A 126,090-nucleotide genomic window follows, 5' to 3' on the forward strand; every position below is an offset into this window, starting at 1 on the left:
CTAGGCCATGTTTATGATACATGAAGTACCCTGGAGTGTCCCTAGGAGGAATGGGAACAGCTTCTTCGAGTACCCCTTTTCTAGTTGTGATCTGTCTTAATTTCGAAAAGAGCGGCATATTTGAGAACTGATCTGATACCTAAGTTTGAACACGTTTAATACCATAAAACACAATAATGAACAGTCATTCACACCACAATATACAGAACGTATTTAGAACATTTTAACATTTAACATTTAAACAAAATAGACAATGATGGCCAATTAGGGAACTAGTCCCTAAGCATAATACTCGATACTAACTAGGTAATTCTGAATTATATACTAGACATACTTGATATACTGCTAAACAGTACAGATACACTGCTGAAACAGTGCAGACCGGATTTGTGTACCCAAACCCGTCTTGACCGGCACAACCTATGTGCACGTCAGAACGCCTCCCCGATAATGGTACTCACCGGGTAGCTCGGAACGGAAGGCCTCGGAACGGAACTGAACTTGAACCGGACTGGACTCGACTCGAAACTTCGGAAACTTCGGAAACTGGTGGGCCTCTGTATACCTCGGATCTTGCTCTCTCAGCTAGGCTCTGGTCGGGATACTTCGCACTTCTCACCGCCTCGTCTGGGTGTTGATCGCAGCCTCAGTTACCCCCGCTCGGCAGGAGGGAGATACAGGAAATCCTGTGGGTACGCGTTGTTGTCCGTCCAGCTGTGACAGGAGACCGGGCCTGCAACGCACCGCCGGCGCGTGAGATGAGAAAGTGTCCCTGTTCGGGCGCCATTCATGTGGTAAATAATTTAATTACCGGGACTTAATTTGATGCGGAAAATCTATAACAATAGCTCAGTAAAATAAGAGGCAGAATCCGTGGTATTAGAGGTTCGGAACGGGCTTTATTCCATAATCAATTTAAATCGATGAGCTCCAGATTCCATCACCACGAAGGTTCAGGAAGTGAAGACCGTACTTTATTGATAGGTAATCATTTTTATACAATAGGCATTACAGTGAAACAAATGGAGGAGGCGTAACAATTGATAGTAAAGATAAAACATACATGCGTAGCAAAAGTGGGTGTAACTGGGCGTAACTAAAGAACGTCATCAGGTATGATGTCATAATAGGGTGGTTCCATGAAAGAATTTCGCAATGTCAGCAGAAATACTTGGCAGAAATGCGCGCGCAGCAGCATGACGTGTGATTGACGTGCAACTAGGGGGTGAAGGGGACTTGACATTTAGCTCTACATGTGGCGACAGAAGTCTGGAGAGTCAAGTCAACCTAATCCCAAATCATATCTAACATCCTATGTTTAAAGAACTGTGTTATCCAAAAGAGAGGTCTCTTAGAGTAGAATCTTATTCTATACTGACTATACTGACTGTTAGTGCGTGTACAAGCGTCTAAGTGTCTACACTAGATGCGAGGGCAGGAATCTTCCATAGTAACAGGGCTATGAATTACTTGCATGAAGACAGAGAAACCGGGCCTTTGCTCGGTAGCTGGAAGAATGTTTACTTAAACTACTAGACAGGAATGCATCGGGCAGGGAACGGAGCAGATAATTTCGAAGGTAAAATACAGTTTCTTGGCAGGCAACAGGCTGATGTCAGGCTTCGTGAGCCGCGCAGGGAATGAGACAAAGTTCATGGTCACAGATGCAGGCTCAGACTGGAGCTTCAGAGGCAGAAAGCAAGAAAAGCTTGATGACAGAATCCGGGCCTACTTGCCTGGACTGTAAAATGGCATAAGTGAACCATATAAAGCCGGTGGCCTTTCATACTTAGGAATGGAATATCCGGCCTATTCATGGCAGATCTGAAAGAGGACATGTTGACGGTGGACGCACATGGGTTTGCGTCTTCATAACTGGAACTGGAGGGAGCATACATGTACTTGTGATTCATACATGAAACCGTTGGGGTCCAAGATAGGGGACATAACTGATCAGAAAAATCCATATTTCCACATTCCCTCCTTGTCCCCTACTTGCCCGTCAAGAGATATCAATCTTCATCAATCCATTGATCTGTTCATATAGCATCATTTGTTCTTCTTTTTTCTTCTGGGACGAATGAAATCTTGGTGATGGGACACACGATGTGGCACACAGACCACAAATCGCTGGTCCACATTGTAGGCATAGACAGCAACTGAATAGTATGAGAAAGCCAATACCTAGGAAGGATAGGACCTTCCATCCAAAGGTAGATAATACATTCCAAAACCAACCGGACCAAGTCCAGGTGCCTGGATTCTGGTGTATCTGGCTTACAATCTTATGAAGGCGAGTTATGGCTTTATATACAGATGGCGAATTTTCTGGTATGAAAATGCAACAACTTGATCCGATGACCCTACAAGCTCCGCCCCTATCGGCCAGGATGACGTCAAGGACAAGACGATTTTGAAGCACAACAATCCGCATAGCAGACTGCTCTTCTGTTAAATTGCCTAAGGCGGAAATAGTTTCGTTCACTACTGCTTCAAGGGTTCTGGTTAATCTACGTATCAGCTTACTATTAGTAACTGTACCTATATAGGGAAAGAGACCTTTATTGAAATCTGTGTATTTTTCCCATGCTGTTTCAGTGTAATCGACTATCGGGAGATCTCTCCTTACTCTAGTATATACTAAATGAGTATTTCTGTGATAATCAGGAGGAGCTGGAAAAACAGGCGGCAAAAGAAATCCAATGTAGCAGGTACCATCCCAATCTAGAGGCAAACGTACATATGCCGTCTGACCACATATGAAATAGGAATGGCGGGAAGCTCTAAATGTAGACTTGCCTTGATCACTAAATTCTACTACAGTGGTGCATCTACTATGGCCCATATGTATGGAACCATTCTTTCTTACACATAATTCACCTTTTACTGGAAATATTGACATAGCGGGCAAAATTGGAGTAGCTTCGGATTCGACATTTAGGATCATAAGATTAAGCGTAAAATTACCTAATCCATACACTTCATTTTCTAGATCAGTTCCTGTTCTCTGGGGAAATCCCTCCTTGTTAGGATAGCAGACCTTAAGTAAAACTAAATTCAAATTTCCCCATACCCAGTTATCTTGATAAACTGCAGAATTCGAATCTAGGGAATTGATTAAGCTAAACCATGCTCCACAGGAGCCGTTGTGTGTGAACGGGTATGGAAAGAGAGGTAGAATTCCTTTATAATTCTGATAGGGAGGGAGTCGGCCACATATCCAACAATTTGTAGCATTGCTAACCTGATGGGAATGATGTAACATATTAATAAACGTGTTATTGCGCAGCGCAAATCTATAAGACAACTCAAGCGGAGGTAATTCACTAAAAGAATGTTCAGCAGTAACATTATAAACGTGTCTAAAAATAGGATAATATATATGCAACAATATACTTGCAGTAATTATTAAAAGACTTAAGGAAAACAAAATTAATAACGTCACTGTACAATGACTACGCAGTGATTTACAGTACGCCTGTCGTTTCAACATTTTTCGGGTGCATTCTCTATTCAGGTCCAAGGGATACATGTCAGAGACAATTCAACCGCTTCACCTCGGAGAGGACTTAAACAATCAAATTGCTTGACTGATTGGACCTGAGTTTTAGTTTATAAAGTTCGGAATTACTCTTTTCAACAAAAGGAAGTTTTGAGTCAATGGGTGAAGACACACAAGGTGTGGTGTTTACGTCCGATGGTAGTCCATGAAATTTCTTGATATGACTTGAATGTATCCAGCCTTTTCTGCCCTCGATCTTCACGGCTGTCCTTGTGGTGAGCAAGACCAATTTCGGTGACTTCCACCTAGGATCCAGCTGAGTCTTTCGATCAAAGTTCCTCACTAAAACGAGATCCCCCGGAATTATGTCATGGGGTTTCACCTCAGTGTTGTCAGGAAAAGCTGCAGCTACCTGTGAACGACAAGATTGTAGTGCAGACATCAAGGAAGCCAAATAATCTGTCAGCATATTACAGTCAATATCAGTTATTTTGCGTGGTATAGGTGTCCCCCACATATTTGGTGGTCTGCCGAAGATCACTTCATACGGGGATAGCCCTGTTCGAGAGTGTGCTACCATTCTTGTGTAAAAGAGTGCAACTGGTAACGCTACTACCCAGTCGACACCTTTCTCTCTGCATATTTTGGACAATCTAATTTTCAGGGTCTGATTATGTCTTTCTACGAGACCTGCTGCTTCGGGGTGTCGGACACAGTGGAATTTCCACTGATAGCCTAACAAAAGTGAAACGTGTTTCATTAATTCGGATGAGAACGGCTGGCCGTTATCTGAGTGAACAACACGTGGTAAACCGTATCGTGGGAAGAATTCTCGAACTAACTGTTTGGCAGTAGTCGGGGCCGTGTAATCTGAAACCGGGTATGCCTCCGTCCAACGGGAAAGAGCACAAACAACTACGAGAACATATTTGAATCCTCGACATCGTTCCATCTGGATATAATCCATCTGGAGGACTTCAAAAGGGTGATCAGGAGGCTGAAATCCACCCTGTTCTACGGGAACGCTTTTTCCTGGGTTGAACTGACAACAGATCATACAGGTACGAACTTTTTGTTTGGCTGCAGCTCGTAAATGTTTATTGAACCAAATGTGTTGAATGCTGTCTAGCATAGCTTTTTCTCCTAGATGTGCTGGACTATGTACAGTGTTAATTATAACCTGGACCATTGAATCAGGAAGGAACCACACAGACTTTTCCTTCATCAACCATCCTTGATCCGTTTGGATCCCTCCTAATTCAGTCCATTTCTTTATTTCGTCTGGTGTAGCATGTGTCTGTATATCAATTACGTCAAGAGTAGGATCTTTAACCGTCATACAATGTGTTGGCGTCGGGACTATTGTCTTTGTCATGTCGGATGTTTGAGTTTGAGCAGTCTGTTTAGCTGTTCTGTCAGCTAAATCATTGCCTTGAGAAATGATATCAGTAACTTTCGTATGAGCTTTACATTTCATAATTGATATTGCAGTGGGTAGATGTATTGCATCTAATAAAGCATGAATGAGGGGTCCGTGCTGAATGTGGGCACCGTGAGAAGTTAAATAACCTCTCTCTCGCCACAGCACGCCGAAGTCATGTACAACTCCGAATGCATAACGTGAATCAGTGTATATGTTGACTTTTTTTATTTGTGGCTTGAATACAGGCTTGTGTCAGAGCGACAAGCTCTGCTGCTTGAGCGGACAAGGTATTTATGCAATTTGTTTCAATGATTTCAGTGTCTGTTGTGACTGCGTAAGCGGCCACTAGTTCTCCTGTACCTTTTCTCATACATGAACCATCTACATACAACGTCAGGTCTGGGTCTGACAATGGGACATCTGTCAAGTCTTGTCTGGGTTTCGTCGTGATTGTAATAACATCAATACAGTCATGAGCTAGTGGGTCTGTTCCATTTACAGGTAAAAGTGTGGCAGGATTCAATGTGTTACAACGTCTGATTTCTATATGTGGCTGAAACAGTGTTAGTTCGTACCCTGTAAGTCTTGCTATAGTCAAATGTTGTGTTTGCGTTCGGTTCACAAGAACCTCCACTGCATGTGGTACTTGTACTGTCAATGGATGTCCTAACACTATGGCATCGCTTTGTCTGATTGCTAAAGCTGTCGCTGCCACTGATTTCAGGCACGCAGGCAGAGCCTGAGCTACGGGATCTAATGTACTAGAAAAATAAGCACACGGTTTGTGTGATCCTGCTTGTTCCTGTGTGAGTACTAACAAAGCAGTACCTTCTCGTTCTGTAACAAAGAGTGTAAAATGTTTTCTGTAACATGGTGTTGCTAAAACAGGTGCTTGGCATAGAGCTTTCTTTAAGCTTTCAAAAGCTTGTGTATGTTCCTGAGTCCAAGGGAGAACAGTCGATGTGGCTGCCTCCTGTGTTGTCAACTGAATGAGTGGTTTTGCTAGAAATGCATACTGAGGGATCCACTGCCTACAATATGAAGTGAGGCCTATAAAAGCCCGCACCTCCTTTTGTGTCTTGGGTATTGGCATGTTAGCTATTAACTGAATGCGGTCGGGTGTAAGCTGCCTTCCCTCCTTGGACAGCGAGTGTCCAAGATAAACAACTCGCTGGACACAGAATTGCAGCTTAGAAGGGGACACCTTGTGCCCCTTTTCGGCTAGAAATCGTAAAACTGTCAGTGATGCTTTCTCACATTCGGGTTCGCTTCTAGCGGTGATCAGCAGATCATCGACATATTGAAGCAAGGCAGTGTTAACTGGCATGTGGATACTGTCGAGTTCTCGTTTCAGTGCTTGGCTATAGATGCTGGGGCTTTCTGTAAATCCTTGAGGTGCGCGTGAGAATTTCAAGCTACGTCCATTTAAACTAAATCCGAACAAATATTGGCTTTCCGGATCTATTGGGACGCTGAAAAAGGCATTTTTGAGATCAATTACAGTAAAGAATGTTGCTTCGGAATCAATAGCTGTCAGTAATGACGAGATATCTGGGACCACAGGGAATTGTGGCACAATGCATTTGTTCAATTCGCGCAAATCAATAACCAATCGATATACTGACGGGGCCTTCGGATCTGTTCGTTTAAGAATCGGAATTATCGGTGAATTACATACATTGGAGTCTGTTTCTACAACCACTCCTTGGGCAATGAGCTCGTCAATGATTTGTAGTAAAGCCACTACAGCATCTGGTGGTAACTTGTATTGTCGTATTCGTGGTAGTACCACTCCTGCCTTTAGTGTAACTCGATATGGTGTAATATTCATGCAACCAACATCAGTAGGGCCTTGTGCCCATAGATGTGTAGGTAAAGTCTGTAGTCGGGGATCCATGTCTCTAGAAACATAGTGACCTTTAAAATCACGTAAAAACAATCTTACTCCTTCCGGAGAACAACATATTATAGCTCCTAGAGCTTTCAGTGTTTTTATACCTAACAAGTTTTCTGGACAGGATTTAGTGAGCAGTAAATCTGTAGTTCGGGTCAAAGGTCCTATCGTAAGTGGAAGAGGCTGTGATACTTCATTAACAATAGGTTTTCCTGAAAAACCAAGGGAAATATTCTGTGAGCCTGAGATGGGTGCCCCTGGAACTTCACTACGTTTTATGGTTGTTCGACTTGCCCCTGTATCAAGTAAAAATTTTCTATCTTGACCTAATAATTCACTATGTACATAAGGTCCTTCTTGGTCTACAGGGACCTCGATAAGGGGTAAGTCAACTTCCCTCTCTAGGCTGTTTCATGCATATCGTTGGTAATCAGGATAGTCATACTGTGCGGTCTGGTACAGCTGTCGTGTCGTGGTTTGCGTGGCAGCAACAGGCAGCGCAGGTGCAGCTGGCACAAACTGTATAGACTGTTGTGGAGCTGGCATGGACTGTGCATGCTGCAAGGCTCCTTGTTCATTCTGATCCTGTCTAAGTGGCCGTGGTCTTTCTTTTGTAATACCTGTGGCGATATTACGCTTCAGGACTGGACAATCGTGTACATAATGACCTGGTTGTTTACAATAGTTGCATGTCCCTTTTACAGGTCCTGCTGAATCACCGGAATGTGTCGTACCCTTTTTATGTCCTTCAGCTGGAACTGTCTGGGAGACTAGCATTTTCATTTTCGTGTCTTTCATGCGTCTTTGTTCATGATCTTGTTCCTCTCTAATTCTATTGTGATGATACTGTAACATTTGGAACATTTGTGATGGGGTGTTACCTTGCCAGGTACTCTCGAATTTTAATACCCTATTCTTCACTTGGGGCAAGGAATTTTCAACTAATTTTGTCACAAACAGATGTGGGTATGATTCGCTACTTGCTTTTATGCCACTATTTATACCAAAACATTTTTCAAATCGTGCATAGAAATCACTAGTGTCTTCATCTTGCTTTTGTTTACAGGCTGAAATTGCACCCCAGTCTTCCTTTTTCGTGGTTAATAAACGTGGCAGTACCTGTACTAGTAAACCTGGTAGTGCTTTAGTTTTGTCCCCAAGCCCCGAACCTGGACCTCGGGCCTTTTCTTCATTTTCTGATGCTGTCCAGTCTATCTTTTGGTCTCCCACCTCCCACTCTTTTTCCTTGAGTTTTTCATAAATGCCAGCAGGCATCAATACCTTTAATATGGTCATAATGTCGGGATAGGTATACTCTCCCATGAGTAACATGTCTTTAATTTCTCGGTGGAAACCCGCTGGGTCTTTGTCATGACTGGGTACCACTTTCTTCATTTCTAACAATTCTATTTTCGATATGGGCGTATATACAAATACACGTTTAAACTCATTGTCCTCGCCTTTTATTGGGTGTACTTCTCGTAAGGGATTCTGTCTGTCCATGTAATACGTGGTTCTTTCCTTAATGGGCAGTGAGACATGTTCTGGGCATATAAAAAGAATGTACTGCTTTCTTGATTCTAGTATTTCTTTAATTAGCTTAGTACCTGAACCTCTCCATCTATTCGTGAGTAATTCAGTCAATATATCAGGTAAGGGACCAGGATCTGAATGTTGGCTTTTATATAGTATAAGAAGTTGTTGAATCATATAAATCCCAGCTAAACGCTGTTCATCTGGGGTGAGATTCAAAAATGTGTGTGCTACTGTATCATCATCATACTTTCCGGGACTGTCAACCCAACGAACGGCTGACCTGGCTAATTCTTGTTCATCCATAGAATCGAGAAAATGATAACCCCTTCGTTCTCGCAGTAATTTGTCAGCGGCTTGGAACGAATGCTCGGGGGACCTTATATTTATTATAGGTGTTTGAAAATTCCTGTTATTTTCTAGACATATCGGACGTATCGGGTCAGTAAGACATCTAGTACTATTACAAGATCTTCCTCTACCTACATAGGCTATAGTTTCTGACTGTCCTGTGGGCAGTCCTGATCCTTCCTCCTCCTCATTTTGTTCAAACTGGTCTACCGCTAATCTCTCTTCGTGTAGGCGTTCTATTTCTTTACGGATCTTTCGGCACATGGCTATTATACAGTTTTGCTTATCATGTCTCCCTTCTGATATATTCTGGCTCCATCTGGTAAGAATTTGCATTGCTTCCGGGTCTACCCCCGGTCGGTCTTGATTTCTGATCACACAATTTATGAGGAAACGTAACAGTTCCCCCTGTATTTCCACTTTCTGGTATTCCATAGCTCTGTTAATACATTCAGAATCTCGCCCTGTTTGGACAAAATGGTATATATTATCTAGATGGATAGTCATTCCTGGTAACTTCCCTAAATACACCGCGGCTCGTCTGATACGTAATGATGCCAGGGTCATTTCGTCCTCTTTTCCGGGCACAGGGTCATATCTACAATCTATAAGAAGTTCCTTAAGCGTACGGGCATTTATGAGTTTGGGGGTACGTGAATGTGCAGATTCTTGAAAAGTAAGTTTATTTATTCTGGGTGGCGTAGAAAAAATGTTGGTAGCACCTCCCGTAGCCCCATCTGGGGTATCGGGCGTGAAAGGATTCGTTGAACGCGATACAGCAACTATAGGTGTGGACACAGCTATAGAAGTAGCTGTAGGAACAGATGTGGAAACAGATGTGCTTGCCGGGACTTGTGTCAGGATTTGGTGCTGTAGAGATACAGATACAGGATCTTGGCGTTGAACCTCCCCGGCCAACGGTCTATGTGGGGCGGGGTTAGCATACTCGGGAGCTGCGTCATCTAAATATGAGGAAAGAAAAACATCTTCTGCGGTTCTAGGATGCCCCTTGGGATGTACCTTTATTGGAAATAATGGGGGTGGCAAGTCTTTTGGTATCCCCGGAGTAGCCTTAGGTAATCCTTCGGCCAGAAGGGGATACATACCCTTCATAAGGGCATGTCTTTGTCTGTCTACTTGTTCTGATTTCACTCGTGCACCTTCTTCAATTAATAGATTTTCTCGGACTTCATTTGAATTCTCTTTACTCTTCTCTTCCTGTCTACGTGCTTTTTCTGTACGTCTATATGATTCTTTACGCCATAATTCAATGGCGTCTTTCTGTGATTGTCTAGCTTTCTTTTTCCATAATTCTTCCTCTACTTTCACGATGCACTCTGCATCCCAGGTCCCAGCCGCGGGCCACCTCTGACTTTCTGGTAATTCCTTAGTGTAGTCTACCCATAAATCAAGAAATAATATAGCGTCTAAGCCGTGTTTATGATACATGAAGTACCCTGGAGTGTCCCTAGGAGGAATAGGAACAGCTTCTTCGAGTACCCCTTTTCTAGTTGTGATCTGTCTTAATTTCGAAAAGAGCGGCATATTGAGAACTGATCTGATACTTGATCTTGAACAAACTTAATACAGTAATCACAATAATGAACAGTCATTCATACCACAATATGCAGAACGTACTAAAAACATTTAACATTTAACATTTAACTGAGCAACAATGATGATGACGATCTAAGGAAAACTTAATCACTAAACATAATACTCGACTTGAACTGAATTATTCTGAATTTATATACTTGATATACTAGATATACTGCTAAACAGTACAGATACACTGCTGAAACAGTGCAGACCGGATTTGTGTACCCAAACCCGTCTGGACCGGCACAACTTATGTGCACGCCAGAACGCCTCCCCAGTAATGGTACTCACCGGGTAGCTCGGAACGGAAGGCCTCGGAACGGAACTGAACTGAACTTGAACCGGACTGGACTCGACTCGAACACTTCGGAAACTGGACTCGACTCGGGACTTCGGAAACTGGTGGGCCTCTGTATACCTCGGATCTTGCTCTCTCAGCTAGGCTCTGGTCGGGATACTTCGCACTTCTCACCGCCTCGTCTGGGTGTTGATCGCAGCCTCAGTTGCCCCCGCTTGACCGGAGGGAGATACAGGAAATCCTGCTGGTACGCGTTGTTGTCCGTCCAGCTGTGGCAGGAGACCGGGCCTGCAACGCACCACCGGCGCGTGAGATGAGAAAGTGTCCCTGTTCGGGCGCCATTCATGTGGTAAATAATTTAATTACCGGGACTTAATTTGATACAGAAACATAATAAAATAGCTCAGTAAATAAGAGGCAGAATCCGTGGTATTAGAGGTTCGGAATGGGCTTTATTCCAATGGTCGATTATAATCGGTTGCTCCAAGTTCCATCACCACGAAGGTTCAGGAAGTGAAGTACATACATTATTGATAATTATTCACTTTTATACAATAGGCATTACAGTGAGGCCAATGCAAGAGGCGTAACAATTGATAGCAAAGATAACATTTCACATGCGTAGCTGAAGGAGGCGTAATTGGGTGTAACAAGGAAAACGTCATTGGTTATGATGTCACATATGGGTGGACCTATGAAATAATTTCGCAATGTCAGCAGAAATACTTGGCAGAGATGCGCGCGCAGCAGTATGACGTGTGATTGACGTGCGACTAGGGGGTGAAGGGGACTTGACATTTAGCTCTACATGTGGCGACAGAAGTCTGGAGGGTCAAGTCAACCTAATCCACAAATCATATCTAACATCCTATGTTTAAAGAACCATGTTATCCAAAAGAGAGGTCTCTTAGAGTAGAATCTTATTCTATACTGACTATACTGACTGTTAGTGCGTGTACAAGCGTCTAAGTGTCTACACTAGATGCGAGGGCAGGAATCTTCCATAGTAACAGGGCTATGAATTACTTGCATGAAGACAGAGAAACCGGGCCTTTGCTCGGTAGCTGGAAGAATGTTTACTTAAACTACTAGACAGGAATGCATCGGGCAGGGAACGGAGCAGATAATTTCGAAGGTAAAATACAGTTTCTTGGCAGGCAACAGGCTGATGTCAGGCTTCGTGAGCCGCGCAGGGAATGAGACAAAGTTCATGGTCACAGATGCAGGCTCAGACTGGAGCTTCAGAGGCAGAAAGCAAGAAAAGCTTGATGACAGAATCCGGGCCTACTTGCCTGGACTGTAAAATGGCATAAGTGAACCATATAAAGCCGGTGGCCTTTCATACTTAGGAATGGAATATCCGGCCTATTCATGGCGGATCTGAAAGAGGACATGTTGACGGTGGACGCACATGGGTTTGCGTCTTCATAACTGGAACTGGAGGGAGCATACATGTACTTGTGATTCATACATGAAACCGTTGGGGTCCAAGATAGGGGACATAACTGATCAGAAAAATCCATATTTCCACACATCAGACCAATTTAGCTGCTGAATAATATTGGACAATTTAACACATAACTGCACATGCAGATAGAATGACCAGGGTCTGCATTTATCTTTAACAATTATCAAAAATACAACAGAAAGCCAAATTGGCCAGCTGGATGAAATAGCTCAGTTGGGAGAGTGTTAGATTGAAAATCTGAAAGTCCCTTGTTCAATGCTGGGTTTCGGAAAAGTCTGAGAGGTTTCTTGCTTCTCACAAAATATTTCTTGGTATCAGCTCAAGTTTTTCTTTCTTTATTTATCAAAATATTTGATCAACTGATCGACAACATGATCAATTCAACATAGAATTGTCTTTCTGTCCTCCTTCTAAATTTGCTTCCACCTCTCTTGCATTCAGCTTCGACTACAAATGTTTCCTATTTCATGCTTTTTTGTAAAGTAAACTCTTGTCTGCATCAGCTTCCACTTCTCCTTGAACACAGATTTCAGTATTCAGATGACATAGCTTACCTACTCAGGCCAAATACCTCTGTGTAATATGGTGCTAGTCCATTCAGAGTAAAAAAAAAAGCTACCTAACCTGGATCCGAAAAATGCTATTTACCTATTGCACCCGTTAACTGATGAATGATACAGGACATCTTAAAACATAGCTCTAGCATGAGGTTGAGCATCTATTTTCTTGGGAAGTTTAAAAGAAAGGATGAAGACCCAAACTACCAGCAGGCCGAAATAGCTCAGTTGGGAGAGCGTTAGACTGAAGATCTAAAGGTCCCTGGTTCAATCCCGGGTTTCGGCACTATTTCAACTTCTGCTTTTCATGTCACAAAAGCTGTTTGGAGTTAAATCAACGCTCTTCTTTATCAAAACCTTTCATCAATCTGATCAACAACACAATCAATTCAACATATTATTTACTTTCTGTCTTCCTTTCAAACTTGCTTCCACCTCTCTTGTATTCAACTATGCCTCATTTATTTGCAACTTCTTGCTTTATTTTAAAGTAAAGCTTTGCCTGCATCAGCCTCCAATTCCCCTTATACAAAACTGTCAGTAGTCAGATGACATAGCTTGTACACCCTGGCCATATAGGTCTGTGTTTCAGAGTATAAGTCAATTCAGAGTTTAGAAAAAAAATTCTACCTACCTTGTCCCCTAAAAAGGATATTCACTCATCAGACCAAGTTACCTGCTGAATGATACTGGACACTTTAACACATAACTATAAACGAAAATAGAATGACCAGGTTCTGTATGTATCGTCTACAATTATTAATAATACATCAGGAGGCCACAGGGACTTGTTGTCTGAAATATCTCAGTTGGGAGATCGTTAGACTGAAGAGATTAAGGTCCCTGGTTCAATCCCGGGTTTCGGCACAGTGCGAGGGGATCCTACATTCTTGCAAAATATTTCTTGAAATCAGCTCTAGTTTTTTTTCTTTATTTGTAAAAATATTTTATCAACTGATCAACAACATGATAACTTCAACAAAAAGTTGTCTTTCTGTCCTCCTTCTAAACTTGCTTCCACCTCTCTTGCCATCAGCTTTGATGATGAATTTATCCTTTTTTATACTTTTTTCAAAGTAAACTCTTGTCTGCATCAGCTTTCACTTCTCCTTAAACAAAGTTGTCAGTATTGAGATGACATAGCTTACCTACTCAGGCGACATACGTCTGTGTAATACAGTGCTGGTCCACTCAGAGTTTTAAAAGAAAAACGACCTAACATTTATCCCAAAAACGCTACTCACCCATTTCACCAGTTAGCTGCTGAACAATGCAGGACACATTAAAACACAGCTCTAACCTCAGATTGAAAATCCAGGTTCTGCATCTCTGTTCTGGGATTGTTCAAAAAAAGAGGCTGAATACTATAGCTGCTGGCAGGCCGAAATAGCTCAGTTGGGAGAGTGTTAGACTGAAGATCTAAAAGTCCCTGGTTCGATCCCGGGTTTCGGCACATTTTGAACTTCTGCTTTGCATGCCACAAAGACTATTTTGAGTCAACTCATATTGACTTTGTTTATAATGATCAAAACCTTTTATCAAGATAATCGACAATAAAATTAATTCAACATATTATTTACTTTCTGTCTTTCTTTCAAACTTGCTTCCACCTCTCTTGTATTCACCTTTGCCTCCTTTATTTCCCAATTCTTCCTTTAATTGAAAGTAAAGCTTTGCCTGCATCAGCCTCCAGTTCCCCTTCTACAAAACTGTTAGTAGTCAGATGACCTAGCTTGCCGACCCTCGCCATATAGGTCTGTGTTTCTGAGTATAAGTCCATTCATAGTTTACAAACATCATCTAACTAACTTGGCTCCTAAAAAGGAAATTCACCCATCAGACCAATTTAGCTACTGAATAATACTGGACAATTTAACACATAACTGCACATGCAGATAGAGTGACCAGGTTCTGCATTTATCTTTAACAATTATAAAAAATACAACAGAAAGCCAAAATTGCCAGCTGGATGAAATAGCTCAGTTGGGAGAGCAGTAGACAGAAGATCTAAAGGTCCCTGGTTCAATCCTGGGTTTAGGCACATTTTGAACTTCTGCTTTGCATGCCACAAATGCTATTTGGAGTCAACTCATATTGATGTTGTTTATAATGATCAAAACCTTTTATCAAGCTATTCGATAAGACAACCATTTCAACATATTTTTTACATTCTGTCTTTCTGTCAAACTTGCTTCCACCTCTCTTGTATTCAACTTTACCTGCTTTATTTGCCAATTCTTCCTTTAATTGAAAGTAAAGCTTTGCCTGCATCAGCCTCGAGTTCCCCTTATACAAAACTGTTAGTAGTCAGATGACCTAGTTTGCCTACCCTCGCCATATAGGTCTGTGTGTCTGAGTATAAGTCCATTCATAGTTTACAAACATCTTCTAACTAACTTGGCTCCTAAAAAGGAAATTCACCCATCAGACCAATTTAGCTGCTGAATAATATTGGACAATTTAACACATAACTGCACATGCAGATAGAATGACCAGGGTCTGCATTTATCTTTAACAATTATCAAAAATACAACAGAAAGCCAAAATGGCCAGCTGGATGAAATAGCTCAGTTGGGAGAGTGTTAGATTGAAAATCTAAAAGTCCTTTGTTCAATGCTGGGTTTCGGAAAAGTCTGAGAGGTTTCTTGCTTCTCACAAAATATTTCTTGGTATCAGCTCAAGTTTTTCTTTCTTTATTTATCAAAATATTTGATCAACTGATCGACAACATGATCAATTCAACATAGAATTGTCTTTCTGTCCTCCTTCTAAATTTGCTTCCACCTCTCTTGCATTCAGCTTCGACTACAAATGTTTCCTATTTCATGCTTTTTTGTAAAGTAAACTCTTGTCTGCATCAGCTTCCACTTCTCCTTGAACACAGATTTCAGTATTCAGATGACATAGCTTACCTACTCAGGCCAAATACCTCTGTGTAATATGGTGCTAGTCCATTCAGAGTAAAAAAAAATCTACCTAACCTGGATCCGAAAAATGCTATTTACCTATTGCACCCGTTAACTGATGAATGATACAGGACATCTTAAAACATAGCTCTAGCATGAGGTTGAGCATCTATTTTCTTGGGAAGTTTAAAAGAAAGGATGAAGACCCAAACTACTGGCAGGCAGAAATAGCTCAGTTGGCAGACCGTTAGACTGAAGATCTAAAGGTCCCTGGTTCAATCCCGGGTTTCGGCACAATTTCAACTTCTGCTTTTCATGTCACAAAAGCTGTTTGGAGTTAAATCGACGCTCTTCTTTATCAAAACCTTTCATCAATCTGATCAACAACACAATCAATTCAACATATTATTTACTTTCTGTCTTCCTTTCAAACTTGCTTCCACCTCTCTTGTATTCAACTATGCCTCATTTATTTGCAACTTCTTGCTTTATTTTAAAGTAAAGCTTTGCCTGCATCAGCCTCCAATTCCCCTTATACAAAACTGTCAGTAGTCAGATGACATAGCTTGTACACCCTGGCCATATAGGTCTGTGTTTCATAGTATAAGTCAATTCAGAGTTTAGAAAAAAATTTCTACCTACCTTGTCCCCTAAAAAGGATATTCACTCATCAGACCAAGTTACCTGCTGAATGATACTGGACACTTTAACACATAACTATAAACGAAAATAGAATGACCAGGTTCTGTATGTATCGTCTACAATTATTAATAATACATCAGGAGGCCACAGGGACTTGTTGGCTGAAATATCTCAGTTGGGAGATCGTTAGACTGAAGAGCTTAAGGTACCTGATTCAATCCTGACTTTCAGCACAGTGCGAGGGGATCCTACATTCTTGCAAAATATTTCTTGAAATCAGCTCCAGTTTTTTTTTCTTTATTTCTCAAAATATTTTATCAACTGATCAACAACATGATAGCTTCAACAAAAAGTTGTCTTTCTGTCCTCCTTCTAAACTTGCTTCCACCTCTCTTGCCATCAGCTTTGATGACGAATTTATCCCATTTTATACTTTTTTCAAAGTAAACTCTTGTCTGCATCAGCTTTCACTTCTCCTTGAACAAAGTTGTCAGTATTGAGATGACATAGCTTACCTACTCAGGCGACATACGTCTGTGTAATACAGTGCTGGTCCACTCAGAGTTTTAAAAGAAAAACGACCTAACATTTATCCCAAAAACGCTTCTCACCCATTTCACCAGTTAGCTGCTGAACAATGCAGGACACATTAAAACACAGCTCTAACCTCAGATTGAAAATCCAGGTTCTGCATTTCTGTTCTGGGATTGTTCATAAAAAGAGGCTGAATAGTATAGCTGGTGGCAGGCTGAAATAGCTCAGTTGGGAGAGCGTTAGACTGAAGATCTAAAGGTCCCTGGTTCGATCCCGGGTTTCAGCACATTTTGAACTTCTGCTTTGCATGCCACAAAGACTATTTTGAGTCAACTCATATTGACTTTGTTTATAATGATCAAAACCTTTTATCAAGATAATCGACAATACAATTAATTCAACATATTATTTACTTTCTGTCTTTCTTTCAAACTTGCTTCCACCTCTCTTGTATTCAACTTTGCCTCCTTTATTTCCTAATTCTTCATTTAATTGAAAGTACAGCTTTGCCTGCATCAGCCTCCAGTTCCCCTTATACAAAACTGTTAGTAGTCAGATGACCTAGCTTGCCGACCCTCGCCATATAGGTCTGTGTTTCTGAGTATAAGTCCATTCATAGTTTACAAACATCATCTAACTAACTTGGCTCCTAAAAAGGAAATTCACCCATCAGACCAATTTAGCTACTGAATAATACTGGACAATTTAACACATAACTGCACATGCAGATAGAGTGACCAGGTTCTGCATTTATCTTTAACAATTATAAAAAATACAACAGAAAGGCAAAATTGCCAGCTGGATGAAATAGCTCAGTTGGGAGAGCAGTAGACTGAAGATCTAAAGGTCCCTGGTTCAATCCCGGCTTTAGGCACATTTTGAACTTCTGCTTTGCATGCCACAAATGCTATTTGGAGTCAACTCATATTGACGTTGTTTATAATGATCAAAACCTTTTATCAAGCTGATCGATAAGACAACCATTTCAACATATTTTTTACATTCTGTCTTTCTGTCAAACTTGCTTCCACCTCTCTTGTAATCAACTTTACCTGCTTTATTTGCCAATTCTTCCTTTAATTGAAAGTAAAGCTTTGCCTGCATCAGCCTCGAGTTCCCCTTATACAAAACTGTTAGTAGTCAGATGACCTAGTTTGCCTACCCTCGCCATATAGGTCTGTGTGTCTGAGTATAAGTCCATTCATAGTTTACAAACATCTTCTAACTAACTTGGCTCCTAAAAAGGAAATTCACCCATCAGACCAATTTAGCTGATGAATAATATTGGACAATTTAACACATAACTGCACATGCAGATAGAATGACCAGGGTCTGCATTTATCTTTAACAATTATCAAAAATACAACAGAAAGCCAAAATGGCCAGCTGGATGAAATAGCTCAGTTGGGAGAGTGTTAGATTGAAAATCTAAAAGTCCCTTGTTCAATGCTGGGTTTCGGAAAAGTCTGAGAGGTTTCTTGCTTCTCACAAAATATTTCTTGGTATCAGCTCAAGTTTTTCTTTCTTTATTTATCAAAATATTTGATCAACTGATCGACAACATGATCAATTCAACATAGAATTGTCTTTCTGTCCTCCTTCTAAATTTGCTTCCACCTCTCTTGCATTCAGCTTCGACTACAAATGTTTCCTATTTCATGCTTTTTTGTAAAGTAAACTCTTGTCTGCATCAGCTTCCACTTCTCCTTGAACACAGATTTCAGTATTCAGATGACATAGCTTACCTACTCAGGCCAAATACCTCTGTGTAATATGGTGCTAGTCCATTCAGAGTAAAAAAAAGCTACCTAACCTGGATCCGAAAAATGCTATTTACCTATTGCACCCGTTAACTGATGAATGATACAGGACATCTTAAAACATAGCTCTAGCATGAGGTTGAGCAGCTATTTTCTTGGGAAGTTTAAAAGAAAGGATGAAGACCCAAACTACCAGCAGGCCGAAATAGCTCAGTTGGGAGAGCGTTAGACTGAAGATCTAAAGGTCCCTGGTTCAGTCCCGGGTTTCGTCACAATTTAAACTTCTGCTTTTTATGTCACAAAAGCTGTTTGGAGTTAAATCAACGCTCTTCTTTATCAAAACCTTTTATCAATCTGATCAACAACACAATCAATTCAACATATTATTTACTTTCTGTCTTCCTTTCAAACTTGCTTCCACCTCTCTTGTATTCAACTATGCCTCATTTATTTGCAATTTCTTGCTTTATTTTAAAGTAAAGCTTTGCCTGCATCAGCCTCCAATTCCCCTTATACAAAACTGTCAGTAGTCAGATGACATAGCTTGTACACCCTGGCCATATAGGTCTGTGTTTCAGAGTATAAGTCAATTCAGAGTTTAGAAAAAAAATTCTACCTACCTTGTCCCCTAAAAAGGATATTCACTCATCAGACCAAGTTACCTGCTGAATGATACTGGACACTTTAACACATAACTATAAACGAAAATAGAATGACCAGGTTCTGTATGTATCGTCTACAATTTTTAATAATACATCAGGAGGCCACAGGGACTTGTTGTCTGAAATATCTCAGTTGGGAGATCGTTAGACTGAAGAGATTAAGGTCCCTGGTTCAATACCGGGTTTCGGCACAGTGCGAGGGGATCCTACATTCTTGCAAAATATTTCTTGAAATCAGCTCTAGTTTTTTTTTCTTTATTTGTCAAAATATTTTATCAACTGATCAACAACATGATAACTTCAACAAAAAGTTGTCTTTCTGTCCTCCTTCTAAACTTGCTTCCACCTCTCTTGCCATCAGCTTTGATGACGAATTTATCCTTTTTTATACTTTTTTCAAAGTAAACTCTTGTCTGCATCAGCTTTCACTTCTCCTTAAACAAAGTTGTCAGTATTGAGATGACATAGCTTACCTACTCAGGCGACATACGTCTGTGTAATACAGTGCTGGTCCACTCAGAGTTTTAAAAGAAAAATGACCTAACATTTATCCCAAAAACGCTACTCACCCATTTCACCAGTTAGCTGCTGAACAATGCAGGACACATTAAAACACAGCTCTAACCTCAGATTGAAAATCCAGGTTCTGCATCTCTGTTCTGGGATTGTTCAAAAAAAGAGGCTGAATACTACAGCTGGTGGCAGGCCGAAATAGCTCAGTTGGGAGAGCGTTAGACTGAAGATCTAAAGGTCCCTGGTTCGATCCCGGGTTTCGGCACATTTTGAACTTCTGCTTTGCATGCCACAAAGACTATTTTGAGTCAACTCATATTGACTTTGTTTATAATGATCAAAACCTTTTATCAAGCTATTCGATAAGACAACCATTTCAACATATTTTTTACATTCTGTCTTTCTGCCAAACTTGCTTCCACCTCTCTTGTATTCAACTTTACCTGCTTTATTTGCCAATTCTTCCTTTAATTGAAAGTAAAGCTTTGCCTGCATCAGCCTCGAGTTCCCCTTATACAAAACTGTTAGTAGTCAGATGACCTAGTTTGCCTACCCTCGCCATATAGGTCTGTGTGTCTGAGTATAAGTCCATTCATAGTTTACAAACATCTTCTAACTAACTTGGCTCCTAAAAAGGAAATTCACCCATCAGACCAATTTAGCTGCTGAATAATATTGGACAATTTAACACATAACTGCACATGCAGATAGAATGACCAGGGTCTGCATTTATCTTTAACAATTATCAAAAATACAACAGAAAGCCAAAATGGCCAGCTGGATGAAATAGCTCAGTTGGGAGAGTGTTAGATTGAAAATCTAAAAGTCCCTTGTTCAATGCTGGGTTTCGGAAAAGTCTGAGAGGTTTCTTGCTTCTCACAAAATATTTCTTGGTATCAGCTCAAGTTTTTCTTTCTTTATTTATCAAAATATTTGATCAACTGATCGACAACATGATCAATTCAACATGGAATTGTCTTTCTGTCCTCCTTCTAAATTTGCTTCCACCTCTCTTGCATTCAGCTTCGACTACAAATGTTTCCTATTTCATGCTTTTTTGTAAAGTAAACTCTTGTCTGCATCAGCTTCCACTTCTCCTTGAACACAGATTTCAGTATTCAGATGACATAGCTTACCTACTCAGGCCAAATACCTCTGTGTAATATGGTGCTAGTCCATTCAGAGTAAAAAAAAAAGCTACCTAACCTGGATCCGAAAAATGCTATTTACCTATTGCACCCGTTAACTGATGAATGATACAGGACATCTTAAAACATAGCTCTAGCATGAGGTTGAGCATCTATTTTCTTGGGAACTTTAAAAGAAAGGATGAAGACCCAAACTACCTGCAGGCCGAAATAGCTCAGTTGGGAGAGTGTTAGACTGAAGATCTAAAGGTCCCTGGTTCAATCCCGGGTTTCGCCACAACTTCTGCTTTTCATGTCACAAAAGCTGTTTGGAGTTAAATCAACGCTCTTCTTTATCAAAACGTTTCATCAATCTGATCAACAACACAATCAATTCAACATATTATTTACTTTCTGTCTTCCTTTCAAACTTGCTTCCACCTCTCTTGTATTCAACTATGCCTCATTTATTTGCAACTTCTTGCTTTATTTTAAAGTAAAGCTTTGCCTGCATCAGCCTCCAATTCCCCTTATACAAAACTGTCAGTAGTCAGATAACATAGCTTGTACACCCTGGCCATATAGGTCTGTGTTTCAGAGTATAAGTCAATTCAGAGTTTAGAAAAAAAAATTCTACCTACCTTGTCCCCTAAAAAGGATATTCACTCATCAGACCAAGTTACCTGCTGAATGATACTGGACACTTTAACACATAACTATAACCGAATATAGAATGACCAGGTTCTGTATGTATCGTCTACAATTATTAATAATACATCAGGAGGCCACAGGGACTTGTTGTCTGAAATATCTCAGTTGGGAGATCGTTAGACTGAAGAGATTAAGGTCCCTGGTTCAATCCCGGGTTTCGGCACAGTGCGAGGGGATCCTACATTCTTGCAAAATATTTCTTGAAATCAGCTCTAGTTTTTTTTTCTTTATTTGTCAAAATATTTTATCAACTGATCAACAACATGATAACTTCAACAAAAAGTTGTCTTTCTGTCCTCCTTCTAAACTTGCTTCCACCTCTCTTGCCATCAGCTTTGATGACGAATTTATCCTTTTTTATACTTTTTTCAAAGTAAACTCTTGTCTGCATCAGCTTTCACTTCCCCTTAAACAAAGTTGTCAGTATTGAGATGACATAGCTTACCTACTCAGGCGACATACGTCTGTGTAATACAGTGCCGGTCCACTCAGAGTTTTAAAAGAAAAACGACCTAACATTTATCCCAAAAACGCTACTCACCCATTTCACCAGTTAGCTGCTGAACAATGCAGGACACATTAAAACACAGCTCTAACCTCAGATTGAAAATCCAGGTTCTGCATCTCTGTTCTGGGATTGTTCAAAAAAAGAGGCTGAATACTATAGCTGCTGGCAAGCCGAAATAGCTCAGTTGGGAGAGCGTTAGACTGAAGATCTAAAGGTCCCTGGTTCGATCCCGGGTTTCGGCACATTTTGAACTTCTGCTTTGCATGCCACAAAGACTATTTTGAGTCAACTCATATTGACTTTGTTTATAATGATCAAAACCTTTTATCAAGATAATCGACAATACAATTAATTCAACATATTATTTACTTTCTGTCTTTCTTTCAAACTTGCTTCCACCTCTCTTGTATTCAACTTTGCCTCCTTTATTTCCCAATTCTTCCTTTAATTGAAAGTAAAGCTTTGCCTGCATCAGCCTCCAGTTCCCCTTATACAAAACTGTTAGTAGTCAGATGACCTAGCTTGCCGACCCTCGCCATATAGGTCTGTGTTTCTGAGTATAAGTTCTTTCATAGTTTACAAACATCATCTAACTAACTTGGCTCCTAAAAAGGAAATTCACCCATCAGACCAATTTAGCTACTGAATAATACTGGACAATTTAACACATAACTGCACATGCAGATAGAGTGACCAGGTTCTGCATTTATCTTTAACAATTATAAAAAATACAACAGAAAGCCGAAATTGCCAGCTGGATGAAATAGCTCAGTTGGGAGAGCAGTAGACTGAAGATCTAAAGGTCCCTGGTACAATCCCGGGTTTAGGCACATTTTGAACTTCTGCTTTGCATGCCACAAATGCTATTTGGAGTCAACTCATATTGACGTTGTTTATAATGATCAAAACCTTTTATCAAGCTATTCGATAAGACAACCATTTCAACATATTTTTTACATTCTGTCTTTCTGTCAAACTTGCTTCCACCTCTCTTGTATTCAACTTTACCTGCTTTATTTGCCAATTCTTCCTTTAATTGAAAGTAAAGCTTTGCCTGCATCAGCCTCGAGTTCCCCTTATACAAAACTGTTAGTAGTCAGATGACCTAGTTTGCCTACCCTCGCCATATAGGTCTGTGTGTCTGAGTATAAGTCCATTCATAGTTTACAAACATCTTCTAACTAACTTGGCTCCTAAAAAGGAAATTCACCCATCAGACCAATTTAGCTGCTGAATAATATTGGACAATTTAACACATAACTGCACATGCAGATAGAATGACCAGGGTCTGCATTTATCTTTAACAATTATCAAAAATACAACAGAAAGCCAAAATGGCCAGCTGGATGAAATAGCTCAGTTGGGAGAGTGTTAGATTGAAAATCTAAAAGTCCCTTGTTCAATGCTGGGTTTCGGAAAAGTCTGAGAGGTTTCTTGCTTCTCACAAAATATTTCTTGGTATCAGCTCAAGTTTTTCTTTCTTTATTTATCAAAATATTTGATCAACTGATCGACAACATGATCAATTCAACATAGAATTGTCTTTCTGTCCTCCTTCTAAATTTGCTTCCACCTCTCTTGCATTCAGCTTCGACATCAAATGTTTCCTATTTCATGCTTTTTTGTAAAGTAAACTCTTGTCTGCATCAGCTTCCACTTCTCCTTGAACACAGATTTCAGTATTCAGATGACATAGCTTACCTACTCAGGCCAAATACCTCTGTGTAATATGGTGCTAGTCCATTCAGAGTAAAAAAAAAAGCTACCTAACCTGGATCCGAAAAATGCTATTTACCTATTGCACCCGTTAACTGATGAATGATACAGGACATCTTAAAACATAGCTCTAGCATGAGGTTGAGCATCTATTTTCTTGGGAAGTTTAAAAAAAAGGATGAAGACCCAAACTACCAGCAGGCCGAAATAGCTCAGTTGGGAGAGCGTTAGACTGAAGATCTAAAGGTCCCTGGTTCAATCCCGGGTTTCGGCACAATTTCAACTTCTGCTTTTCATGTCACAAAAGCTGTTTGGAGTTAAATCAACGCTCTTCTTTATCAAAACCTTTCATCAATCTGATCAACAACACAATCAATTCAACATATTATTTACTTTCTGTCTTCCTTTCAAACTTGCTTCCACCTCTCTTGTATTCAACTATGCCTCATTTATTTGCAACTTCTTGCTTTATTTTAAAGTAAAGCTTTGCCTGCATCAGCCTCCAATTCCCCTTATACAAAACTGTCAGTAGTCAGATTGCATAGCTTGTACACCCTGGCCATATAGGTCTGTGTTTCAGAGTATAAGTCAATTCAGAGTTTAGAAAAAAAAATTCTACCTACCTTGTCCCCTAAAAAGGATATTCACTCATCAGACCAAGTTACCTGCTGAATGATACTGGACACTTTAACACTTAACTATAAACGAAAATAGAATGACCAGGTTCTGTATGTATCGTCTACAATTATTAATAATACATCAGGAGGCCACAGGGACTTGTTGGCTGAAATATCTCAGTTGGGAGATCGTTAGACTGAAGAGATTAAGGTCCCTGGTTCAATCCCGGGTTTCGGCACAGTGCGAGGGGATCCTACATTCTTGCAAAATATTTCGTGAAATCAGCTCTAGTTTTTTTTTCTTTATTTGTCAAAATATTTTATCAACTGATCAACAACATGATAACTTCAACAAAAAGTTGTCTTTCTGTCCTCCTTCTAAACTTGCTTCCACCTCTCTTGTCATCAGCTTTGATGACGAATTTATCCTTTTTTATACTTTTTTCAAAGTAAACTCTTGTCTGCATCAGCTTTCACTTCTCCTTAAACAAAGTTGTCAGTATTGAGATGACATAGCTTACCTAATAAGGCGACATACGTCTGTGTAATACAGTGCTGGTCCACTCAGAGTTTTAAAAGAAAAACGACCTAACATTTATCCCAAAAACGCTACTCACCCATTTCACCAGTTAGCTGCTGAACAATGCACGACACATTAAAACACAGCTCTAACCTCAGATTGAAAATCCAGGTTCTGCATCTCTGTTCTGGGATTGTTCAAAAAAAGAGGCTGAATACTATAGCTGCTGGCAGGCCGAAATAGCTCAGTTGGGAGAGCGTTAGACTGAAGATCTAAAGGTCCCTGGTTCAATCCCGGGTTTCGGCACATTTTGAACTTCTGCTTTGCATGCCACAAAGACTATTTTGATTCAACTCATATTGACTTTGTTTATAATAATCAAACCTTTTATCAAGATAATCGACAATACAATTAATTCAACATATTATTTACTTTCTGTCTTTCTTTCAAACTTGCTTCCACCTCTCTTGTATTCAACTTTGCCTCATTTATTTCCCAATTCTTCCTTTAATTGAAAGTAAAGCTTTGCCTGCATCAGCCTCCAGTTCCCCTTATACAAAACTGTTAGTAGTCAGATGACCTAGCTTGCCGACCCTCGCCATATAGGTCTGTGTTTCTGAGTATAAGTCCATTCATAGTTTACAAACATCATCTAACTAACTTGGCTCCTAAAAAGGAAATTCACCCATCAGACCAATTTAGCTACTGAATAATACTGGACAATTTAACACATAACTGCACATGCAGATAGAGTGACCAGGTTCTGCATTTATCTTTAACAATTATAAAAAATACAACAGAAAGCCTAAATTGCCAGCTGGATGAAATAGCTCAGTTGGGAGAGCAGTAGACTGAAGATCTAAAGGTCCCTGGTTCAATCCCGGGTTTAGGCACATTTTGAACTTCTGCTTTGCATGCCACAAATGCTATTTGGAGTCAACTCATATTGACGTTGTTTATAATGATCAAAACCTTTTATCAAGCTATTCGATAAGACAACCATTTCAACATATTTTTTACATTCTGTCTTTCTGTCAAACTTGCTTCCACCTCTCTTGTATTCAACTTTACCTGCTTTATTTGCCAATTCTTCCTTTAATTGAAAGTAAAGCTTTGCCTGCATCAGCCTCGAGTTCCCCTTATACAAAACTGTTAGTAGTCAGATGACCTAGTTTGCCTACCCTCGCCATATAGGTCTGTGTGTCTGAGTATAAGTCCATTCATAGTTTACAAACATCTTCTAACTAACTTGGCTCCTAAAAAGGAAATTCACCCATCAGACCAATTTAGCTACTGAATAATATTGGACAATTTAACACATAACTGCACATGCAGATAGAATGACCAGGGTCTGCATTTATCTTTAACAATTATCAAAAATACAACAGAAAGCCAAAATGGCCAGCTGGATGAAATAGCTCAGTTGGGAGAGTGTTAGATTGAAAATCTAAAAGTCCCTTGTTCAATGCTGGGTTTCGGAAAAGTCTGAGAGGTTTCTTGCTTCTCACAAAATATTTCTTGGTATCAGCTCAAGTTTTTCTTTCTTTATTTATCAAAATATTTGATCAACTGATCGACAACATGATCAATTCAACATAGAATTGTCTTTCTGTCCTCCTTCTAAATTTGCTTCCACCTCTCTTGCATTCAGCTTCGACTACAAATGTTTCCTATTTCATGCTTTTTTGTAAAGTAAACTCTTGTCTGCATCCGCTTCCACTTCTCCTTGAACACAGATTTCAGTATTCAGATGACATAGCTTACCTACTCAGGCCAAATACCTCTGTGTAATATGGTGCTAGTCCATTCAGAGTAAAAAAAAAAGCTACCTAACCTGGATCCGAAAAATGCTATTTACCTATTGCACCCGTTAACTGATGAATGATACAGGACATCTTAAAACATAGCTCTAGCATGAGGTTGAGCATCTATTTTCTTGGGAAGTTTAAAAGAAAGGATGAAGACCCAAACTACCAGCAGGCCGAAATAGCTCAGTTGGGAGAGCGTTAGACTGAAGATCTAAAGGTCCCTGGTTCAATCCCGGGTTTCGGCACAATTTCAACTTCTGCTTTTCATGTCACAAAAGCTGTTTGGAGTTAAATCAACGCTCTTCTTTATCAAAACCTTTCATCAATCTGATCAACAACACAATCAATTCAACATATTATTTACTTTCTGTCTTCCTTTCAAACTTGCTTCCACCTCTCTTGTATTCAACTATGCCTCATTTATTTGCAACTTCTTGCTTTATTTTAAAGTAAAGCTTTGCCTGCATCAGCCTCCAATTCCCCTTATACAAAACTGTCAGTAGTCAGATGACATAGCTTGTACACCCTGGCCATATAGGTCTGTGTTTCAGAGTATAAGTCAATTCAGAGTTTAGAAAAAAAAATTCTACCTACCTTGTCCCCTAAAAAGGATATTCACTCATCAGACCAAGTTACCTGCTGAATGATACTGGACACTTTAACACATAACTATAAACGAAAATAGAATGACCAGGTTCTGTATGTATCGTCTACAATTATTAATAATACATCAGGAGGCCACAGGGACTTGTTGGCTGAAATATCTCAGTTGGGAGATCGTTAGACTGAAGAGATTAAGGTCCCGGGTTCAATCCTGGGTTTCGGCACAGTGCGAGGGGATCCTACATTCTTGCAAAATATTTCTTGAAATCAGCTCTAGTTTTTTTTTCTTTATTTGTCAAAATATTTTATCAACTGATCAACAACATGATAACTTCAACAAAAAGTTGTCTTTCTGTCCTCCTTCTAAACTTGCTTCCACCTCTCTTGCCATCAGCTTTGATGACGAATTTATCCTTTTTTATACTTTTTTCAAAGTAAACTCTTGTCTGCATCAGCTTTCACTTCTCCTTAAACAAAGTTGTCAGTATTGAGATGACATAGCTTACCTACTCAGGCGACATACGTCTGTGTAATACAGTGCTGGTCCACTCAGAGTTTTAAAAGAAAAACGACCTAACATTTATCCCAAAAACGCTACTCACCCATTTCACCAGTTAGCTGCTGAACAATGCAGGACACATTAAAACACAGCTCTAACCTCAGATTGAAAATCCAGGTTCTGCATCTCTGTTCTGGGATTGTTTAAAAAAAGAGGCTGAATTCTATAGCTGCTGGCAGGCCGAAATAGCTCAGTTGGGAGAGCGTTAGACTGAAGGTCTAAAGGTCCCTGGTTCGATCCCGGGTTTCGGCACATTTTGAACTTCTGCTTTGCATGCCACAAAGACTATTTTGAGTCAACTCATATTGACTTTGTTTATAATGATCAAAACCTTTTATCAAGATAATTGACAATACAATTAATTCAACATATTATTTACTTTCTGTCTTTCTTTCAAACTTGCTTCCACCTCTCTTGTATTCAACTTTGCCTCCTTTATTTCCCAATTCTTCCTTTAATTGAAAGTAAAGCTTTGCCTGCAAAAGCCTCCAGTTCCCCTTATACAAAACTGTTAGTAGTCAGATGACCTAGCTTGCCGACCCTCGCCATATAGGTCTGTGTTTCTGAGTATAAGTCATTTCATAGTTTACAAACATCATCTAACTAACTTGGCTCCTAAAAAGGAAATTTACCCATCAGACCAATTTAGCTACTGAATAATACTGGACAATTTAACACATAACTGCACATGCAGATAGAGTGACCAGGTTCTGCATTTATCTTTAACAATTATAAAAAATACAACAGAAAGCCGAAATTGCCAGCTGGATGAAATAGCTCAGTTGGGAGAGCAGTAGACTGAAGATCTAAAGGTCCCTGGTTCAATCCCGTGTTTAGGCACATTTTGAACTTCTGCTTTGCATGCCACAAATGCTATTTGGAGTCAACTCATATTGACGTTGTTTATAATGATCAAAACCTTTTATCAAGCTATTCGATAAGACAACCATTTCAACATATTTTTTACATTCTGTCTTTCTGTCAAACTTGCTTCCACCTCTCTTGTATTCAACTTTACCTGCTTTATTTGCCAATTCTTCCTTTAATTGAAAGTAAAGCTTTGCCTGCATCAGCCTCGAGTTCCCCTTATACAAAACTGTTAGTAGTCAGATGACCTAGTTTGCCTACCCTCGCCATATAGGTCTGTGTGTCTGAGTATAAGTCCATTCATAGTTTACAAACATCTTCTAACTAACTTGGCTCCTAAAAAGGAAATTCACCCATCAGACCAATTTAGCTGCTGAATAATATTGGACAATTTAACACATAACTGCACATGCAGATAGAATGGCCAGGGTCTGCATTTATCTTTAACAATTATCAAAAATACAACAGAAAGCCAAAATGGCCAGCTGGATGAAATAGCTCAGTTGGGAGAGTGTTGGATTGAAAATCTAAAAGTCCCTTGTTCAATGCTGGGTTTCGGAAAAGTCTGAGAGGTTTCTTGCTTCTCACAAAATATTTCTTGGTATCAGCTCAAGTTTTTCTTTCTTTATTTATCAAAATATTTGATCAACTGATCGACAACATGATCAATTCAACATAGAATTGTCTTTCTGTCCTCCTTCTAAATTTGCTTCCACCTCTCTTGCATTCAGCTTCGACATCAAATGTTTCCTATTTCATGCTTTTTTGTAAAGTAAACTCTTGTCTGCATCAGCTTCCACTTCTCCTTGAACACAGATTTCAGTATTCAGATGACATAGCTTACCTACTCAGGCCAAATACCTCTGTGTAATATGGTGCTAGTCCATTCAGAGTAAAAAAAAAAGCTACCTAACCTGGATCCGAAAAATGCTATTTACCTATTGCACCCGTTAACTGATGAATGATACAGGACATCTTAAAACATAGCTCTAGCATGAGGTTGAGCATCTATTTTCTTGGGAAGTTTAAAAAAAAGGATGAAGACCCAAACTACCAGCAGGCCGAAATAGCTCAGTTGGGAGAGCGTTAGACTGAAGATCTAAAGGTCCCTGGTTCAATCCCGGGTTTCGGCACAATTTCAACTTCTGCTTTTCATGTCACAAAAGCTGTTTGGAGTTAAATCAACGCTCTTCTTTATCAAAACCTTTCATCAATCTGATCAACAACACAATCAATTCAACATATTATTTACTTTCTGTCTTCCTTTCAAACTTGCTTCCACCTCTCTTGTATTCAACTATGCCTCATTTATTTGCAACTTCTTGCTTTATTTTAAAGTAAAGCTTTGCCTGCATCAGCCTCCAATTCCCCTTATACAAAACTGTCAGTAGTCAGATTGCATAGCTTGTACACCCTGGCCATATAGGTCTGTGTTTCAGAGTATAAGTCAATTCAGAGTTTAGAAAAAAAAATTCTACCTACCTTGTCCCCTAAAAAGGATATTCACTCATCAGACCAAGTTACCTGCTGAATGATACTGGACACTTTAACACATAACTATAAACGAAAATAGAATGACCAGGTTCTGTATGTATCGTCTACAATTATTAATAATACATCAGGAGGCCACAGGGACTTGTTGGCTATAATATCTCAGTTGGGAGATCGTTAGACTGAAGAGATTAAGGTCCCTGGTTCAATCCCGGGTTTCGGCACAGTGCGAGGGGATCCTACATTCTTGCAAAATATTTCTTGAAATCAGCTCTAGTTTTTTTTTCTTTATTTGTCAAAATATTTTATCAACTGATCAACAACATGATAACTTCAACAAAAAGTTGTCTTTCTGTCCTCCTTCTAAACTTGCTTCCACCTCTCTTGCCATCAGCTTTGATGACGAATTTATCCTTTTTTATACTTTTTTCAAAGTAAACTCTTATCTGCATCAGCTTTCACTTCTCCTTAAACAAAGTTGTCAGTATTGAGATGACATAGCTTACCTACTCAGGCGACATACGTCTGTGTAATACAGTGCTGGTCCACTCAGAGTTTTAAAAGAAAAACGACCTAACATTTATCCCAAAAACGCTACTCACCCATTTCACCAGTTAGCTGCTGAACAATGCAGGACACATTAAAACACAGCTCTAACCTCAGATTGAAAATCCAGGTTCTGCATCTCTGTTCTGGGATTGTTCAAAAAAAGAGGCTGAATACTATAGCTGCTGGCAGGCCGAAATAGCTCAGTTGGGAGAGCGTTAGACTGAAGATCTAAAGGTCCCTGGTTCGATCCCGGGTTTCGGCACATTTTGAACTTCTGCATTGCATGCCACAAAGACTATTTTGAGTCAACTCATATTGACTTTGTTTATAATGATCAAAACCTTTTATCAAGATAATTGACAATACAATTAATTCAACATATTATTTACTTTCTGTCTTTCTTTCAAACTTGCTTCCACCTCTCTTGTATTCAACTTTGCCTCCTTTATTTCCCAATTCTTCCTTTAATTGAAAGTAAAGCTTTGCCTGCAAAAGCCTCCAGTTCCCCTTATACAAAACTGTTAGTAGTCAGATGACCTAGCTTGCCGACCCTCGCCATATAGGTCTGTGTTTCTGAGTATAAGTCCATTCATAGTTTACAAACATCATCTAACTAACTTGGCTCCTAAAAAGGAAATTTACCCATCAGACCAATTTAGCTACTGAATAATACTGGACAATTTAACACATAACTGCACATGCAGATAGAGTGACCAGGTTCTGCATTTATCTTTAACAATTATAAAAAATACAACAGAAAGCCGAAATTGCCAGCTGGATGAAATAGCTCAGTTGGGAGAGCAGTAGACTGAATATCTAAAGGTCCCTGGTTCAATCCCGTGTTTAGGCACATTTTGAACTTCTGCTTTGCATGCCACAAATGCTATTTGGAGTCAACTCATATTGACGTTGTTTATAATGATCAAAACCTTTTATCAAGCTATTCGATAAGACAACCATTTCAACATATTTTTTACATTCTGTCTTTCTGTCAAACTTGCTTCCACCTCTCTTGTATTCAACTTTACCTGCTTTATTTGCCAATTCTTCCTTTAATTGAAAGTAAAGCTTTGCCTGCATCAGCCTCGAGTTCCCCTTATACAAAACTGTTAGTAGTCAGATGACCTAGTTTGCCTACCCTCGCCATATAGGTCTGTTTGTCTGAGTATAAGTCCATTCATAGTTTACAAACATCTTCTAACTAACTTGGCTCCTAAAAAGGAAATTCACCCATCAGACCAATTTAGCTGCTGACTAATATTGGACAATTTAACACATAACTGCACATGCAGATAGAATGGCCAGGGTCTGCATTTATCTTTAACAATTATCAAAAATACAACAGAAAGCCAAAATGGCCAGCTGGATGAAATAGCTCAGTTGGGAGAGTGTTGGATTGAAAATCTAAAAGTCCCTTGTTCAATGCTGGGTTTCGGAAAAGTCTGAGAGGTTTCTTGCTTCTCACAAAATATTTCTTGGTATCAGCTCAAGTTTTTCTTTCTTTATTTATCAAAATATTTGATCAACTGATCGACAACATGATCAATTCAACATAGAATTGTCTTTCTGTCCTCCTTCTAAATTTGCTTCCACCTCTCTTGCATTCAGCTTCGACATCAAATGTTTCCTATTTCATGCTTTTTTGTAAAGTAAACTCTTGTCTGCATCAGCTTCCACTTCTCCTTGAACACAGATTTCAGTATTCAGATGACATAGCGTACCTACTCAGGCCAAATACCTCTGTGTAATATGGTGCTAGTCCATTCAGAGTAAAAAAAAAAGCTACCTAACCTGGATCCGAAAAATGCTATTTACCTATTGCACCCGTTAACTGATGAATGATACAGGACATCTTAAAACATAGCTCTAGCATGAGGTTGAGCTTTTATTTTCTTGGGAAGTTTAAAAAAAAGGATGAAGACCCAAACTACCAGCAGGCCGAAATAGCTCAGTTGGGAGAGCGTTAGACTGAAGATCTAAAGGTCCCTGGTTCAATCCCGGGTTTCGGCACAATTTCAACTTCTGCTTTTCATGTCACAAAAGCTGTTTGGAGTTAAATCAACGCTCTTCTTTATCAAAACCTTTCATCAATCTGATCAACAACACAATCAATTCAACATATTATTTACTTTCTGTCTTCCTTTCAAACTTGCTTCCACCTCTCTTGTATTCAACTATGCCTCATTTATTTGCAACTTCTTGCTTTATTTTAAAGTAAAGCTTTGCCTGCATCAGCCTCCAATTCCCCTTATACAAAACTGTCAGTAGTCAGATGACATAGCTTGTACACCCTGGCCATATAGGTCTGTGTTTCAGAGTATAAGTCAATTCAGAGTTTAGAAAAAAAAATTCTACCTACCTTGTCCCCTAAAAAGGATATTCACTCATCAGACCAAGTTACCTGCTGAATGATACTGGACACTTTAACACATAACTATAAACGAAAATAGAATGACCAGGTTCTGTATGTATCGTCTACAATTATTAATAATACATCAGGAGGCCACAGGGACTTGTTGGCTGAAATATCTCAGTTGGGAGATCGTTAGACTGAAGAGATTAAGGTCCCTGGTTCAATCCCGGGTTTCGGCACAGTGCGAGGGGATCCTACATTCTTGCAAAATATTTCTTGAAATCAGCTCTAGTTTTTTTTTTTTTATTTGTCAAAATATTTTATCAACTGATCAACAACATGATAACTTCAACAAAAAGTTGTCTTTCTGTCCTCCACCTAAACTTGCTTCCACCTCTCTTGCCATCAGCTTTGATGACGAATTTATCCTTTTTTATACTTTTTTCAAAGTAAACTCTTGTCTGCATCAGTTTTCACTTCTCCTTAAACAAAGTTGTCAGTATTGAGATGACATAGCTTACCTACTCAGGCGACATACGTCTGTGTAATACAGTGCTGGTCCACTCAGAGTTTTAAAAGAAAAACGACCTAACATTTATCCCAAAAACGCTACTCACCCATTTCACCAGTTAGCTGCTGAACAATGCAGGACACATTAAAACACAGCTCTAACCTCAGATTGAAAATCCAGGTTCTGCATCTCTGTTCTGGGATTGTTCAAAAAAAGAGGCTGAATACTATAGCTGCTGGCAGGCCGAAATAGCTCAGTTGGGAGAGCGTTAGACTGAAGATCTAAAGGTCCCTGGTTCGATCCCGGGTTTCGGCACATTTTGAACTTCTGCTTTGCATGCCACAAAGACTATTTTGAGTCAACTGATATTGACTTTGTTTATAATGATCAAAACCTTTTATCAAGATAATTGACAATACAATTAATTCAACATATTATTTACTTTCTGTCTTTCTTTCAAACTTGCTTCCACCTCTCTTGTATTCAACTTTGCCTCCTTTATTTCCCAATTCTTCCTTTAATTGAAAGTAAAGCTTTGCCTGCAAAAGCCTCCAGTTCCCCTTATACAAAACTGTTAGTAGTCAGATGACCTAGCTTGCCGACCCTCGCCATATAGGTCTGTGTTTCTGAGTATAAGTCCATTCATAGTTTACAAACATCATCTAACTAACTTGGCTCCTAAAAAGGAAATTTACCCATCAGACCAATTTAGCTACTGAATAATACTGGACAATTTAACACATAACTGCACATGCAGATAGAGTGACCAGGTTCTGCATTTATCTTTAACAATTATAAAAAATACAACAGAAAGCCGAAATTGCCAGCTGGATGAAATAGCTCAGTTGGGAGAGCAGTAGACTGAAGATCTAAAGGTCCCTGGTTCAATCCCGTGTTTAGGCACATTTTGAACTTCTGCTTTGCATGCCACAAATGCTATTTGGAGTCAACTCATATTGACGTTGTTTATAATGATCAAAACCTTTTATCAAGCTATTCGATAAGACAACCATTTCAACATATTTTTTACATTCTGTCTTTCTGTCAAACTTGCTTCCACCTCTCTTGTATTCAACTTTACCTGCTTTATTTGCCAATTCTTCCTTTAATGGAAAGTAAAGCTTTGCCTGCATCAGCCTCGAGTTCCCCTTATACAAAACTGTTAGTAGTCAGATGACCTAGTTTGCCTACCCTCGCCATATAGGTCTGTGTGTCTGAGTATAAGTCCATTCATAGTTTACAAACATCTTCTAACTAACTTGGCTCCTAAAAAGGAAATTCACCCATCAGACCAATTTAGCTGCTGAATAATATTGGACAATTTAACACATAACTGCACATGCAGATAGAATGGCCAGGGTCTGCATTTATCTTTAACAATTATCAAAAATACAACAGAAAGCCAAAATGGCCAGCTGGATGAAATAGCTCAGTTGGGAGAGTGTTGGATTGAAAATCTAAAAGTCCCTTGTTCAATGCTGGGTTTCGGAAAAGTCTGAGAGGTTTCTTGCTTCTCACAAAATATTTCTTGGTATCAGCTCAAGTTTTTCTTTCTTTATTTATCAAAATATTTGATCAACTGATCGACAACATGATCAATTCAACATAGAATTGTCTTTCTGTCCTCCTTCTAAATTTGCTTCCACCTCTCTTGCATTCAGCTTCGACATCAAATGTTTCCTATTTCATGCTTTTTTGTAAAGTAAACTCTTGTCTGCATCAGCTTCCACTTCTCCTTGAACACAGATTTCAGTATTCAGATGACATAGCTTACCTACTCAGGCCAAATACCTCTGTGTAATATGGTGCTAGTCCATTCAGAGTAAAAAAAAAAGCTACCTAACCTGGATCCGAAAAATGCTATTTACCTATTGCACCCGTTAACTGATGAATGATACAGGACATCTTAAAACATAGCTCTAGCATGAGGTTGAGCATCTATTTTCTTGGGAAGTTTAAAAAAAAGGATGAAGACCCAAACTACCAGCAGGCCGAAATAGCTCAGTTGGGAGAGCGTTAGACTGAAGATCTAAAGGTCCCTGGTTCAATCCCGGGTTTCGGCACAATTTCAACTTCTGCTTTTCATGTCACAAAAGCTGTTTGGAGTTAAATCAACGCTCTTCTTTATCAAAACCTTTCATCAATCTGATCAACAACACAATCAATTCAACATATTATTTACTTTCTGTCTTCCTTTCAAACTTGCTTCCACCTCTCTTGTATTCAACTATGCCTCATTTATTTGCAACTTCTTGCTTTATTTTAAAGTAAAGCTTTGCCTGCATCAGCCTCCAATTCCCCTTATACAAAACTGTCAGTAGTCAGATTGCATAGCTTGTACACCCTGGCCATATAGGTCTGTGTTTCAGAGTATAAGTCAATTCAGAGTTTAGAAAAAAAAATTCTACCTACCTTGTCCCCTAAAAAGGATATTCACTCATCAGACCAAGTTACCTGCTGAATGATACTGGACACTTTAACACATAACTATAAACGAAAATAGAATGACCAGGTTCTGTATGTATCGTCTACAATTATTAATAATACATCAGGAGGCCACAGGGACTTGTTGGCTGAAATATCTCAGTTGGGAGATCGTTAGACTGAAGAGATTAAGGTCCCTGGTTCAATCCCGGGTTTCGGCACAGTGCGAGGGGATCCTACATTCTTGCAAAATATTTCTTGAAATCAGCTCTAGTTTTTTTTTCTTTATTTGTCAAAATATTTTATCAACTGATCAACAACATGATAACTTCAACAAAAAGTTGTCTTTCTGTCCTCCTTCTAAACTTGCTTCCACCTCTCTTGCCATCAGCTTTGATGACGAATTTATCCTTTTTTATACTTTTTTCAAAGTAAACTCTTGTCTGCATCAGCTTTCACTTCTCCTTAAACAAAGTTGTCAGTATTGAGATGACATAGCTTACCTACTCAGGCGACATACATCTGTGTAATAAGGTGCTGGTCCACTCAGAGTTTTAAAAGAAAAACGACCTAACATTTATCCCAAAAACGCTACTCACCCATTTCACCAGTTAGCTGCTGAACAATGCAGGACACATTAAAACACAGCTCTAACCTCAGATTGAAAATCCAGGTTCTGCATCTCTGTTCTGGGATTGTTCAAAAAAAGAGGCTGAATACTATAGCTGCTGGCAGGCTGAAATAGCTCAGTTGGGAGTGCGTTAGACTGAAGATCTAAAGGTCCCTGGTTCGATCCCGGGTTTCGGCACATTTGGAACTTCTGCTTTGCATGCCACAAAGACTATTTTGAGTCAACTCATATTGACTTTGTTTATAATCATCAAAACCTTTTATCAAGATAATCGACAATACAATTAATTCAACATATTATTTACTTTCTGTCTTTCTTTCAAACTTGCTTCCACCTCTCTTGTATTCAACTTTGCCTCCTTTATTTCCCAATTCTTCCTTTAATTGAAAGTAAAGCTTTGCCTGCATCAGCCTCCAGTTCCCCTTATACAAAACTGTTAGTAGTCAGATGACCTAGCTTGCCGACCCTCGCCATATAGGTCTGTGTTTCTGAGTATAAGTCCATTCATAGTTTACAAACATCATCTAACTGACTTGGCTCCTAAAAAGGAAATTCACCCATCAGACCAATTTAGCTACTGAATAATACTGGACAATTTAACACATAACTGCACATGCAGATAGAGTGACCAGGTTCTGCATTTATCTTTAACAATTATAAAAAATACAACAGAAAGCCGAAATTGCCAGCTGGATGAAATAGCTCAGTTGGGAGAGCAGTAGACTGAAGATCTAAAGGTCCCTGGTTCAATCCCGGGTTTAGGCACATTTTGAACTTCTGCTTTGCATGCCACAAATGCTATTTGGAGTCAACTCATATTGACGTTGTTTATAATGATCAAAACCTTTTATCAAGCTATTCGATAAGACAACCATTTCAACATATTTTTTACATTCTGTCTTTCTGTCAAACTTGCTTCCACCTCTCTTGTATTCAACTTTACCTGCTTTATTTGCCAATTCTTCCTTTAATTGAAAGTAAAGCTTTGCCTGCATCAGCCTCGAGTTCCCCTTATACAAAACTGTTAGTAGTCAGATGACCTAGTTTGCCTACCCTCGCCATATAGGTCTGTGTGTCTGAGTATAAGTCCATTCATAGTTTACAAACATCTTCTAACTAACTTGGCTCCTAAAAAGGAAATTCACCCATCAGACCAATTTAGCTGCTGAATAATATTGGACAATTTAACACATAACTGCACATGCAGATAGAATGGCCAGGGTCTGCATTTATCTTTAACAATTATCAAAAATACAACAGAAAGCCAAAATGGCCAGCTGGATGAAATAGCTCAGTTGGGAGAGTGTTGGATTGAAAATCTAAAAGTCCCTTGTTCAATGCTGGGTTTCGGAAAAGTCTGAGAGGTTTCTTGCTTCTCACAAAATATTTCTTGGTATCAGCTCAAGTTTTTCTTTCTTTATTTATCAAAATATTTGATCAACTGATCGACAACATGATCAATTCAACATAGAATTGTCTTTCTGTCCTCCTTCTAAATTTGCTTCCACCTCTCTTGCATTCAGCTGCGACATCAAATGTTTCCTATTTAATGCTTTTTTGTAAAGTAAACTCTTGTCTGCATCAGCTTCCACTTCTCCTTGAACACAGATTTCAGTATTCAGATGACATAGCTTACCTACTCAGGCCAAATACCTCTGTGTAATATGGTGCTAGTCCATTCAGAGTAAAAAACAAAAGCTACCTAACCTGGATCCGAAAAATGCTATTTACCTATTGCACCCGTTAACTGATGAATGATACAGGTCATCTTAAAACATAGCTCTAGCATGAGGTTGAGCATCTATTTTCTTGGGAAGTTTAAAAGAAAGGATGAAAACCCAAACTACCAGCAGGCCGAAATAGCTCAGTTGGGAGAGCGTTAGACTGAAGATCTAAAGGTCTCTGGTTCAATCCCGGGTTTCGGCACAATTTCAACTTCTGCTTTTCATGTCACAAAAGCTGTTTGGAGTTAAATCATCGCTCTTCTTTATCAAAACCTTTTATCAATCTGATCAACAACACAATCAATTCAACATATTATTTACTTTCTGTCTTCCTTTCAAACTTGCTTCCACCTCTCTTGTATTCAACTAAGCCTCATTTATTTGCAACTTCTTGCTTTATTTTAAAGTAAAGCTTTGCCTGCATCAGCCTCCAATTCCCCTTATACAAAACTGTCAGTAGTCAGATGACATAGCTTGTACACCCTGGCCATATAGGTCTGTGTTTCAGAGTATAAGTCAATTCAGAGTTTAGAAAAAAAAATTCTACCTTCTTTGTCCCCTAAAAAGCATATTCACTCATCAGACCAAGTTACCTGCTGAATGATACTGGACACTTTAACACATAACTATAAACGAAAATAGAATGACCAGGTTCTGTATGTATCGTCTACAATTATTAATAATACATCAGGAGGCCACAGGGACTTGTTGGCTGAAATATCTCAGTTGGGAGATCGTTAGACTGAAGAGCTTAAGGTACCTGATTCAATCCTGACTTTCAGCACAGTGCGAGGGGATCCTACATTCTTGAAAAATATTTCTTGAAATCAGCTCTAGTTTTTTTTTCTTTATTTCTCAAAATATTTTATCAACTGATCAACAACATGATAACTTCAACAAAAAGTTGTCTTTCTGTCCTCCTTCTAAACTTGCTCCCACCTCTCTTGCCATCAGCTTTGATGACGAATTTATCCCATTTTATACTTTTTTCAAAGTAAACTCTTGTCTGCATCAGCTTTCACTTCTCCTTGAACAAAGTTGTCAGTATTGAGATGACATAGCTTACCTACTCAGGCGACATACGTCTGTGTTATACAGTGCTGGTCCACTCAGAGTTTTAAAAGAAAAACGACCTAACATTTATCCCAAAAACGCTACTCACTCATTTCACCAGTTAGCTGCTGAACAATGCAGGACACATTAAAACACAGCTATAACCTCAGATTGAAAATCCAGGTTCTGCATCTCTGTTCTGGGATTGTTCAAAAAAAGAGGCTGAATACTATAGCTGCTGGCAGTCCGAAATAGCTCAGTTGGGAGAGCGTTAGACTGAAGATCTAAAGGTCCCTGGTTCGATCCTGGGTTTCGGCACATTTTGAACTTCTGCTTTGCATGCCACAAAGACTATTTTGAGTCAACTCATATTGACTTTGTTTATAATGATCAAAACCTTTTATCAAGATAATCAACAATACAATTAATTCAACATATTATTTACTTTCTGTCTTTCTTTCAAACTTGCTTCCACCTCTCTTGTATTCAACTTTGCCTCCTTTATTTCCCAATTCTTCCTTTAATTGAAAGTAAAGCTTTGCCTGCATCAGCCTCCAGTTCCCCTTATACAAAACTGTTAGTAGTCAGATGACCTAGCTTGCCGACCCTCGCCATATAGGTCTGTGTTTCTGAGTACAAGTCCATTCATAGTTTACAAACATCATCTAACTAACTTGGCTCCTAAAAAGGAAATTCACCCATCAGACCAATTTAGCTACTGAATAATACTGGACAATTTAACACATAACTGCACATGCAGATAGAGTGACCAGGTTCTGCATTTATCTTTAACAATTATAAAAAATACAACAGAAAGCCAAAATTGCCAGCTGGATGAAATAGCTAAGTTGGGAGAGCAGTACACTGAAGATCTAAAGGTCCCTGGTTCAATCCCGGGTTTAGGCACATTTTGAACTTCTGCTTTGCATGCCACAAATGCTATTTGGAGTCAACTCATATTGACGTTGTTTATAATGATCAAAACCTTTTATCAAGCTGATCGATAAGACAACCATTTCAACATATTTTTTAGCTTCTGTCTTTCTGTCAAACTTGCTTCCACCTCTCTTGTATTCAACTTTACCTGCTTTATTTGCCAATTCTTCCTTTAATTGAAAGTAAAGCTTTGCCTGCATCAGCCTCGAGTTCCCCTTATACAAAACTGTTAGTAGTCAGATGACCTAGTTTGCCTACCCTCGCCATATAGGTCTGTGTGTCTGAGTATAAGTCCATTCATAGTTTACAAACATCTTCTAACTAACTTGGCTCCTAAAAAGGAAATTCACCCATCAGACCAATTTAGCTGCTGAATAATATTGGACAATTTAACACATAACTGCACATGCAGATAGAATGACCAGGGTCTGCATTTATCTTTAACAATTATCAAAAATACAACAGAAAGCCAAAATGGCCAGCTGGATGAAATAGCTCAGTTGGGAGAGTGTTAGATTGAAAATCTAAAAGTCCCTTGTTCAATGCTGGGTTTCGGAAAAGTCTGAGAGGTTTCTTGCTTCTCACAAAATATTTCTTGGTATCAGCTCAAGTTTTTCTTTCTTTATTTATCAAAATATTTGATCAACTGATCGACAACATGATCAATTCAACATAGGATTGTCTTTCTGTCCTCCTTCTAAATTTGCTTCCACCTCTCTTGCATTCAGCTTCGACTACAAATGTTTCCTATTTCATGCTTTTTTGTAAAGTAAACTCTTGTCTGCATCCGCTTCCACTTCTCCTTGAACACAGATTTCAGTATTCAGATGACATAGCTTACCTACTCAGGCCAAATACCTCTGTGTAATATGGTGCTAGTCCATTCAGAGTAAAAAAAAAAGCTACCTAACCTGGATCCGAAAAATGCTATTTACCTATTGCACCCGTTAACTGATGAATGATACAGGACATCTTAAAACATAGCTCTAGCATGAGGTTGAGCATCTATTTTCTTGGGAAGTTTAAAAGAAAGGATGAAGACCCAAACTACCAGCAGGCCGAAATAGCTCAGTTGGGAGAGCGTTAGACTGAAGATCTAAAGGTCCCTGGTTCAATCCCGGGTTTCGGCACAATTTCAACTTCTGCTTTTCATGTCACAAAAGCTGTTTGGAGTTAAATCAATGCTCTTCTTTATCAAAACCTTTCATCAATCTGATCAACAACACAATCAATTCAACATACTATTTACTTTCTGTCTTCCTTTCAAACTTGCTTCCACCTCTCTTGTATTCAACTATGCCTCATTTATTTGCAACTTCTTGCTTTATTTTAAAGTAAAGCTTTGCCTGCATCAGCCTCCAATTCCCCTTATACAAAACTGTCAGTAGTCAGATGACATAGCTTGTACACCCTGGCCATATTGGTCTGTGTTTCAGAGTATAAGTCAATTCAGAGTTTAGAAAAAAAATTCTACCTACCTTGTCCCCTAAAAAGGATATTCACTCATCAGACCAAGTTACCTGCTGAATGATACTGGACACTTTAACACATAACTATAAACAAAAATAGAATGACCAGGTTCTGTATGTATCGTCTACAATTATTAATAATACATCAGGAGGCCACAGGGAGTTGTTGTCTGAAATATCTCAGTTGGGAGATCGTTAGATTGAAGAGATTAAGGTCCCTGGTTCAATCCCGGGTTTCGGCACAGTGCGAGGGGATCCTACATTCTTGCAAAATATTTCTTGAAATCAGCTCTAGTTTTTTTTTCTTTATTTGTCAAAATATTTTATCAACTGATCAACAACATGATAACTTCAACAAAAAGTTGTCTTTCTGTCCTCCTTCTAAACTTGCTTCCACCTCTCTTGCCATCAGCTTTGATGACGAATTTATCCTTTTTTATACTTTTTTCAAAGTAAACTATTGTCTGCATCAGCTTTCACTTCTCCTTAAACAAAGTTGTCAGTATTGAGATGACATAGCTTACCTACTCAGGCGACATACGTCTGTGTAATACAGTTCTGGTCCACTCAGAGTTTTAAAAGAAAAACAACCTAACATTTATCCCAAAAACGCTACTCACCCATATCACCAGTTAGCTGCTGAACAATGCAGGACACATTAAAACACAGCTCTAACCTCAGATTGAAAATCCAGGTTCTGCATCTCTGTTCTGGGATTGTTCAAAAAAAGAGGCTGAATACTATAGCTGGTGGCAGGCCGAAATAGCTCAGTTGGGAGAGCGTTAGACTGAAGATCTAAAGGTCCCTGGTTCGATCCTGGGTTTCGGCACATTTTGAGCTTCTGCTTTGCATGCCACTAAGACTATTTTGAGTCAACTCATATTGACTTTGTTTATAATGATCAAAACCTTTTATCAAGATAATCGACAATACAATTAATTCAACATATTATTTACTTTCTGTCTTTCTTTCAAACTTGCTTCCACCTCTCTTGTATTCAACTTTGCCTCCTTTATTTCCCAATACTTCCTTTAATTGAAAGTAAAGCTTTGCCTGCATCAGCCTCCAGTTCCCCTTATACAAAACTGTTAGTAGTCAGATGACCTAGCTTGCCGACCCTCGCCATATAGGTCTGTGTTTCTGAGTATAAGTCCATTCATAGTTTACAAACATCATCTAACTGACTTGGCTCCTAAAAAGGAAATTCACCCATCAGACCAATTTAGCTACTGAATAATACTGGACAATTTAACACATAACTGCACATGCAGATAGAGTGACCAGGTTCTGCATTTATCTTTAACAATTATAAAAAATACAACAGAAAGCCGAAATTGCCAGCTGGATGAAATAGCTCAGTTGGGAGAGCAGTAGACTGAAGATCTAAAGGTCCCTGGTTCAATCCCGGGTTTAGGCACATTTTGAACTTCTGCTTTGCATGCCACAAATGCTATTTGGAGTCAACTCATATTGACGTTGTTTATAATGATCAAAACCTTTTATCAAGCTATTCGATAAGACAACCATTTCAACATATTTTTTACATTCTGTCTTTCTGTCAAACTTGCTTCCACCTCTCTTGTATTCAACTTTACCTGCTTTATTTGCCAATTCTTCCTTTAATTGAAAGTAAAGCTTTGCCTGCATCAGCCTCGAGTTCCCCTTATACAAAACTGTTAGTAGTCAGATGACCTAGTTTGCCTACCCTCGCCATATAGGTCTGTGTGTCTGAGTATAAGTCCATTCATAGTTTACAAACATCTTCTAACTAACTTGGCTCCTAAAAAGGAAATTCACCCATCAGACCAATTTAGCTGCTGAATAATATTGGACAATTTAACACATAACTGCACATGCAGATAGAATGGCCAGGGTCTGCATTTATCTTTAACAATTATCAAAAATACAACAGAAAGCCAAAATGGCCAGCTGGATGAAATAGCTCAGTTGGGAGAGTGTTGGATTGAAAATCTAAAAGTCCCTTGTTCAATGCTGGGTTTCGGAAAAGTCTGAGAGGTTTCTTGCTTCTCACAAAATATTTCTTGGTATCAGCTCAAGTTTTTCTTTCTTTATTTATCAAAATATTTGATCAACTGATCGACAACATGATCAATTCAACATAGAATTGTCTTTCTGTCCTCCTTCTAAATTTGCTTCCACCTCTCTTGCATTCAGCTGCGACATCAAATGTTTCCTATTTAATGCTTTTTTGTAAAGTAAACTCTTGTCTGCATCAGCTTCCACTTCTCCTTGAACACAGATTTCAGTATTCAGATGACATAGCTTACCTACTCAGGCCAAATACCTCTGTGTAATATGGTGCTAGTCCATTCAGAGTAAAAAAAAAAGCTACCTAACCTGGATCCGAAAAATGCGTTTTACCTATTGCACCCGTTAACTGATGAATGATACAGGTCATCTTAAAACATAGCTCTAGCATGAGGTTGAGCATCTATTTTCTTGGGAAGTTTAAAAGAAAGGATGAAAACCCAAACTACCAGCAGGCCGAAATAGCTCAGTTGGGAGAGCGTTAGACTGAAGATCTAAAGGTCCCTGGTTCAATCCCGGGTTTCGGCACAATTTCAACTTCTGCTTTTCATGTCACAAAAGCTGTTTGGAGTTAAATCATCGCTCTTCTTTATCAAAACCTTTTATCAATCTGATCAACAACACAATCAATTCAACATATTATTTACTTTCTGTCTTCCTTTCAAACTTGCTTCCACCTCTCTTGTATTCAACTAAGCCTCATTTATTTGCAACTTCTTGCTTTATTTTAAAGTAAAGCTTTGCCTGCATCAGCCTCCAATTCCCCTTATACAAAACTGTCAGTAGTCAGATGACATAGCTTGTACACCCTGGCCATATAGGTCTGTGTTTCAGAGTATAAGTCAATTCAGAGTTTAGAAAAAAAAATTCTACCTTCTTTGTCCCCTAAAAAGCATATTCACTCATCAGACCAAGTTACCTGCTGAATGATACTGGACACTTTAACACATAACTATAAACGAAAATAGAATGACCAGGTTCTGTATGTATCGTCTACAATTATTAATAATACATCAGGAGGCCACAGGGACTTGTTGGCTGAAATATCTCAGTTGGGAGATCGTTAGACTGAAGAGCTTAAGGTACCTGATTCAATCCTGACTTTCAGCACAGTGCGAGGGGATCCTACATTCTTGAAAAATATTTCTTGAAATCAGCTCTAGTTTTTTTTTCTTTATTTCTCAAAATATTTTATCAACTGATCAACAACATGATAACTTCAACAAAAAGTTGTCTTTCTGTCCTCCTTCTAAACTTGCTCCCACCTCTCTTGCCATCAGCTTTGATGACGAATTTATCCCATTTTATACTTTTTTCAAAGTAAACTCTTGTCTGCATCAGCTTTCACTTCTCCTTGAACAAAGTTGTCAGTATTGAGATGACATAGCTTACCTACTCAGGCGACATACGTCTGTGTTATACAGTGCTGGTCCACTCAGAGTTTTAAAAGAAAAACGACCTAACATTTATCCCAAAAACGCTACTCACTCATTTCACCAGTTAGCTGCTGAACAATGCAGGACACATTAAAACACAGCTATCACCTCAGATTGAAAATCCAGGTTCTGCATCTCTGTTCTGGGATTGTTCAAAAAAAGAGGCTGAATACTATAGCTGCTGGCAGTCCGAAATAGCTCAGTTGGGAGAGCGTTAGACTGAAGATCTAAAGGTCCCTGGTTCGATCCTGGGTTTCGGCACATTTTGAACTTCTGCTTTGCATGCCACAAAGACTATTTTGAGTCAACTCATATTGACTTTGTTTATAATGATCAAAACCTTTTATCAAGATAATCAACAATACAATTAATTCAACATATTATTTACTTTCTGTCTTTCTTTCAAACTTGCTTCCACCTCTCTTGTATTCAACTTTGCCTCCTTTATTTCCCAATTCTTCCTTTAATTGAAAGTAAAGCTTTGCCTGCATCAGCCTCCAGTTCCCCTTATACAAAACTGTTAGTAGTCAGATGACCTAGCTTGCCGACCCTCGCCATATAGGTCTGTGTTTCTGAGTACAAGTCCATTCATAGTTTACAAACATCATCTAACTAACTTGGCTCCTAAAAAGGAAATTCACCCATCAGACCAATTTAGCTACTGAATAATACTGGACAATTTAACACATAACTGCACATGCAGATAGAGTGACCAGGTTCTGCATTTATCTTTAACAATTATAAAAAATACAACAGAAAGCCAAAATTGCCAGCTGGATGAAATAGCTAAGTTGGGAGAGCAGTACACTGAAGATCTAAAGGTCCCTGGTTCAATCCTGGGTTTAGGCACATTTTGAACTTCTGCTTTGCATGCCACAAATGCTATTTGGAGTCAACTCATATTGACGTTGTTTATAATGATCAAAACCTTTTATCAAGCTGATCGATAAGACAACCATTTCAACATATTTTTTAGCTTCTGTCTTTCTGTCAAACTTGCTTCCACCTCTCTTGTATTCAACTTTACCTGCTTTATTTGCCAATTCTTCCTTTAATTGAAAGTAAAGCTTTGCCTGCATCAGCCTCGAGTTCCCCTTATACAAAACTGTTAGTAGTCAGATGACCTAGTTTGCCTACCCTCGCCATATAGGTCTGTGTGTCTGAGTATAAGTCCATTCATAGTTTACAAACATCTTCTAACTAACTTGGCTCCTAAAAAGGAAATTCACCCATCAGACCAATTTAGCTGCTGAATAATATTGGACAATTTAACACATAACTGCACATGCAGATAGAATGACCAGGGTCTGCATTTATCTTTAACAATTATCAAAAATACAACAGAAAGCCAAAATGGCCAGCTGGATGAAATAGCTCAGTTGGGAGAGTGTTAGATTGAAAATCTAAAAGTCCCTTGTTCAATGCTGGGTTTCGGAAAAGTCTGAGAGGTTTCTTGCTTCTCACAAAATATTTCTTGGTATCAGCTCAAGTTTTTCTTTCTTTATTTATCAAAATATTTGATCAACTGATCGACAACATGATCAATTCAACATAGGATTGTCTTTCTGTCCTCCTTCTAAATTTGCTTCCACCTCTCTTGCATTCAGCTTCGACTACAAATGTTTCCTATTTCATGCTTTTTTGTAAAGTAAACTCTTGTCTGCATCCGCTTCCACTTCTCCTTGAACACAGATTTCAGTATTCAGATGACATAGCTTACCTACTCAGGCCAAATACCTCTGTGTAATATGGTGCTAGTCCATTCAGAGTAAAAAAAAAAGCTACCTAACCTGGATCCGAAAAATGCTATTTACCTATTGCACCCGTTAACTGATGAATGATACAGGACATCTTAAAACATAGCTCTAGCATGAGGTTGAGCATCTATTTTCTTGGGAAGTTTAAAAGAAAGGATGAAGACCCAAACTACCAGCAGGCCGAAATAGCTCAGTTGGGAGAGCGTTAGACTGAAGATCTAAAGGTCCCTGGTTCAATCCCGGGTTTCCGCACAATTTCAACTTCTGCTTTTCATGTCACAAAAGCTGTTTGGAGTTAAATCAATGCTCTTCTTTATCAAAACCTTTCATCAATCTGATCAACAACACAATCAATTCAACATACTATTTACTTTCTGTCTTCCTTTCAAACTTGCTTCCACCTCTCTTGTATTCAACTATGCCTCATTTATTTGCAACTTCTTGCTTTATTTTAAAGTAAAGCTTTGCCTGCATCAGCCTCCAATTCCCCTTATACAAAACTGTCAGTAGTCAGATGACATAGCTTGTACACCCTGGCCATATAGGTCTGTGTTTCAGAGTATAAGTCAATTCAGAGTTTAGAAAAAAAATTCTACCTACCTTGTCCCCTAAAAAGGATATTCACTCATCAGACCAAGTTACCTGCTGAATGATACTGGACACTTTAACACATAACTATAAACAAAAATAGAATGACCAGGTTCTGTATGTATCGTCTACAATTATTAATAATACATCAGGAGGCCACAGGGAGTTGTTGTCTGAAATATCTCAGTTGGGAGATCGTTAGATTGAAGAGATTAAGGTCCCTGGTTCAATCCCGGGTTTCGGCACAGTGCGAGGGGATCCTACATTCTTGCAAAATATTTCTTGAAATCAGCTCTAGTTTTTTTTTCTTTATTTGTCAAAATATTTTATCAACTGATCAACAACATGATAACTTCAACAAAAAGTTGTCTTTCTGTCCTCCTTCTAAACTTGCTTCCACCTCTCTTGCCATCAGCTTTGATGACGAATTTATCCTTTTTTATACTTTTTTCAAAGTAAACTATTGTCTGCATCAGCTTTCACTTCTCCTTAAACAAAGTTGTCAGTATTGAGATGACATAGCTTACCTACTCAGGCGACATACGTCTGTGTAATACAGTTCTGGTCCACTCAGAGTTTTAAAAGAAAAACAACCTAACATTTATCCCAAAAACGCTACTCACCCATATCACCAGTTAGCTGCTGAACAATGCAGGACACATTAAAACACAGCTCTAACCTCAGATTGAAAATCCAGGTTCTGCATCTCTGTTCTGGGATTGTTCAAAAAAAGAGGCTGAATACTATAGCTGGTGGCAGGCCGAAATAGCTCAGTTGGGAGAGCGTTAGACTGAAGATCTAAAGGTCCCTGGTTCGATCCTGGGTTTCGGCACATTTTGAGCTTCTGCTTTGCATGCCACAAAGACTATTTTGAGTCAACTCATATTGACTTTGTTTATAATGATCAAAACCTTTTATCAAGATAATCGACAATACAATTAATTCAACATATTATTTACTTTCTGTCTTTCTTTCAAACTTGCTTCCACCTCTCTTGTATTCAACTTTGCCTCCTTTATTTCCCAATACTTCCTTTAATTGAAAGTAAAGCTTTGCCTGCATCAGCCTCCAGTTCCCCTTATACAAAACTGTTAGTAGTCAGATGACCTAGCTTGCCGACCCTCGCCATATAGGTCTGTGTTTCTGAGTATAAGTCCATTCATAGTTTACAAACATCATCTAACTAACTTGGCTCCTAAAAAGGAAATTTACCCATCAGACCAATTTAGCTACTGAATAATACTGGACAATTTAACACATAACTGCACATGCAGATAGAGTGAACAGGTTCTGCATTTATCTTTAACAATTATAAAAAATACAACAGAAAGCCGAAATTGCCAGCTGGATGAAATAGCTCAGTTGGGAGAGCAGTAGATTGAAGATCTAAAGTCCCTGGTTCAATCCTGCGTTTAGGCACATTTTGAACTTCTGCTTTGCATGCCACAAATGCTATTTGGAGTCAACTCATATTGACGTTGTTTATAATGATCAAAACCTTTTATCAAGCTATTCGATAAGACAACCATTTCAACATATTTTTTACATTCTGTCTTTCTGTCAAACTTGCTTCCACCTCTCTTGTATTCAACTTTACCTGCTTTATTTGCCAATTCTTCCTTTAATTGAAAGTAAAGCTTTGCCTGCATCAGTCTCGAGTTCCCCTTATACAAAACTGTTAGTAGTCAGATGACCTAGTTTGCCTACCCTCGCCATATAGGTCTGTGTGTCTGAGTATAAGTCCATTCATAGTTTACAAACATCTTCTAACTAACTTGGCTCCTAAAAAGGAAATTCACCCATCAGACCAATTTAGCTGCTGAATAATATTGGACAATTTAACACATAACTGCACATGCAGATAGAATGGCCAGGGTCTGCATTTATCTTTACCAATTATCAAAAATACAACAGAAAGCCAAAATGGCCAGCTGGATGAAATAGCTCAGTTGGGAGAGTGTTAGATTGAAAATCTAAAAGTCCCTTGTTCAATGCTGGGTTTCGGAAAAGTCTGAGAGGTTTCTTGCTTCTCACAAAATATTTCTTGGTATCAGCTCAAGTTTTTCTTTCTTTTTTTATCAAAATATTTGATCAACTGATCGACAACATGATCAATTCAACATAGAATTGTCTTTCTGTCCTCCTTCTAAATTTGCTTCCACCTCTCTTGCATTCAGCTTCGACATCAAATGTTTCCTATTTCATGCTTTTTTGTAAAGTAAACTCTTGTCTGCATCAGCTTCCACTTCTCCTTGAACACAGATTTCAGTATTCAGATGACATAGCTTACCTACTCAGGCCAAATACCTCTGTGTAATATGGTGCTAGTCCATTCAGAGTAAAAAAAAAAGCTACCTAACCTGGATCCGAAAAATGCTATTTACCTATTGCACCCGTTAACTGATGAATGATACAGGACATCTTAAAACATAGCTCTAGCATGAGGTTGAGCATCTATTTTCTTGGGAAGTTTAAAAGAAAGAATGAAGACCCAAACTCCCAGCAGGCTGAAATAGCTCAGTTGGGAGAGCGTTAGACTGAAGATCTAAAGGTCCCTGGTTCAATCCTGGGTTTCGGCACAACTTCTGCTTTTCATGTCACAAAAGCTGTTTGGAGTTAAATCAACGCTCTTCTTTATCAAAACCTTTTATCAATCTGATCAACAACACAATCAATTCAACATATTATTTACTTTCTGTCTTCCTTTCAAACTTGCTTCCACCTCTCTTGTATTCAACTATGCCTCATTTATTTGCAACTTCTTGCTTTATTTTAAAGTAAAGCTTTACCTGCATCAGCCTCCAATTCCCCTTATACAAAACTGTCAGTAGTCAGATGACATAGCTTGTACACCCTGGCCATATAGGTCTGTGTTTCAGAGTATAAGTCAATTCAGAGTTTAGAAAAAAAAATTCTACCTACCTTGTCCCCTAAAAAGGATATTCTCTCATCAGACCAAGTTACCTGCTGAATGATACTGGACACTTTAACACATAACTATCAACGAAAATAGAATGACCAGGTTCTGTATGTATCGTCTACAATTATTAATAATACATCAGGAGGCCACAGGGACTTGTTGGCTGAAATATCTCAGTTGGGAGATCGTTAGACTGAAGAGCTTAAGGTACCTGATTCAATCCTGACTTTCAGCACAGTGCGAGGGGATCCTACATTCTTGAAAAATATTTCTTGAAATCAGCTCTAGTTTTTTTTTCTTTATTTCTCAAAATATTTTATCAACTGATCAACAACATGATAACTTCAACAAAAAGTTGTCTTTCTGTCCTCCTTCTAAACTTGCTCCCACCTCTCTTGCCATCAGCTTTGATGACAAATTTATCCCATTTTATACTTTTTTCAAAGTAAACTCTTGTCTGCATCAGCTTTCACTTCTCCTTGAACAAAGTTGTCAGTATTGAGATGACATAGCTTACCTACTCAGGCGACATACGTCTGTGTAATACAGTGCTGGTCCACTCAGAGTTTTAAAAGAAAAACGACCTAACATTTATCCCAAAAACGCTACTCACCCATTTCACCAGTTAGCTGCTGAACAATGCAGGACACATTAAAACACAGCTCTAACCTCAGATTGAAAATCCAGGTTCTGCATCTCTGTTCTGGGATTGTTCAAAAAAAGAGGCTGAATACTATAGCTGCTGGCAGTCCGAAATAGCTCAGTTGGGAGAGCGTTAGACTGAAGATCTAAAGGTCCCTGGTTCGATCCCGGGTTTCGGCACATTTTGAACTTCTGCTTTGCATGCCACAAAGACTATTTTGAGTCAACTCATATTGACTTTGTTTATAATGATCAAAACCTTTTATCAAGATAATCAACAATACAATTAATTCAACATATTATTTACTTTCTGTCTTTCTTTCAAACTTGCTTCCACCTCTCTTGTATTCAACTTTGCATCCTTTATTTCCCAATTCTTCCTTTAATTGAAAGTAAAGCTTTGCCTGCATCAGCCTCCAGTTCCCCTTATACAAAACTGTTAGTAGTCAGATGACCTAGCTTGCCGACCCTCGCCATATAGGTCTGTGTTTCTGAGTACAAGTCCATTCATAGTTTACAAACATCATCTAACTAACTTGGCTCCTAAAAAGGAAATTCACCCATCAGACCAATTTAGCTACTGAATAATACTGGACAATTTAACACATAACTGCACATGCAGATAGAGTGACAAGGTTCTGCATTTATCTTTAACAATTATAAAAAATACAACAGAAAGCCAAAATTGCCAGCTGGATGAAATAGCTCAGTTGGGAGAGCAGTAGACTGAAGATCTAAAGGTCCCTGGTTCAATCCCGGGTTTAGGCACATTTTGAACTTCTGCTTTGCATGCCACAAATGCTATTTGGAGTCAACTCATATTGACGTTGTTTATAATGATCAAAACCTTTTATCAAGCTGATCGATAAGACAACCATTTCAACATATTTTTTACATTCTGTCTTTCTGTCAAACTTGCTTCCACCTCTCTTGTGTTCAACTTTACCTGCTTTATTTGCCAATTCTTCCTTTAATTGAAAGTAAAGCTTTGCCTGCATCAGCCTCGAGTTCCCCTTATACAAAACTGTTAGTAGTCAGATGACCTAGTTTGCCTACCCTCGCCATATAGGTCTGTGTGTCTGAGTATAAGTCCATTCATAGTTTACAAACATCTTCTAACTAACTTGGCTCCTAAAAAGGAAATTCACCCATCAGACCAATTTAGCTGCTGAATAATATTGGACAATTTAACACATAACTGCACATGCAGATAGAATGACCAGGGTCTGCATTTATCTTTAACAATTATCAAAAATACAACAGAAAGCCAAAATGGCCAGCTGGATGAAATAGCTCAGTTGGGAGAGTGTTAGATTGAAAATCTAAAAGTCCCTTGTTCAATGCTGGGTTTCGGAAAAGTCTGAGAGGTTTCTTGCTTCTCACAAAATATTTCTTGGTATCAGCTCAAGTTTTTCTTTCTTTATTTATCAAAATATTTGATCAACTGATCGACAACATGATCAATTCAACATAGGATTGTCTTTCTGTCCTCCTTCTAAATTTGCTTCCACCTCTCTTGCATTCAGCTTCGACTACAAATGTTTCCTATTTCATGCTTTTTTGTAAAGTAAACTCTTGTCTGCATCAGCTTCCACTTCTCCTTGAACACAGATTTCAGTATTCAGATGACATAGCTTACCTACTCAGGCCAAATACCTCTGTGTAATATGGTGCTAGTCCATTCAGAGTAAAAAAAAAAGCTACCTAACCTGGATCCGAAAAATGCTATTTACCTATTGCACCCGTTAACTGATGAATGATACAGGACATCTTAAAACATAGCTCTAGCATGAGGTTGAGCATCTATTTTCTTGGGAAGTTTAAAAGAAAGGATGAAGACCCAAACTACCAGCAGGCCGAAATAGCTCAGTTGGGAGAGCGTTAGACTGAAGATCTAAAGGTCCCTGGTTCAATCCTGGGTTTCGGCACAATTTCAACTTCTGCTTTTCATGTCACAAAAGCTGTTTGGAGTTAAGTCAACGCTCTTCTTTATCAAAACCTTTTATCAATCTGATCAACAACACAATCAATTCAACATATTATTTACTTTCTGTCTTCCTTTCAAACTTGCTTCCACCTCTCTTGTATTCAACTATGCCTCATTTATTTGCAACTTCTTGCTTTATTTTAAAGTAAAGCTTTGCCTGCATCAGCCTCCAATTCCCCTTATACAAAACTGTCAGTAGTCAGATGACATAGCTTGTACACCCTGGCCATATAGGTCAGTGTTTCAGAGTATAAGTCAATTCAGAGTTTAGAAAAAAAAATTCTACCTACCTTGTCCCCTAAAAAGGATATTCACTCATCAGACCAAGTTACCTGCTGAATGATACTGGACACTTTAACACATAACTATAACCGAATATAGAATGACCAGGTTCTGTATGTATCGTCTACAATTATTAATAATACATCAGGAGGCCACAGGGACTTGTTGTCTGAAATATCTCAGTTGGGAGATTGTTAGATTGAAGAGATTAAGGTCCCTGGTTCAATCCCGGGTTTCGGCACAGTGCGAGGGGATCCTACATTCTTGCAAAATATTTCGTGAAATCAGCTCTAGTTTTTTTTTCTTTATTTGTCAAAATATTTTATCAACTGATCAACAACATGATAACTTCAACAAAAAGTTGTCTTAATGTCCTCCATCTAAACTTGCTTCCACCTCTCTTGCCATCAGCTTTGATGACGAATTTATCCTTTTTTATACTTTTTTCAAAGTAAACTCTTGTCTGCATCAGCTTTCACTTCTCCTTAAACAAAGTTGTCAGTATTGAGATAACATAGCTTACCTACTCAGGCGACATACGTCTGTGTAATACAGTGCTGGTCCACTCAGAGTTTTAAAAGAAAAACGACCTAACATTTATCCCAAAAACGCTACTCACCCATTTCACCAGTTAGCTGCTGAACAATGCAGGACACATTAAAACACAGCTCTAACCTCAGATTGAAAATCCAGGTTCTGCATCTCTGTTCTGGGATTGTTAAAAAAAAGAGGCTGAATACTATAGCTGCTGGCAGGCCGAAATAGCTCAGTTGGGAGAGCGTTAGACTGAAGATCTAAAGGTCCCTGGTTCGATCCCGGGTTTCGGCACATTTTGAACTTCTGCTTTGCATGCCACAAAGACTATTTTGAGTCAACTCATATTGACTTTGTTTATAATGATCAAAACCTTTTATCAAGATAATCGACAATACAATTAATTCAACATATTATTTACTTTCTGTCTTTCTTTCAAACTTGCTTCCACCTCTCTTGTATTCAACTTTGCCTCCTTTATTTCCCAATTCTTCCTTTAATTGAAAGTAAAGCTTTGCCTGCATCAGCCTCCAGTTCCCCTTACACAAAACTGTTAGTAGTCAGATGACCTAGCTTGCCGACCCTCGCCATATAGGTCTGTGTTTCTGAGTATAAGTCCATTCATAGTTTACAAACTTCATCTCACTAACTTGGCTCCTAAAAAGGAAATTCACCCATCAGACCAATTTAGCTACTGAATAATACTGGACAATTTAACACATAACTGCACATGCAGATAGAGTGACCAGGTTCTGCATTTATCTTTAACAATTATAAAAAATACAACAGAAAGCCGAAATTGCCAGCTGGATGAAATAGCTCAGTTGGGAGAGCAGTAGACTGAAGTTCTAAAGGTCCCTGCTTCAATCCCGGGTTTAGGCACATTTTGAACTTCTGCTTTGCATGCCACAAATGCTATTTGGAGTCAACTCATATTGACGTTGTTTATAATGATCAAAACCTTTTATCAAGCTATTCGCTAAGACAACCATTTCAACATATTTTTTACATTCTGTCTTTCTGTCAAACTTGCTTCCACCTCTCTTGTATTCAAGTTTACCTGCTTTATTTGCCAATTCTTCCTTTAATTGAAAGTAAAGCTTTGCCTGTATCAGCCTCGAGTTCCCCTTATACAAAACTGTTAGTAGTCAGATGACCTAGTTTGCCTACCCTCACCATATAGGTCTGTGTGTCTGAGTATAAGTCCATTCATAGTTTACAAACATCTTCTAACTAACTTGGCTCCTAAAAAGGAAATTCACCCATCAGACCAATTTAGCTGCTGAATAATATTGGACAATTTAACACATAACTGCACATGCAGATAGAATGACCAGGGTCTGCATTTATCTTTAACAATTATCAAAAATACAACAGAAAGCCAAATTGGCCAGCTGGATGAAATAGCTCAGTTGGGAGAGTGTTAGATTGAAAATCTGAAAGTCCCTTGTTCAATGCTGGGTTTCGGAAAAGTCTGAGAGGTTTCTTGCTTCTCACAAAATTTTTCTTGGTATCAGCTCAAGTTTTTCTTTCTTTATTTATCAAAATATTTGATCAACTGATCGACAACATGATCAATTCAACATAGAATTGTCTTTCTGTCCTCCTTCTAAATTTGCTTCCACCTCTCTTGCATTCAGCTTCGACTACAAATGTTTCCTATTTCATGCTTTTTTGTAAAGTAAACTCTTGTCTGCATCAGCTTCCACTTCTCCTTGAACACAGATTTCAGTATTCAGATGACATAGCTTACCTACTCAGGCCAAATACCTCTGTGTAATATGGTGCTAGTCCATTCAGAGTAAAAAAAAAAGCTACCTAACCTGGATCCGAAAAATGCTATTTACCTATTGCACCCGTTAACTGATGAATGATACAGGACATCTTAAAACATAGCTCTAGCATGAGGTTGAGCATCTATTTTCTTGGGAAGTTTAAAAGAAAGGATGAAGACCCAAACTACCAGCAGGCCGAAATAGCTCAGTTGGGAGAGCGTTAGACTGAAGATCTAAAGGTCCCTGGTTCAATCCTGGGTTTCGGCACAATTTCAACTTCTGCTTTTCATGTCACAAAAGCTGTTTGGAGTTAAATCAACGCTCTTCTTTATCAAAACCTTTTATCAATCTGATCAACAACACAATCAATTCAACATATTATTTACTTTCTGTCTTCCTTTCAAACTTGCTTCCACCTCTCTTGTATTCAACTATGCCTCATTTATTTGCAACTTCTTGCTTTATTTTAAAGTAAAGCTTTGCCTGCATCAGCCTCCAATTCCCCTTATACAAAACTGTCAGTAGTCAGATGACATAGCTTGTACACCCTGGCCATATAGGTCAGTGTTTCAGAGTATAAGTCAATTCAGAGTTTAGAAAAAAAAAATCTACCTACCTTGTCCCCTAAAAAGGATATTCACTCATCAGACCAAGTTACCTGCTGAATGATACTGGACACTTTAACACATAACTATAACCGAATATAGAATGACCAGGTTCTGTATGTATCGTCTACAATTATTAATAATACATCAGGAGGCCACAGGGACTTGTTGTCTGAAATATCTCAGTTGGGAGATTGTTAGATTGAAGAGATTAAGGTCCCTGGTTCAATCCCGGGTTTCGGCACAGTGCGAGGGGATCCTACATTCTTGCAAAATATTTCGTGAAATCAGCTCTAGTTTTTTTTTCTTTATTTGTCAAAATATTTTATCAACTGATCAACAACATGATAACTTCAACAAAAAGTTGTCTTAATGTCCTCCATCTAAACTTGCTTCCACCTCTCTTGCCATCAGCTTTGATGACGAATTTATCCTTTTTTATACTTTTTTCAAAGTAAACTCGTCTGCATCAGCTTTCACTTCTCCTTAAACAAAGTTGTCAGTATTGAGATAACATAGCTTACCTACTCAGGCGACATACGTCTGTGTAATACAGTGCTGGTCCACTCAGAGTTTTAAAAGAAAAACGACCTAACGTTTATCCCAAAAACGCTACTCACCCATTTCACCAGTTAGCTGCTGAACAATGCAGGACACATTAAAACACAGCTCTAACCTCAGATTGAAAATCCAGGTTCTGCATCTCTGTTCTGGGATTGTTCAAAAAAAGAGGCTGAATACTATAGCTGCTGGCAGGCTGAAATAGCTCAGTTGGGAGAGCGTTAGACTGAAGATCTAAAGGTCCCTGGTTCGATCCCGGGTTTCGGCACATTTTGAACTTCTGCTTTGCATGCCACAAAGACTATTTTGAGTCAACTCATATTGACTTTGTTTATAATGATCAAAACCTTTTATCAAGATAATCGACAATACAATTAATTCAACATATTATTTACTTTCTGTCTTTCTTTCAAACTTGCTTCCACCTCTCTTGTATTCAACTTTGCCTCCTTTATTTCCCAATTCTTCCTTTAATTGAAAGTAAAGCTTTGCCTGCATCAGCCTCCAGTTCCCCTTACACAAAACTGTTAGTAGTCAGATGACCTAGCTTGCCGACCCTCGCCATATAGGTCTGTGTTTCTGAGTATAAGTCCATTCATAGTTTACAAACATCATCTCACTAACTTGGCTCCTAAAAAGGAAATTCACCCATCAGACCAATTTAGCTACTGAATAATACTGGACAATTTAACACATAACTGCACATGCAGATAGAGTGACCAGGTTCTGCATTTATCTTTAACAATTATAAAAAATACAACAGAAAGCCGAAATTGCCAGCTGGATGAAATAGCTCAGTTGGGAGAGCAGTAGACTGAAGTTCTAAAGGTCCCGGGTTTAGGCACATTTTGAACTTCTGCTTTGCATGCCACAAATGCTATTTGGAGTCAACTCATATTGACGTTGTTTATAATGATCAAAACCTTTTATCAAGCTATTCGCTAAGACAACCATTTCAACATATTTTTTACATTCTGTCTTTCTGTCAAACTTGCTTCCACCTCTCTTGTATTCAAGTTTACCTGCTTTATTTGCCAATTCTTCCTTTAATTGAAAGTAAAGCTTTGCCTGTATCAGCCTCGAGTTCCCCTTATACAAAACTGTTAGTAGTCAGATGACCTAGTTTGCCTACCCTCGCCATATAGGTCTGTGTGTCTGAGTATAAGTCCATTCATAGTTTACAAACATCTTCTAACTAACTTGGCTCCTAAAAAGGAAATTCACCCATCAGACCAATTTAGCTGCTGAATAATATTGGACAATTTAACACATAACTGCACATGCAGATAGAATGACCAGGGTCTGCATTTATCTTTAACAATTATCAAAAATACAACAGAAAGCCAAATTGGCCAGCTGGATGAAATAGCTCAGTTGGGAGAGTGTTAGATTGAAAATCTGAAAGTCCCTTGTTCAATGCTGGGTTTCGGAAAAGTCTGAGAGGTTTCTTGCTTCTCACAAAATATTTCTTGGTATCAGCTCCAGTTTTTCTTTCTTTATTTATCAAAATATTTGATCAACTGATCGACAACATGATCAATTCAACATAGAATTGTCTTTCTGTCCTCCTTCTAAATTTGCTTCCACCTCTCTTGCATTCAGCTTCGACTACAAATGTTTCCTATTTCATGCTTTTTTGTAAAGTAAACTCTTGTCTGCATCAGCTTCCACTTCTCCTTGAACACAGATTTCAGTATTCAGATGACATAGCTTACCTACTCAGGCCAAATAGCTCTGTGTAATATGGTGCTAGTCCATTCAGAGTAAAAAAAAAAGCTACCTAACCTGGATCCGAAAAATGCTATTTACCTATTGCACCCGTTAACTGATGAATGATACAGGACATCTTAAAACATAGCTCTAGCATGAGGTTGAGCATCTATTTTCTTGGGAAGTTTAAAAGAAAGGATGAAAACCCAAACTACCAGCAGGCCGAAATAGCTCAGTTGGGAGAGCGTTAGACTGAAGATCTAAAGGTCCCTGGTTCAATCCCGGGTTTTGGCACAATTTCAACTTCTGCTTTTCATGTCACAAAAGCTGTTTGGAGTTAAATCAACGCTCTTCTTTATCAAAACCTTTCATCAATCTGATCAACAACACAATCAATTCAACATATTATTTACTTTCTGTCTTCCTTTCAAACTTGCTTCCACCTCTCTTGTATTCAACTATGCCTCATTTATTTGCAACTTCTTGCTTTATTTTAAAGTAAAGCTTTGCCTGCATCAGCCTCCAATTCCCCTTATACAAAACTGTCAGTAGTCAGATGACATAGCTTGTACACCCTGGCCATATAGGTCTGTGTTTCAGAGTATAAGTCAATTCAGAGTTTAGAAAAAAAATTCTACCTACCTTGTCCCCTAAAAAGGATATTCACTCATCAGACCAAGTTACCTGCTGAATGATACTGGACACTTTAACACATAACTGTAAACGAAAATAGAATGACCAGGTTCTGTATGTATCGTCTACAATTATTAATAATACATCAGGAGGCCACAGGGACTTGTTGTCTGAAATATCTCAGTTGGGAGATCGTTAGACTGAAGAGATTAAGGTCCCTGGTTCAATCCTGGGTTTCGGCACAGTGCGAGGGGATCCTACATTCTTGCAAAATATTTCTTGAAATCAGCTCTAGTTTTTTTTTCTTTAATTGTCAAAATATTTTATCAACTGATCAACAACATGATAACTTCAACAAAAAGTTGTCTTTCTGTCCTCCTTCTAAACTTGCTTCCACCTCTCTTGCCATCAGCTTTGATGATGAATTTATCCTTTTTTATACTTTTTTCAAAGTAAACTCTTGTCTGCATCAGCTTTCACTTCTCCTTAAACAAAGTTGTCAGTATTGAGATGACATAGCTTACCTACTCAGGCGACATACGTCTGTGTAATACAGTGCTGGTCCACTCAGAGTTTTAAAAGAAAAACGACCTAACATTTATCCCAAAAACGCTACTCACCCATTTCACCAGTTAGCTGCTGAACAATGCAGGACACATTAAAACACAGCTCTAACCTCAGATTGAAAATCCAGGTTCTGCATCTCTGTTCTGGGATTGTTCAAAAAAAGAGGCTGAATACTATAGCTGCTGGCAGTCCGAAATAGCTCAGTTGGGAGAGAGTTAGACTGAAGATCTAAAAGTCCCTGGTTCGATCCCGGGTTTTGGCACATTTTGAACTTCTGCTTTGCATGCCACAAAGACTATTTTGAGTCAACTCATATTGACTTTGTTTATAATGATCAAAACCTTTTATCAAGATAATCGACAATACAATTAATTCAACATATTATTTACTTTCTGTCTTTCTTTCAAACTTGCTTCCACCTCTCTTGTATTCACCTTTGCCTCCTTTATTTCCCAATTCTTCCTTTAATTGAAAGTAAAGCTTTGCCTGCATCAGCCTCCAGTTCCCCTTATACAAAACTGTTAGTAGTCAGATGACCTAGCTTGCCGACCCTCGCCATATAGGTCTGTGTTTCTGAGTATAAGTCCATTCATAGTTTACAAACATCATCTAACTAACTTGGCTCCTAAAAAGGAAATTCACCCATCAGACCAATTTAGCTACTGAATAATACTGGACAATTTAACACATAACTGCACATGCAGATAGAGTGACCAGGTTCTGCATTTATCTTTAACAATTATAAAAAATACAACAGAAAGCTGAAATTGCCAGCTGGATGAAATAGCTCAGTTGGGAGAGCAGTAGACTGAAGATCTAAAGGTCCCTGGTTCAATCCCGGGTTTAGGCACATTTTGAACTTCTGCTTTGCATGCCACAAATGCTATTTGGAGTCAACTCATATTGACGTTGTTTATAATGATCAAAACCTTTTATCAAGCTGATCGATAAGACAACCATTTCAACATATTTTTTACATTCTGTCTTTCTGTCAAACTTGCTTCCACCTCTCTTGTATTCAACTTTACCTGCTTTATTTGCCAATTCTTCCTTTAATTGAAAGTAAAGCTTTGCCTGCATCAGCCTCGAGTTCCCCTTATACAAAACTGTTAGTAGTCAGATGACCTAGTTTGCCTACCCTCGCCATATAGGTCTGTGTGTCTGAGTATAAGTCCATTCATAGTTTACAAACATCTTCTAACTAACTTGGCTCCTAAAAAGGAAATTCACCCATCAGAGCTGCTGAATAACATTGGACAATTTAACACATAACTGCACATGCAGATAGAATGACCAGGGTCTGCATTTATCTTTAACAATTATCAAAAATACAAAAGAAAGCCAAAATGGCCAGCTGGATGAAATAGCTCAGTTGGGAGAGTGTTAGATTGAAAATCTAAAAGTCCCTTGTTCAATGCTGGGTTTCGGAAAAGTCTGAGAGGTTTCTTGCTTCTCACAAAATATTTCTTGGTATCAGCTCAAGTTTTTCTTTCTTTATTTATCAAAATATTTGATCAACTGATCGACAACATGATCAATTCAACATAAAATTGTCTTTCTGTCCTCCTTCTAAATTTGCTTCCACCTCTCTTGCATTCAGCTTCGACTACAAATGTTTCCTATTTCATGCTTTTTTGTAAAGTAAACTCTTGTCTGCATCAGCTTCCACTTCTCCTTGAACACAGATTTCAGTATTCAGATGACATAGCTTACCTACTCAGGCCAAATAGCTCTGTGTAATATGGTGCTAGTCCATTCAGAGTAAAAAAAAAAGCTACCTAACCTGGATCCGAAAAATGCTATTTACCTATTGCACCCGTTAACTGATGAATGATACAGGACATCTTAAAACATAGCTCTAGCATGAGGTTGAGCATCTATTTTCTTGGGAAGTTTAAAAGAAAGGATGAAGACCCAAACTACCAGCAGGCCGAAATAGCTCAGTTGGGATAGCGTTAGACTGAAGATCTAAAGGTCCCTGGTTCAATCCCAGGTTTCGGCACAATTTCAACTTCTGCTTTTCATGTCACAAAAGCTGTTTGGAGTTAAATCAACGCTCTTCTTTATCAACACCTTTTATCAATCTGATCAACAACACAATCAATTCAACATATTATTTACTTTCTGTCTTCCTTTCAAACTTGCTTCCACCTCTCTTGTATTCAACTATGCCTCATTTATTTGCAACTTCTTGCTTTATTTTAAAGTAAAGCTTTGCCTGCATCAGCCTCCAATTCCCCTTATACAAAACTGTCAGTAGTCAGATGACATAGCTTGTACACCCTGGCCATATAGGTCTGTGTTTCAGAGTATAAGTCAATTCAGAGTTTAGAAAAAAAATTCTACCTACCTTGTCCCCTAAAAAGGATATTCACTCATCAGACCAAGTTACCTGCTGAATGATACTGGACACTTTAACACATAACTATAAACGAAAATAGAATGACCAGGTTCTGTATGTATCGTCTACAATTATTAATAATACATCAGGAGGCCACAGCGACTTGTTGTCTGAAATATCTCAGTTGGGAGATTGTTAGACTGAAGAGATTAAGGTCCCTGGTTCAATCCCGGGTTTCGGCACAGTGCGAGGGGATCCTACATTCTTGCTAAATATTTCTTGAAATCAGCTCTAGTTTTTTTTTCTTTATTTGTCAAAATATTTTATCAACTGATCAACAACATGATAACTTCAACAAAAAGTTGTCTTTCTGTCCTCCTTCTAAACTTGCTTCCACCTCTCTTGCCATCAGCTTTGATGACGAATTTATCCTTTTTTATACTTTTTTCAAAGTAAACTCTTGTCTGCATCAGCTTTCACTTCTCCTTAAACAAAGTTGTCAGTATTGAGATGACATAGCTTACCTACTCAGGCGACATACGTCTGTGTAATACAATGCTGGTCCACTCAGAGTTTTAAAAGAAAAACGACCTAACATTTATCCCAAAAACGCTACTCACCCATTTCACCAGTTAGCTGCTGAACAATGTAGGACACATTAAAACACAGCTCTAACCTCAGATTGAAAATCCAGGTTCTGCATCTCTGTTCTGGGATTGTTCAAAAAAAGAGGCTGAATACTATAGCTGCTGGCAGGCCGAAATAGCTCAGTTGGGAGAGTGTTAGACTGAAGATCTAAAGGTCCCTGGTTCGATCCCGGGTTTCGGCACATTTTGAACTTCTGCTTTGCATGCCACAAAGACTATTTTGAGTCAACTCATATTGACTTTGTTTATAATGATCAAAACCTTTTATCAAGATAATCGACAATACAATTAATTCAACATATTATTTACTTTCTGTCTTTCTTTCAAACTTGCTTCCACCTCTCTTGTATTCAACTTTGCCTCCTTTATTTCCCAATTCTTCCTTTAATTGAAAGTACAGCTTTGCCTGCATCAGCCTCCAGTTCCCCTTATACAAAACTGTTAGTAGTCAGATGACCTAGCTTGCCGACCCTCGCCATATAGGTCTGTGTTTCTGAGTATAAGTCCATTCATAGTTTACAAACATCATCTAACTAACTTGGCTCCTAAAAAGGAAATTCACCCATCAGACCAATTTAGCTACTGAATAATACTGGACAATTTAACACATAACTGCACATGCAGATAGAGTGACCAGGTTCTGCATTTATCTTTAACAATTATAAAAAATACAACAGAAAGCCAAAATTGGCAGCTGGATGAAATAGCTCAGTTGGGAGAGCAGTAGACTGAAGATCTAAAGGTCCCTGGTTCAATCCTGGGTTTAGGCACATTTTGAACTTCTGCTTTGCATGCCACAAATGCTATTTGGAGTCAACTCATATTGACGTTGTTTATAATGATCAAAACCTTTTATCAAGCTATTCGATAAGACAACCATTTCAACATATTTTTTACATTCTGTCTTTCTGTCAAACTTGCTTCCACCTCTCTTGTATTCAACTTTACCTGCTTTATTTCCCAATTCTTCCTTTAATTGAAAGTAAAGCTTTGCCTGCATCAGCCTCGAGTTCCCCTTATACAAAACTGTTAGTAGTCAGATGACCTAGTTTGCCTACCCTCGCCATATAGGTCTGTGTGTCTGAGTATAAGTCCATTCATAGTTTACAAACATCTTCTAACTAACTTGGCTCCTAAAAAGGAAATTCACCCATCAGACCAATTTAGCTGCTGAATAATATTGGACAATTTAACACATAACTGCACATGCAGATAGAATGACCAGGGTCTGCATTTATCTTTAACAATTATCAAAAATACAACAGAAAGCCAAAATGGCCAGCTGGATGAAATAGCTCAGTTGGGAGAGTGTTAGATTGAAAATCTAAAAGTCCCTTGTTCAATGCTGGGTTTCGGAAAAGTCTGAGAGGTTTCTTGCTTCTCACAAAATATTTCTTGGTATCAGCTCAAGTTTTTCTTTCTTTATTTATCAAAATATTTGATCAACTGATCGACAACATGATCAATTCAACATAGAATTGTCTTTCTGTCCTTCTTCTAAATTTGCTTCCACCTCTCTTGCATTCAGCTTCGACTACAAATGTTTCCTATTTCATGCTTTTTTGTAAAGTAAACTCTTGTCTGCATCAGCTTCCACTTCTCCTTGAACACAGATTTCAGTATTCAGATGACATAGCTTACCTACTCAGGCCAAATACCTCTGTGTAATATGGTGCTAGTCCATTCAGAGTAAAAAAAAAAGCTACCTAACCTGGATCCGAAAAATGCTATTTACCTATTGCACCCGTTAACTGATGAATGATACAGGACATCTTAAAACATAGCTCTAGCATGAGGTTGAGCATCTCTTTTCTTGGGAAGTTTAAAAGAAAGGATGAAGACCCAAACTACCAGCAGGCAGAAATAGCTCAGTTGGGAGAGCGTTAGACTGAAGATCTAAAGGTCCCTGGTTCAATCCTGGGTTTCGGCACAATTACAACTTCTGCTTTTCATGTCACAAAAGCTGTTTGGAGTTAAATCAACGCTCTTCTTTATCAAAACCTTTCATCAATCTGATCAACAACACAATCAATTCAACATATTATTTACTTTCTGTCTTCCTTTCAAACTTGCTTCCACCTCTCTTGTATTCAACTATGCCTCATTTATTTGCAACTTCTTGCTTTATTTTAAAGTAAAGCTTTGCCTGCATCAGCCTCCAATTCCCCTTATACAAAACTGTCAGTAGTCAGATGACATAGCCTGTACACCCTGGCCATATAGGTCTGTGTTTCAGAGTATAAGTCAATTTAGAGTTTAGAAAAAAAATTCTACCTACCTTGTCCCCTAAAAAGGATATACACTCATCAGACCAAGTTACCTGCTGAATGATACTGGACACTTTAACACATAACTATAAACGAAAATAGAATGACCAGGTTCTGGATGTATCGTCTACAATTATTAATAATACATCAGGAGGCCACAGGGACTTGTTGGCTGAAATATCTCAGTTGGGAGATCGTTAGACTGAAGAGCTTAAGGTACCTGATTCAATCCTGACTTTCAGCACAGTGTGAGGGGATCCTACATTCTTGCAAAATATTTCTTGAAATCAGCTCTAGTTTTTTTTTCTTTATTTCTCAAAATATTTTATCAACTGATCAACAACATGATAGCTTCAACAAAAAGTTGTCTTTCTGTCCTCCTTCTAAACTTGCTTCCACCTCTCTTGCCATCAGCTTTGATAACGAATTTATCCCATTTTATACTTTTTTCAAAGTAAACTCTTGTCTGCATCAGCTTTCACTTCTCCTTGAACAAAGTTGTCAGTATTGAGATGACATAGCTTACCTACTCAGGCGACATACGTCTGTGTAATACAGTGCTGGTCCACTCAGAGTTTTAAAAGAAAAACGACCTAACATTTATCCCAAAAACGCTACTCACCCATTTCACCAGTTAGCTGCTGAACAATGCAGGACACATTAAAACACAGCTCTAACCTCAGATTGAAAATCCAGGTTCTGCATCTCTGTTCTGGGATTGTTCAAAAAAAGAGGCTGTATACTATAGCTGGTGGCAGGCCGAAATAGCTCAGTTGGGAGAGCGTTAGACTGAAGATCTAAAAGTCCCTGGTTCGATCCCGGGTTTCGGCACATTTTGAACTTCTGCTTTGCATGCCACAAAGACTATTTTGAGTCAACTCATATTGACTTTGTTTATAATGATCAAAACCTTTTATCAAGATAATCGACAATACAATTAATTCAACATATTATTTACTTTCTGTCTTTCTTTCAAACTTGCTTCCACCTCTCTTGTATTCAACTTTGCCTCCTTTATTTCCCAATTCTTCCTTTAATTGAAAGTACAGCTTTGCCTGCATCAGCCTCCAGTTCCCCTTATACAAAACTGTTAGTAGTCAGATGACCTAGCTTGCCGACCCTCGCCATATAGGTCTGTGTTTCTGAGTATAAGTCCATTCATAGTTTACAAACATCATCTAACTAACTTGGCTCCTAAAAAGGAAATTCACCCATCAGACCAATTTAGCTACTGAATAATACTGGACAATTTAACACATAACTGCACATGCAGATAGAGTGACCAGGTTCTGCATTTATCTTTAACAATTATGAAAAATACAACAGAAAGCCGAAATTGCCAGCTGGATGAAATAGCTCAGTTGGGAGAGCAGTAGACTGAAGATCTAAAGGTCCCTGGTTCAATCCCGGGTTTAGGCACATTTTGAACTTCTGCTTTGCATGCCACAAATGCTATTTGGAGTCAACTCATATTGACGTTGTTTATAATGATCAAAACCTTTTATCAAGCTGATCGATAAGACAACCATTTCAACATATTTTTTACATTCTGTCTTTCTGACAAACCTGCTTCCACCTCTCTTGTATTCAACTTTACCTGCTTTATTTGCCAATTCTTCCTTTAATTGAAAGTAAAGCTTTGCCTGCATCAGCCTCGAGTTCCCCTTATACAAAACTGTTAGTAGTCAGATGACCTAGTTTGCCTACCCTCGCCATATAGGTCTGTGTGTCTGAGTATAAGTCCATTCATAGTTTACAAACATCTTCTAACTAACTTGGCTCCTAAAAAGGAAATTCACCCATCAGACCAATTTAGCTGCTGAATAATATTGGACAATTTAACACATAACTGCACATGCAGATAGAATGACCAGGGTCTGCATTTATCTTTAACAATTATCAAAAATACAACAGAAAGCCAAATTGGCCAGCTGGATGAAATAGCTCAGTTGGGAGAGTGTTAGATTGAAAATCTGAAAGTCCCTTGTTCAATGCTGGGTTTCGGAAAAGTCTGAGAGGTTTCTTGCTTCTCACAAAATTTTTCTTGGTATCAGCTCAAGTTTTTCTTTCTTTATTTATCAAAATATTTGATCAACTGATCGACAACATGATCAATTCAACATAGAATTGTCTTTCTGTCCTCCTTCTAAATTTGCTTCCACCTCTCTTGCATTCAGCTTCGACTACAAATGTTTCCTATTTCATGCTTTTTTGTAAAGTAAACTCTTGTCTGCATCAGCTTCCACTTCTCCTTGAACACAGATTTCAGTATTCAGATGACATAGCTTACCTACTCAGGCCAAATACCTCTGTGTAATATGGTGCTAGTCCATTCAGAGTAAAAAAAAAAGCTACCTAACCTGGATCCGAAAAATGCTATTTACCTATTGCACCCGTTAACTGATGAATGATACAGGACATCTTAAAACATAGCTCTAGCATGAGGTTGAGCATCTATTTTCTTGGGAAGTTTAAAAGAAAGGATGAAGACCCAAACTACCAGCAGGCCGAAATAGCTCAGTTGGGAGAGCGTTAGACTGAAGATCTAAAGGTCCCTGGTTCAATCCTGGGTTTCGGCACAATTTCAACTTCTGCTTTTCATGTCACAAAAGCTGTTTGGAGTTAAATCAACGCTCTTCTTTATCAAAACCTTTTATCAATCTGATCAACAACACAATCAATTCAACATATTATTTACTTTCTGTCTTCCTTTCAAACTTGCTTCCACCTCTCTTGTATTCAACTATGCCTCATTTATTTGCAACTTCTTGCTTTATTTTAAAGTAAAGCTTTGCCTGCATCAGCCTCCAATTCCCCTTATACAAAACTGTCAGTAGTCAGATGACATAGCTTGTACACCCTGGCCATATAGGTCAGTGTTTCAGAGTATAAGTCAATTCAGAGTTTAGAAAAAAAAATTCTACCTACCTTGTCCCCTAAAAAGGATATTCACTCATCAGACCAAGTTACCTGCTGAATGATACTGGACACTTTAACACATAACTATAACCGAATATAGAATGACCAGGTTCTGTATGTATCGTCTACAATTATTAATAATACATCAGGAGGCCACAGGGACTTGTTGTCTGAAATATCTCAGTTGGGAGATTGTTAGATTGAAGAGATTAAGGTCCCTGGTTCAATCCCGGGTTTCGGCACAGTGCGAGGGGATCCTACATTCTTGCAAAATATTTCGTGAAATCAGCTCTAGTTTTTTTTTCTTTATTTGTCAAAATATTTTATCAACTGATCAACAACATGATAACTTCAACAAAAAGTTGTCTTAATGTCCTCCATCTAAACTTGATTCCACCTCTCTTGCCATCAGCTTTGATGACGAATTTATCCTTTTTTATACTTTTTTCAAAGTAAACTCGTCTGCATCAGCTTTCACTTCTCCTTAAACAAAGTTGTCAGTATTGAGATAACATAGCTTACCTACTCAGGCGACATACGTCTGTGTAATACAGTGCTGGTCCACTCAGAGTTTTAAAAGAAAAACGACCTAACGTTTATCCCAAAAACGCTACTCACCCATTTCACCAGTTAGCTGCTGAACAATGCAGGACACATTAAAACACAGCTCTAACCTCAGATTGAAAATCCAGGTTCTGCATCTCTGTTCTGGGATTGTTCAAAAAAAGAGGCTGAATACTATAGCTGCTGGCAGGCCGAAATAGCTCAGTTGGGAGAGCGTTAGACTGAATATCTAAAGGTCCCTGGTTCGATCCCGGGTTTCGGCACATTTTGAACTTCTGCTTTGCATGCCACAAAGACTATTTTGAGTCAACTCATATTGACTTTGTTTATAATGATCAAAACCTTTTATCAAGATAATCGACAATACAATTAATTCAACATATTATTTACTTTCTGTCTTTCTTTCAAACTTGCTTCCACCTCTCTTGTATTCAACTTTGCCTCCTTTATTTCCCAATTCTTCCTTTAATTGAAAGTAAAGCTTTGCCTGCATCAGCCTCCAGTTCCCCTTACACAAAACTGTTAGTAGTCAGATGACCTAGCTTGCCGACCCTCGCCATATAGGTCTGTGTTTCTGAGTATAAGTCCATTCATAGTTTACAAACATCATCTCACTAACTTGGCTCCTAAAAAGGAAATTCACCCATCAGACCAATTTAGCTACTGAATAATACTGGACAATTTAACACATAACTGCACATGCAGATAGAGTGACCAGGTTCTGCATTTATCTTTAACAATTATAAAAAATACAACAGAAAGCCGAAATTGCCAGCTGGATGAAATAGCTCAGTTGGGAGAGCAGTAGACTGAAGTTCTAAAGGTCCCGGGTTTAGGCACATTTTGAACTTCTGCTTTGCATGCCACAAATGCTATTTGGAGTCAACTCATATTGACGTTGTTTATAATGATAAAAACCTTTTATCAAGCTATTCGCTAAGACAACCATTTCAACATATTTTTTACATTCTGTCTTTCTGTCAAACTTGCTTCCACCTCTCTTGTATTCAAGTTTACCTGCTTTATTTGCCAATTCTTCCTTTAATTGAAAGTAAAGCTTTGCCTGTATCAGCCTCGAGTTCCCCTTATACAAAACTGTTAGTAGTCAGATGACCTAGTTTGCCTACCCTCGCCATATAGGTCTGTGTGTCTGAGTATAAGTCCATTCATAGTTTACAAACATCTTCTAACTAACTTGGCTCCTAAAAAGGAAATTCACCCATCAGACCAATTTAGCTGCTGAATAATATTGGACAATTTAACACATAACTGCACATGCAGATAGAATGACCAGGGTCTGCATTTATCTTTAACAATTATCAAAAATACAACAGAAAGCCAAATTGGCCAGCTGGATGAAATAGCTCAGTTGGGAGAGTGTTAGATTGAAAATCTGAAAGTCCCTTGTTCAATGCTGGGTTTCGGAAAAGTCTGAGAGGTTTCTTGCTTCTCACAAAATATTTCTTGGTATCAGCTCCAGTTTTTCTTTCTTTATTTATCAAAATATTTGATCAACTGATCGACAACATGATCAATTCAACATAGAATTGTCTTTCTGTCCTCCTTCTAAATTTGCTTCCACCTCTCTTGCATTCAGCTTCGACTACAAATGTTTCCTATTTCATGCTTTTTTGTAAAGTAAACTCTTGTCTGCATCAGCTTCCACTTCTCCTTGAACACAGATTTCAGTATTCAGATGACATAGCTTACCTACTCAGGCCAAATAGCTCTGTGTAATATGGTGCTAGTCCATTCAGAGTAAAAAAAAAAGCTACCTAACCTGGATCCGAAAAATGCTATTTACCTATTGCACCCGTTAACTGATGAATGATACAGGACATCTTAAAACATAGCTCTAGCATGAGGTTGAGCATCTATTTTCTTGGGAAGTTTAAAAGAAAGGATGAAGACCCAAACTACCAGCAGGCCGAAATAGCTCAGTTGGGAGAGCGTTAGACTGAAGATCTAAAGGTCCCTGGTTCAATCCCGGGTTTTGGCACAATTTCAACTTCTGCTTTTCATGTCACAAAAGCTGTTTGGAGTTAAATCAACGCTCTTCTTTATCAACACCTTTCATCAATCTGATCAACAACACAATCAATTCAACATATTATTTACTTTCTGTCTTCCTTTCAAACTTGCTTCCACCTCTCTTGTATTCAACTATGCCTCATTTATTTGCAACTTCTTGCTTTATTTTAAAGTAAAGCTTTGCCTGCATCAGCCTCCAATTCCCCTTATACAAAACTGTCAGTAGTCAGATGACATAGCTTGTACACCCTGGCCATATAGGTCTGTGTTTCAGAGTATAAGTCAATTCAGAGTTTAGAAAAAAAATTCTACCTACCTTGTCCCCTAAAAAGGATATTCACTCATCAGACCAAGTTACCTGCTGAATGATACTGGACACTTTAACACATAACTGTAAACGAAAATAGAATGACCAGGTTCTGTATGTATCGTCTACAATTATTAATAATACATCAGGAGGTCACAGGGACTTGTTGTCTGAAATATCTCAGTTGGGAGATCGTTAGACTGAAGAGATTAAGGTCCCTGGTTCAATCCTGGGTTTCGGCACAGTGCGAGGGGATCCTACATTCTTGCAAAATATTTCTTGAAATCAGCTCTAGTTTTTTTTTCTTTAATTGTCAAAATATTTTATCAACTGATCAACAACATGATAACTTCAACAAAAAGTTGTCTTTCTGTCCTCCTTCTAAACTTGCTTCCACCTCTCTTGCCATCAGCTTTGATGATGAATTTATCCTTTTTTATACTTTTTTCAAAGTAAACTCTTGTCTGCATCAGCTTTCACTTCTCCTTAAACAAAGTTGTCAGTATTGAGATGACATAGCTTACCTACTCAGGCGACATACGTCTGTGTAATACAGTGCTGGTCCACTCAGAGTTTTAAAAGAAAAACGACCTAACATTTATCCCAAAAACGCTACTCACCCATTTCACCAGTTAGCTGCTGAACAATGCAGGACACATTAAAACACAGCTCTAACCTCAGATTGAAAATCCAGGTTCTGCATCTCTGTTCTGGGATTGTTCAAAAAAAGAGGCTGAATACTATAGCTGCTGGCAGTCCGAAATAGCTCAGTTGGGAGAGAGTTAGACTGAAGATCTAAAAGTCCCTGGTTCGATCCCGGGTTTTGGCACATTTTGAACTTCTGCTTTGCATGCCACAAAGACTATTTTGAGTCAACTCATATTGACTTTGTTTATAATGATCAAAACCTTTTATCAAGATAATCGACAATACAATTAATTCAACATATTATTTACTTTCTGTCTTTCTTTCAAACTTGCTTCCACCTCTCTTGTATTCACCTTTGCCTCCTTTATTTCCCAATTCTTCCTTTAATTGAAAGTAAAGCTTTGCCTGCATCAGCCTCCAGTTCCCCTTATACAAAACTGTTAGTAGTCAGATGACCTAGCTTGCCGACCCTCGCCATATAGGTCTGTGTTTCTGAGTATAAGTCCATTCATAGTTTACAAACATCATCTAACTAACTTGGCTCCTAAAAAGGAAATTCACCCATCAGACCAATTTAGCTACTGAATAATACTGGACAATTTAACACATAACTGCACATGCAGATAGAGTGACCAGGTTCTGCATTTATCTTTAACAATTATAAAAAATACAACAGAAAGCTGAAATTGCCAGCTGGATGAAATAGCTCAGTTGGGAGAGCAGTAGACTGAAGATCTAAAGGTCCCTGGTTCAATCCCGGGTTTAGGCACATTTTGAACTTCTGCTTTGCATGCCACAAATGCTATTTGGAGTCAACTCATATTGACGTTGTTTATAATGATCAAAACCTTTTATCAAGCTGATCGATAAGACAACCATTTCAACATATTTTTTACATTCTGTCTTTCTGTCAAACTTGCTTCCACCTCTCTTGTATTCAACTTTACCTGCTTTATTTGCCAATTCTTCCTTTAATTGAAAGTAAAGCTTTGCCTGCATCAGCCTCGAGTTCCCCTTATACAAAACTGTTAGTAGTCAGATGACCTAGTTTGCCTACCCTCGCCATATAGGTCTGTGTGTCTGAGTATAAGTCCATTCATAGTTTACAAACATCTTCTAACTAACTTGGCTCCTAAAAAGGAAATTCACCCATCAGAGCTGCTGAATAACATTGGACAATTTAACACATAACTGCACATGCAGATAGAATGACCAGGGTCTGCATTTATCTTTAACAATTATCAAAAATACAACAGAAAGCCAAAATGGCCAGCTGGATGAAATAGCTCAGTTGGGAGAGTGTTAGATTGAAAATCTAAAAGTCCCTTGTTCAATGCTGGGTTTCGGAAAAGTCTGAGAGGTTTCTTGCTTCTCACAAAATATTTCTTGGTATCAGCTCAAGTTTTTCTTTCTTTATTTATCAAAATATTTGATCAACTGATCGACAACATGATCAATTCAACATAAAATTGTCTTTCTGTGCTCCTTCTAAATTTGCTTCCACCTCTCTTGCATTCAGCTTCGACTACAAATGTTTCCTATTTCATGCTTTTTTGTAAAGTAAACTCTTGTCTGCATCAGCTTCCACTTCTCCTTGAACACAGATTTCAGTATTCAGATGACATAGCTTACCTACTCAGGCCAAATAGCTCTGTGTAATATGGTGCTAGTCCATTCAGAGTAAAAAAAAAAGCTACCTAACCTGGATCCGAAAAATGCTATTTACCTATTGCACCCGTTAACTGATGAATGATACAGGACATCTTAAAACATAGCTCTAGCATGAGGTTGAGCATCTATTTTCTTGGGAAGTTTAAAAGAAAGGATGAAGACCCAAACTACCAGCAGGCCGAAATAGCTCAGTTGGGATAGCGTTAGACTGAAGATCTAAAGGTCCCTGGTTCAATCCCAGGTTTCGGCACAATTTCAACTTCTGCTTTTCATGTCACAAAAGCTGTTTGGAGTTAAATCAACGCTCTTCTTTATCAACACCTTTTATCAATCTGATCAACAACACAATCAATTCAACATATTATTTACTTTCTGTCTTCCTTTCAAACTTGCTTCCACCTCTCTTGTATTCAACTATGCCTCATTTATTTGCAACTTCTTGCTTTATTTTAAAGTAAAGCTTTGCCTGCATCAGCCTCCAATTCCCCTTATACAAAACTGTCAGTAGTCAGATGACATAGCTTGTACACCCTGGCCATATAGGTCTGTGTTTCAGAGTATAAGTCAATTCAGAGTTTAGAAAAAAAATTCTACCTACCTTGTCCCCTAAAAAGGATATTCACTCATCAGACCAAGTTACCTGCTGAATGATACTGGACACTTTAACACATAACTATAAACGAAAATAGAATGACCAGGTTCTGTATGTATCGTCTACAATTATTAATAATACATCAGGAGGCCACAGGGACTTGTTGTCTGAAATATCTCAGTTGGGAGATTGTTAGACTGAAGAGATTAAGGTCCCTGGTTCAATCCCGGGTTTCGGCACAGTGCGAGGGGATCCTACATTCTTGCTAAATATTTCTTGAAATCAGCTCTAGTTTTTTTTTCTTTATTTGTCAAAATATTTTATCAACTGATCAACAACATGATAACTTCAACAAAAAGTTGTCTTTCTGTCCTCCTTCTAAACTTGCTTCCACCTCTCTTGCCATCAGCTTTGATGACGAATTTATCCTTTTTTATACTTTTTTCAAAGTAAACTCTTGTCTGCATCAGCTTTCACTTCTCCTTAAACAAAGTTGTCAGTATTGAGATGACATAGCTTACCTACTCAGGCGACATACGTCTGTGTAATACAATGCTGGTCCACTCAGAGTTTTAAAAGAAAAACGACCTAACATTTATCCCAAAAACGCTACTCACCCATTTCACCAGTTAGCTGCTGAACAATGTAGGACACATTAAAACACAGCTCTAACCTCAGATTGAAAATCCAGGTTCTGCATCTCTGTTCTGGGATTGTTCAAAAAAAGAGGCTGAATACTATAGCTGCTTGCAGGCCGAAATAGCTCAGTTGGGAGAGTGTTAGACTGAAGATCTAAAGGTCCCTGGTTCGATCCCGGGTTTCGGCACATTTTGAACTTCTGCTTTGCATGCCACAAAGACTATTTTGAGTCAACTCATATTGACTTTGTTTATAATGATCAAAACCTTTTATCAAGATAATCGACAATACAATTAATTCAACATATTATTTACTTTCTGTCTTTCTTTCAAACTTGCTTCCACCTCTCTTGTATTCAACTTTGCCTCCTTTATTTCCCAATTCTTCCTTTAATTGAAAGTACAGCTTTGCCTGCATCAGCCTCCAGTTCCCCTTATACAAAACTGTTAGTAGTCAGATGACCTAGCTTGCCGACCCTCGCCATATAGGTCTGTGTTTCTGAGTATAAGTCCATTCATAGTTTACAAACATCATCTAACTAACTTGGCTCCTAAAAAGGAAATTCACCCATCAGACCAATTTAGCTACTGAATAATACTGGACAATTTAACACATAACTGCACATGCAGATAGAGTGACCAGGTTCTGCATTTATCTTTAACAATTATAAAAAATACAACAGAAAGCCAAAATTGCCAGCTGGATGAAATAGCTCAGTTGGGAGAGCAGTAGACTGAAGATCTAAAGGTCCCTGGTTCAATCCTGGGTTTAGGCACATTTTGAACTTCTGCTTTGCATGCCACAAATGCTATTTGGAGTCAACTCATATTGACGTTGTTTATAATGATCAAAACCTTTTATCAAGCTATTCGATAAGACAACCATTTCAACATATTTTTTACATTCTGTCTTTCTGTCAAACTTGCTTCCACCTCTCTTGTATTCAACTTTACCTGCTTTATTTCCCAATTCTTCCTTTAATTGAAAGTAAAGCTTTGCCTGCATCAGCCTCGAGTTCCCCTTATACAAAACTGTTAGTAGTCAGATGACCTAGTTTGCCTACCCTCGCCATATAGGTCTGTGTGTCTGAGTATAAGTCCATTCATAGTTTACAAACATCTTCTAACTAACTTGGCTCCTAAAAAGGAAATTCACCCATCAGACCAATTTAGCTGCTGAATAATATTGGACAATTTAACACATAACTGCACATGCAGATAGAATGACCAGGGTCTGCATTTATCTTTAACAATTATCAAAAATACAACAGAAAGCCAAAATGGCCAGCTGGATGAAATAGCTCAGTTGGGAGAGTGTTAGATTGAAAATCTAAAAGTCCCTTGTTCAATGCTGGGTTTCGGAAAAGTCTGAGAGGTTTCTTGCTTCTCACAAAATATTTCTTGGTATCAGCTCAAGTTTTTCTTTCTTTATTTATCAAAATATTTGATCAACTGATCGACAACATGATCAATTCAACATAGAATTGTCTTTCTGTCCTTCTTCTAAATTTGCTTCCACCTCTCTTGCATTCAGCTTCGACTACAAATGTTTCCTATTTCATGCTTTTTTGTCAAGTAAACTCTTGTCTGCATCAGCTTCCACTTCTCCTTGAACACAGATTTCAGTATTCAGATGACATAGCTTACCTACTCAGGCCAAATACCTCTGTGTAATATGGTGCTAGTCCATTCAGAGTAAAAAAAAAAGCTACCTAACCTGGATCCGAAAAATGCTATTTACCTATTGCACCCGTTAACTGATGAATGATACAGGACATCTTAAAACATAGCTCTAGCATGAGGTTGAGCATCTATTTTCTTGGGAAGTTTAAAAGAAAGGATGAAGACCCAAACTACCAGCAGGCAGAAATAGCTCAGTTGGGAGAGCGTTAGACTGAAGATCTAAAGGTCCCTGGTTCAGTCCCGGGTTTCGGCACAATTTCAACTTCTGCATTTCATGTCACAAAAGCTGTTTGGAGTTAAATCAACGCTCTTCTTTATCAAAACCTTTTATCAATCTGATCAACAACACAATCAATTCAACATATTATTTACTTTCTGTCTTCCTTTCAAACTTGCTTCCACCTCTCTTGTATTCAACTATGCCTCATTTATTTGCAACTTCTTGCTTTATTTTAAAGTAAAGCTTTGCCTGCATCAGCCTCCAATTCCCCTTATACAAAACTGTCAGTAGTCAGATGACATAGCTTGTACACCCTGGCCATATAGGTCTGTGTTTTAGAGTATAAGTCAATTCAGAGTTTAGAAAAAAAAATTCTACCTACCTTGTCCCCTAAAAAGGATATTCACTCATCAGACAAAGTTACCTGCTGAATGATACTGGACACTTTAACACATAACTATAAACGAAAATAGAATGACCAGGTTCTGTATGTATCGTCTACAATTATTAATAATACATCAGGAGGCCACAGGGACTTGTTGGCTGAAATATCTCAGTTGGGAGATCGTTAGACTGAAGAGATTAAGGTCCCTGGTTCAATCCCGGGTTTCGGCACAGTGCGAGGGGATCCTACATTCTTGCAAAATATTTCTTGAAATCAGCTCTAGTTTTTTTTTCTTTATTTGTCAAAATATTTTATCAACTGATCAACAACATGATAATTTCAACAAAAAGTTGTCTTTCTGTCCTCCTTCTAAACTTGCTTCCACCTCTCTTGCCATCAGCTTTGATGACGAATTTATCCTTTTTTATACTTTTTTCAAAGTAAACTCTTGTCTGCATCAGCTTTCACTTCTCCTTAAACAAAGTTGTCAGTATTGAGATGACATAGCTTACCTACTCAGGCGACATACGTCTGTGTAATACAGTGCCGGTCCACTCAGAGTTTTAAAAGAAAAACGACCTAACATTTATCCCAAAAACGCTACTCACCCATTTCACCAGTTAGCTGCTGAACAATGCAGGACACATTAAAACACAGCTCTAACCTCAGATTGAAAATCCAGGTTCTGCATCTCTGTTCTGGGATTGTTCAAAAAAAGAGGCTGAATGCTATAACTGCTGGCAGGCCGAAATAGCTCAGTTGGGACAGCGTTAGACTGAAGATCTAAAGGTCCCTGGTTCGATCCCGGGTTTCGGCACATTTTGAACTTCTGCTTTGCATGCCACAAAGGTTATTTTGAGTCAACTCATATTGACTTTGTTTATAATGATCAAAACCTTTTATCAAGATAATCGACAATACAATTAATTCAACATATTATTTACTTTCTGTCTTTCTTTCAAACTTGCTTCCACCTCTCTTGTATTCAACTTTGCCTCCTTTATTTCCCAATTCTTCCTTTAATTGACAGTAAAGCTTTGCCTGCATCAGCCTCCAGTTCCCCTTATACAAAACTGTTAGTAGTCAGATGACCTAGCTTGCCGACCCTCGCCATATAGGTCTGTGTTTCTGAGTATAAGTCCATTCATAGTTTACAAACATCATCTAACTAACTTGGCTCCTAAAAAGGAAATTCACCCATCAGACCAATTTAGCTACTGAATAATACTGGACAATTTAACACATAACTGCACATGCAGATAGAGTGACCAGGTTCTGCATTTATCTTTAACAATTATAAAAAATACAACAGAAAGCCGAAATTGCCAGCTGGATGAAATAGCTCAGTTGGGAGAGCAGTAGACTGAAGATCTAAAGGTCCCTGGTTCAATCCCGGGTTTAGGCACATTTTGAACTTCTGCTTTGCATGCCACAAATGCTATTTGGAGTCAACTCATATTGACGTTGTTTATAATGATCAAAACCTTTTATCAAGCTATTCGCTAAAACAACCATTTCAACATATTTTTTACATTCTGTCTTTCTGTCAAACTTGCTTCCACCTCTCTTGTATTCAACTTTACCTGCTTTATTTGCCAATTCTTCCTTTAATTGAAAGTAAAGCTTTGCCTGCATCAGCCTCGAGTTTCCCTTATACAAAATTGTTAGTAGTCAGATGACCTAGTTTGCCTACCCTCGCCATATAGGTCTGTGTGATTGAGTATAAGTCCATTGATAGTTTACAAACATCTTCTAACTAACTTGGCTCCTAAAAAGGAAATTCACCCATCAGACCAAGTCCCTTGTTCAATGCTGGGTTTCGGAAAAGTCTGAGAGGTTTCTTGCTTCTCACAAAATATTTCTTGGTATCAGCTCAAGTTTTTCTTTCTTTATTTATCAAAATATTTGATCAACTGATCGACAACATGATCAATTCAACATAGAATTGTCTTTCTGTCCTCCTTCTAAATTTGCTTCCACCTCTCTTGCATTCAGCTTCGACTACAAATGTTTCCTATTTCATGCTTTTTTGTAAAGTAAACTCTTGTCTGCATCAGCTTCCACTTCTCCTTGAACACAGATTTCAGTATTCAGATGACATAGCTTACCTACTCAGGCCAAATACCTCTGTGTAATATGGTGCTAGTCCATTCAGAGTAAAAAAAAAAGCTACCTAACCTGGATCCGAAAAATGCTATTTACCTATTGCACCCGTTAACTGATGAATGATACAGGACATCTTAAAACATAGCTCTAGCATGAGGTTGAGCATCTATTTTCTTGGGAAGTTTAAAAGAAAGGATGAAGACCCAAACTACCAGCAGGCCGAAATAGCTCAGTTGGGAGAGCGTTAGACTGAAGATCTAAAGGTCCCTATTTCAATCCCGGGTTTCGGCACAATTTCAACTTCTGCTTTTCATGTCACAAAAGCTGTTTGGAGTTAAATCAACGCTCTTCTTTATCAAAACCTTTTATCAATCTGATCAACAACACAATCAATTCAACATATTATTTACTTTCTGTCTTCCTTTCAAACTTGCTTCCACCTCTCTTGTATTCAACTTTGCCTCCTTTATTTCCCAATTCTTCCTTTAATTGAAAGTAAAGCTTTGCCTGCATCAGCCTCCAGTTCCCCTTACACAAAACTGTTAGTAGTCAGATGACCTAGCTTGCCGACCCTCGCCATATAGGTCTGTGTTTCTGAGTATAAGTCCATTCATAGTTTACAAACATCATCTAACTAACTTGGCTCCTAAAAAGGAAATTCACCCATCAGACCAATTTAGCTACTGAATAATACTGGACAATTTAACACATAACTGCACATGCAGATAGAGTGACCAGGTTCTGCATTTATCTTTAACAATTATAAAAAATACAACAGAAAGCCGAAATTGCCAGCTGGATGAAATAGCTCAGTTGGGAGAGCAGTAGACTGAAGATCTAAAGGTCCCTGGTTCAATCCCGGGTTTAGGCACATTTTGAACTTCTGCTTTGCATGCCACAAATGCTATTTGGAGTCAACTCATATTGACGTTGTTTATAATGATCAAAACCTTTTATCAAGCTATTCGCTAAGACAACCATTTCAACATATTTTTTACATTCTGTCTTTCTGTCAAACTTGCTTCCACCTCTCTTGTATTCAACTTTACCTGCTTTATTTGCCAATTCTTCCTTTAATTTAAAGTAAAGCTTTGCCTGTATCAGCCTCGAGTTCCCCTTATACAAAACTGTTAGTAGTCAGATGACCTAGTTTGCCTACCCTCGCCATATAGGTCTGTGTGTCTGAGTATAAGTCCATTCATAGTTTACAAACATCTTCTAACTAACTTGGCTCCTAAAAAGGAAATTCACCCATCAGACCAATTTAGCTGCTGAATAATATTGGACAATTTAACACATAACTGCACATGCAGATAGAATGACCAGGGTCTGCATTTATCTTTAACAATTATCAAAAATACAACAGAAAGCCAAAATGGCCAGCTGGATGAAATAGCTCAGTTGGGAGAGTGTTAGATTGAAAATCTAAAAGTCCCTTGTTCAATGCTGGGTTTTGGAAAAGTCTGAGAGGTTTCTTGCTTCTCACAAAATATTTCTTGGTATCAGCTCAAGTTTTTCTTTCTTTATTTATCAAAATATTTGATCAACTGATCGACAACATGATCAATTCAACATAGAATTGTCTTTCTGTCCTCCTTCTAAATTTGCTTCCACCTCTCTTGCATTCAGCTTCGACTACAAATGTTTCCTATTTCATGCTTTTTTGTCAAGTAAACTCTTGTCTGCATCAGCTTCCACTTCTCCTTGAACACAGATTTCAGTATTCAGATGACATAGCTTACCTACTCAGGCCAAATACCTCTGTGTAATATGGTGCTAGTCCATTCAGAGTAAAAAACAAAAGCTACCTAACCTGGATCCGAAAAATGCTATTTACCTATTGCACCCGTTAACTGATGAATGATATAGGACATCTTAAAACATAGCTCTAGCATGAGGTTGAGCATCTATTTTCTTGGGAAGTTTAAAAGAAAGGATGAAGACCCAAACTACCAGCAGGCTGAAATAGCTCAGTTGGGAGAGCGTTAGACTGAAGATCTAAAGGTCCCTGGTTCAATCCCGGGTTTCGGCACAATTTCAACTTCTGCTTTTCATGTCACAAAAGCTGTTTGGAGTTAAATCAACGCTCTTCTTTATCAAAACCTTTCATCAATCTGATCAACAACACAATCAATTCAACATATTATTTACTTTCTGTCTTCCTTTCAAACTTGCTTCCACCTCTCTTGTATTCAACTATGCCTCATTTATTTGCAACTTCTTGCTTTATTTTAAAGTAAAGCTTTGCCTGCATCAGCCTCCAATTCCCCTTATACAAAACTGTCAGTAGTCAGATGACATAGCTTGTACACCCTGGCCACATAGGTCTGTGTTTCAGAGTATAAGTCAATTCAGAGTTTAGAAAAAAAATTCTACCTACCTTGTCCCCTAAAAAGGATATTCACTCATCAGACCAAGTTACCTGCTGAATGATACTGGACACTTTAACACATAACTATAAACGAAAATAGAATGACCAGGTTCTGTATGTATCGTCTACAATTATTAATAATACATCAGGAGGCCACAGGGACTTGTTGGCTGAAATATCTCAGTTGGGAGATCGTTAGACTGAAGAGATTAAGGTCCCTGGTTCAATCCCGGGTTTCGGCACAGTGCGAGGGGATCCTACATTCTTGCAAAATATTTCTTGAAATCAGCTCTAGTTTTTTTTTTTTTATTTGTCAAAATATTTTATCAACTGATCAACAACATGATAACTTCAACAAAAAGTTGTCTTTCTGTCCTCCTTATAAACTTGCTTCCACCTCTCTTGCCATCAGCTTTGATGACGAATTTATCCTTTTTTATACTTTTTTCAAAGTAAACTCTTGTCTGCATCAGCTTTCACTTCTCCTTAAACAAAGTTGTCAGTATTGAGATGACATAGCTTACCTACTCAGGCGACATACGTCTGTGTAATACAGTGCTGGTCCACTCAGAGTTTTAAAAGAAAAACGACCTAACATTTATCCCAAAAACGCTACTCACCCATTTCACCAGTTAGCTGCTGAACAATGCAGGACACATTAAAACACAGCTCTAACCTCAGATTGAAAATCCAGGTTCTGCATCTCTGTTCTGGGATTGTTCAAAAAAAGAGGCTGAATACTATAGCTGCTGGCAGGCCGAAATAGCTCAGTTGGGAGAACGTTAGACTGAAGATCTAAAGGTCCCTGGTTCGATCCCGGGTTTCGGCACATTTTGAACTTCTGCTTTGCATGCCACAAAGACTATTTTGAGTCAACTCATATTGACTTTGTTTATAATGATCAAAACCTTTTATCAAGATAATCGACAATACAATAATTCAACATATTATTTACTTTCTGTCTTTCTTTCAAACTTGCTTCCACCTCTCTTGTATTCAACTTTGCCTCCTTTATTTCCCAATTCTTCCTTTAATTGAAAGTAAAGCTTTGCCTGCATCAGCCTCCAGTTCCCCTTATACAAAACTGTTAGTAGTCAGATGACCTAGCTTGCCGACCCTCGCCATATAGGTCTGTGTTTCTGAGTATAAGTCCATTCATAGTTTACAAACATCATCTAACTAACTTGGCTCCTAAAAAGGAAATTTACCCATCAGACTAATTTAGCTACTGAATAATACTGGACAATTTAACACATAACTGCACATGCAGATAGAGTGACCAGGTTCTGCATTTATCTTTAACAATTATAAAAAATACAACAGAAAGCTGAAATTGCCAGCTGGATGAAATAGCTCAGTTGGGAGAGCAGTAGACTGAAGATCTAAAGGTCCCTGGTTCAATCCCGTGTTTAGGCACATTTTGAACTTCTGCTTTGCATGCCACAAATGCTATTTGGAGTCAACTCATATTGACGTTGTTTATAATGATCAAAACCTTTTATCAAGCTGATCGATAAGACAACCATTTCAACATATTTTTTACATTCTGTCTTTCTGTCAAACTTGCTTCCACCTCTCTTGTATTCAACTTTACCTGCTTTATTTGCCAATTCTTCCTTTAATTGAAAGTAAAGCTTTGCCTGCATCAGCCTCGAGTTCCCCTTATATAAAACTGTTAGTAGTCAGATGACCTAGTTTGCCTACCCTCGCCATATAGGTCTGTGTGTCTGAGTATAAGTCCATTCATAGTTTACAAACATCTTCTAACTAACTTGGCTCCTAAAAAGGAAATTCACCCATCAGACCAATTTAGCTGCTGAATAATATTGGACAATTTAACACATAACTGCACATTCAGATAGAATGACCAGGGTCTGCATTTATCTTTAACAATTATCAAAAATACAACAGAAAGCCAAAATGGCCAGCTGGATGAAATAGCTCAGTTGGGAGAGTGTTAGATTGAAAATCTAAAAGTCCCTTGTTCAATGCTGGGTTTCGGAAAAGTCTGAGAGGTTTCTTGCTTCTCACAAAATATTTCTTGGTATCAGCTCAAGTTTTTCTTTCTTTATTTATCAAAATATTTGATCAACTGATCGACAACATGATCAATTCAACATAGAATTGTCTTTCTGTCCTCCTTCTAAATTTGCTTCCACCTCTCTTGCATTCAGCTTCGACTACAAATGTTTCCTATTTCATGCTTTTTTGTCAAGTAAACTCTTGTCTGCATCAGCTTCCACTTCTCCTTGAACACAGATTTCAGTATTCAGATGACATAGCATACCTAATCAGGCCAAATACCTCTGTGTAATATGGTGCTAGTCCATTCAGAGTAAAAAACAAAAGCTACCTAACCTGATCCGAAAAATGCTATTTACCTATTGCACCCGTTAACTGATGAATGATACAGGACATCTTAAAACATAGCTCTAGCATGAGGTTGAGCATCTATTTTCTTGGGAAGTTTAAAAGAAAGGATGAAGACCCAAACTACCAGCAGGCTGAAATAGCTCAGTTGGGAGAGCGTTAGACTGAAGATCTAAAGGTCCCTGGTTCAATCCTGGGTTTCGACACAATTTCAACTTCTGCTTTTCATGTCACAAAAGCTGTTTGGAGTTAAATCAACGCTCTTCTTTATCAAAACCTTTCATCAATCTGATAAACAACACAATCAATTCAACATATTATTTACTTTCTGTCTTCCTTTCAAACTTGCTTCCACCTCTCTTGTATTCAACTATGCCTCATTTATTTGCAACTTCTTGCTTTATTTTAAAGTAAAGCTTTGCCTGCATCAGCCTCCAATTCCCCTTATACAAAACTGTTAGTAGTCAGATGACCTAGCTTGCTGACCCTCGCCATATAGGTCTGTGTTTCTGAGTATAAGTCCATTCATAGTTTACAAACATCATCTAACTAACTTGGCTCCTAAAAAGGAAATTCACCCATCAGACCAATTTAGCTACTGAATAATACTGGACAATTTAACACATAACTGCACATGCAGATAGAGTGACCAGGTTCTGCATTTATCTTTAACAATTATAAAAAATACAACAGAAAACCGAAATTGCCAGCTGGATGAAATAGCTCAGTTGGGAGAGCAGTAGACTGAAGATCTAAAGGTCCCTGGTTCAATCCCGGGTTTAGGCACGTTTTGAACTTCTGCTTTGCATGCCACAAATGCTATTTGGAGTCAACTCATATTGACGTTGTTTATAATGATCAAAACCTTTTATCAAGCTATTCGCTAAGACAACCATTTCAACATATTTTTTACATTCTGTCTTTCTGTCAAACTTGCTTCCACCTCTCTTGTATTCAACTTTACCTGCTTCATTTGCCAATTCTTCCTTTAATTGAAAGTAAAGCTTTGCCTGTATCAGCCTCGAGTTCCCCTTATACAAAACTGTTAGTAGTCAGATGACCTAGTTTGCCTACCCTCGCCATATAGGTCTGTGTGTCTGAGTATAAGTCCATTCATAGTTTACAAACATCTTCTAACTAACTTGGCTCCTAAAAAGGAAATTCACCCATCAGACCAATTTAGCTGCTGAATAATATTGGACAATTTAACACATAACTGCACATGCAGATAGAATGACCAGGGTCTGCATTTATCTTTAACAATTATCAAAAATACACATAGGTCTGTGTTTCAGAGTATAAGTCAATTCAGAGTTTAGAAAAAAAATTCTACCTACCTTGTCCCCTAAAAAGGATATTCACTCATCAGACCAAGTTACCTGCTGAATGATACTGGACACTTTAACACATAACTATAAACGAAAATAGAATGACCAGGTTCTGTATGTATCGTCTACAATTATTAATAATACATCAGGAGGCCACAGGGACTTGTTGTCTGAAATATCTCAGTTGGGAGATCGTTAGACTGAAGAAATTAAGGTCCCTGGTTCAATCCCGGGTTTCGGCACAGTGCGAGGGGATCCTACATTCTTGCAAAATATTTCTTGAAATCAGCTCTAGTTTTTTTTTCTTTATTTGTCAAAATATTTTATCAACTGATCAACAACATGATAACTTCAACAAAAAGTTGTCTTTCTGTCCTCCTTCTAAACTTGCTTCCACCTCTCTTGCCATCAGCTTTGATGACGAATTTATCCTTTTTTATACTTTTTTCAAAGTAAACTCTTGTCTGCATCAGCTTTCACTTCTCCTTAAACAAAGTTGTCAGTATTGAGATGACATAGCTTACCTACTCAGGCGACATACGTCTGTGTAATACAGTGCTGGTCCACTCAGAGTTTTTAAAGAAAAACGACCTAACATTTATCCCAAAAACGCTACTCACCCATTTCACCAGTTAGCTGCTGAACAATGCAGGACACATTAAAACACAGCTCTAACCTCAGATTGAAAATCCAGGTTCTGCATCTCTGTTCTGGGATTGTTCAAAAAAAGAGGCTGAATACTATAGCTGCTGGCAGGCCGAAATAGCTCAGTTGGGAGAGCGTTAGACTGAAGATCTTAAGGTACCTGGTTCGATCCCGGGTTTCGGCACATTTTGAACTTCTGCTTTGCATGCCACAAAGACTATTTTGAGTCAACTCATATTGACTTTGTTTATAATGATCAAAACCTTTTATCAAGATAATCGACAATACAATTAATTCAACATATTATTTACTTTCTGTCTTTCTTTCAAACTTGCTTCCACCTCTCTTGTATTCACCTTTGCCTCCTTTATTTCCCAATTCTTCCTTTAATTGACAGTAAAGCTTTGCCTGCATCAGCCTCCAGTTCCCCTTATACAAAACTGTTAGTAGTCAGATGACCTAGCTTGCCGACCCTCGCCATATAGGTCTGTGTTTCTGAGTATAAGTCCATTCATAGTTTACAAACATCATCTAACTAACTTGGCTCCTAAAAAGGAAATTCACCCATCAGACCAATTTAGCTACTGAATAATACTGGACAATTTAACACATAACTGCACATGCAGATAGAGTGACCAGGTTCTGCATTTATCTTTAACAATTATAAAAAATACAACAGAAAGCCGAAATTGCCAGCTGGATGAAATAGCTCAGTTGGGAGAGCAGTAGACTGAAGATCTAAAGGTCCCTGGTTCAATCCCAGGTTTAGGCACATTTTGAACTTCTGCTTTGCATGCCACAAATGCTATTTGGAGTCAACTCATATTGACGTTGTTTATAATGATCAAAACCTTTTATCAAGCTGATCGATAAGACAACCATTTCAACATATTTTTTACATTCTGTCTTTCTGTCAAACTTGCTTCCACCTCTCTTGTATTCAACTTTACCTGCTTTATTTGCCAATTCTTCCTTTAATTGAAAGTAAAGCTTTGCCTGCATCAGCCTCGAGTTCCCCTTATATAAAACTGTTAGTAGTCAGATGACCTAGTTTGCCTACCCTCGCCATATAGGTCTGTGTGTCTGAGTATAAGTCCATTCATAGTTTACAAACATCTTCTAACTAACTTGGCTCCTAAAAAGGAAATTCACCCATCAGACCAATTTAGCTGCTGAATAATATTGGACAATTTAACACATAACTGCACATGCAGATAGAATGACCAGGGTCTGCATTTATCTTTAACAATTATCAAAAATACAACAGAAAGCCAAAATGGCCAGCTGGATGAAATAGCTCAGTTGGGAGAGTGTTAGATTGAAAATCTAAAAGTCCCTTGTTCAATGCTGGGTTTCGGAAAAGTCTGAGAGGTTTCTTGCTTCTCACAAAATATTTCTTGGTATCAGCTCAAGTTTTTCTTTCTTTATTTATCAAAATATTTGATCAACTGATCGACAACATGATCAATTCAACATAGAATTGTCTTTCTGTCCTCCTTCTAAATTTGCTTCCACCTCTCTTGCATTCAGCTTCGACTACAAATGTTTCCTATTTCATGCTTTTTTGTAAAGTAATCTCTTGTCTGCATCAGCTTCCACTTCTCCTTGAACACAGATTTCAGTATTCAGATGACATAGCATACCTACTCAGGCCAAATACCTCTGTGTAATATGGTGCTAGTCCATTCAGAGTAAAAAACAAAAGCTACCTAACCTGATCCGAAAAATGCTATTTACCTATTGCACCCGTTAACTGATGAATGATACAGGACATCTTAAAACATAGCTCTAGCATGAGGTTGAGCATCTATTTCCTTGGGAAGTTTAAAAGAAAGGATGAAGACCCAAAGTACCAGCAGGCCGAAATAGCTCAGTTGGGAGAGCGTTAGACTGAAGATCTTAAGGTCCCTGGTTCAATCCTGGGTTTCGGCACAATTTCAACTTCTGCTTTTCATGTCACAAAAGCTGTTTGGAGTTAAATCAACGCTCTTCTTTATCAAAACCTTTCATCAATCTGATAAACAACACAATCAATTCAACATATTATTTACTTTCTGTCTTCCTTTCAAACTTGCTTCCACCTCTCTTGTATTCAACTATGCCTCATTTATTTGCAACTTCTTGCTTTATTTTAAAGTAAAGCTTTGCCTGCATCAGCCTCCAATTCCCCTTATACAAAACTGTCAGTAGTCAGATGACATAGCTTGTACACCCTGGCCATATAGGTCTGTGTTTCAGAGTATAAGTCAATTCAGAGTTTAGAAAAAAAAATTCTACCTACCTTGTCCCCTAAAAAGGATATTCACTCATCAGACCAAGTTACCTGCTGAATGATACTGGACACTTTAACACATAACTATAACCGAATATAGAATGACCAGGTTCTGTATGTATCGTCTACAATTATTAATAATACATCAGGAGGCCACAGGGACTTGTTGTCTGAAATATCTCAGTTGGGAGATCGTTAGACTGAAGAGATTAAGGTCCCTGGTTCAATCCCGGGTTTCGGCACAGTGCGAGGGGATCCTACATTCTTGCAAAATATTTCTTGAAATCAGCTCTAGTTTTTTTTTCTTTATTTGTCAAAATATTTTATCAACTGATCAACAACATGATAACTTCAACAAAAAGTTGTCTTTCTGTCCTCCTTCTAAACTTGCTTCCACCTCTCTTGCCATCAGCTTTGATGACGAATTTATCCTTTTTTATACTTTTTTCAAAGTAAAGTCTTGTCTGCATCAGCTTTCACTTCTCCTTAAACAAAGTTGTCAGTATTGAGATAACATAGCTTACCTACTCAGGCGACATACGTCTGTGTAACACAGTGCTGGTCAACTCAGAGTTTTAAAAGAAAAACGACCTAACATTTATCCCAAAAACGCTACTCACCCATTTCACCAGTTAGCTGCTGAACAATGCAGGACAGATGAAAACACAGCTCTAACCTCAGATTGAAAATCCAGGTTCTGCTTCTCTTTTCTGGGATTGTTCAAAAAAAGAGGCTGAATACTATAGCTGCTGGCAGGCCGAAATAGCTCAGTTGGGAGAGCGTTAGACTGAAGATCTAAAGGTCCCTGGTTCGATCCCGGGTTTCGGCACATTTTGAACTTCTGCTTTGCATGCCACAAAGACTATTTTGAGTCAACTCATATTGACTTTGTTTATAATGATCAAAACCTTTTATCAAGATAATCGACAATACAATTAATTCAACATATTATTTACTTTCTGTCTTTCTTTCAAACTTGCTTCCACCTCTCTTGTATTCAACTTTGCCTCCTTAATTTCCCAATTCTTCCTTTAATTGAAAGTAAAGCTTTGCCTGCATCAGCCTCCAGTTCCCCTTACACAAAACTGTTAGTAGTCAGATGACCTAGCTTGCCGACCCTCGCCATATAGGTCTGTGTTTCTGAGTATAAGTCCATTCATAGTTTACAAACATCATCTAACTAACTTGGCTCCTAAAAAGGAAATTCACCCATCAGACCAATTTAGCTACTGAATAATACTGGACAATTTAACACATAACTGCACATGCAGATAGAGTGACCAGGTTCTGCATTTATCTTTAACAATTATAAAAAATACAACAGAAAGCTGAAATTGCCAGCTGGATGAAATAGCTCAGTTGGGAGAGCAGTAGACTGAAGATCTAAAGGTCCCTGGTTCAATCCCGGGTTTAGGCACATTTTGAACTTCTGCTTTGCATGCCACAAATGCTATTTGGAGTCAACTCATATTGACGTTGTTTATAATGATCAAAACCTTTTATCAAGCTGATCGATAAGACAACCATTTCAACATATTTTTTACATTCTGTCTTTCTGTCAAACTTGCTTCCACCTCTCTTGTATTCAACTTTACCTGCTTTATTTGCCAATTCTTCCTTTAATTGAAAGTAAAGCTTTGCCTGCATCAGCCTCGAGTTCCCCTTATATAAAACTGTTAGTAGTCAGATGACCTAGTTTGCCTACCCTCGCCATATAGGTCTGTGTGTCTGAGTATAAGTCCATTCATAGTTTACAAACATCTTCTAACTAACTTGGCTCCTAAAAAGGAAATTCACCCATCAGACCAATTTAGCTGCTGAATAATATTGGACAATTTAACACATAACTGCACATGCAGATAGAATGACCAGGGTCTGCATTTATCTTTAACAATTATCAAAAATACAACAGAAAGCCAAAATGGCCAGCTGGATGAAATAACTCAGTTGGGAGAGTGTTAGATTGAAAATCTAAAAGTCCCTTGTTCAATGCTGGGTTTTGGAAAAGTCTGAGAGGTTTCTTGCTTCTCACAAAATATTTCTTGGTATCAGCTCAAGTTTTTCTTTCTTTATTTATCAAAATATTTGATCAACTGATCGACAACATGATCAATTCAACATAGAATTGTCTTTCTGTCTTCCTTCTAAATTTGCTTCCACCTCTCTTGCATTCAGCTTCGACTACAAATGTTTCCTATTTCATGCTTTTTTGTAAAGTAAACTCTTGTCTGCATCAGCTTCCACTTCTCCTTGAACACAGATTTCAGTATTCAGATGACATAGCTTACCTACTCAGGCCAAATACCTCTGTGTAATATGGTGCTAGTCCATTCAGAGTAAAAAAAAAAGCTACCTAACCTGGATCCGAAAAATGCTATTTACCTATTGCACCCGTTAACTGATGAATGATACAGGACATCTTAAAACATAGCTCTAGCATGAGGTTGAGCATCTATTTTCTTGGGAAGTTTAAAAGAAAGGATGAACACCCAAACTACCAGCAGGCTGAAATAGCTCAGTTGGGAGAGCGTTAGACTGAAGATCTAAAGGTCCCTGGTTCAATCCCGGGTTTCGGCACAATTTCAACTTCTGCTTTTCATGTCACAAAAGCTGTTTGGAGTTAAATCAACGCTCTTCTTTATCAAAACCTTTCATCAATCTGATCAACAACACAATCAATTCAACATATTATTTACTTTCTGTCTTCCTTTCAAACTTGCTTCCACCTCTCTTGTATTCAACTATGCCTCATTTATTTGCAACTTCTTGCTTTATTTTAAAGTAAAGCTTTGCCTGCATCAGCCTCCAATTCCCCTTATACAAAACTGTCAGTAGTCAGATGACATAGCTTGTACACCCTGGCCACATAGGTCTGTGTTTCAGAGTATAAGTCAATTCAGAGTTTAGAAAAAAAATTCTACCTACCTTGTCCCCTAAAAAGGATATTCACTCATCAGACCAAGTTACCTGCTGAATGATACTGGACACTTTAACACATAACTATAAACGAAAATAGAATGACCAGGTTCTGTATGTATCGTCTACAATTATTAATAATACATCAGGAGGCCACAGGGACTTGTTGTCTGAAATATCTCAGTTGGGAGATCGTTAGACTGAAGAAATTAAGGTCCCTGGTTCAATCCTGGGTTTCGGCACAGTGCGAGGGGATCCTACATTCTTGCAAAATATTTCTTGAAATCAGCTCTAGTTTTTTTTTCTTTATTTGTCAAAATATTTTATCAACTGATCAACAACATGATAACTTCAACAAAAAGTTGTCTTTCTGTCCTCCTTCTAAACTTGCTTCCACCTCTCTTGCCATCAGCTTTGATGACAAATTTATCCTTTTTTATACTTTTTTCAAAGTAAACTCTTGTCTGCATCAGCTTTCACTTCTCCTTAAACAAAGTTGTCAGTATTGAGATGACATAGCTTACCTACTCAGGCGACATACGTCTGTGTAATACAGTGCTGGTCCACTCAGAGTTTTAAAAGAAAAACGACCTAACATTTATCCCAAAAACGCTACTCACCCATTTCACCAGTTAGCTGCTGAACAATGCAGGACACATTAAAACACAGCTCTAACCTCAGATTGAAAATCCAGGTTCTGCATCTCTGTTCTGGGATTGTTCAAAAAAAGAGGCTGAATACTATAGTTGCTGGCAGGCCGAAATAGCTCAGTTGGGAGAGCGTTAGACTGAAGATCTAAAGGTCCCTGGTTCGATCCCGGGTTTCGGCACATTTTGAACTTCTGCTTTGCATGCCACAAAGACTATTTTGAGTCAACTCATATTGACTTTGTTTATAATGATCAAAACCTTTTATCAAGATAATCGACAATACAATTAATTCAACATATTATTTACTTTCTGTCTTTCTTTCAAACTTGCTTCCACCTCTCTTGTATTCAACTTTGCCTCCTTTATTTCCCAATTCTTCCTTTAATTGAAAGTAAAGCTTTGCCTGCATCAGCCTCCAGTTCCCCTTATACAAAACTGTTAGTAGTCAGATGACCTAGTTTGCCTACCCTCGCCATATAGGTCTGTGTGTCTGAGTATAAGTCCATTCATAGTTTACAAACATCTTCTAACTAACTTGGCTCCTAAAAAGGAAATTCACCCATCAGACCAATTTAGCTGCTGAATAATATTGGACAATTTAACACATAACTGCACATGCAGATAGAATGACCAGGGTCTGCATTTATCTTTAACAATTATCAAAAATACAACAGAAAGCCAAAATGGCCAGCTGGATGAAATAGCTCAGTTGGGAGAGTGTTAGATTGAAAATCTAAAAGTCCCTTGTTCAATGCTGGGTTTCGGAAAAGTCTGAGAGGTTTCTTGCTTCTCACAAAATATTTCTTGGTATCAGCTCAAGTTTTTCTTTCTTTATTTATCAAAATATTTGATCAACTGATCGACAACATGATCAATTCAACATAGAATTGTCTTTCTGTCATCCTTCTAAATTTGCTTCCACCTCTCTTGCATTCAGCTTCGACTACAAATGTTTCCTATTTCATGCTTTTTTGTAAAGTAAACTCTTGTCTGCATTAGCTTCCACTTCTCCTTGAACACAGATTTCAGTATTCAGATGACATAGCTTACCTACTCAGGCCAAATACCTCTGTGTAATATGGTGCTAGTCCATTCAGAGTAAAAAAAAAAGCTACCTAACCTGGATCCGAAAAATGCTATTTACCTATTGCACCCGTTAACTGATGAATGATACAGGACATCTTAAAACATAGCTCTAGCATGAGGTTGAGCATCTATTTTCTTGTGAAGTTTAAAAGAAAGAATGAAGACCCGAACTACCAGCAGGCTGAAATAGCTCAGTTGGGAGAGCGTTAGACTGAAGATCTAAAGGTCCCTGGTTCAATTCCGGGTTTTGGCACAACTTCTGCTTTTCATGTCACAAAAGCTGTTTGGAGTTAAATCAACGCTCTTCTTTATCAAAACCTTTTATCAATCTGATCAACAACACAATCAATTCAACATATTATTTACTTTCTGTCTTCCTTTCAAACTTGCTTCCACCTCTCTTGTATTCAACTATGCCTCATTTATTTGCAACTTCTTGCTTTATTTTAAAGTAAAGCTTTGCCTGCATCAGCCTCCAATTCCCCTTATACAAAACTGTCAGTAGTCAGATGACATAGCTTGTACACCCTGGCCATATAGGTCTGTGTTTCAGAGTATAAGTCAATTCAGAGTTTAAAAAAAAAATTCTACCTACCTTGTCCCCTAAAAAGGATATTCACTCATCAGACCAAGTTACCTGCTGAATGATACTGGACACTTTAACACATAACTATAAACGAAAATAGAATGACCAGGTTCTGTATGTATCGTCTACAATTATTAATAATACATCAGGAGGCCACAGGGACTTGTTGGCTGAAATATCTCAGTTGGGAGATCGTTAGACTGAAGAGCTTAAGGTACCTGATTCAATCCTGACTTTCAGCACAGTGCGAGGGGATCCTACATTCTTGCAAAATATTTCTTGAAATCAGCTCTAGTTTTTTTTTCTTTATTTCTCAAAATATTTTATCAACTGATCAACAACATGATAACTTCAACAAAAAGTTGTCTTTCTGTCCTCCTTCTAAACTTGCTTCCACCTCTCTTGCCATCAGCTTTGATGACGAATTTATCCCATTTTATACTTTTTTCAAAGTAAACTCTTGTCTGCATCAGCTTTCACTTCTCCTTGAACAAAGTTGTCAGTATTGAGATGACATAGCTTACCTACTCAGGCGACATACGTCTGTGTAATACAGTGCTGGTCCACTCAGAGTTTTAAAAGAAAAACGACCTAACATTTATCCCAAAAACGCTACTCACCCATTTCACCAGTTAGCTGCTGAACAATGCAGGACACATTAAAACACAGCTCTAACCTCAGATTGAAAATCCAGGTTCTGCATCTCTGTTCTGGGATTGTTCAAAAAAAGAGGCTGAATACTATAGCTGCTGGCAGGTTGAAATAGCTCAGTTGGTAGAGCGTTAGACTGAAGATCTAAAGGTCCCTGGTTCGATCCCGGGTTTCGGCACATTTTGAACTTCTGCTTTGCATGCCACAAAGACTATTTTGATTCAACTCATATTGACTTTGTTTATAATGATCAAAACCTTTTATCAAGATAATCGACGATACAATTAATTCAACATATTATTTACTTTCTGTCTTTCTTTCAAACTTGCTTCCACCTCTCTTGTATTCAACTTTGCCTCCTTTATTCCCCAATTCTTCCTTTAATTGAAAGTAAAGCTTTGCCTGCATCAGCCTCCAGTTCCCCTTATACAAAACTGTTAGTAGTCAGATGACCTAGCTTGCCGACCCTCGCCATATAGGTCTGTGTTTCTGAGTATAAGTCCATTCATAGTTTACAAACATCATCTAACTAACTTGGCTCCTAAAAAGGAAATTCACCCATCAGACCAATTTAGCTACTGAATAATACTGGACAATTTAACACATAACTGCACATGCAGATAGAGTGACCAGGTTCTGCATTTATCTTTAACAATTATAAAAAATACAACAGAACGCTAAAATTGCCAGCTGGATGAAATAGCTCAGTTGGGAGAGCAGTAGACTGAAGATCTAAAGGTCCCTGGTTCAATCCCGGGTTTAGGCACATTTTGAACTTCTGCTTTGCATGCCACAAATGCTATTTGGAGTCAACTCATATTGACGTTGTTTATAATGATCAAAACCTTTTATCAAGCTGATCGATAAGACAACCATTTCAACATATTTTTTACATTCTGTCTTTCTGTCAAACTTGCTTCCACCTCTCTTGTATTCAACTTTACCTGCTTTATTTGCCAATTCTTCCTTTAATTGAAAGTAAAGCTTTGCCTGCATCAGCCTCGAGTTCCCTTATACAAAACTGTTAGTAGTCAGATGACCTAGTTTGCCTACCCTCGCCATATAGGTCTGTGTGTCTGAGTATAAGTCCATTCATAGTTTACAAACATCTTCTAACTAACTTGGCTCCTAAAAAGGAAATTCACCCATCAGACCAATTTAGCTGCTGAATAATATTGGACAATTTAACACATAACTGCACATGCAGATAGAATGACCAGGGTCTGCATTTATCTTTAACAATTATCAAAAATACAACAGAAAGCCAAAATGGCCAGCTGGATGAAATAGCTCAGTTGGGAGAGTGTTAGATTGAAAATCTAAAAGTCCCTTGTTCAATGCTGGGTTTCGGAAAAGTCTGAGAGGTTTCTTGCTTCTCACAAAATATTTCTTGGTATCAGCTCAAGTTTTTCTTTCTTTATTTATCAAAATATTTGATCAACTGATCGACAACATGATCAATTCAACATAGAATTGTCTTTCTGTCCTCCTTCTAAATTTGCTTCCACCTCTCTTGCATTCAGCTTCGACTACAAATGTTTCCTATTTCATGCTTTTTTGTAAAGTAAACTCTTGTCTGCATCAGCTTCCACTTCTCCTTGAACACAGATTTCAGTATTCAGATGACATAGCTTACCTACTCAGGCCAAATACCTCTGTGTAATATGGTGCTAGTCCATTCAGAGTAAAAAAAAAAGCTACCTAAACTGGATCTGAAAAATGCTATTTACCTATTGCACCCGTTAACTGATGAATGATACAGGACATCTTAAAACATAGCTCTAGCATGAGGTTGAGCATCTATTTTCTTGGGAAGTTTAAAAGAAAGGATGAAGACCCAAACTACCAGCAGGCCGAAATAGCTCAGTTGGGAGAGCGTTAGACTGAAGATCTAAAGGTCCCTGGTTCAATCCCGGGTTTCGGCACAATTTCAACTTCTGTGTTTCATGTCACAAAAGCTGTTTGGAGTTAAATCAACGCTCTTCTTTATCAAAACCTTTCATCAATCTGATCAACAACACAATCAATTCAACATATTATTTACTTTCTGTCTTCCTTTCAAACTTGCTTCCACCTCTCTTGTATTTAACTATGCCTCATTTATTTGCAACTTCTTGCTTTATTTTAAAGTAAAGCTTTGCCTGCATCAGCCTCCAATTCCCCTTATACAAAACTGTCAGTAGTCAGATGACATAGCTTGTACACCCTGGCCATATAGGTCTGTGTTTCAGAGTATAAGTCAATTCAGATTTTAGAAAAAAAAATTCTACCTACCTTGTCCCCTAAAAAGGATATTCACTCATCAGACCAAGTTACCTGCTGAATGATACTGGACACTTTAACACATAACTATAAACGAAAATAGAATGACCAGGTTCTGTATGTATCGTCTACAATTATTAATAATACATCAGGAGGCCACAGGGACTTGTTGGCTGAAATATCTCAGTTGGGAGATCGTTAGACTGAAGAGCTTAAGGTACCTGATTCAATCCTGACTTTCAGCACAGTGCGAGGGGATCCTACATTCTTGCAAAATATTTCTTGAAATCAGCTCTAGTTTTTTTTTCTTTATTTCTCAAAATATTTTATCAACTGATCAACAACATGATAACTTCAACAAAAAGTTGTCTTTCTGTCCTCCTTCTAAACTTGCTTCCACCTCTCTTGCCATCAGCTTTGATGACGAATTTATCCCATTTTATACTTTTTTCAAAGTAAACTCTTGTCTGCATCAGCTTTCACTTCTCCTTGAACAAAGTTGTCAGTATTGAGATGACATAGCTTACCTACTCAGGCGACATACGTCTGTGTAATACAGTGCTGGTCCACTCAGAGTTTTAAAAGAAAAACGACCTAACATTTATCCCAAAAACGCTACTCACCCATTTCACCAGTTAGCTGCTGAACAATGCAGGACACATTAAAACACAGCTCTAACCTCAGATTGAAAATCCAGGTTCTGCATCTCTGTTCTGGGATTGTTCAAAAAAAGAGGCTGAATACTATAGCTGCTGGCAGGTTGAAATAGCTCAGTTGGTAGAGCGTTAGACTGAAGATCTAAAGGTCCCTGGTTCGATCCTGGGTTTCGGCACATTTTGAACTTCTGCTTTGCATGCCACAAAGACTATTTTGATTCAACTCATATTGACTTTGTTTATAATGATCAAAACCTTTTATCAAGATAATCGACAATACAATTAATTCAACATATTATTTACTTTCTGTCTTTCTTTCAAACTTGCTTCCACCTCTCTTGTATTCAACTTTGCCTCCTTTATTCCCCAATTCTTCCTTTAATTGAAAGTAAAGCTTTGCCTGCATCAGCCTCCAGTTCCCCTTATACAAAACTGTTAGTAGTCAGATGACCTAGCTTGCCGACCCTCGCCATATAGGTCTGTGTTTCTGAGTATAAGTCCATTCATAGTTTACAAACATCATCTAACTAACTTGGCTCCTAAAAAGGAAATTCACCCATCAGACCAATTTAGCTACTGAATAATACTGGACAATTTAACACATAACTGCACATGCAGATAGAGTGACCAGGTTCTGCATTTATCTTTAACAATTATAAAAAATACAACAGAACGCCAAAATTGCCAGCTGGATGAAATAGCTCAGTTGGGAGAGCAGTAGACTGAAGATCTAAAGGTCCCTGATTCAATCCCGGGTTTAGGCACATTTTGAACTTCTGCTTTGCATGCCACAAATGCTATTTGGAGTCAACTCATATTGACGTTGTTTATAATGATCAAAACCTTTTATCAAGCTGATCGATAAGACAACCATTTCAACATATTTTTTACATTCTGTCTTTCTGTCAAACTTGCTTCCACCTCTCTTGTATTCAACTTTACCTGCTTTATTTGCCAATTCTTCCTTTAATTGAAAGTAAAGCTTTGCCTGCATCAGCCTCGAGTTCCCCTTATACAAAACTGTTAGTAGTCAGATGACCTAGTTTGCCTACCCTCGCCATATAGGTCTGTGTGTCTGAGTATAAGTCCATTCATAGTTTACAAACATCTTCTAACTAACTTGGCTCCTAAAAAGGAAATTCACCCATCAGACCAATTTAGCTGCTGAATAATATTGGACAATTTAACACATAACTGCACATGCAGATAGAATGACCAGGGTCTGCATTTATCTTTAACAATTATCAAAAATACAACAGAAAGCCAAAATGGCCAGCTGGATGAAATAGCTCAGTTGGGAGAGTGTTAGATTGAAAATCTAAAAGTCCCTTGTTCAATGCTGGGTTTCGGAAAAGTCTGAGAGGTTTCTTGCTTCTCACAAAATATTTCTTGGTATCAGCTCAAGTTTTTCTTTCTTTATTTATCAAAATATTTGATCAACTGATCGACAACATGATCAATTCAACATAGAATTGTCTTTCTGTCCTCCTTCTAAATTTGCTTCCACCTCTCTTGCATTCAGCTTCGACTACAAATGTTTCCTATTTCATGCTTTTTTGTAAAGTAAACTCTTGTCTGCATCAGCTTCCACTTCTCCTTGAACACAGATTTCAGTATTCAGATGACATAGCTTACCTACTCAGGCCAAATACCTCTGTGTAATATGGTGCTAGTCCATTCAGAGTAAAAAAAAAAGCTACCTAACCTGGATCCGAAAAATGCTATTTACCTATTGCACCCGTTAACTGATGAATGATACAGGACATCTTAAAACATAGCTCTAGCATGAGGTTGAGCATCTATTTTCTTGGGAAGTTTAAAAGAAAGAATGAAGACCCAAACTACCAGCAGGCTGAAATAGCTCAGTTGGGAGAGCGTTAGACTGAAGATCTAAAGGTCCCTGGTTCAATCCCGGGTTTCGGCACAACTTCTGCTTTTCATGTCACAAAAGCTGTTTGGAGTTAAATCAACGCTCTTCTTTATCAAAACCTTTTATCAATCTGATCAACAACACAATCAATTCAACATATTATTTACTTTCTGTCTTCCTTTCAAACTTGCTTCCACCTCTCTTGTATTCAACTATGCCTCATTTATTTGCAACTTCTTGCTTTATTTTAAAGTAAAGCTTTGCCTGCATCAGCCCCCAATTCCCCTTATACAAAACTGTCAGTAGTCAGATGACATAGCTTGTACACCCTGGCCATATAGGTCTGTGTTTCAGAGTATAAGTCAATTCAGAGTTTAGAAAAAAAAATTCTACCTACCTTGTCCCCTAAAAAGGATATTCACTCATCAGACCAAGTTACCTGCTGAATGATACTGGACACTTTAACACATAACTATAAACGAAAATAGAATGACCAGGTTCTGTATGTATCGTCTACAATTATTGATAATACATCAGGAGGCCACAGGGACTTGTTGGCTGAAATATCTCAGTTGGGAGATCGTTAGACTGAAGAGATTAAGGTCCCTGGTTCAATCCCGGGTTTCAGCACAGTGCGAGGGGATCCTACATTCTTGCAAAAATTTTCTTGAGATCAGCTCTAGTTTTTTTTCTTTATTTGTCAAAATATTTTATCAACTGATCAACAACATGATAACTTCAACAAAAAGTTGTCTTTCTTTCCTCCTTCTAAACTTGCTTCCACCTCTCTTGCCATCAGCTTTGATGACGAATTTATCCTTTTTTATACTTTTTTCAAAGTAAACGCTTGTCTGCATCAGCTTTCACTTCTCCTTAAACAAAGTTGTCAGTATTGAGATGACATAGCTTACCTACTCAGGCGAGATACGTCTGTGTAATACAGTGCTGGTCCACTCAGAGTTTTAAAAGAAAAACGACCTAACATTTATCCCAAAAACGCTACTCACCCATTTCACCAGTTAGCTGCTGAACAATGCGGGACACATTAAAACACAGCTCTAACCTCAGATTGAAAATCCAGGTTCTGCATCTCTATTCTGGGATTGTTCAAAAAAAGAGGCTGAATACTATAGCTGCTGGCAGGCCGAAATAGCTCAGTTGGGAGAGCGTTAGACTGAAGATCTAAAGGTCCCTGGTTCGATCCCGGGTTTCGGCACATTTTGAACTTCTGCTTTGCATGCCTCAAAGACTATTTTGAGTCAACTCATATTGACTTTGTTTATAATGATCAAAACCTTTTATCAAGATAATCGACAATACAATTAATTCAACATATTATTTACTTTCTGTCTTTCTTTCAAACTTGCTTCCACCTCTCTTGTATTCAACTTTGCCTCCTTTATTTCCCAATTCTTCCTTTAATTGAAAGTAAAGCTTTGCCTGCATCAGCCTCCAGTTCCCCTTATACAAAACTGTTAGTAGTCAGATGACCTAGCTTGCCGACCCTCGCCATATAGGTCTGTGTTTCTGAGTATAAGTCCATTCATAGTTTACAAACATCATCTAACTAACTTGGCTCCTAAAAAGGAAATTCACCCATCAGACCAATTTAGCTACTGAATAATACTGGACAATTTAACACATAACTGCACATGCAGATAGAGTGACCAGGTTCTGCATTTATCTTTAACAATTATAAAAAATACAACAGAAAGCCAAAAAAGCCAGCTGGATGAAATAGCTCAGTTGGTAGAGTGTTAGATTGAAAATCTAAAAGTCCCTTGTTCAATGCTGGGTTTCGGAAAAGTCTGAGAGGTTTCTTGCTTCTCACAAAATATTTCTTGGTATCAGCTCAAGTTTTTCTTTCTTTATTTATCAAAATATTTGATCAACTGATCGACAACATGATCAATTCAACATAGAATTGTCTTTCTGTCCTCCTTCTAAATTTGCTTCCACCTCTCTTGCATTCAGCTTCGACTACAAATGTTTCCTATTTCATGCTTTTTTGTAAAGTAAACTCTTGTCTGCATCAGCTTCCACTTCTCCTTGAACACAGATTACAGTATTCAGATGACATAGCTTACCTACTCAGGCCAAATACCTCTGTGTAATATGGTGCTAGTCCATTCAGAGTAAAAAAAAAAGCTACCTAACCTGGATCCGAAAAATGCTATTTACCTATTGCACCCGTTAACTGATGAATGATACAGGACATCTTAAAACATAGCTCTAGCATGAGGTTGAGCATCTATTTTCTTGGGAAGTTTAAAAGAAAGGATGAAGACCCAAACTACCAGCAGGCCGAAATAGCTCAGTTGGGAGAGCGTTAGACTGAAGTTCTAAAGGTCCCTGGTTCAATCCTGGGTTTTGGCACAATTTCAACTTCTGCTTTTCATGTCACAAAAGCTGTTTGGAGTTAAATCAATGCTCTTCTTTATCAAAACCTTTCATCAATCTGATCAACAACACAATCAATTCAACATATTATTTACTTTCTGTCTTCCTTTCAAACTTGCTTCCACCTCTCTTGTATTCAACTATGCCTCATTTATTTGCAACTTCTTGCTTTATTTTAAAGTAAAGCTTTGCCTGCATCAGCCTCCAATTCCCCTTATACAAAACTGTCAGTAGTCAGATGACATAGCTTGTACACCCTGGCCATATAGGTCTGTAGTTCAGAGTATAAGTCAATTCAGAGTTTAGAAACAAAATTCTACCTACCTTGTCCCCTAAAAAGGATATTCACTCATCAGACCAAGTTACCTGCTGAATGATACTGGACACTTTAACACATAACTATAAACGAAAATAGAATGACCAGGTTCTGTATGTATCGTCTACAATTATTAATAATACATCAGGAGGCCACAGGGACTTGTTGGCTGAAATATCTCAGTTGGGAGATCGTTAGACTGAAGAGCTTAAGGTACCTGATTCAATCCTGACTTTCAGCACAGTGCGAGGGGATCCTACATTCTTGCAAAATATTTCTTGAAATCAGCTCTAGTTTTTTTTTCTTTATTTCTCAAAATATTTTATCAACTGATCAACAACATGATAACTTCAACAAAAAGTTGTCTTTCTGTCCTCCTTCTAAACTTGCTTCCACCTCTCTTGCCATCAGCTTTGATGATGAATTTATCCCATTTTATACTTTTTTCAAAGTAAACTCTTGTCTGCATCAGCTTTCACTTCTCCTTGAACAAAGTTGTCAGTATTGAGATGACATAGCTTACCTACTCAGGCGACATACGTCTGTGTAATACAGTGCTGGTCCACTCAGAGTTTTAAAAGAAAAACGACCTAACATTTATCCCAAAAACGCTACTCACCCATTTCACCAGTTAGCTGCTGAACAATGCAGGACACATTAAAACACAGCTCTAACCTCAGATTGAAAATCCAGGTTCTGCATCTCTGTTCTGGGATTGTTCAAAAAAAGAGGCTGAATACTATAGCTGCTGGCAGGCCGAAATATCTCAGTTGGGAGAGCGTTAGACTGAAGATCTAAAGGTCCCTGGTTCGATCCCGGGTTTCGGCACATTTTGAACTTCTGCTTTGCATGCCACAAAGACTATTTTGAGTCAACTCAAATTGACTTTGTTTATAATGATCAAAACCTTTTATCAAGATAATCGACAATACAATTAATTCAACATATTATTTACTTTCTGTCTTTCTTTCAAACTTGCTTCCACCTCTCTTGTATTCAACTTTGCCTCCTTTATTTCCCAATTCTTCCTTTAATTGAAAGTAAAGCTTTGCCTGCATCAGCCTCCAGTTCCCCTTATACAAAACTGTTAGTAGTCAGATGACCTAGCTTGCCGACCCTCGCCATATAGGTCTGTGTTTCTGAGTATAAGTCCATTCATAGTTTACAAACATCATCTAACTAACTTGGCTCCTAAAAAGGAAATTCACCCATCAGACCAATTTAGCTACTGAATAATACTGGACAAATTAACACATAACTGCACATGCAGATAGAGTGACCAGGTTCTGCATTTATCTTTAACAATTATAAAAAATACAACAGAAAGCCAAAATTGCCAGCTGGATGAAATAGCTCAGCTGGGAGAGCAGTAGACTGAATATCTAAAGGTCCCGGGTTTAGGCACATTTTGAACTTCTGCTTTGCATGAAACAAATGCTATTTGGAGTCAACTCATATTGACGTTGTTTATAATGATCAAAACCTTTTATCAAGCTGATCGATAAGACAACCATTTCAACATATTTTTTACATTCTGTCTTTCTGTCAAACTTGCTTCCACCCATCTTGTATTCAACTTTACCTGCTTTATTTGCCAATTCTTCCTTTAATTGAAAATAAAGCTTTGCCTGCATCAGCCTCGAGTTCCCCTTATACAAAACTGTTAGTAGTCAGATGACCTAGTTTGCGTACCCTCGCCATATAGGTCTGTGTGTCTGAGTATAAGTCCATTCATAGTTTACAAACATCTTCTAACTAACTTGGCACCTAAAAAGGAAATTCACCCATCAGACCAATTTAGCTGCTGAATAATATTGGACAATTTAACACATAACTGCACATGCAGATAGAATGACCAGGGTCTGCATTTATCTTTAACAATTATCAAAAATACAACAGAAAGCCAAAATGGCCAGCTGGATGAAATAGCTCAGTTGGGAGAGTGTTAGATTGAAAATCTAAAAGTCCCTTGTTCAATGCTGGGTTTCGGAAAAGTCTGAGAGGTTTCTTGCTTCTCACAAAATATTTCTTAGTATCAGCTCAAGTTTTTCTTTCTTTATTTATCAAAATATTTGATCAACTGATCGACAACATGATCAATTCAACATAGAATTGTCTTTCTGTCCTCCTTCTAAATTTGCTTCCACCTCTCTTGCATTCAGCTTCGACTACAAATGTTTCCTATTTCATGCTTTTTTGTAAAGTAAACTCTTGTCTGCATCAGCTTCCACTTCTCCTTGAACACAGATTTCAGTATTCAGATGACATAGCTTACCTACTCAGGCCAAATACCTCTGTGTAATATGGTGCTAGTCCATTCAGAGTAAAAAAAAAAGCTACCTAACCTGGATCCGAAAAATGCTATTTACCTGTTGCACCCGTTAACTGATGAATGATACAGGACATCTTAAAACATAGCTCTAGCATGAGGTTGAGCATCTATTTTCTTGGGAAGTTTAAAAGAAAGGATGAAGACCCAAACTACCAGCAGGCTGAAATAGCTCAGTTGGGAGAGCGTTAGACTGAAGATCTAAAGGTCCCTGGTTCAATCCCGGGTTTCGGCACAATTTCAACTTCTGCTTTTCATGTCACAAAAGCTGTTTGGAGTTAAATCAACTCTCTTCTTTATCAAAACCTTTCATCAATCTGATCAACAACACAATCAATTCAACATATTATTTACTTTCTGTCTTCCTTTCAAACTTGCTTCCACCTCTCTTGTATTCAACTATGCCTCATTTATTTGCAACTTCTTGCTTTATTTTAAAGTAAAGCTTTGCCTGCATCAGCCTCCAATTCCCCTTATACAAAACTGTCAGTAGTCAGATGACATAGCTTGTACACCCTGGCCATATAGGTCTGTGTTTCAGAGTATAAGTCAATTCAGAGTTTAGAAAAAAAAATTCTACCTACCTTGTCCCCTAAAAAGGATATTCACTCATCAGACCAATTTACCTGCTGAATGATACTGGACACTTTAACACATAACTATAAACGAAAATAGAATGACCAGGTTCTGTATGTATCGTCTATAATTATTAATAATACATCAGGAAGCCACAGGGACTTGTTGGCTGAAATATCTCAGTTGGGAGATCGTTAGACTGAAAAGATTAAGGTCCCTGGTTCAATCCCGGGTTTCTGCACAGTGCGAGGGGATCCTACATTCTTGCAAAATATTTCTTGAAATCAGCTCTAGTTTTTTTTTTCTTTATTTGTCAAAATATTTTATCAACTGATCAACAACATGATAACTTCAACAAAAAGTTGTCTTTCTGTCCTCCTTCTAAACTTGCTTCCACCTCTCTTGCCATCAGCTTTGATGACGAATTTATCCTTTTTTATACTTTTTTCAAAGTAAACTCTTGTCTGCATCAGCTTTCACTTCTCCTTAAACAAAGTTGTCAGTATTGAGATGAGATAGCTTACCTACTCAGGCGACATACGTCTGTGTAATACAGTGCTGGTCCACTCAGAGTTTTAAAAGAAAAACGACCTAACATTTATCCCAAAAACGCTACTCACCCATTTCACCAGTTAGCTGCTGAACAATGCAGGACACATTAAAACACAGCTCTAACCTCAGATTGAAAATCCAGGTTCTGCATCTCTGTTCTGGGATTGTTCAAAAAAAGAGGCTGAATACTATAGCTGCTGGCAGGCCGAAATAGCTCAGTTGGGAGAGCGTTAAACTGAAGATCTAAAGGTCCCTGGTTCGATCCTGGGTTTCGGCACATTTTGAACTTCTGCTTTGCATGCCTCAAAGACTATTTTGAGTCAACTCATATTGACTTTGTTTATAATGATCAAAACCTTTTATCAAGATAATCGACAATACAATTAATTCAACATATTATTTACTTTCTGTCTTTCTTTCAAACTTGCTTCCACCTCTCTTGTATTCAACTTTGCCTCCTTTATTTCCCAATTCTTCCTTTAATTGAAAGTAAAGCTTTGCCTGCATCAGCCTCCAGTTCCCCTTATACAAAACTGTTAGTAGTCAGATGACCTAGCTTGCCGACCCTCGCCATATAGGTCTGTGTTTCTGAGTATAAGTCCATTCATAGTTTACAAACATCATCTAACTAACTTGGCTCCTAAAAAGGAAATTCACCCATCAGACCAATTTAGCTACTGAATAATACTGGACAATTTAACACATAACTGCACATGCAGATAGAGTGACCAGGTTCTGCATTTATCTTTAACAATTATAAAAAATACAACAGAAAGCCGAAATTGCCAGCTGGATGAAATAGCTCAGTTGGGAGAGCAGTAGACTGAAGATCTAAAGGTCCCTGCTTCAATTCCGAGTTTAGGCACATTTTGAACTTCTGCTTTGCATGCCACAAATGCTATTTGGAGTCAACTCATATTGACGTTGTTTATAATGATCAAAACCTTTTATCAAGCTATTCGATAAGACAACCATTTCAACATATTTTTTACATTCTGTCTTTCTGTCAAACTTGCTTCCACCTCTCTTGTATTCAACTTTACCTGCTTTATTTGCCAATTCTTCCTTTAATTGAAAGTAAAGCTTTGCCTGCATCAGCCTCGAGTTCCCCTTATACAAAACTGTTAGAAGTCAGATGACCTAGTTTGCCTACCCTCGCCATATAGGTCTGTGTGTCTGAGTATAAGTCCATTCATAGTTTACAAACATCTTCTAACTAACTTGGCTCCTAAAAAGGAAATTCACCCATCAGACCAATTTAGCTGCTGAATAATATTGGACAATTTAACACATAACTGCACATGCAGATAGAATGACCAGGGTCTGCAATTATCTTTAACAATTATCAAAAATACAACAGAAAGCCAAAATAGCCAGCTGGATGAAATAGCTCAGTTGGTAGAGTGTTAGATTGAAAATCTAAAAGTCCCTTGTTCAATGCTGGGTTTCGGAAAAGTCTGAGAGGTTTCTTGCTTCTCACAAAATATTTCTTGGTATCAGCTCAAGTTTTTCTTTCTTTATTTATCAAAATATTTGATCAACTGATCGACAACATGATCAATTCAACATAGAATTGTCTTTCTGTCCTCCTTCTAAATTTGCTTCCACCTCTCTTGCATTCAGCTTCGACTACAAATGTTTCCTATTTCATGCTTTTTTGTAAAGTAAACTCTTGTCTGCATCAGCTTCCACTTCTCCTTGAACACAGATTACAGTATTCAGATGACATAGCTTACCTACTCAGGCCAAATACCTCTGTGTAATATGGTGCTAGTCCATTCAGAGTAAAAAAAAAAGCTACCTAACCTGGATCCGAAAAATGCTGTTTACCTATTGCACCCGTTAACTGATGAATGATACAGGACATCTTAAAACATAGCTCTAGCATGAGGTTGAGCATCTATTTTCTTGGGAAGTTTAAAAGAAAGGATGAAGACCCAAACTACCAGCAGGCCGAAATAGCTCAGTTGGGAGAGCGTTAGACTGAAGTTCTAAAGGTCCCTGGTTCAATCCTGGGTTTTGGCACAATTTCAACTTCTGCTTTTCATGTCACAAAAGCTGTTTGGAGTTAAATCAATGCTCTTCTTTATCAAAACCTTTCATCAATCTGATCAACAACACAATCAATTCAACATATTATTTACTTTCTGTCTTCCTTTCAAACTTGCTTCCACCTCTCTTGTATTCAACTATGCCTCATTTATTTGCAACTTCTTGCTTTATTTTAAAGTAAAGCTTTGCCTGCATCAGCCTCCAATTCCCCTTATACAAAACTGTCAGTAGTCAGATGACATAGCTTGTACACCCTGGCCATATAGGTCTGTAGTTCAGAGTATAAGTCAATTCAGAGTTTAGAAACAAAATTCTACCTACCTTGTCCCCTAAAAAGGATATTCACTCATCAGACCAAGTTACCTGCTGAATGATACTGGACACTTTAACACATAACTATAAACGAAAATAGAATGACCAGGTTCTGTATGTATCGTCTACAATTATTAATAATACATCAGGAGGCCACAGGGACTTGTTGGCTGAAATATCTCAGTTGGGAGATCGTTAGACTGAAGAGCTTAAGGTACCTGATTCAATCCTGACTTTCAGCACAGTGCGAGGGGATCCTACATTCTTGCAAAATATTTCTTGAAATCAGCTCTAGTTTTTTTTTCTTTATTTCTCAAAATATTTTATCAACTGATCAACAACATGATAACTTCAACAAAAAGTTGTCTTTCTGTCCTCCTTCTAAACTTGCTTCCACCTCTCTTGCCATCAGCTTTGATGATGAATTTATCCCATTTTATACTTTTTTCAAAGTAAACTCTTGTCTGCATCAGCTTTCACTTCTCCTTGAACAAAGTTGTCAGTATTGAGATGACATAGCTTACCTACTCAGGCGACATACGTCTGTGTAATACAGTGCTGGTCCACTCAGAGTTTTAAAAGAAAAACGACCTAACATTTATCCCAAAAACGCTACTCACCCATTTCACCAGTTAGCTGCTGAACAATGCAGGACACATTAAAACACAGCTCTAACCTCAGATTGAAAATCCAGGTTCTGCATCTCTGTTCTGGGATTGTTCAAAAAAAGAGGCTGAATACTATAGCTGCTGGCAGGCCGAAATATCTCAGTTGGGAGAGCGTTAGACTGAAGATCTAAAGGTCCCTGGTTCGATCCCGGGTTTCGGCACATTTTGAACTTCTGCTTTGCATGCCACAAAGACTATTTTGAGTCAACTCAAATTGACTTTGTTTATAATGATCAAAACCTTTTATCAAGATAATCGACAATACAATTAATTCAACATATTATTTACTTTCTGTCTTTCTTTCAAACTTGCTTCCACCTCTCTTGTATTCAACTTTGCCTCCTTTATTTCCCAATTCTTCCTTTAATTGAAAGTAAAGCTTTGCCTGCATCAGCCTCCAGTTCCCCTTATACAAAACTGTTAGTAGTCAGATGACCTAGCTTGCCGACCCTCGCCATATAGGTCTGTGTTTCTGAGTATAAGTCCATTCATAGTTTACAAACATCATCTAACTAACTTGGCTCCTTAAAAGGAAATTCACCCATCAGACCAATTTAGCTACTGAATAATACTGTACAAATTAACACTTAACTGCACATGCAGATAGAGTGACCAGGTTCTGCATTTATCTTTAACAATTATAAAAAATACAACAGAAAGCCAAAATTGCCAGCTGGATGAAATAGCTCAGCTGGGAGAGCAGTAGACTGAATATCTAAAGGTCCCTGGTTCAATCCCGGGTTTAGGCACATTTTGAACTTTTGCTTTGCATGAAACAAATGCTATTTGGAGTCAACTCATATTGACGTTGTTTATAATTATCAAAACCTTTTATCAAGCTGATCGATAAGACAACCATTTCAACATATTTTTTACATTCTGTCTTTCTGTCAAACTTGCTTCCACCCATCTTGTATTCAACTTTACCTGCTTTATTTGCCAATTCTTCATTTAATTGAAAATAAAGCTTTGCCTGCATCAGCCTCGAGTTCCCCTTATACAAAACTGTTAGTAGTCAGATGACCTAGTTTGCGTACCCTCGCCATATAGGTCTGTGTGTCTGAGTATAAGTCCATTCATAGTTTACAAACATCTTCTAACTAACTTGGCACCTAAAAAGGAAATTCACCCATCAGACCAATTTAGCTGCTGAATAATATTGGACAATTTAACACATAACTGCACATGCAGATAGAATGACCAGGGTCTGCATTTATCTTTAACAATTATCAAAAATACAACAGAAAGCCAAAATGGCCAGCTGGATGAAATAGCTCAGTTGGGAGAGTGTTAGATTGAAAATCTAAAAGTCCCTTGTTCAATGCTGGGTTTCGGAAAAGTCTGAGAGGTTTCTTGCTTCTCACAAAATATTTCTTAGTATCAGCTCAAGTTTTTCTTTCTTTATTTATCAAAATATTTGATCAACTGATCGACAACATGATCAATTCAACATAGAATTGTCTTTCTGTCCTCCTTCTAAATTTGCTTCCACCTCTCTTGCATTCAGCTTCGACTACAAATGTTTCCTATTTCATGCTTTTTTGTAAAGTAAACTCTTGTCTGCATCAGCTTCCACTTCTCCTTGAACACAGATTTCAGTATTCAGATGACATAGCTTACCTACTCAGGCCAAATACCTCTGTGTAATATGGTGCTAGTCCATTCAGAGTAAAAAAAAAAGCTACCTAACCTGGATCCGAAAAATGCTATTTACCTGTTGCACCCGTTAACTGATGAATGATACAGGACATCTTAAAACATAGCTCTAGCATGAGGTTGAGCATCTATTTTCTTGGGAAGTTAAAAAGAAAGGATGAAGACCCAAACTACCAGCAGGCTGAAATAGCTCAGTTGGGAGAGCGTTAGACTGAAGATCTAAAGGTCCCTGGTTCAATCCCGGGTTTCGGCACAATTTCGACTTCTGCTTTTCATGTCACAAAAGCTGTTTGGAGTTAAATCAACTCTCTTCTTTATCAAAACCTTTCATCAATCTGATCAACAACACAATCAATTCAACATATTATTTACTTTCTGTCTTCCTTTCAAACTTGCTTCCACCTCTCTTGTATTCAACTATGCCTCATTTATTTGCAACTTCTTGCTTTATTTTAAAGTAAAGCTTTGCCTGCATCAGCCTCCAATTCCCCTTATACAAAACTGTCAGTAGTCAGATGACATAGCTTGTACACCCTGGCCATATAGGTCTGTGTTTCAGAGTATAAGTCAATTCAGAGTTTAGAAAAAAAAATTCTACCTACCTTGTCCCCTAAAAAGGATATTCACTCAACAGACCAAGTTACCTGCTGAATGATACTGGACACTTTAACACATAACTATAAACGAAAATAGAATGACCAGGTTCTGTATGTATCGTCTACAATTATTAATAATACATCAGGAAGCCACAGGGACTTGTTGGCTGAAATATCTCAGTTGGGAGATCGTTAGACTGAAAAGATTAAGGTCCCTGGTTCAATCCCGGGTTTCTGCACAGTGCGAGGGGATCCTACATTCTTGCAAAATATTTCTTGAAATCAGCTCTAGTTTTTTTTTTCTTTATTTGTCAAAATATTTTATCAACTGATCAACAACATGATAACTTCAACAAAAAGTTGTCTTTCTGTCCTCCTTCTAAACTTGCTTCCACCTCTCTTGCCATCAGCTTTGATGACGAATTTATCCTTTTTTATACTTTTTTCAAAGTAAACTCTTGTCTGCATCAGCTTTCACTTCTCCTTAAACAAAGTTGTCAGTATTGAGATGAGATAGCTTACCTACTCAGGCGACATACGTCTGTGTAATACAGTGCTGGTCCACTCAGAGTTTTAAAAGAAAAACGACCGAACATTTATCCCAAAAACGCTACTCACCCATTTCACCAGTTAGCTGCTGAACAATGCAGGACACATTAAAACACAGCTCTAACCTCAGATTGAAAATCCAGGTTCTGCATCTCTGTTCTGGGATTGTTCAAAAAAAGAGGCTGAATACTATAGCTGCTGGCAGGCCGAAATAGCTCAGTTGGGAGAGCGTTAGACTGAATATCTAAAGGTCCCTGGTTCAATCCCGGGTTTCGGCACATTTTGAACTTCTGCTTTGCATGCCACAAAGACTATTTTGATTCAACTCATATTGACTTTGTTTATAATGATCAAACCTTTTATCAAGATAATCGACAATACAATTAATTCAACATATTATTTACTTTCTGTCTTTCTTTCAAACTTGCTTCCACCTCTCTTGTATTCAACTTTGCCTCATTTATTTCCCAATTCTTCCTTTAATTGAAAGTAAAGCTTTGCCTGCATCAGCCTCCAGTTCCCCTTATACAAAACTGTTAGTAGTCAGATGACCTAGCTTGCCGACCCTCGCCATATAGGTCTGTGTTTCTGAGTATAAGTCCATTCATAGTTTACAAACATCATCTAACTAACTTGGCTCCTAAAAAGGAAATTCACCCATCAGACCAATTTAGCTACTGAATAATACTGGACAATTTAACACATAACTGCACATGCAGATAGAGTGACCAGGTTCTGCATTTATCTTTAACAATTATAAAAAATACAACAGAAAGCCAAAATTGCCAGCTGGATGAAATAGCTCAGTTGGGAGAGCAGTAGACTGAAGATCTAAAGGTCCCTGGTTCAATCCCGGGTTTAGGCACATTTTGAACTTCTGCTTTGCATGCCACAAATGCTATTTGGAGTCAACTCATATTGACGTTGTTTATAATGATCAAAACCTTTTATCAAGCTGATCGATAAGACAACCATTTCAACATATTTTTTACATTCTGTCTTTCTGTCAAACTTGCTTCCACCTCTCTTGTATTCAACTTTACCTGCTTTATTTGCCAATTCTTCCTTTAATTGAAAGTAAAGCTTTGCCTGCATCAGCCTCGAGTTCCCCTTATACAAAACTGTTAGTAGTCAGATGACCTAGTTTGCCTACCCTCGCCATATAGGTCTGTGTGTCTGAGTATAAGTCCATTCATAGTTTACAAACATCTTCTAACTAACTTGGCTCCTAAAAAGGAAATTCACCCATCAGACCAATTTAGCTGCTGAATAATATTGGACAATTTAACACATAACTGCACATGCAGATAGAATGACCAGGGTCTGCATTTATCTTTAACAATTATCAAAAATACAACAGAAAGCCAAAATGGCCAGCTGGATGAAATAGCTCAGTTGGGAGAGTGTTAGATTGAAAATCTAAAAGTCCCTTGTTCAATGCTGGGTTTCGGAAAAGTCTGAGAGGTTTCTTGCTTCTCACAAAATATTTCTTGGTATCAGCTCAAGTTTTTCTTTCTTTAGTTATCAAAATATTTGATCAACTGATCGACAACATGATCAATTCAACATAGAATTGTCTTTCTGTCCTCCTTCTAAATTTGCTTCCACCTCTCTTGCATTCAGCTTCGACTTCAAATGTTTCCTATTTCATGCTTTTTTGTAAAGTAAACTCTTGCCTGCATCAGCTTCCACTTCTCCTTGAACACAGATTTCAGTATTCAGATGACATAGCTTACCTACTCAGGCCAAATACCTCTGTGTAATATGGTGCTAGTCCATTCAGAGTAAAAAAAAAAGCTACCTAACCTGGATCCGAAAAATGCTATTTACCTATTGCACCCGTTAACTGATGAATGATACAGGACATCTTAAAACATAGCTCTAGCATGAGGTTGAGCATCTATTTTCTTGGGAAGTTTAAAAGAAAGTATGAAGACCCAAACTACCAGCAGGCCGAAATAGCTCAGTTGGGAGAGCGTTAGACTGAAGATCTAAAGGTCCCTGGTTCAATCCCGGGTTTCGGCACAATTTCAACTTCTGCTTTTCATGTCACAAAAGCTGTTTGGAGTTAAATCAACGCTCTTCTTTATCAAAACCTTTTATCAATCTGATCAACAACACAATCAATTCAACATATTATTTACTTTCTGTCTTCCTTTCAAACTTGCTTCCACCTCTCTTGTATTCAACTATGCCTCATTTATTTGCAACTTCTTGCTTTATTTTAAAGTAAAGCTTTGCCTGCATCAGCCTCCAATTCCCCTTATACAAAACTGTCAGTAGTCAGATGACATAGCTTGTACACCCTGGCCATATAGGTCTGTGTTTCAGAGTATAAGTCAATTCAGAGTTTAGAAAAAAAAAATCTACCTACCTTGTCCCCTAAAAAGGATATTCACTCATCAGACCAAGTTACCTGCTGAATGATACTGGACACTTTAACACATAACTATAACCGAATATAGAATGACCAGGTTCTGTATGTATCGTCTACAATTATTAATAATACATCAGGAGGCCACAGGGACTTGTTGTCTGAAATATCTCAGTTGGGCGATCATTAGACTGAAGAGATTAAGGTCCCTGGTTCAATCCCGGGTTTCGGCACAGTGCGAGGGGATCCTACATTCTTGCAAAATATTTCTTGAAATCAGCTCTAGTTTTTTTTTCTTTATTTGTCAAAATATTTTATCAACTGATCAACAACATGATAACTTCAACAAAAAGTTGTCTTAATGTCCTCCTTCTAAACTTGCTTCCACCTCTCTTGCCATCGGCTTTGATGACGAATTTATCCTTTTTTATACTTTTTTCAAAGTAAACTCTTGTCTGCATCAGCTTTCACTTCTCCTTAAACAAAGTTGTCAGTATTGAGATGACATAGCTTACCTACTCAGGAGACATACGTCTGTGTAATACAGTGCTGGTCCACTCAGAGTTTTAAAAGAAAAACGACCTAACATTTATCCCAAAAACGCTACTCACCCATTTCACCAGTTAGCTGCTGAACAATGCAGGACACATTAAAACACAGCTCTAACCTCAGATTGAAAATCCAGGTTCTGCATCTCTGTTCTGGGATTGTTCAAAAAAAGAGGCTGAATGCTATAGCTGCTGGCAGGCCCAAATAGCTCAGTTGGGAGAGCGTTAGACTGAAGATCTAAAGGTCCCTGGTTCGATCCCGGGTTTCGGCACATTTTGAACTTCTGCTTTGCATGCCACAAAGACTATTTTGAGTCAACTCATATTGACTTTGTTTATAATGATCAAAACCTTTTATCAAGATAATCGACAATACAATTAATTCAACATATTATTTACTTTCTGTCTTTCTTTCAAACTTGCTTCCACCTCTCTTGTATTCAACTTTGCCTCCTTTATTTCCCAATTCTTCCTTTAATTGAAAGTAAAGCTTTGCCTGCATCAGCCTCCAGTTCCCCTTATACAAAACTGTTAGTAGTCAGATGACCTAGCTTGCCGACCCTCGCCATATAGGTCTGTGTTTCTGAGTATAAGTCCATTCATAGTTTACAAACATCATCTAACTAACTTGGCTCCTAAAAAGGAAATTCACCCATCAGACCAATTTAGCTACTGAATAATACTGGACAATTTAACACATAACTGCACATGCAGATAGAGTGACCAGGTTCTGCATTTATCTTTAACAATTATAAAAAATACAACAGAAAGCCGAAATTGCCAGCTGGATGAAATAGCCCAGTTGGGAGAGCAGTAGACTGAAGATCTAAAGGTCCCTGGTTCAATTCCGGGTTTAGGCACATTTTGAACTTCTGCTTTGCATGCCACAAATGCTATTTGGAGTCAACTCATATTGACGTTGTTTATAATGATCAAAACCTTTTATCAAGCTATTCGATAAGACAACAATTTCAACATATTTTTTACATTCTGTCTTTCTGTCAAACTTGCTTCCACCTCTCTTGTATTCAACTTTACCTGCTTTATTTGCCAATTCTTCCTTTAATTGAAAGTAAAGCTTTGCCTGCATCAGCCTCGAGTTCCCCTTATACAAAACTGTTAGTAGTCAGATGACCTAGTTTGCATACCCTCGCCATATAGGTCTGTGTGTCTGAGTATAAGTCCATTCATAGTTTACAAACATCTTCTAACTAACTTGGCTCCTAAAAAGGAAATTCACCCATCAGACCAATTTAGCTGCTGAATAATATTGGACAATATAACACATAACTGCACATGCAGATAGAATGACCAGGGTCTGCATTTATCTTTAACAATTATCAAAAATACAACAGAAAGCCAAAATGGCCAGCTGGATGAAATAGCTCAGTTGGTAGAGTGTTAGATTGAAAATCTAAAAGTCCCTTGTTCAATGCTGGGTTTCGGAAAAGTCTGAGAGGTTTCTTGCTTCTCACAAAATATTTCTTGGTATCAGCTCAAGTTTTTCTTTCTTTATTTATCAAAATATTTGATCAACTGATCGACAACATGATCAATTCAACATAGAATTGTCTTTCTGTCCTCCTTCTAAATTTGCTTCCACCTCTCTTGCATTCAGCTTCGACTACAAATGTTTCCTATTTCATGCTTTTTTGTAAAGTAAACTATTGTCTGCATCAGCTTCCGCTTCTCCTTGAACACAGATTTCAGTATTCAGATGACATAGCTTACCTACTCAGGCCAAATACCTCTGTGTAATATGGTGCTAGTCCATTCAGAGTAAAAAAAAAAGCTACCTAACCTGGATCCGAAAAATGCTATTTACCTATTGCACCCGTTAACTGATGAATGATACAGGACATCTTAAAACATAGCTCTAGCATGAGGTTGAGCATCTATTTTCTTGGGAAGTTTAAAAGAAAGGATGAAGACCCAAACTACCAGCAGGCCGAAATAGCTCAGTTGGGAGAGCGTTAGACTGAAGTTCTAAAGGTCCCTGGTTCAATCCTGGGTTTTGGCACAATTTCAACTTCTGCTTTTCATGTCACAAAAGCTGTTTGGAGTTAAATCAATGCTCTTCTTTATCAAAACCTTTCATCAATCTGATCAACAACACAATCAATTCAACATATTATTTACTTTCTGTCTTCCTTTCAAACTTGCTTCCACCTCTCTTGTATTCAACTATGCCTCATTTATTTGCAACTTCTTGCTTTATTTTAAAGTAAAGCTTTGCCTGCATCAGCCTCCAATTCCCCTTATACAAAACTGTCAGTAGTCAGATGACATAGCTTGTACACCCTGGCCATATAGGTCTGTGTTTCAGAGTATAAGTCAATTCAGAGTTTAGAAAAAAAATTCTACCTACCTTGTCCCCTAAAAAGGATATTCACTCATCAGACCAAGTTACCTGCTGAATGATACTGGACACTTTAACACATAACTATAAACGAAAATAGAATGACCAGGTTCTGTATGTATCGTCTACAATTATTAATAATACATCAGGAGGCCACAGGGACTTGTTGGCTGAAATATCTCAGTTGGGAGATCGTTAGACTGAAGAGCTTAAGGTACCTGATTCAATCCTGACTTTCAGCACAGTGCGAGGGGATCCTACATTCTTGCAAAATATTTCTTGAAATCAGCTCTATTTTTTTTTTCTTTATTTCTCAAAATATTTTATCAACTGATCAACAACATGATAACTTCAACAAAAAGTTGTCTTTCTGTCCTCCTTCTAAACTTGCTTCCACCTCTCTTGCCATCAGCTTTGATGACGAATTTATCCCATTTTATGCTTTTTTCAAAGTAAACTCTTGTCTGCATCAGCTTTCACTTCTCCTTGAACAAAGTTGTCAGTATTGAGATGACATAGCTTACCTACTCAGGCGACATACGTCTGTGTAATACAGTGCTGGTCCACTCAGAGTTTTAAAAGAAAAACAACCTAACATTTATCCCAAAAACGCTACTCACCCATTTCACCAGTTAGCTGCTGAACAATGCAGGACACATTAAAACACAGCTCTAACCTCAGATTGAAAATCCAGGTTCTGCATCTCTGTTCTGGGATTGTTCAAAAAAAGAGGCTGAATACTATAGCTGCTGGCAGGCCGAAATATCTCAGTTGGGAGAGCGTTAGACTGAAGATCTAAAGGTCCCTGGTTCGATCCCGGGTTTCGGCACATTTTGAACTTCTGCTTTGCATGCCACAAAGACTATTTTGAGTCAACTCATATTGACTTTGTTTATAATGATCAAAACCTTTTATCAAGATAATCGACAATACAATTAATTCAACATATTATTTACTTTCTGTCTTTCTTTCAAACTTGCTTCCACCTCTCTTGTATTCAACTTTGCCTCCTTTATTTCCCAATTCTTCCTTTAATTGAAAGTAAAGCTTTGCCTGCATCAGCCTCCAGTTCCCCTTATACAAAACTGTTAGTAGTCAGATGACCTAGCTTGCCGACCCTCGCCATATAGGTCTGTGTTTCTGAGTATAAGTCCATTCATAGTTTACAAACACCATCTAACTAACTTGGCTCCTAAAAAGGAAATTCACCCATCAGACCAATTTAGCTACTGAATAATACTGGACAATTTAACACATAACTGCACATGCAGATAGAGTGACCAGGTTCTGCATTTATCTTTAACAATTATAAAAAATACAACAGAAAGCCAAAATTGCCAGCTGGATGAAATAGCTCAGCTGGGAGAGCAGTAGACTGAAGATCTAAAGGTCCCTGGTTCAATCCCGGGTTTAGGCACATTTTGAACTTCTGCTTTGCATGCCACAAATGCTATTTGGAGTCAACTCATTTTGACGTTGTTTATAATGATCAAAACCTTTTATCAAGCTGATCGATAAGACAACCATTTCAACATATTTTTTACATTCTGTCTTTCTGTCAAACTTGCTTCCCTCTCTCTTGTATTCAACTTTACCTGCTTTATTTGCCAATTCTTCCTTTAATTGAAAGTAAAGCTTTGCCTGCATCAGCCTCGAGTTCCCCTTATACAAAACTGTTAGTAGTCAGATGACCTAGTTTGCGTACCCTCGCCATATAGGTCTGTGTGTCTGAGTATAAGTCCATTCATAGTTTACAAACATCTTCTAACTAACTTTGCTCCTAAAAAGGAAATTCACCCATCAGACCAATTTAGCTGCTGAATAATATTGGACAATTTAACACATAACTGCACATGCAGATAGAATGACCAGGGTCTGCATTTATCTTTAACAATTATCAAAAATACAACAGAAAGCCAAAATGGCCAGCTGGATGAAATAGCTCAGTTGGGAGAGTGTTAGATTGAAAATCTAAAAGTCCCTTGTTCAATGCTGGGTTTCGGAAAAGTCTGAGAGGTTTCTTGCTTCTCACAAAATATTTCTTGGTATCAGCTCAAGTTTTTCTTTCTTTATTTATCAAAATATTTGATCAACTGATCGACAACATGATCAATTCAACATAGAATTGTCTTTCTGTCCTCCTTCTAAATTTGCTTCCACCTCTCTTGCATTCAGCTTCGACTACAAATGTTTCCTATTTCATGCTTTTTTGTAAAGTAAACTCTTGTCTGCATCAGCTTCCACTTCTCCTTGAACACAGATTTCAGTATTCAGATGACATAGCTTACCTACTCAGGCCAAATACCTCTGTGTAATATGGTGCTAGTCCATTCAGAGTAAAAAAAAAAGCTACCTAACCTGGATCCGAAAAATGCTATTTACCTATTGCACCCGTTAACTGAAGAATGATACAGGACATCTTAAAACATAGCTCTAGCATGAGGTTGAGCATCTATTTTCTTGGGAAGTTTAAAAGAAAGGATGAAGACCCAAACTACCAGCAGGCTGAAATAGCTCAGTTGGGAGAGCGTTAGACTGAAGATCTAAAGGTCCCTGGTTCAATCCCGGGTTTCGGCACATTTTCAACTTCTGCTTTTCATGTCACAAAAGCTGTTTGGAGTTAAATCAATGCTCTTCTTTATCAAAACCTTTCATCAATCTGATCAACAACACAATCAATTCAACATATTATTTACTTTCTGTCTTCCTTTCAAACTTGCTTCCACCTCTCTTGTATTCAACTATGCCTCATTTATTTGCAACTTCTTGCTTTATTTTAAAGTAAAGCTTTGCCTGCATCAGCCTCCAATTCCCCTTATACAAAACTGTCAGTAGTCAGATGACATAGCTTGTACACCCTGGCCATATAGGTCTGTGTTTCAGAGTATAAGTCAATTCAGAGTTTAGAAAAAAAAATTCTACCTACCTTGTCCCCTAAAAAGGATATTCACTCATCAGACCAAGTTACCTGCTGAATGATATTGGACACTTTAACACATAACTATAAACGAAAATAGAATGACCAGGTTCTGTATGTATCGTCTACAATTATTAATAATACATCAGGAAGCCACAGGGACTTGTTGGCTGAAATATCTCAGTTGGGAGATCGTTAGACTGAAGAGATTAAGGTCCCTGGTTCAATCCCGGGTTTCGGCACAGTGCGAGGGGATCCAACATTCTTGCAAAATATTTCTTGAAATCAGCTCTAGTTTTTTTTTCTTTATTTGTCAAAATATTTTATCAACTGATCAACAACATGATAACTTCAACAAAAAGTTGTCTTTCTGTCCTCCTTCTAAACTTGCTTCCACCTCTCTTGCCATCAGCTTTGATGACGAATTTATCCTTTTTTATACTTTTTTCAAAGTAAACTCTTGTCTGCATCAGCTTTCACTTCTCCTTAAACAAAGTTGTCAGTATTGAGATGACATAGCTTACCTACTCAGGCGACATACGTCTGTGTAATACAGTGCTGGTCCACTCAGAGTTTTAAAAGAAAAACGACCTAACATTTATCCCAAAAACGCTACTCACCCATTTCACCAGTTAGCTGCTGAACAATGCAGGACACATTAAAACACAGCTCTAACCTCAGATTGAAAATCCAGGTTCTGCATCTCTGTTCTGGGATTGTTCAAAAAAAGAGGCTGAATACTATAGCTGCTGGTAGGCCGAAATAGCTCAGTTGGGAGAGCGTTAGACTGAAGATCTAAAGGTCCCTGGTTCGATACCGGGTTTCGGCACATTTTGAACTTCTGCTTTGCATGCCACAAAGACTACTTTGAGTCAACTCATATTGACTTTGTTTATAATGATCAAAACCTTTTATCAAGATAATCGACAATACAATTAATTCAACATATTATTTACTTTCTGTCTTTCTTTCAAACTTGCTTCCACCTCTCTTGTATTCAACTTTACCTGCTTTATTTGCCAATTCTTCCTTTAATTGAAAGTAAAGCTTTGCCTGCATCAGCCTCCAGTTCCCCTTATACAAAACTGTTAGTAGTCAGATGACCTAGCTTGCCGACCCTCGCCATATAGGTCTGTGTTTCTGAGTATAAGTACATTCATAGTTTACAAACATCATCTAACTAACTTGGCTCCTAAAAAGGAAATTCACCCATCAGACCAATTTAGCTACTGAATAATACTGGACAATTTAACACATAACTGCACATGCAGATAGAGTGACCAGGTTCTGCATTTATCTTTAACAATTATAAAAAATACAACAGAAAGCCGATATTGCCAGCTGGATGAAATAGCTCAGTTGGGAGAGCAGTAGACTGAAGATCTAAAGGTCCCTGGTTCAATCCCGGGTTTAGGCACATTTTGAACTTCTGCTTTGCATGCCACAAATGCTATTTGGAGTCAACTCATATTGACGTTGTTTATAATGATCAAAACCTTTTATCAAGCTATTCGATAAGACAACCATTTCAACATATTTTTTACATTCTGTCTTTCTGTCAAACTTGCTTCCACCTCTCTTGTATTCAACTTTACCTGCTTTATTTGCCAATTCTTCCTTTAATTGAAAGTAAAGCTTTGCCTGCATCAGCCTCGAGTTCCCCTTATACAAAACTGTTAGTAGTCAGATGACCTAGTTTGCCTACCCTCGCCATATAGGTCTGTGTGTCTGAGTATAAGTCCATTCATAGTTTACAAACATCTTCTAACTAACTTGGCTCCTAAAAAGGAAATTCACCCATCAGACCAATTTAGCTGCTGAATAATATTGGACAATTTAACACATAACTGCACATGCAGATAGAATGACCAGGGTCTGCATTTATCTTTAACAATTATCAAAAATACAACAGAAAGCCAAAATGGCCAGCTGGATGAAATAGCTCAGTTGGGAGAGTGTTAGATTGAAAATCTAAAAGTCCCTTGTTCAATGCTGGGTTTCGGAAAAGTCTGAGAGGTTTCTTGCTTCTCACAAAATATTTCTTGGTATCAGCTCAAGTTTTTCTTTCTTTATTTATCAAAATATTTGATCAACTGATCGACAACATGATCAATTCAACATAGAATTGTCTTTCTGTCCTCCTTCTAAATTTGCTTCCACCTCTATTGCATTCAGCTTCGACTACAAATGTTTCCTATTTCATGCTTTTTTGTAAAGTAAACTCTTGTCTGCATCAGCTTCCACTTCTCCTTGAACACAGATTTCAGTATTCAGATGACATAGCTTACCTACTCAGGCCAAATACCTCTGTGTAATATGGTGCTAGTCCATTCAGAGTAAAAAAAAAAGCTACCTAACCTGGATCCGAAAAATGCTATTTACCTATTGCACCCGTTAACTGATGAATGATACAGGACATCTTAAAACATAGCTCTAGCATGAGGTTGAGCATCTATTTTCTTGGGAAGTTTAAAAGAAAGGATGAAGACCCAAACTACCAGCAGGCCGAAATAGCTCAGTTGGGAGATCGTTATACTGAAGATCTAAAGGTCCCTGGTTCAATCCCAGGTTTCGGCACAATTTCAACTTCTGCTTTTCGTGTCACAAAAGCTGTTTGGAGTTAAATCAACGCTCTTCTTTATCAAAACCTTTTATCAATCTGATCAACAACACAATCAATTCAACATATTATTTACTTTCTGTCTTCCTTTCAAACTTGCTTCCACCTCTCTTGTATTCAACTATGCCTCATTTATTTGCAACTTCTTGCTTTATTTTAAAGTAAAGCTTTGCCTGCATCAGCCTCCAATTCCCCTTATACAAAACTGTCAGTAGTCAGATGACATAGCTTGTACACCCTGGCCATATAGGTCTGTGTTTCAGAGTATAAGTCAATTCAGAGTTTAGAAAAAAAAATTCTACCTACCTTGTCCCCTAAAAAGGATATTCACTCATCAGACCAAGTTACCTGCTGAATGATACTGGACACTTTAACACATAACTATAAACGAAAATAGAATGACCAGGTTCTGTATGTATCGTCTACAATTATTAATAATACATCAGGAGGCCACAGGGACTTGTTGGCTGAAATATCTCAGTTGGGAGATCTTACACTGAAGAGATTAAGGTCCCTGGTTCAATCCTGGGTTTCGGCACAGTGCGAGGGGCTCCTACATTCTTGCAAAATATTTCTTGAAATCAGCTCTAGTTTTTTTTTCTTTATTTGTCAAAATATTTTATCAACTGATCAACAACATGATAACTTCAACAAAAAGTTGTCTTTCTGTCCTCCTTCTAAACTTGCTTCCACCTCTCTTGCTATCAGCTTTGATGACGAATTTATCCTTTTTTATACTTTTTTCAAAGTAAACTCTTGTCTGCATCAACTTTCACTTCTCCTTAAACAAAGTTGTCAGTATTGAGATGACCCAGCTTACCTACTCAGGCGACATACGTCTGTGTAATACAGTGCTGGTCCACTCAGAGTTTTAAAAGAAAAACGACCTAACATTTATCCCAAAAACGCTACTCACCCATTTCACCAGTTAGCTGCTGAACAATGCAGGACACATTAAAACACAGCTCTAACCTCAGATTGAAAATCCAGGTTCTGCATCTCTGTTCTGGGATTGTTCAAAAAAAGAGGCTAAATACTATAGCTGCTGGCAGGCCGAAATAGCTCAGTTGGGAGAGCGTTAGACTGAAGATCTAAAGGTCCCTGGTTCGATCCTGGGTTTCGGCACATTTTGAACTTCTGCTTTGCATGCCACAAAGACTATTTTGAGTCAACTCATATTGACTTTGTTTATAATGATCAAAACCTTTTATCAAGATAATCGACAATACAATTAATTCAACATATTATTTACTTTCTGTCTTTCTTTCAAACTTGCTTCCACCTCTCTTGTATTCAACTTTGCCTCCTTTATTTCCCAATTCTTCCTTTAATTGAAAGTAAAGCTTTGCCTGCATCAGCCTCCAGTTCCCCTTATACAAAACTGTTAGTAGTCAGATGACCTAGCTTGCCGACCCTCGCCATATAGGTCTGTGTTTCTGAGTATAAGTCCATTCATAGTTTACAAACATCATCTAACTAACTTGGCTCCTAAAAAGGAAATTCACCCATCAGACCAATTTAGCTACTGAATAATACTGGAAAATTTAACACATAACTGCACATGCAGATAGAGTGACCAGGTTCTGCATTTATCTTTAACAATTATAAAAAATACAACAGAAAGCCAAAATTGCCAGCTGGATGAAATAGCTTAGTTGGGAGAGCAGTAGACTGAAGATCTAAAGGTCCCTGGTTCAATCCCGGGTTTAGGCACATTTTGAACTTCTGCTTTGCATGCCACAAATGCTATTTGGAGTCAACTCATATTGACGTTGTTTATAATGATCAAAACCTTTTATCAAGCTGATCGATAAGACAACCATTTCAACATATTTTTTACATTCTGTCTTTCTGTCAAACTTGCTTCCACCTCTCTTGTATTCAACTTTACCTGCTTTATTTGCCAATTCTTCCTTTAATTGAAAGTAAAGCTTTGCCTGCATCAGCCTCGAGTTCCCCTTATACAAAACTGTTAGTAGTCAGATGACCTAGTTTGCCTACCCTCGCCATATAGGTCTGTGTGTCTGAGTATAAGTCCATTCATAGTTTACAAACATCTTCTAACTAACTTGGCTCCTAAAAAGGAAATTCACCCATCAGACCAATTTAGCTGCTGAATAATATTGGACAATTTAACACATAACTGCACATGCAGATAGAATGACCAGGGTCTGCATTTATCTTTAACAATTATCAAAAATACAACAGAAAGCCAAAATGGCCAGCTGGATGAAATAGCTCAGTTGGGAGAGTGTTAGATTGAAAATCTAAAAGTCCCTTGTTCAATGCTGGGTTTCGGAAAAGTCTGAGAGGTTTCTTACTTCTCACAAAATATTTCTTGGTATCAGCTCAAGTTTTTCTTTCTTTATTTATCAAAATATTTGATCAACTGATCGACAACATGATCAATTCAACATAGAATTGTCTTTCTGTCCTCCTTCTAAATTTGCTTCCACCTCTCTTGCATTCAGCTTCGACTACAAATGTTTCCTATTTCATGCTTTTTTGTAAAGTAAACTCTTGTCTGCATCAGCTTCCACTTCTCCTTGAACACAGATTTCAGTATTCAGATGACATAGCTTACCTACTCAGGCCAAATACCTCTGTGTAATATGGTGCTAGTCCATTCAGAGTAAAAAAAAAAGCTACCTAACCTGGATCCGAAAAATGCTATTTACCTATTGCACCCGTTAACTGATGAATGATACAGGACATCGTAAAACATAGCTCTAGCATGAGGTTGAGCATCTATTTTCTTGGGAAGTTTAAAAGAAAGGATGAAGACCCAAACTACCAGCAGGCCGAAATAGCTCAGTTGGGAGAGCGTTAGACTGAAGATCTAAAGCTGTTTGGAGTTAAATCAATGCTCTTCTTTATCAAAACCTTTCATCAATCTGATCAACAACACAATCAATTCAACATATTATTTACTTTCTGTCTTCCTTTCAAACTTGCTTCCACCTCTCTTGTATTCAACTATGCCTCATTTATTTGCAACTTCTTGCTTTATTTTAAAGTAAAGCTTTGCCTGCATCAGCCTCCAATTCCCCTTATACAAAACTGTCAGTGGTCAGATGACATAGCTTGTACACCCTGGCCATATAGGTCTGTGTTTCAGAGTATAAGTCAATTCAGAGTTTAGAAAAAAAATTCTACCTACCTTGTCCCCTAAAAAGGATATTCACTCATCAGACCAAGTTACCTGCTGAATGATACTGGACACTTTAACACATAACTATAAACGAAAATAGAATGACCAGGTTCTGTATGTATCGTCTACAATTATTAATAATACATCAGGAGGCCACAGGGACTTGTTGTCTGAAATATCTCAGTTGGGCGATCATTAGACTGAAGAGATTAAGGTCCCTGGTTTAATCCCGGGTTTCGGCACAGTGCGAGGGGATCCTACATTCTTGCAAAATATTTCTTGAAATCAGCTCTAGTTTTTTTTTCTTTATTTGTCAAAATATTTTATCAACTGATCAACAACATGATAACTTCAACAAAAAGTTGTCTTAATGTCCTCCTTCTAAACTTGCTTCCACCTCTCTTGCCATCAGCTTTGATGACGAATTTATCCTTTTTTATACTTTTTTCAAAGTAAACTCTTGTCTGCATCAGCTTTCACTTCTCCTTAAACAAAGTTGTCAGTATTGAGATGACATAGCTTACCTACTCAGGAGACATACGTCTGTGTAATACAGTGCTGGTCCACTCAGAGTTTTAAAAGAAAAACGACCTAACATTTATCCCAAAAACGCTACTCACCCATTTCACCAGTTAGCTGCTGAACAATGCAGGACACATTAAAACACAGCTCTAACCTCAGATTGAAAATCCAGGTTCTGCATCTCTGTTCTGGGATTGTTCAAAAAAAGAGGCTGAATGCTATAGCTGCTGGCAGGCCGAAATAGCTCAGTTGGGAGAGCGTTAGACTGAAGATCTAAAGGTCCCTGGTTCGATCCTGGGTTTCGGCACATTTTGAACTTCTGCTTTGCATGCCACAAAGACTATTTTGAGTCAACTTATATTGACTTTGTTTATAATGATCAAAACCTTTTATCAAGATAATCGACAATACAATTAATTCAACATATTATTTACTTTCTGTCTTTCTTTCAAACTTGCTTCCACCTCTCTTGTATTCAACTTTGCCTCCTTTATTTCCCAATTCTTCCTTTAATTGAAAGTAAAGCTTTGCCTGCATCAGCCTCCAGTTCCCCTTATACAAAACTGTTAGTAGTCAGATGACCTAGCTTGCCGACCCTCGCCATATAGGTCTGTGTTTCTGAGTATAAGTCTATTCATAGTTTACAAACATCATCTAACTAACTTGGCTCCTAAAAAGGAAATTCACCCATCAGACCAATTTAGCTACTGAATAATACTGGACAATTTAACACATAACTGCACATGCAGATAGAGTGACCAGGTTCTGCATTTATCTTTAACAATTATAAAAAATACAACAGAAAGCCGAAATTGCCAGCTGGATGAAATAGCTCAGTTGGGAGAGCAGTAGACTGAAGATCTAAAGGTCCCTGGTTCAATTCCGGGTTTAGGCACATTTTGAACTTCTGCTTTGCATGCCACAAATGCTATTTGGAGTCAACTCATATTGACGTTGTTTATAATGATCAAAACCTTTTATCAAGCTATTCGATAAGACAACCATTTCAACATATTTTTTACATTCTGTCTTTCTGTCAAACTTGC

General features: G+C 38.1%; 27 non-coding genes across 27 annotated transcripts; all 27 read left to right on the forward strand.

Annotated features, from left to right (window-relative positions):
- The first annotated feature begins 12,838 nt into the window (after nucleotides 1–12,838).
- Nucleotides 12,839–12,911, forward strand: TRNAF-GAA (transfer RNA phenylalanine (anticodon GAA)). Its single transcript has one exon. It is a non-coding gene; the product is annotated as a tRNA-Phe (tRNA).
- A 4,009-nt stretch (nucleotides 12,912–16,920) lies between these two features.
- On the forward strand, nucleotides 16,921–16,993 carry TRNAF-GAA (transfer RNA phenylalanine (anticodon GAA)). The gene has a single exon. It is a non-coding gene; the product is annotated as a tRNA-Phe (tRNA).
- Nucleotides 16,994–19,834: 2,841 nt separating this feature from the next.
- Nucleotides 19,835–19,907, forward strand: TRNAF-GAA (transfer RNA phenylalanine (anticodon GAA)). Its single transcript has one exon. It is a non-coding gene; the product is annotated as a tRNA-Phe (tRNA).
- Nucleotides 19,908–22,157: 2,250 nt separating this feature from the next.
- TRNAF-GAA (transfer RNA phenylalanine (anticodon GAA)) lies at nucleotides 22,158–22,230 on the forward strand. The gene has a single exon. It is a non-coding gene; the product is annotated as a tRNA-Phe (tRNA).
- Nucleotides 22,231–23,905: 1,675 nt separating this feature from the next.
- TRNAF-GAA (transfer RNA phenylalanine (anticodon GAA)) lies at nucleotides 23,906–23,978 on the forward strand. The gene has a single exon. It is a non-coding gene; the product is annotated as a tRNA-Phe (tRNA).
- Nucleotides 23,979–25,074: 1,096 nt separating this feature from the next.
- On the forward strand, nucleotides 25,075–25,147 carry TRNAF-GAA (transfer RNA phenylalanine (anticodon GAA)). The gene has a single exon. It is a non-coding gene; the product is annotated as a tRNA-Phe (tRNA).
- Nucleotides 25,148–26,821: 1,674 nt separating this feature from the next.
- TRNAF-GAA (transfer RNA phenylalanine (anticodon GAA)) lies at nucleotides 26,822–26,894 on the forward strand. Its single transcript has one exon. It is a non-coding gene; the product is annotated as a tRNA-Phe (tRNA).
- A 2,844-nt stretch (nucleotides 26,895–29,738) lies between these two features.
- Nucleotides 29,739–29,811, forward strand: TRNAF-GAA (transfer RNA phenylalanine (anticodon GAA)). Its single transcript has one exon. It is a non-coding gene; the product is annotated as a tRNA-Phe (tRNA).
- Nucleotides 29,812–30,907: 1,096 nt separating this feature from the next.
- On the forward strand, nucleotides 30,908–30,980 carry TRNAF-GAA (transfer RNA phenylalanine (anticodon GAA)). The gene has a single exon. It is a non-coding gene; the product is annotated as a tRNA-Phe (tRNA).
- A 1,675-nt stretch (nucleotides 30,981–32,655) lies between these two features.
- TRNAF-GAA (transfer RNA phenylalanine (anticodon GAA)) lies at nucleotides 32,656–32,728 on the forward strand. The gene has a single exon. It is a non-coding gene; the product is annotated as a tRNA-Phe (tRNA).
- A 1,096-nt stretch (nucleotides 32,729–33,824) lies between these two features.
- On the forward strand, nucleotides 33,825–33,897 carry TRNAF-GAA (transfer RNA phenylalanine (anticodon GAA)). Its single transcript has one exon. It is a non-coding gene; the product is annotated as a tRNA-Phe (tRNA).
- A 1,675-nt stretch (nucleotides 33,898–35,572) lies between these two features.
- On the forward strand, nucleotides 35,573–35,645 carry TRNAF-GAA (transfer RNA phenylalanine (anticodon GAA)). Its single transcript has one exon. It is a non-coding gene; the product is annotated as a tRNA-Phe (tRNA).
- Nucleotides 35,646–41,407: 5,762 nt separating this feature from the next.
- TRNAF-GAA (transfer RNA phenylalanine (anticodon GAA)) lies at nucleotides 41,408–41,480 on the forward strand. The gene has a single exon. It is a non-coding gene; the product is annotated as a tRNA-Phe (tRNA).
- A 2,843-nt stretch (nucleotides 41,481–44,323) lies between these two features.
- TRNAF-GAA (transfer RNA phenylalanine (anticodon GAA)) lies at nucleotides 44,324–44,396 on the forward strand. Its single transcript has one exon. It is a non-coding gene; the product is annotated as a tRNA-Phe (tRNA).
- A 9,839-nt stretch (nucleotides 44,397–54,235) lies between these two features.
- TRNAF-GAA (transfer RNA phenylalanine (anticodon GAA)) lies at nucleotides 54,236–54,308 on the forward strand. Its single transcript has one exon. It is a non-coding gene; the product is annotated as a tRNA-Phe (tRNA).
- Nucleotides 54,309–57,150: 2,842 nt separating this feature from the next.
- Nucleotides 57,151–57,223, forward strand: TRNAF-GAA (transfer RNA phenylalanine (anticodon GAA)). The gene has a single exon. It is a non-coding gene; the product is annotated as a tRNA-Phe (tRNA).
- A 1,663-nt stretch (nucleotides 57,224–58,886) lies between these two features.
- Nucleotides 58,887–58,959, forward strand: TRNAF-GAA (transfer RNA phenylalanine (anticodon GAA)). The gene has a single exon. It is a non-coding gene; the product is annotated as a tRNA-Phe (tRNA).
- Nucleotides 58,960–62,962: 4,003 nt separating this feature from the next.
- Nucleotides 62,963–63,035, forward strand: TRNAF-GAA (transfer RNA phenylalanine (anticodon GAA)). The gene has a single exon. It is a non-coding gene; the product is annotated as a tRNA-Phe (tRNA).
- A 5,758-nt stretch (nucleotides 63,036–68,793) lies between these two features.
- On the forward strand, nucleotides 68,794–68,866 carry TRNAF-GAA (transfer RNA phenylalanine (anticodon GAA)). Its single transcript has one exon. It is a non-coding gene; the product is annotated as a tRNA-Phe (tRNA).
- A 1,663-nt stretch (nucleotides 68,867–70,529) lies between these two features.
- TRNAF-GAA (transfer RNA phenylalanine (anticodon GAA)) lies at nucleotides 70,530–70,602 on the forward strand. Its single transcript has one exon. It is a non-coding gene; the product is annotated as a tRNA-Phe (tRNA).
- A 4,003-nt stretch (nucleotides 70,603–74,605) lies between these two features.
- TRNAF-GAA (transfer RNA phenylalanine (anticodon GAA)) lies at nucleotides 74,606–74,678 on the forward strand. Its single transcript has one exon. It is a non-coding gene; the product is annotated as a tRNA-Phe (tRNA).
- A 13,948-nt stretch (nucleotides 74,679–88,626) lies between these two features.
- TRNAF-GAA (transfer RNA phenylalanine (anticodon GAA)) lies at nucleotides 88,627–88,699 on the forward strand. Its single transcript has one exon. It is a non-coding gene; the product is annotated as a tRNA-Phe (tRNA).
- A 2,843-nt stretch (nucleotides 88,700–91,542) lies between these two features.
- On the forward strand, nucleotides 91,543–91,615 carry TRNAF-GAA (transfer RNA phenylalanine (anticodon GAA)). Its single transcript has one exon. It is a non-coding gene; the product is annotated as a tRNA-Phe (tRNA).
- Nucleotides 91,616–95,611: 3,996 nt separating this feature from the next.
- TRNAF-GAA (transfer RNA phenylalanine (anticodon GAA)) lies at nucleotides 95,612–95,684 on the forward strand. Its single transcript has one exon. It is a non-coding gene; the product is annotated as a tRNA-Phe (tRNA).
- A 4,006-nt stretch (nucleotides 95,685–99,690) lies between these two features.
- On the forward strand, nucleotides 99,691–99,763 carry TRNAF-GAA (transfer RNA phenylalanine (anticodon GAA)). Its single transcript has one exon. It is a non-coding gene; the product is annotated as a tRNA-Phe (tRNA).
- Nucleotides 99,764–112,505: 12,742 nt separating this feature from the next.
- TRNAF-GAA (transfer RNA phenylalanine (anticodon GAA)) lies at nucleotides 112,506–112,578 on the forward strand. The gene has a single exon. It is a non-coding gene; the product is annotated as a tRNA-Phe (tRNA).
- Nucleotides 112,579–119,507: 6,929 nt separating this feature from the next.
- Nucleotides 119,508–119,580, forward strand: TRNAF-GAA (transfer RNA phenylalanine (anticodon GAA)). Its single transcript has one exon. It is a non-coding gene; the product is annotated as a tRNA-Phe (tRNA).
- The last annotated feature ends 6,510 nt before the right edge of the window (nucleotides 119,581–126,090 follow it).

This window comes from Triturus cristatus, chromosome 8 (genome assembly GCF_964204655.1).
Source record: "Triturus cristatus chromosome 8, aTriCri1.1, whole genome shotgun sequence".
Classification (NCBI taxonomy): Eukaryota; Metazoa; Chordata; class Amphibia; order Caudata; family Salamandridae; genus Triturus; species Triturus cristatus.